This window comes from Nuphar pumila, chromosome 3 (assembly GCF_984573655.1).
Source record: "Nuphar pumila chromosome 3, dmNupPumi1.hap1.1, whole genome shotgun sequence".
Taxonomy (NCBI): Eukaryota; Viridiplantae; Streptophyta; class Magnoliopsida; order Nymphaeales; family Nymphaeaceae; genus Nuphar; species Nuphar pumila.
Genome location: NC_143251.1, coordinates 128,288,628 through 128,432,806, shown reverse-complemented (window position 1 = coordinate 128,432,806; position 144,179 = coordinate 128,288,628). Strand labels below are relative to the sequence as shown.

Genomic DNA, 144,179 nt, shown 5'->3' with positions numbered 1-144,179 from the left:
AACTAACTTGATACTTCAAACATTCATATGCATATACTAGCACAAAGTAGCATTCAAGTACACACACACGTGAGCAAAGTGCTTCAAATGCACTGTTTTATTAATGACATAAGGGAGCAAAAACCCTTTTCATAAGATACATTTTACAATGGGCTGAAAGCCCTTATTTATAGAGGTAAGCTAAAGATCCAAAGAGAGATAGTCGTTGGGCTGTACCCAACGGCTCTAATTAGAGTCGTTGGGTATAGTCCCAACGTCTCTAATTTAAATAGCAGACTGTGCAGTCAGTCAGTACCTGACAGAAAACATAAAGTAAAAGAAACAAAAAATAAAGTAAAAAAATAAAAAGATTACAAATATATACATATGTACTATTTTCTATAGGGGGTGGGGGGGGGGGCACAACATTTTAGTTGGGGTGGTCACTGCTTACCTTGGCCTGAACTCCCCTGTTGGGGATTTTAGGGGCTAGGGTGAGGATGTGCCCACCCTAGCCCCAACTTGGCTCCGCCCTGTCAGAAAAGCACAACTATAGGTAAAATTTTTTTATAAGATAATGCAACAAAAATATGCGCAAACAATATCTATGGTTACTGAAAGGGGAAGGCAGTAACTGCTGCTACTGCTATCCATTAAAGACGCTTTCAGTAGATATTGGTCTATGGAGATATACCGGAGGTTTTGAAGAGGGAAAGGAAGAAATTCATGGTGAAGGGAAGGATGCATGGGATACAACAGATTTTGTGGAGGCAACAAAACTATAAATTATAAATTGTGCCATCTTAGCAGTCCTGATGGCCAGCAACAAAGGGATGCTAATGTTGGGCTGGGATTCTTTTTAATTCCTTCAGTAAAGGATTGCATTTCTTATTATTTTTCATGCCATTGTTGTTCCGTTTGATGAAAAATACGGAGGGCATTTGTGAAGGAATAATATGGAATCTTTCCCATATCTAGAGTCCTATGTCTGTTACCTAGTAAAATTTAATTATCTTTATCAAGCCAGAAGCTTCAATACATGCCCTACTTTTTATGATTATCTACCATCACCCATCTCTCTACGAATTTTGTTTCTTATTAAATAACCTTTTGGATTTTTTGGGGGGTCTTACTCTTATCTTCAATTATGAACATTTTGAGTATGGACTGCTTTAAAATCAAGAAGTTGAGATTAGTGATTGAAAGGAGAGAAAAAAAAAATTTTGTTGTCATGTAAGACATATTTAAGGAATGATAAACTGAAAGTCATTTGTGGGTTTTATTCATACAAGAAAAAAGTTAGTCCCTCTCAATGATATTGATAAACGATGTGTCTTGGTATGTGAGTAGCAGTTTTCCTATGCTCAAGCTGTTCTATGGTTTACTTCACTCACGAAGGAAACACTTGAAATTAAAATATCACAGTTTGTTACATGGCACCAATCAACTGGGAAGAACATAGTTGTTCTTTGTGTCTGTTGACTCAATCTTCCTTTCCATGCAGAGCACCTGATTGGTTTAAAATGATACTTCCAACTGTTTTCAAGAACGAGAGAAATGGACCTGTGTTCCGTTTTTTCATGGATTTAGGTGATGCAGGTATCATACTGATATCAGATGTCTGTATGTTTATCTAATGTTCCTCTATGGAACATTTTGTTCTACCTGAATATTATTTGTGTGACACTTTTGCATTTTCCAGTGACATATGTGAAAAGGCTGAATATTCCAACGGGTATGGTGGGGGCTTGCCGCCTTGATGTAGCATATGAGCATTTCAGAGTATGTCCTTAACATATGTAAATGCTACTTTTCTTTTTTCCTGTTGTCATCTTTATCTGTAATATTATGGAAAGCATAGGCTGCGTACCATGTAGATGGAATTGGTATATGCTTTGCACTTATGCTTCTTGCTTTTGCATAGAGGAAGCTAGATGTCTCAGTAAAACATGATTATGAGCAATCACATATGCATTTTGAGTGATTCTTTAGGTAGTAAGTCTTGTCATATTGCAACGTGGATTAATAATGCTGCATCTGAGGCACCCATTCAAACTAAGGTCACATCGCATAATTTTGGCCAAAGCAACATGATGCAATAGTCTAACTGGACTTGTTCATCCAAGATTCTCTTGTTTGATTAATAGCATCTGTTCCTGACATCCAGATGGTTCACAGTTGAGATAATCTATGTTAATGTCACTTATTTAAGGAAATGACTTTTGTTTATGTATATCCAATATTTTTGTTAACATATAATTGTTTTTTTGCTTATTTATTTATGTCAAATTATCTGGTTGTTCATCACTTCATTGTTATATCTTTATTGGTTTGTTAGTTGTTCCTTGCTAGTTACTATTATTTAGTATGTTTTAATAGTCTACCTGATGTATATTTAATGTTGTAAACTTCTGGTAATTTAGTGTTATACATTGATGTATTCAGTGTTGTTTGAATTATATTTTTCCTGATATTTTCTATTTTATTTTTTTAATTAAAAAATAATTTTCCATATCATAATGATGTAATACACTTGTATCTTAGACCCTTCCAGTATGGGTTCTGATATGCCTTTTACAAGAACAGCTGGTAATTGTAACATTATTTCGATTGGTATCAGCTATCATGAGCTGGTAATATAATGTTAAAATGTAAAATATTTTTTTGTATTTTTTCTTATTTATTTTTTGTATTTTAACTATCTAGTTCAAATGGAACTAGATAGTTAGGGTTTTGGTCAAGTTCCGGTTGGAACTTGACCAAACTCTAGCCGTTGGATCCAACAGCTAGAAATCTAGCTGTTGGATTAGCTCTAACAGCTAGAGGGAGAGCTCCTTATGAGCTCTCCTCTCCTCTCTATTATAAATAGGGGTGCATTCTCCATTGTACAGTACTTGTAGAAAATGCTTTTTAAGCACTTCACATTTTAATAAAAATTCTTTTTTATTTTTGTGTTTTCCATGTTTACCCTTTTACGGCTCTTGTGTGAAGTGTCTTTCTAGACACTTGTTTGGTTGGTTCAAGTGCTTTAGTGGAACACCACCACTTTCTTACATGGTATCAGAGCCGCAGAATTATTAGATCTTGGAGAAAGTCCACCTCGGTTTTCGTGTCCCTTGTGCAAAAGGTGTGTTATCACCTTATTCTTGCAAAAGTGTTTCGTCACTTGGAGAGAAGTGTTTCATCACTTCGTTATCGGCTACAAAATGTATCATTTGAAGGGCTTCAACATCATTGTATTGTATCTCTTTCCCTCCTCACACTTTTTTTTTTCCTATCTTTCATTTTTTTTACCTCTTGTAAACGATGGATGACAATGATAAAGTCACCATCATCCTCATGAAATTAAGTGACATAAACTATATAACGTGGGCTTTAATCATGAAACACTACATATGGGGTAAAGGCTTATGGGGAATCGTGGATGGTTCCGATTTGGAACCTAAACTATTCCTTACCAAGAAAGAGGGAGATAAGGAGGTCCCATTATCAGAGGAAGAGAAAATCAAGGCTTTGGCCTCCTATGAAAAAAAGTGGAAAGAGTGAAGAATGGGACATGCGAAAATAATGTCATGGCTTATCAATAGTGTTGACATTAAAAAATGTTCTAGTCTTGCCAAGTTTGAACATTTCGATAAGGCATGGGAATATCTTAAAAATATGTATTCCCTTAAAGATATTGCACATGTGTGCAATCTTCAAGATAAGGTTCGGATGATGACCCAAGGCGACAAATCAATTCGAGAATATTACAATGGGCTATTCGAACTCTAGGAAGAACTATCTCTTTTGGAACCAAAATGGCACTGTGCAGAGGATATCGAGCTTCGCCAAAAGCAACTCGATGCTGAACATTTCTTCAAGTTTATAACTGGGTTAAGGCCAAAATTTGAGTCCACCAAATCGGCCCTCCTTCACCGTGGAAAAGTTCCCACTATTGTGAAAACTATTGAATAATTAACAATGAAAGAAAATTGTCTTCGGAAAAGCAACCTTAAAGCTGATGATGATTTCGTCCTAGCAGTATCTAGGCCAGGGAATCATACTCGCACTTACAAGCCGCCTCACTTTGGAAGACAGAATGTTGAGTTCGACAAGAGGAAAGTCATTTGCCACCACTGTCATGAGCCAGGGCACTACATGCGCTAATGCCCTAAACTAAAAAGGAGGGATGAAAAAAAGGTTGTCACCGTTGAAGTCGAGCCAAAAGATCAAGATGCGTCTGTTTCAATGGCTCAGCTGATGGAGATCCTCCAACCTCTTCTCAAAGGGGCATCATCTTCAACTGAAGCCTCAACTGGAGCGGCAGTTGCATCTGTTTCCGGTCTAGGTAATTTTTCTTAGCTTTTAGATTCTAGTGTTTCATTTCATATGACCCCAAATGACAAATGCTTATCTGAATGTCTTAAAAACAACTCAAGTATATCAAAGTTTTCAGAGCAGATGGAACATCTCTTGAAATAAAAGGAATAGGATGTTTTGAAAATTATCAACGTTTTTGTATTCCCAATGTTAGATATATCCCAAAATTAAATTTGAATTTTCTATCTGTTTCATAAATTTTTAATTACGGATGTAATATATCCTTCTCTTCTGATGGTTGCTGGGTACAGGATCGTCAGTCAGATATGCTGATTGGGGAAGGCCATAGAGAAGGAGGACTATATTACATGAACTTTTTTGAATTACCAAAGAATGTTTTTTGTCTAAATGTTCAGAAATTGGAGATAGAATTATGACACAAAAGACTTGGCCATCCTCATATGTCTAAAATCCAATTCTTCCCAAGTTTGGAAAAATTTTGTAAATCTAAAAATTTTGCTCGTAGAGACTGCATTCTTGGAAAAATGAAAAGATTCTAGTAGAACCTTTGTCTCTACAAAACCTTTTGAGTTAGTGCATTCGGATGTTTGGGGACTCACACCAGTTATTTTTAAAGGCGGTTATGCATATTATGTCATTTTTGTTGATGATTTTTCTAGACACACTTGGATTTATTTTCTTTAGCATAAATCTGAGGTTTTTATTCATTTTCAAATATTTCATAAAATGATTATTAATAAATTTCAAAGTAATATCGTCATTTTTCTTTCCGATTTAGGGGGAGAATTTATGTCCGGAGAATTTAAAAATTTTCTTAATCTACATGGCATTACTCATCAATGATCATGCCCACACACACCTCAATAAAATGGTCTTGCTGAACGCAAGCAGCACCACATTATGGAAACCACTCGGACTTTGCTAATTGCAAGTCAAGTTCTAAAAGGGTTTTAGAGGACAAACTTTAGAGGACAATATCCACATATATGCATACACTGGATATATATATATATATATATATAGCCGAGTCCCCGTGTCCAAAATTTTTAAAATTGTGCTGCACCCGTGTCGCACCCGCACCCATGTGACATAGTCTGCCATATGTTACATCAAAATACTAATTAGCAGATTTTTTTACCAAGCCTCTCGCTGCTCCCAGATTTCACTTTCTCTTAGACAAACTTTCGCTCATTGTACCATAAGTTTGAGGGGGAGTGTTAAAATGTAACATATAAATATATAAAATAATAATATTATTATATTTATTATTATATATATATATTTTTTATTTTTCTTTTATTTATATTTTTTGTATCTAGTTCAATAGGAACTACATACCCTTTTTTTGGAACTTGACTGAGATATAGCTGTTGGACTCTAACAGCTATAATAAGAGCCGTTGGACTCAGTCCAACGTCTCTTTCTTGGGAGAGCTCCAAATGAGCTCTCCCCACTTGTTCTTCTTTGTATAAATAGGGGTGAACCCCTTCCATGTAAATCACCCAAAATGCTTCTTAAGCATTCTTGTTATTAATAAAGATATTTTTATTTCATTGTTGTGTTTTCCTTTTATACCCTTTTATGGGTTTTACTTGAAGTGTCTTTTTAGACATTCTTGTGGTGGATTCAAGTGCTTGTGTGGAAGGCCACCATTCATTACAAGCTCCTTATGAGCTCTCCTCTCCTCTCCTCTCTATTATAAATAGGGGTGCATTCCCCATTGTACAGTACTTGTAGAAAATGTTTTTTAAGCATTTCACATTTTAATAAAAAATCCTTTTTATTTTTGTGTTTTCCATTTTTACCCTTTTACGGGTCTTGTGTGAAGTGTCTTTCTAGACACTTGTTTGGTTGGTTCAAGTGCTTTGGTGGAACACCACCACTTTCTTACATATAATTCATTCAATTTTTTCCCTCAATTTGCCTCTACCATTACTTGGTTGACCAGTTGACTCCCTCTAATAAATCAAAGAACCTTAAGTTTAATCATTGGAGGTATCCGCTGCAAAAAGATGTAACACCGAAGAATGCATGACTTGGTTACATATGCTTGCTGCAGTAAGAAAAATAAACCAAAAGCTTTTCAGAACAGAAATTCTGAAGTAAACTTTAGTTGCTGTGGAGATAATAGTCTGTGCAGTTGAATATTTTCTGGCATTTGCTTCAATAGTATAATTCCTTCTTGGGCAATTGACCTTGTAATTTAGGCTCCTTGCTTTGCATTGAACTTTTTGCCATGGTTGTGCAGGAAAAGCCTCACATGTTCAAATTTGTTCCTAATAAGAAGCAGGTATTGGTGATTTGAAACTTGAGAACTCTTAGCACATTGTTTTTGTTGTTCTTGCTGTTGTTGTTGTTACTGAGTCACAGTTGGAATACGTGTAGGTCAAGGCAGCTAATGGGCTTCTCAGAAAAATACCACAAAAGCATAATAAAAGGAGGCTTGAAGGAGTTCCAGTATTTACTGCTCAGAATCTGAATATTGCAATTGCTACCACTGAAGGAATAAAATGGTATGTTACTTATTCATGATAGGCAGTTTTTAACATTCAAAAATCTGTATTTTATAACCATAAGCCTTATATTGCTTTATTTAAGTAAATTACTGAGGATATTTTGAGATGTAGATTAAACCACTGGCCTTTTTATCTTTTCCCTGTAACTGCATTTTATTATGCTTTATCCTTTTGAATTTTGTGCTCCTATGTGCTTGCATGTTCAAATGCATGCATAGATGGTCAAAATATTTAAGTAGAGGGCTGCAGGGGATTGGGATAAAATTCATTTGTTTAATCTTTTTCTTCACCTTAGGTAGATATATAACACATTCAACTGACTACTGTTAATGAAATTAAGCAATAGCTTACCTGCATATTTTTTAGTTAAATGGAAAATTTTGATCTTCAGAATTAAATGCCGTGATGACTGATGATAATATATTCTGAGTGAACTTATTGCTAATTAGACCTAGCCAGGAGATAGTTGGAGATATGGAGATGGTAACTTTTCATGGTGTGTCAATTTGTTTCTTATATGTGCATGGATTTTTAGGGAAAAAATCTAGAAACCCTTGTGCATGGACGAGGATGATGCAGGCCTGTTGGACATGATCACTGGGTGCAGGACGCTAGTCGCAAAGGTCCAATAGGCCCAGTTCATTTGAACTAGAAAGGATTCAGCTACACTAAGAATGCTGGGTTATGAGTTGCAGTTTGCAGCCCGAAGTAGAGAACCTCTTGTGGAAGAGATGAAATGTGGTATATCTTTTTCATCAGAGGTTCAATCAATCATTAAAATAAGAATTAAGCCAAAAATTAGGATGCATCCTGGGTAATAAAACTTCGTTAGTGAGGAAAAGAAAAATTTATCTAAAGAAACGGGTTTAGTGGTTAGCAACAAGCGGCAACCTGTTCCAAGCGGCTTATCTAAATGGACTGGCCAACCTGTTCAAAGATTCTGTGAGAGGTGTCTAACTCAAATGAAATGCTGATAATAATGAGAAATAGCATCTAATGTGCCAAATAAGTCTGCCAACAGATTAGTTCATTGTAAAAGGTGTCGTACTGAACAACAATTTAAATTATTTAATATTCATAAAGAATTGGGAAAACACTATGTGCACCTATTCTTCTCATTGACCACACCACCTTGTTTTTTTCCTCAGTATTTGTTGATAAAAATGCAACCTTCATGATAAATTTATGTTATATACGTCAAAATAATAATATCATGATATTTTCAAAATATTGTTATATATTAAGTGTTTAAAAAAGGAAGCAAAAAGATCACAGTTTGTTTTGTCATAATTTTTGTAAATATCATGATATATATTACTATTTATATCGTTGTTTGGATTTGGTTCCAATTTTCAGACCAGATCCAAAAATTAGTTTTGTGCTGTCACATGGATATGAGTATGGGCTAGGGATGCAAATGGGTCAGATCCAGGATGGAGGTTTTGCAATTTTTTGGTTGTTCCTGACTCCCCATGTATTTAGCTCAGGGTTACCGGAAGCGCCTAGCTAAAAGGGGAAGCGCGCTTCGGAAGCGCTAAACGCCGCGCTTCCGAAGCGTGGGGGGAAGCGTCCCCCTTTTTTGGGAAGCGCGCTTCCCTTTAATGGGAAGCGCGCTTCCCTTTAATGGGAAGCGCGCTTCCCATTAATGGGAAGCGCACTTCCCATCACGCTTCCCCTGTTTTTTTCAATTTTTTGTATTTTTTATTTTTTATTTTTATTTTTTTCGCTTCCGAGACGCTTCCTAGGTCGCTTCCGAGACACTTCCCGAATAGCTCCTAAGTGGTCCCACGCTTCCCCGCTTCCTAAAATTTTGAAAGTGCCTCGCTTCCCGCTCCCGCTTCCCGTATCGCTTCCCGCTCCCGCTTCCTCAACTGGCAACCATGATTTAGCTGTTCTGGATTCAACCCTTTTACATCCTAGTATGGGCACATGGCACAACATGAGAATGGCTGGCATGGTACGTGTTAAAAGTTTGACTTAGGTGTATTCTCTCTCTTTGTGTATATATACATTTATAAATGTAAATATAAAAATAAAAATACAAATATAAATATAAATATAAACATATAAATATATAAATATATGAATATCGATATATATATATATATATATATATATATATATATATAGAGAGAGAGAGAGAGAGAGAGAATGGGGATTATGCTGCCCCCTTTTTTGTTAGGTCGCAGTTAGGACCCTCCAAAAATCACAGTTTTTGGTGTTTTATGATAGATCTGAACCGTTAGATGTGTTTATCATTGTTTACTTAATAGAAAACATATTTTTGAGTAAGCATCTTTATGCTCATATGCGTATTTTAAAGAGGCAAAAAAACAATGGTTCATATTGTACTAAAATTTGATGCTAAAATATTCACATTTTACGTCAAATCAAGTCAAACAAGCTTGTTTCTTCATAAATAAGCAATGATTAACACATCTAACTGTTCAAAGCTAATATATAACACTTAATACTATGATTTTTGGGGGGTCCTAATGGTGACCTAGTGAAAAAGGAGGCAGCATAATCCCATTCTCATATATATATATATATATATATATATATATATATATATATATATATATATATATATATATATATATATATATATATAGTGCGAACCCGATCCGTGAAGACAAGTTGTGGAATGATGCAGAGCATCCAATGAGGAAAAGAAAATACATAGAAACAACCTTTACGGTGGTCTAAACTGTTGCTCTAGGTCTTTGGTGATGGTTTTGAACCATCATTAAAGGCTGTTTCATGACAGAACCTTGTGTGTGTCTTCTGGTTTGTTAGACTGGATGGACATGCATTGGTTCTAGCTGTCTGCACAAATCCAGTTCGCATGAAGGCATCACCCTCTATACACGCACACACATGCACGAATATATGACACCTAGAAAAATATATTATATATATATGTATATATATATGTACAATATGTAGTATATACATATGTGAAAAAATCTTGAAGCACCCAGCACCTTGAAGTACCAGTGTCAACACGGATATGCTGGGAATCTTGAATTATCTATGTCATGTAGGTTTTTTGCCACAACATTGATATACCTTCTGGGAGGAGCAGGAATGCATGTTTATATTACCTTTTGACATTGTAATCAAACGGATGTTATTTCCTACTCTTTGTGTCTATATTTTTTGTGAAAGAGGCTTAGGTGATTTGTTTTGCTGGTCCTTTATATTGCACGGTTTTGCACCTTTCCAAAATATACAACACTGTCCATTTCTGTGAATCCTCTAACTCAGTTACCCTCCATGTGATTTTTTTGCTTGATAGTTTGTGGATATATCCCCTCTTGGTTCTTGGTGTGTCTCACTAGTTGATGTCTTGCTTCTTGACATGCCTCTGTTTTGTAGTAAGTTGCTCTGATAATATTTATATATTGGATCTGTTGTTGTCTATTCTTGTCACTTTAAGGACCAACAGGTATGCTAACACAGTTTTATGAATTAGGTACAAGCCATATTTCTTTGATAAAGGCTTGCTTGATAATATTCTGGAAGCTTCCGTTGACCAACACTTCCATACCTTGATGCAAAACCGGCATATGCAACGGAGGAAGGATGTAATAGATGATAGCTTGACGGCAGAGGTGAATGATGATAGTATCGATAGCCTGTTTGAACCTCCAGAGGTAAAATTTGGTGTTTTAAACACTTGAACCTGGTCTTTTTATGAATTAATTTTCTAATTGGTACTTGTACAGTTCATCTTACAAATTGAAATGCTTAATTGTGGAGTTATTATTCTTAGCACTTTAGTTTATAGGAGAATCTTATAATTGTGAACTTTTTTATATTTGTTTTGCCTTTTGTGGCTAATGCCCTTGTCAATTGTAATCTTCTGGATATGTGCAAATTTTTTGCTAGACTATGCTTCCTTGATCCTTAATTTGTTAGTTGCAGGTCCATGAAATGCTGGAAGAAATGGGCTCTCCTGGAATACCTCTGAGTGTCATATCAAAGGCTGCAGAAATACAAATGTTTGATACTGTTGACAGAGTACTATTGGGAAACAGATGGTTACGGAAAGCCACGGGCATTCAACCTAAGTTCCCTTATCTTGTTGATTCATTTGAAGAGAGGTAATTTATCATCTTAAGTGCTGTAGAAAAAGAGAAAAAAAAATAGCAACAGAGTTAGATTGAGTAAAAAAAAAACTTGCACCTATGAGTTTCAACACATTATTTTGTTTGCACCTATGTAAATTGTCAAACCTTATGCTCTTCTTCTATGTAGTCAAAAGTGGTAGGCGCCTAGGTGGTGAGCCCCTAAAAAGACTAGTAGGGGACTAGACGGACTAGTCGATACACCAATTAAAAAATAAAAAATACACAAAATATGTAAGAAAACTACTAAAATTAATAACAAACATGTATACAATATAAAATCAATCAACAATAAGCAATAGATAAAAAAATAACATGTTGACTAACACTGTAAAATGATTATATTACGTAACCTGGTCAAAAAATTAGGAACCAATGAACAATTGAATAAAGAAACCATACAACTGGCAATGTGAATAAGCATTTATACAACACAAAATCAATCAACAATAAGAAATAAACAGAAAATAACGTCGTCGAACAATGTAAAAAAATTATATTACATAATACATCAAATAATTACACATGTTTTCATTCAGCCAAGCAACAAAAGCAAGTAAGCAACAGTAAATCATACTTTAACAGAATCATGCATTCAAAGAAACATTCCAAAATATATATAAAATAATAAAACATAATGCATATATGTAACTAACAAGATCATCTCATTAAGATGTATACATAATTCATCAAATAAGTAAACATAGCTTTCATTCAGCCAAGCAACTAATGCTTCATGCAACAACAACAGCTACGCCTTCATCCCAAAACAATTGGGGTCGGCGATCTGAACCAAAAAAGAAAATCATTCTGGGTCTTCCACATGAATCCTTCTCCTCCAATCATTTCTATCCAATGCCATGTCCTCGGTGAGGTTCAAAGCATTCATATCCTTTCCTATCATCTCCATCCATGTCTTCCTAGGCCTATCCCGACCTCTTTTAACTAATATATTTTTCCATTTCTCCATCCTTCTAACTGGAGCATCATTAGGCCTTCGCCGAATATGTCCAAACTACCGTAAGCGATTCTCTCTCATCTTATTTTCAATGGGTGCGACGCCTACCTTCTTTCGTATCTCCTCGTTCCGAATCTTATCTTTTATTGTATTTCCACACATCCATCTAAGCATACGCATCTCAACTACACTCATTTTTTGAATGTGATGTCTCTTGGCTGCCCAACATTATGTACCATGTAGTAAAGCGGGCCTAATAGTCATCCTATAAAACTTTCCCTTCAACCGCAAAGACATTCTACGATCGCACAACACTCCAGTTGCACTTTTCCATTTCATCCACCCAACCTTTATCCTATGATTTACATCTCCATCAATTTCTTCATACTTTTGAATGATAGATCCCAAATATTTGAAACAATAATTAACCTGTATTTCTTGCTCACCAAGCTTCACTACACTCCCATCACTACTTCGTTGCTTACTAAACCGACATTCCATATATTCTGTTTTACTCTTACTCAACTTAAAACCTCTTGCTTCCAATGTCTGTCTCCATAATTCTAACTTAGCATTAACCCCAACTCTAGACTCATCAATCAAAACAATATCATCAGCAAAAACTAATGCTTCATAAAATCATAAAATTCTAAAATAAAAAAAATACATAACATGCTTTGGTAGAATCATAAAATCAGGAAAAAAATCATGCTTCATAAAATCAGAAAAAAATTCATACGTCAACAGAAAAAAATCATGCTTCATAAAAAATCATCACACACCATAAAATCAGAAGAAAAATGCAGGGAAAAAAAGCAGGCTCCCATTCAGCTGAAAAAAATAGAAGAAGAAGAAGAAAAAGAAGAGGAAGAAAGAGATTAGGAAAAGAAGAAGAGGAAGAGAAGAAGACAAAGAAAAGGATAAGAACGAAAAGGAGGAAAGGAAAGGAAGAAGAAAAGGGGAGACATGAGGAAGGAGAAAGGGGCGAAAAGAAGAAGAAGAAGAATAGGAAGAGGGGATACATGAAGAAAAAAAGAAGAAGAGAAGGGAGGAAAAGAAGAGGAAGAAGAAGGGGAGGAAAAGAAGAAGAGGGAGATAGGAGGAAGAAGAAGAGAGAGAGCGAGAGAGAGAGAGAGGTACGATATCCTTGTACGTACTCTTAAAAAAATAAAATTTTAATTACTAAGATGCACTCACGCCTAGGTGAGGACAGCCTTGACGGGATTTTTGGTACATATGCAGGTCCAAAGGCTGGACACCTTAGACTAGGCGCTGGACCTGTGCCTAGGGTGACTAGGTGCCTAGTTGCCACTTTTGACTTTGCTTAATACCAATGTTAAAAAACTTGCCAAGTCAACTCAGTGACTTGGGTAACTCGTCTTGTCTCAACCATTCACCATCTCAAATTATTGAATGTCATGGTTTGACTCGACCAAGTCATATAAATGACTCAGCTGAGTCATAAATATATGATGTATTTGTTATGTATATATATGCCTATTATGTATATTATATATAGTAATGCTACGGTGCTCCGGGAGCACCTACTCCCACATACTAGAAATCATAGTTGTAGGTTGTATATGTTAAATTATGTATATACAAATATATATACATATACTTATATATATATACATTCGTATATATATAAGTATATATATGTATATATACATAATAATATAGCTTTTTCCTGTTTTGTATAAACCAAAAACCCGATAGGGGTGTTTTGGTAACTCCACATGTACTTTTTTCTTTTTTACCTTTTTCCCTTTTTCCCCTTTTTCTTTTTCCTTTTTTATTTTTTTGTTTTTACTTTTTGAAACCATAAAGGGGCCCCACCTATCTAGTCGTTGGGGCCCCAACAGTCATATTTATGACCGTTGGGGCTCCCAACGACTAGAAGGGGAGCCCTCTTTATGGTCCTCCTTTTGTGCTTTCCTCCTCTATATAAAGAGGAGGTTCCCCCTTGTAAATGTATGGGTTTTACACCCTTCTCTTCCTTTCTTCAATAATATCCAACTTATGACTTTAAGTCATTTTCTATATTTGAGTGTTTTGTGTGTGCACATTTGGTGTTTGTGTTCGTGGCTCTAGTGGTCACTCTTAAAGAGTGACTTTTGCTCTATTGGTGCTTCCGCCTCTTTTTATTACATGGTATCAAAGCTCGGTTGGTGATACGGCTTTTCTTTGGAACGTGTGCCTCTCAATTTTTGAAGAAAGGAAGGACTTTTTGGTGCCGATGGAACGTGACTCTAAAGTGGAGCTTTCTTTTAAGCTAAATGGGTCCAACTATCTCATGTGGGCCTCTGCTATGGAAAATCATCTTAGAGGTAAGAAACTTTGGGGTTTTGTTATGGGAACTACTCCCGAACCCTCTCTTGTTCTCACCAAAATCGAAAATGAAGTGGAAAAAGCTTTAGATGGCGATGAGCGCATCAAAGCTATTAATGATCATTAATCCAAAATTGAGGATTGGGAAAGTAACCATGCCAAAATTTTGGCATGGTTTATGAATAATGTAGACCTTAAAAATTGTGCTAATATTGCCAAATTTAGAAGGGGCAATGAGGCTTGGTTTTTCCTTAAGGGTATGTATACCCAAAAGGATCTTGCTCGACAATTTTTTTGTCAAGAAAAAATCTGTTCCACCAAACAAATGGATATGAGTGTCCGAGACTATTTTAGTTCTCCAACTCCTCTTTGGGATGAACTTGCTCTTCTTGAGCCTAAGTGGGTGGCTCTGGAAGATATTGAATTAAGAAGGGAACAAATTGAAAATGAACATTTTTTCCAATTTCTTCATGGTCTTCGCCCGGAATTTGAACAAGGGCATCTCTTCTCCATAGAAGCAAATCTCTACCTATTGAAGATGCACTTGCCAAGATATGTCAAGAAGAAACTCGACTTGGCTTGAGCATTAAGAGTGATGAAGTTTTGGCCGTTGCTAGGCCCGGATCGAATGTTAAACCATATAGACCTCCCCATTTTAACAAAAATAATAATGGGCCTAGAAAGGGAATAATATGCCATTATTGTAATGAACCGGGACACATTAGACCGGTTTGTCCAAAACTCAAAGGAAAGGTTGCCGCGGTTGGAGAAAATTCTCCAAAGAAGGAAGAAAGTACCAAAGAAGGAGATATCAAAGAAACTCTAAATCACATCTCCGAAGTTCTTCAACATCTTCTCAAGACTTCTCCTTCAACATCCGGAGCCGCCATCGCCTACTCTTCATCACCTCCAGGTATGTGTTAAAATATATATATATATATATATACTTATATATATACATTCATATATATATAAGTATATATATATACATATATGTATATATATACATATTGCTTTTAGTAAAATACCCCATAGGGGTATTATTGTAAAACTGCAAATGTACCTTTTTTATTTTTTGTTTTTTCTTTTTCTTTTTCCTTTTTCCTTTTTTCTTTTTCTTTTTTTGCCTTTTGTTTGAACCACAAGGGGCCCCACTCTTGTAGTCGTTGGGGCCCCAACGGTCAGATTTCTGACCATTGGGGGCTCCCAACGACTACAAGGGAGCCCCCTTGTGGTCCCTTCTTGTGCTCTCCTCCTCTATAAATAGAGGAGGTGTTCCTCTCTTAAATGTATGGGTTTTATACCCCTATCTTCCTTTCTTCAATAATATCCAACTTATGACTTTAAGTCATTTCCATATTTGAGAGTTTTTGTGTGTGCACATTTGGTGTTTGTGTTCTTGGCTCTAGTGATCACTCTTAAAGAGTGACACTTGCTCTATTGGTGCTTCCGCCTCTTTTCAGCACATGGTATCAGAGCTCGGTTGGTGATTGGGCTTTTTTCTTGTGTCATCTTGGAAAGCGTGCCTCTCAAAGTTTTGAAGAAAGGAAGAGTATTTGGTGCCGATGGAACGTGACTCTAAAGTGGAGCTCTCTTTCAAGCTAAATGGGTCCAACTATCTCATGTGGGCCTCCGCTATGGAAAATCATCTAAGAGGTAAGAAACTTTGGGGTTTTGTTATGGGGACTACTCCCGAACCCTCTCTTGTTCTTACCAAAATTGAAAATAAAGTTGAAAAGGCTTTAGATGGCGATGAGCGCATCAAAGCCATTAATGAACATCAATCCAAAATCGAGGATTGGGAAAGTAACCATGCCAAAATTTTGGCATGGTTTATGAACAATGTAGATCTTAAAAATTGTGCCAATATTACCAAGTTTAGAAGAGCCAATGAGGCTTGGTTTTTCCTTAAGGGTATGTATACCCAAAAGGATCTTGCTCGGCAATTCTTTTGTCAAGAAAAAATTCGTTCCACCAAACAAATGGATATGAGTGTCCGGGATTATTTTAGCTCTCTTACCCCTCTTTGGGATGAGCTTGCCCTTCTTGAGCCCAAATGGGTTGCTCCACAAGACATTGAACTAAGAAGGGAACAAATTGAAAATGAGCACTTTTTTCAATTTCTTCATGGGCTTCGCCCGGAATTTGAACAAGTGAGGGCATCTCTTCTCCATAGAAGCAAAGCCCTACCTATTGAAGATGCTCTTGCCGAGGTATGTCAAGAAGAAACTCGACTTGGTTTGAGCATTAGGAATGATGAAGTTTTGGCCGTTAATAGGCCCAGATCAAATGTTAAAGCATATAGACCTCCCCACTTTAACAAAAATATCAATGGGCCTAGAAAGGGGATCATATGCCACTATTGTAATGAACCGGGGCACATTAGACCGGTTTGTCCAAAGCTTAAAGGAAAGGTTGCCGCGGTTGAAGAAAATTCTCCAAAGAAGGAAGAAAGTACCAAAGAAGGAGATATCAAAGAAACTCTTAATCATATCTCTGAAGTTCTCCAACACCTTCTCAAGTCTTCTCCTTCAACATCCGGAGCCGCCATCGCCTACTCTTCATCACCTCTAGGTATGTGGATACTAGACTCTGGTGCTTCTTTCCATATGACATCTCATAAAACCTCCCTTTCCAATGTTTTTTCAGAACCCATGTCCTCCTATGTTTCAACGGCCGATGGAACATCATTAAAAATAGAAAGTATTGGAACACTTGACTTCAAAAATTCTCAAAACTTTTTTGTTCCTAAAGTAAGAGTTGTTCCAAAAATTAATTTAAATTTTTTTTCCGTTTCCCAAATCACAGACCATGGATGCCAAGTCTCTTTCTCATCTAAAGATTACATCGTGCAGGATCTCCAGTCAGGGAAACTGATTGGGCAAGGCCATAGAAGGGGTGATCTCTATTTTATGGACTTTTTGACGCTTCCATCTAAGTCATCTTGCAATCTTGTTAAAGACAAAAGTATTGGAATTTGGCATGAGAGACTTGGTCATCCAAATTTTGTAAAAATGTCTCTTCTCCCTTTTTTGAACAATACTTGTAAAGACAATCACATGACTTGTAAAAATTGCATTTTTGGGAAATCTAAAGCTACTCTGTTTCCTCAAAGAAGTTATTTTGCCACTCGGCCTTTTGAACTTGTTCATTTCGATGTATGGGGACCTTCCCCAATTTTATCTAAAGGAGGTTTTTCGTATTATGTGGTCTTTATTGATGACTTCACTAGATTTACGTGGATATACTTCTTAAGCCGCAAATATGAAGTTTTTTCGTTCTTTAAAGAATTTCATGCAATGGTTAAAAATCAATTTTTGGGAAATCTATCTATTCTTAGGTCCGATTCGGGAGGTGAATATATGTCTAATGATTTTCAAAATTACTTAAAAGAAAATGGAATTTGTCATCAACGTTCTTGTCCCAACACTTCGCAACAAAATGGTCTTGCGGAAAGAAAGCATAGGCACATAATAGAAACTACAAGAACATTATTGATTTCAAAAAATATCCCAAAATCCTTTTGGGCCGAAGCGGTTCTAACTTCAACATATCTCATCAATAGAATACCTTCATCCTCTTTGAAAAATCTTTCTCCATTTGAAAAACTTTACAATATGTCTCCCGATTATAAAAGATTAAGAATTTTTGAATGTAAATGCTTTGTTTTAACTCGCAAAAATGATAAACTTTTTCCTAGGGCTATTGAATGTATTTTTTTGGGATATGGCGAAAAACAAAAAGGATATAGATGTTTTGACATACTTAATAATAAACTTTATATCTCAAAAGATGTCACATTCATCGAAGAAGAAAATGGTTTTTCGCATCAACCAAATGAAAATATCGACTATTCCTTTTTATTTGACTTGTTACCTCACGACAACATCATAGATGATCATATTGATCTTAATGAACCTCTTAATGAAGATCTTGTTGAACATCCAAATAATGATAAAAACTTAGAAGAAAATGCTTCAAGACAAATACAAGTCTACTCTATAAGGAATGAAAGAAATCCTTCATGTGCCCTTGAAAGATTTTCTCAAAATGAGTCGATAGAAGAAACCTCTCAAAGAAGATCAAATCGCATTCCTAAGATTCCAAATAGATTTGTTTCTTATGACTCCTTTTCCCCTAATTATCGGGCATGTCTTCTTGCTATTCACTCCTTTCATGAACCATCTCATTACAATGATGCTAAACAATATGATCATTGGAATGAAGCTATGGAGCTTGAACTTAATGTCCTTAAAAAGGCACAAACTTGGGAAATTATTGATCCTCCCAATGGCAAGAAACCCATTGGATGTAGATGGGTGTTTAAAGTAAAAACTAAGAGTAATGGTTCATTAGAAAGATATAAGGCTAGGTTGGTAGCCAAAGGTTATGCCCAAGAGTATGGGGTAGAATATGATGAAACTTTTGCCCCAGTTGCTCGAATGACTAGTGTTCGAGCCCTTATTGCTATAGCTTCTGTTAAAAAATGGCCCATCTTTCAACTTGATGTTAAAAATGCTTTCTTGAATGGTAATTTAAATGAAGAAGTTTATATGGAACCACCTCCAGGTATGAATTTAAATGGAAAAGTTTTAAAATTAAAAAAGGCTTTATATGGACTTAAGCAAGCTCCTAAAGCTTGGTATGACAGGTTTAGTAATGTATTAATCAATTTAGGTTTTTCTTCTTGCTATACTGACACTGCTCTTTTTGTTAAAAGGATAGGTAACTCCATTATCATGCTTCTGCTGTATGTTGATGATATGATCATCACTGGGAATGACAAAAAGGGGGTAAATGATGTTAAGTCTATGCTAAAAGATACCTTTGATATGTCTGGCCTTGGTTATTTGCGATATTTTTTAGGAATTAAAGTGGCTTATTCCGAACGTGGATACATCTTATCTCAAATGAAGTTAGCTGCTGAAATTTGTACCAAATCAGGAATATCTGATGAAAAGAAAGTTGAGACTCCCGAAGTTATCAATGCGAAACTAAGACTTGAAGATGGTGTTCTTCTTGAAGATCCAACTCCCTACCGTCAATTAATTGGATCCCTCACCTATCTATCCATCACCCGTCCTGACATAGCTCATGCGGTTCATGCAGTGAGCCAGTTCCAACACGCACCTACCACGGTTCATATGGCGGCCGTAATGAGAATTGTGCGATATATCAAAAATACCATCTCCAAGGGACTCTTCTTATCCTCTTCCTCATCTCTTGAATTGACTGCTTTTACTGATGCTGACTGGGGAGGAAATCCCAATGATCGTATCTCAATTACGGGTCTTTGTATTTTTTTAGGTGAATCTCTCATCTCGTGGAGATGCAAGAAGCAGCAGAAGGTCTCCTTATCATCTACTGAAGCTGAGTATCGGGCTATGGCGATGACAACTATGGAAATCGTATGGCTCAAAAGTCTCCTTGCTGACATGGGCGTCCTCATTTCCACTCCTACCAAGCTCTGCTGTGATAACAAAAGTGCGATATACATTGCCAGCAATCACACCTTTCATGAGCGGACAAAGCATATCGAGATGGATTGCCATTATGTTCGAGACGAATATCTCAGAGGGACTATCTCATTGCCATATGTTACTTCAGAATATCAGCTAGCTGACTTCTTCACCAAAGCGCTTCCAACTCCACGATTTATGTTTCTCCTTAGCAAACTTTCGGTCTTCTCCCCGTAAAGTTTGAGGGGGGCGTGTTAAAAAATATATATATATACATATTGCTTTTAGTAAAATACCCGATAGGGGTATTATTGTAAAACTGCAAATGTACCTTTTTTATTTTTTGTTTTTCTTTTTCCTTTTTCCTTTTTTCTTTTTCTTTTTTTGCCTTTTGTTTGAACCACAAGGGGCCCCACTCTTGTAGTCGTTGGGGCCCCAACGGTCAGAAATCTGACCGTTGGGGGCTCCCAACGACTACAAGGGAGCCCCCTTGTGGTCCCTTCTTGTGCTCTCCTCCTCTATAAATAGAGGAGGTGTTCCTCTCTTAAATGTATGGGTTTTATACCCCTCTCTTCCTTTCTTCAATAATATCCAACTTATGACTTTAAGTCATTTCCATATTTGAGAGTTTTTGTGTGTGCACATTTGGTGTTTGTGTTCTTGGCTCTAGTGATCACTCTTAAAGAGTGACACTTGCTCTATTGGTGCTTCCGCCTCTTTTCATTACAGTATGTGTATACTAGACTCCGGTGCTTCCTTTCATATGACATCTCATAAAAACTCTCTTTCAAATGTTTTTTCCGAACCCATATCCTCTTGTGTCTCAACGGCCGATGGTACATCATTAAAAATTGAAAGTATTGGAACACTTGATTTTAAAAACTTTTTCGTTCCTAAAGTAAGAATCGTTCCTAAAATTAATTTAAATCTTTTTTCCGTTTCTCAAATCACCGATCATGGATGCCAAGTCTCTTTCTCACCTAAAGATTGCACCGTGCAGGATATCCAGTCAGGGAAGCTGATTGGGCAAGGCCATAGAAGGGGTGACCTCTACTTTATGGATTTTTTGACTCTTCCATCTAAGTCATCTTGCAATCTTGTTAAAGACAAAAGTATTGGAATATGGCATGAGAGACTTGGCCATCCAAATTTTGTAAAAATGTCTCTTTTTCCATTTTTGAACAATACTTGTAAAGACAATCACATGACTTGTAAAGATTGCATTTTTGGGAAATCTAAAGCTACTCCGTTTCCTCAAAGAAGTTACTTTACCACTCGGCCATTTGAACTTATTCATTCCGATGTGTGGGGACCTTCCCCTATTTTATCTAAAGGAGGTTTTTCGTATTACGTCGTCTTTATAGATGACTTCACTCGATTTACGTGGATTTACTTCCTAAGTCGCAAATCCGAAGTTTTCTCCTTCTTTAAAGAATTCCATGCAATGGTCAAAAATCAATTTTTGGGAAATCTATCTATTCTTAGGTCCGATTCGGGAGGCGAATATATGTCCAATGATTTTCAAAGCTATTTAAAAGAAAATGGAATTTGTCACCAACGTTCTTGCCCCAACACTCCGCAACAAAATGGTCTTGCGGAAAGAAAGCATAGGCACATAATAGAAACTACAAGAACGTTATTAATTTCAAGAAATATTCCAAAATCGTTTTGGGCCGAAGCAGTTTTAACCTCTACATATCTTATCAATAGAACTCCTTCATCCTCTTTGAAAAATCTTTCTCCATTTGAAAAACTTTACAATATGTCTCCTGATTATAAAAGACTAAGAATTTTTTGATGTAAATGTTTTGTTCTAACTCATAAAAATGATAAACTTTCCCCTAGGTCTATTGAATGTATCTTTTTGGGATATGGCGAAAAACAAAAAGGCTATCGATGTTTTGACATACTTAAGAACAAACTTTATATCTCTAAAGATGTCACATTTCTTAAAGAGGAAAATGGTTTTTCGCACCAACCAAATGAAAATATTGATTATTCCTTTCTATTTGACTTGTTGCCTCAGGAAAACATCATAGATGATCATATTGATCCTAGTGAATCCCTTAGCGAAGATCATTTTGAACATCCAAGTGATGATCAAAATTTAGAAGAAAATGTTTCAAGACAAATTCAAGTCTACTCTAGAAGGAATGAAAGAAATCCTCCTTGTGCCCTTGAAAATTTTTCCCAAAGTGAGTCAATCGAAGAGACCTCTCAAAGAAGATCAAATCGGATTTCCAAAATACCAAATAGTTTTGTTTCGTATGATTCCTTTTCTCCTAACTTTCGAGCATGCCTACTTGCTCTTCACTCCTTTCATGAACCATCTCATTACAATGATGCTAAGCAATATGCTCATTGGAATGAAGCTATGAAACTTGAACTTAATGCTCTTAAAAAGGCACAAACTTGGTAAATCATTGATCCTCTCAATGGCAAGAAACTCATTGGATGTAGATGGGTTTTTAAAATAAAAACTAAGAGTGATGGTTCATTAGAAAGATATAAGGCTAGGTTGGTTGCCAAGGGATATGCCCAAGAATATGGGGTAGATTATGATGAAACGTTTGCCCCAGTTGCCCGAATGACTAGTGTTCGAGCTCTTATTGCTATAGCCTCGGTTAAAAATGACCTATCTTTCAACTTGATGTCAAAAATGCCTTTTTGAATGGAAATTTAAATGAAGAAGTTTATATGGAACCGCCTCCAGGTATGAACTTAAATAGAAAAATTTTGAAATTAAAAAAGGCTTTATATGGACTTAAGCAAGTTCCTAAAGCTTGGTATGATAGGTTTAGTAATGTATTAATCAATTTAGGATTTTCTTCTTGCTATACTGACACTGCTCTTTTTGTTAAAAGGACAGGTGACTCCATTAGTATGTTGATGATATGATCATCACTGGGAATGACAAAAAGGGAGTAAATGATGTTAAGTCTATGTTAAAAGATACTTTTGATATGTCTGATCTTGGTTATTTGAGATATTTTTTAGGAATTGAAGTGTCTTATTCCACGCGAGGATACATCTTATCTCAAATGAAGTTAGCTGCAGAAATTTATACCAAATCAGGAATATCTGATGAAAAGAAAGTTGAGACTCCCGAAGTTATCAATTCGAAACTAAGACTTGAAGATGGTGTTCTTCTTGAAGATCCAACCCCCTACCGTCAATTAATTGGATCCCTCACCTATCTATCTATCACCCGTCCAGACATTGCTCATGCAGTTCATGCAGCGAGCAAGTTTCAGCACGCACCTACTACGGTTTATATGGCGGCCGTAATGAGAATTGTGCGATATATCAAAAATACCATCTCTAAGGGACTCTTCTTATCCTCTTTCTCATCTCTTGAATTGACTGCTTTTACTGATGCTGACTGAGGAGGAAATCCCAATGATCGTATCTCAATTACGGGTCTTTGCATTTTTCTAGGTGAATCTCTCATCTCGTGGAGATGCAAGAAGCAGCAGAAAGTCTCATTATCATCTACTGAAGCTGAATATCGGGCTATGGCGATGACAACTATGGAAATTGTGTGGCTCAGAAGTCTCCTTGGTGACATGGGCGTTCCCATTTCCACTCCCACCAAGCTCTGTTGTGATAACAAGAGTGCGATATACATTGCCAGCAATCACACCTTTCATGAGCGGACCAAGCATATTGAAATGGATTGCCATTATGTTCGAGACGAATATCTCAAAGGGACCATCACATTGTCATATGTCACTTCAGAGTATCAACTGACTGACTTCTTCACCAAGGCGCTCCCAACTCCACGATTCATGTTTCTTCTTGGCAAACTTTCGGTCTTCTCCCCGTAAAGTTTGAGGGGGCATGTTAAATTATGTATATACAAATTTATATATATATACATATACTTATATCTATACATTCGTATATATATATATATATAAGTATATATACGTATATATGTATATATACATATATATGTATATATACATATATATGTATATATACATAATAATATAGCTTTTTCCTGTTTTGTATAAACCAAAAACCCGATAGGGGTGTTTTGGTAATTCCACATGTACTTTTTTCTTTTTTACCTTTTTCCCCTTTTTCTTTTTCCTTTTTTATTTTTCTGTTTTTACTTTTTGGAACCATAAAGGGGCCCCACCTATCTAGTCGTTGGGGCCCCAACAGTCATATTTATGACCGTTGGGGCTCCCAACGACTAGAAGGGGAGCCCCCTTTATGGTCCTCCTTTTGTGCTTTCCTCCTCTATATAAAGAGGAGGTTCCCCCTTGTAAAATGTATGGGTTTTACACCCTTCTCTTCCTTTCTTCAATAATATCCAACTTATGACTTTAAGTCATTTTCTATATTTGAGTGTTTTGTGTGTGCACATTTGGTGTTTGTGTTCGTGGCTCTAGTGGTCACTCTTAAAGAGTGACTTTTGCTCTATTGGTGCTTCCGCCTCTTTTCATTACAGTATATTCTCAATCAGACCTTATGAATGCACTCAACATAGTTTATTTGATAGGACTGATGCTTTGGATAAAGTTTTTTGGACATAAAAAAGGGATTTTTTAAGTCATGAAATTTTGATACAATGCGAGCCATTGATTTTTAAAAGGTCTTAAAAAACCTACATGTATGCTGTAATCACATGGTCAAAAACTTATTTTCTACTAATTAATGCTTAAAGATCATATATTTAGGGTCTGATCAACCAAAAAGTTGATTAATTTTGAAAATCTAAAGCTTCTATTTGGTGGGAATAGGTGCTTCGGGAGTACCCCATCATTTACTATATTATATATAAATGATATTTTTGCAAATATATATATATATATATATAATTATAATCACTTGTATCGTTAAAGGAATTTCTCAGTGAGGGTATTTCTCAGAGAGATTTTCAAAAGTTGATAAATCTCAGGAATATCTCGGGAGTTTAAAAAATTGAAAAAATATAAAAAACAACAATAGTCGCGCTGCGGGCCAAAAATTATGGTTACTGAATTGACGATTCAGCCTGGAATGTCTTCAAACCACTCTACCTTTATTAAATGAGTACAAATTGGGGACTAAAACAACAGTTCTTATTAATCTGATTAGGGTAGTTTATCCTTGTTAGACTATGATTTAGAAGTATCATATAAATGCTCTAGGGACATACAAAATGCAAAACTGTGCAACTAGAAGGCTGAAATACCCCTAACAGATTGATAAATTAATAGGACACCCCAACATATGTGCTAGTCGCACATCAAAGAACTAGTCATCATGCGAGATGACTATTAGGAATGCTGGTCGCTTTGTATAAGAAATTGAATCGGTTCCATTCCATATTGATATGGTATTGTTCTTTTGAGAGAGAAAACTTGCTTTCTTCCATATGGAAATGAGTGTGGCATCATGTCAATACTGTTAATGCTATTAACTAAAAATACCATTATATTAGAACTCTTCCGATTTAGTACTCTGCTGAGACTTCTTTTTTCAAAGTTAAAAATTTCCATTTTCTTTTTCCCCAAACTTCCTCGTCTCCATACTTCTAATTCTTTTTTACCTGCATGGAGTTTTCTATTTCTCCCTTGTTTGTATTGAACTGGGGATTCAGATGTGATGCTATCATGCTACTAAATTCTTACTACTGAACAATAATAAAATTACTTTTTCATCTCTTTTAGATATTAACCGTGTTGAAGGTCAAGATTTGACTAAACATGGATCTGCACACCAAGTGTCCTTCCTATAGTCTAGACTCTGGATCATCATTTTAAACTGCTACTCCTAGTTAGAAGAAAACCCTTTTTTTTTAAGTTTAACACTATGGAATTGGGCAAAGTGGCGTTGAATGACTTGGTCCAACGTGATAATACTCATGTGAAGTTGCTATGATATTTCAAATTAGTTCATCAATGTGTTCATGGTACTTTCTGGCATACTAAGTTATGTCTTCTTTTGCAAAAGTGTTATTGCTCTACCACCTTGACTGAAAGCATTGGCTTCAGGAGTGCAGCTTCATTTTTGAAGATGACAGGAACTGGTAGCTGCACTAGCAGAGAAATTGATGATCAGAGTCACGTAAATCCAAAAGCAGAGATAAATGAAAGCCTTCAAACAGATGAATGTCATGTTCCAAAACATGCGGGGTTTCGTTTTCGCTTTCCTTTCTGGGACTTGTTTTCACATGCAATGCCTGCTGAACTTCAGAAACAAGATACACTACTTGGATCAGATATGAGGTGCTGTATAATTTAATGTTCTTTTTCACTTCCTTTCCATTAATCACGCCTATGTGAGTAGATTCTCATTTAGGTTCATCTTTGTTTTTTCTTGCAGGATGCATGGCTCTGACACTAGACATGCTGAAGAAACCCCCCCTAATCCACTTCTTCCAAAGATTACCATGGTTGGTTTTTCCACCAGTGAACCAGGCAGATTGAACAGGTCCAGCATAAAGAAAACCATGGACGATTTGACACGTGAATTGGAGAAGAAAAGCCAGATGCTCAATCCGCTTAGCGAAGACAGTGATCCTCTGTTCGTTGCAAATGTTGGGGATTATTCCAATTTTATGAAACCGAGCTCAGCATGATGCCGCCGTGCAGCAACTACCTGCGTACTTGGGCTTCTTTGATTATCTTGCCCCTGCATGCTTGCATTCGTTGTTGAATACAGATGCATGAATGGGAAAAGGTCCATGTGTGCTATTAGAAAGTAAGCGTTATCCAATGTAAAGCTTAATTAATAAATGCTGATTTTCTTGAAACAGCCCATGTGCTTGTACATCTGGGATTTATGGCCTTCCTCTTTGTAGAAGGGTCGGAACTCTGTGCCACGAAAGATCTAAAATGGGAAATTAGCAGGTGCTTCATGCTTGAGCATACACAGCCACAAAAGTTCAGTCACCTTGTTAGTGGAAGCTTTTGTGCCATCTTGGCTCTATCCTGTGCTTACTGCTCCCATCTCCTCCAATAACTACTACTATACTTGTGATTGTGATATGCATTGACATATCACACCAGGATGAATGGTTGGATATAGCAAAACTGTTGCAAAAAGGTTATTCAGTGTGGGCATAAAGATAGGATTGATCACGACATGACAGATGGTGGCCATTCAAGGGGTCTATTCCTGATCGACCACTCTTATTTTGGTGACACTGTGAAACCCAACTGAGTGATGGATTTATAGAATCACTCTAGTTTCTATATGTTCTAATCCATTCATCTGCTCGATCTTTGGCATCAATTATTGATTTCTAATGGTCTGTATTTGAACTTTTGCCTTTCACCATAAAAGAATGGATGAGCAGCCTGCCTGTTTGTGCGTGTCCGGCACACAGCTAAGCTTTTCTTGAAAGTGATGGCCATGAATGGTAAGGCACAAAAGATGGGGCACGTCGATATTGGAGTCTCATTTAAGGGGTTGGAAGAAAAGACTCCCGTTGAAGTCTCATTGTGGGGATTGGATTAAAGACTCCCATCATATGATATGATGATTGAAGATGGTTTGACAATGACGTTTGATGATTCAAGATCTAGAGATTTGGCCAACCAGATTGCTTCAAATCATGCAAGGATATGCTACACCTAACTTGGCAACCGGCCTAATTCAGCTACTGGGTTAGGCTAGGATTAGGATGGAAACGAGCCTGGGAAAAACATGGAAGATTGGATTCTGTCAGCAACACTATCTCTGGCAACATGGTCAAATAAATGTCGATCGTTCATAAAGGCAATTAAAGAAAAAAATGGAGTATTGAGATTTGGTCATTGGTTGTCAATCTTTAAAAAAAAATGGTAAAGATCAGTTGGTAAACTGTACAATCTTGCGTTTCCGAGTCACTTTGCACACACACAGAATGCTTGGTTGGACTCACCATAAGAGAAACCATACCCGGACCTGATAATAACTACATGAACCGAACTGGGTCATACCTGGTAAAATAATATTTTTTATCATTGAAAAATTTGGGGTCTTGATCGGAACTCAGGTTGATCTCAGGTCTGGTATAAAATTTCACAAACTATACCCGGATTCATGTATTAATCGGACCTGGGTCTTCTTGTTTATCACCATACCCGGACCCTAGTTGACAGCCCTAGTTGGAACCAATCTCGTTATTGCAATTTTCCCTGAGGAAAAATCTTGATATGAGTGATAAAGGATTGTTTTTCGCAAAAAAAAAAACTCTGGAAATTGTGGCATAATATAAACTTTTTCAAGTATAGACAATAAACAAAAAATATAAGTTCCAAAGTTATATGAAAATACAAAGATTCAAATCACGTTAATATCATGATAAAATTTCAGTGTTCTAAATAAAAGGGGGTAATGTAATTCCAACTTTGGTGCTTTGATGACTTCTAAAGTATCATGGCAAAATCATGGTATTTTCAAAATATCGCTGATGCCTGCAATTACAATATAAACCATTCTTTTTTAGTGTGTGGTAGACCAGAAATTCATCAATAAAAAGACCCGTTGATCCGTAAAGGGGATAAACGTAGATCAGTATCAGCAAAGAGCATATGCTAGCCTCCTTAAAATGAATCAAATTCAAATATATTTAAAAGACTTGAAAAGTTATGCCGTCAACCGTGGGCATTAATGTACAGCATGTGCAAGTGTCATCCCTATTATTGCACCCTAGTAACTTTACAGAGTTCAATCCAAACAGATTTATAAGTTTTTTGGAAAAACATTATTCTCATGCTGCCATGGCAATCACAAGTTCAGTTCAGATGTTTGGTCCAGAAGGGCTCTGCTGATCTGATAGAGGTGACTTGGGAAAGTCACCAAGTTGACGGAAGGTCATAAGTTCAAAACTTTCAGGTGGCGTCCCTTGCTGTAAGGTCGAAGCTGGGCATATATACTCCTCGATGGGCAGAGGGTAGCTCGAGGGTTTTACCAACAGGAGATCAGTCAATGTGTGGTAGGTGATTGTTTTTTTTTTTTCATTGGACTATTAAAAAGAAAGTTCAGATGCTTGGGGATTTCAATCCTTTGTTTTCAAGTTTCACATTGAAGGGCTATAACTTTTTTCTCTGGGAAAGATCTGTGTTTGGATAGTTCTTGTACCAGTTAGATGTCAAGAATGCCTTCTTTCTTCTATTTCTCTCTTAATTGTTGCATGTTTGTTTCATAGAAGGAGAAGGAACACCCTACCCCGTGAAAGGTTATGTGGTTTGGAAAACAACTGTATGGCCACCTTTCCCGGGAAAAGGGCTTTTCCACTGGGAAAAGGTGAGGCCCACCGTGATTCCACATGGGCCGACCAATTTCTTGAAGCATGAGTGTTTTATGTTCTGTGGGGAAATGGCCCTTTTTCCATGGGACCTGTGCTAAAGCCAGCTTTCCTGTGAAACAAAGAGGCATGCTTTGTTACCCGAGGAAACAAATCAACACTTCTGGGAACTCCCATGGGAAATGTAGCTCTCATCTTGCACTTCTACCAAGTTTTATTATTAGCCCTTTCGTTTAGAGCCTTTTCTCAAATTCAAATTCGCAATTCGTTTTTCTCCCATTCCATTTTCCAACGAGAAGAATCAAATCACCCAAAAAGAACAAAAGGAAAAGGAAAATAGAGAATAAATCATGATTGCATGAGCAAAGGTTGACATGCACGCATGATGTGAATGGCTCATCTAAAAAGCATGTCGATCAAGATAAAATCTTTTGCTGGGCCACACTTGGGCTTGGATTCCTCTTCTCTTTCTTTCTTTTCTTTTTCTCTTTTTTATTTTCCCGAGCTATTGCATTGGGAAAGTGCTTTCCCATTCCCAGAACCCATGGAACCCAAAAGAAGCTACTTAATGGTGGGTATACCATGAGATTATTATGCATTATGATGAGCATTACTATTGTTCTCAAAAACAAACAATGGCATTAAGCCCCAATCTGTATGGATTCATAACTCGCCTGACAAACCCTACTAGCACTTTTGGCCAGTGGGTTGGTTGTGAGGGTGCTGAGATGAAGGCACTGAATCAAACCCCACTGGTGCACAGGTGTATCCGTAGCTTTCAGCGGTGGGCCACATAAGGCAGGGTGGTCGTGGTCGTAGGACTCCAACCCGGGTTTTCCTTTGCTTGGACAAGGATTCCTCATCATAAAAAGAAAAAAAGACATTAAGCACCAATCTGTATGGATTCATAACTCACCTGACAAAATCAGGATATTTTAAAAAAGTATCATGAAAAAATATTTTATTCGTGATATTTATGCTTTTCAACAACGATCTCAAGAAAAAACGAACTTTTTTTCTTTTTAATTTGGTTTCAACTCTGGCCAACAATCCAAATAGTAGCTAACAAATTTCATGCGCACAGCTGCACAGGTCAATGCAATCCTTTATCAATTAACATAATGAGTAAATATTGGCTACTATCGTTAGAATTGTACTATCTAGTACTCTCCACCAGTTTTAAACATTTTTTTCAAATGTTTTGTGGATTAATCCCTACGTGTATGATCTAAATCGTTTATTTAGTTAAAAAGCATGTTCCGAATTGTGTGCCTGTGATGTGAACTCAAAAACAAACATTGCATCATGGATTAAAATTTCATGGTTGAAAATTTTGGGTTTATAATTGAAGTAACTTGATCCAAGGCATTTTAACCAATAAATAGACTAAACTCATCTATATAGTCAATTGAACAAATAAAGGCCACAGAAGAGGATATATATATATATATATATATATATATATATATATAAGGTAATCGGATCCTTACTGGTCCTTCGTCTTCATGAGTATGGAAGTAAAGGAGTTGAACTTGGTCCGATCAAATTGAATTCAAGTAATTCGGATACGGAATTGAATGAAAAACTCTAATCAAACAAGATCCAATTAGCTATTTTTCCTAATCTGATCTAAATCTGTATGCAATCAAAGTCAACACAAATCAGATCCAATTTCAGATTCAGAATCGAACTCAGACATAGACGTCAAATCACAAAACCAAATCTGACCAAACAGATTCAAATTCAGTTGGATATCCAACCCAAACCCATACCCATCTTCATGGACCTAACCAGTTCAAGTTCACCCAATTACTGCTACCAATTTTGGGTGGGCATTGAGCCTAGGGATGTAAATGGTTGGGATTCAGTTTGGATGTATCCAACTGACTAATTAGATGTTTGATATAGGGATGGCAGTGGAGCGGGGGAAAATGGGGCCCTGCCCTGCCTAGACCCGTTTGGACCAAGGATGGAGGACATGAAACGGGGATAGAGGCAGGGATGGACTTACACTTTTCCCCGCTCCGATCCCTGATCCCCGTTAATAAAATAACTAAAATACCTTTAATGATTTAATAAAGTTCTATATATATTCTTAATTTTTAACCCTATAGCTAAAATGACCCTCCTTTGGGTCGCCGCTTCTTCAGTAAACTCTTCTTCCTCTCCTTCTTATGGTCAGCACGATCGACCCTTCGATAGTTCAACCTCCTTCTTTAGAGATGGCAGTGGACTGAGGAGAAATGAGCCTCTGCCCCCACCTCATCTCGTTTGGACCAGGAATGAACGTTACGAAACAGGGATGGAGGCCGGGATGAAGGTTAAAATCAAAATCCGTGCGAGAATGAAGGCAGGGATGGAGGGCAGAATCTTGAGACGGAGCGGGGGTGAAGACCTTGTCCCCCGCATCCGCCCCAAGTGGGTTTGATTTCAGATTTGGATCTGGACAGGAAAAGCTCATACCAAACCCAATTTTTTGCACGTAAATGGTTTCAAATGTTCTTCAGATTTGATAGCAAAAAATTTAAGTCATATCCTCATACAATTATAATTGGATATACATTTGACATACCAAATCCCACTAAATAGAGTTGGATTCGGTCAGATACAGGATAAAATATGATTCATTGACAACCCAAATCAGGCCAGCTTGTGCTGAGTGAACTCAGTGCATGTTATGAACTGACAGACCCTACTCATCTCGGAACCGCCGAAAACCCGGCGTGATTCTTTCCAGATTTAGATTTTCCCGGGTCTTACCTGGTTAAAAGGATGGTTTGTGTTGGGTCGGGGCCTTTTATTCCCTACAGCTATTTGGCAGGGTGGGTCAGGCTTCATTAGCTTACTGTTTGAGCTCTACCTAATCCCAACCCTTTTACTACCCTGATCCAGTTAGGCCAGACTTGGGTTATCCCAAACCCGATCTGTTTCTAGTTGACCCGGTGTCCATACCCCAGTACGTACCAAATGAAGCGAAGCAACACCATTTTCTTAAGAAATCCACTGCCGGAGAGAAACCCTAACGACGCCATAACACTGTCAGCTGTCATGCAAGTTGGGGGTAGCGGGGCTCCCAGTCATCACATGACACACTTTGAGTGTGCCTCTGCACCTAGCTGCCATCCAATGGAAGGGCAGCCAGGTGCAGAGGCACACTCAAAGTGTGCCATGTGATGGCACCTGAGCCAGTTGGTGTGCCCACTAGGGATGGCAGTGGACTGCGGAGGACAAGGTGTACACTCCTGCCTCATCTCAAAATTCTGTTCTCCAACTTTCATGTCCTCCGTCCTCCTTCCAAACGGGGCCCGTTTCTCCCAAGATCAATCCGTCAAAGGGTATTTTAATTATTTTATTAATAAAGATGTAGAACGGGGTTAGGTGGGGGTGGGAGAACGCGTAAGTCCATCTTTGCTTCCATCCCCGGACGGGTTTTGATTTTAACCTCCATCCCTGTTTGATGTTCTTCACATCCAAATGGGGCGAGGCCCCATTTTTCCTCTGTCTACTGTGTCATTCCTAAGGCCCACATTCTCCCCCACAAGGCACTAAAGGTGGCCTTGATTTTTGGGTATAATATAATCAAATCCACCAGAAGAGAAACAACCTGATAAAAACTGCCAGACTCGAGCCATACTCAGTAAAATACTATTTTTTATAATTTTTACATTAAAAAATTGCAGGTCTTAATCGGAACTCAGGTAAAAAAATTCACAAATTATGCCCAGTATTAATATGACCATCGAGTCCGAACTTAGGTCTTTCTATTTATCATCATACCCGGACCCTAAAGGGTTTGGTACGAGTCTGATCCGGATAAACCCGACCCGTTGACACGACTCCCATCACCACCCCGTGCCAAGGGTTCCAGCGATGAGTCGGTGCTTCAATAAACCTTGCTACCGCGTGGTCCCCACCTTCGGGACTCACCGTTCTGCGACAAGGACGCGTCGTCGCCCGGTGCGGATGCAGAGAGAGAGAGAGAGGGAACGCTGGCAGCTTTTTCTTCCACGTGGAACGCTATTCTGGAGAGAGAGAGAGAGAGAGAGAGACTCTGGAGTCGACTCGTAGGGACGATAACCCAGACGAAGAGAGAGAAAGAGGTTGGCTGCTTTTCATTTGACTTTTTAAAAGTCAAAAGCCAAAAGCTACCGAAGGACGTGTCGAAACTCGACACGCCCCTCTTTTCTCTCTCTCTTCCCTATGGCTTGTAATTTGTAAACAATTAAAAAACGTAAAAAATCTCTCTTTCTCTCATCACGGTGTATAAAAAGGAGTACCTCGCCCTTGATGGTTTTGAAAGTCAGCGCCGTCCTTTCTGCTGCTCCTGTTCTCTCTCTCTTCTTTTCTCTCGCAGCAGGGGGAGGAGCCATGGATGATTGGGATCTGCAGGCGGTGGTGCGAGGCTGCTGCAACACGGCCACCTCCTCCTCCTCCTCCCTCCCCACCCCTGACCCTCTCTCCCTCTTCTTCCCCTCCTCCTCCTCCTTCCTCCTCGACGCCGCCGATCAACACCAAGGAGGCGACCTCGCATCATTCGCCGGCCTCCTCTCCTCCGCACCATCCATGGAACTCGACGACCTCTGGAAGCCTTTCTACTCCAAGCAGCAGCACGAGCAGTCTTCTTCACAAGACCCGCAGAAGCCTCTTCCCCCCTCTGGCTCAGCCTCGCATTCGCAGCAGACCCGCTCCAAACGAAGGTACTACACCACCACCACCAAGAGAAAAAGAACAAAAAAAAAAAAAAGATAGCGACTCATAACTGAAGTTTGCCTTTTCTTCTTCTTCTTGCAGAAAGATTCAGCAGAAGAGAGTGGTGTGCCATGTCCCCGCAGAAGGGCTCTCTTGCGATGTGTGGGCCTGGAGGAAGTACGGTCAGAAACCCATCAAGGGTTCTCCTTATCCAAGGTTTGTTGCCCTCAGTCCTCACCATCATATTTTAGACCTGCGGTTGCAATTGCAAGCTCTTGTGCCTAGCTTCCTGATCTTTTAGATGAATCAATTTGTTGTTGTTTTTTTTTTATTAGCGTTTTGAAGCCAGGAAGAAAATATTGTGTATTGATTTGTTATATTTTCTTGTTGAGGAACAGAGGGTATTATAGGTGCAGTAGCTCGAAGGGGTGTTTGGCTAGGAAGCAGGTGGAGCGGAGCAGGACGGACCCGGCCATGTTTGTCATAACATACACATCGGAGCACAACCACCCGGTCCCCACCCACCGGAATTCTCTCGCTGGAAGTACCCGGCAAAAATATGGGGAGAATCCGGCGACGACGACGAATGGCACTCGTTCCAGCGGTGATGTTAATGGTGCGTGCTCGCCGGCAGGTTTATCGCCGACGACGCCATTGACGGCAGCCATGGAAGAAGCGAGCAAGTTGCAGTTTGACGACGAGGAGCCGGAGATGGAGGCGGGTTCTGTAGGGGAGGAGGATGAGGTGCTGGACGAGGGAGACCTGTTTCTGGATCTAGAAGAGCTCCGAGACGACGTGGTCGGGATGCCGGACGACTGGGGATTTCCGGCGTGGTCCGGGAGCAACGCCGCCACCACCGCCGGTGGGAACTGATGCAGTGGACTTCTTTGTAGATCTCTACTGCTCCACAGGCAGCATCTCTCTCTCTCTCTCTCTCTCTCTCTCTCTCTCTCTCTCTCTCTCTCCTCCAATGCTTGTTTCTTTCTTTTTCTTTTTTTATAAAAACTCCCACAAATTTCAGACAGGCTCTTGTTCTTTGTCCTCCCAATTTGATCATGGCAAAAGTTAACAATAACCAATTTGACATGTATATTTGTATCTTTTAATATTCTTCCATATCTCTTTCTCTCTCCCCCATCTCATTTTCTCTCTCTAAAAACTTTCCATCTTTCTCTCTATGGAGCTCAATTTTTTAATTCAATATAGTCAACGATTTCTTTTTCGTTTTCATCGGAGAAAGAATCCCGTTGGGAAATATTCCATGAGTACCAACAATGGTGGACAAAGCTTTGCCTGCTATGCAAGATACTTATGATGATGCTAGGAAGGTATAAATATATTAATTTTTGTATTGGAAGTATCAGATTGGAACTTCCTTTCCATTTGGGTGACAGTTGTTGCCATTTTATATAATAGCTTGTGTCACTTGGGATGCTTTGGAGATCACATGATCCTTGCCATTTACTATCTTTTATTTTTTTTAGTGGTTGTATTAAATTACTTTTTGTATATTGGCTTAGGGTTGGGGGACTAGTATAATTTAGCTTTTTTTTTTTTAAATTTATGTGAAATAATTGTTTAGTTGAACTTGGGCCCAAAAGCATGTGTGAGGATGACAACTTGTATGCATGTGAGACTGATAGAATGACTTAATGTGATCGGACTGCCTGTTAGTCAACTGGGTCAACGGGCCAATATTCAATATTTAGAAAATGCTATCATTTTATTGGGACATATTAAAAATAATACAATCTTGACAATTGTATATTTTTAAAATATCGTTTATTTGTCAATTATTGTGATTTATTTGGTAAATGCGGGTAGGCTTTATGCGGATATGAGAAACGAATATTCAATTTTTTTGAAAACTAAGTCATGAAGGTATTTTTTAAAATTTTTAATTGATATATATATATATATATATTGGTTTTTAATTATAAAAATTATTATTAAAATACTTATTACAATATTGCAAGCCGTGTCATGGCGTGCCACCCATATTGTCGTGCTGTCACCTAGATATAGGAGCAAAAATAGAGTGTGCTTGTGATATAGATGCTAACATGTTTTTTAAGGATTTCATTTTGATATTATCACGATATTGACATGCTTTTCAAGTTTTTGAATTTAAAAACAAAATCATGTTTTTTTATATATTTTTATTAAAAATTCAATCCAGAAAACATTTATAATATCACAAAAATTCCCTATTTAAAAAAATCCCGATACCGAGATTTGTGACAGTGACTTGGACTATAAACTTTGCCTTTCTAGGGTAGTGAGAACCTAAAACCTACTTAATTTTTTCATGTGGATAGGGGTGAAGCCCTAACCCTAAGTTTTGATCGAAAAGTTTGTTTTGCCCTTTGACTTCTGTTCTTTGGCAAAAATATCCCTTCAGTTCAATCATCTCATCTCCATGAACATGAGGGCCATGGCTTGGACCTCACAAGGTCAGGCCATCCTCGAACCATGGTGCAAACTTGGGCCCAGGATCAGGCAGGGTCTTAGGGGTGGGGAAATGCTGACCGGGCCATCTCAGTCAATGGCCCATCCCGTGGCCAAAAGCTCGGTTTGGATCGGCCCATTGGGAAAATCCTGACCCACGGCCTACTCGTGGGCCTGATCGGGTCAGGCCGGGCCTATTATATATAATGCATTACAACGACCCGAGTGCCAAACCATGTCAGCCCGGTTTGGGCTGGGCTTGGGCCCGTGAAGGGCTGGGCGGCCGGTTGCCCACCCGTAGGCAGCGATAGGTCATCCCATTGGGTCCAATCTAGTTTGGTGGTGAATGGGCCAGCGTTATCAGAATCTTCCTCAGCGTAGTGGGATTTTGTGCCATAAACAAATATTTAATATTTCTTTTAATGCCGTTTTTGGGTTTTGAAAGCAAGGGTAAGGGGCCAGGTTCAGTTGAGGTCAAGGTCTGGCCATGCACACCATGTTAAACTTAGACGAGCTTGAACTTGGTGCAGCCTGGTTGACTGGGTTAAACTAGGGCTGTCGATGGGTTGGATACCCGACCCATCAGGGATTATCGAACCTGCCCAGATAATAAAGTGTTGAGTTCAGGTTTTGTGGGGTCATGAAAATCAAATCTCAAGCCTGGATCCTTATAATTTCAGAAGTTTGCTTTTACTTAAAATACATATAAAACACTGGGGTCGGGGTTGGGGTCGGGTACCCGATAAAAAAGCCATGTCAGATATTTGGGTACACGGCAGAAATCATAACCCAAAACTAACCCACACATTGCTCAGGTCGGGTTAGAATTGACTCAAATATTATTTGATCGGCTCAACATTTTTCATGCCCATACCTGGAAATTTGGGTTTGGGTCAGACTGGGTACCCGGTACAAACCCGACCCATTGACATCCCTAGGTTAAATGTTGGACCACAAACCAGTTTACAGGTCAGACTGGTTTGGATATATGTATTATTGAATCTGAACTAACTGGATTTAACATAATTGGATTCAGAGTCAGATTTGGGGTCAAGGGGCCAGGTCCAGTTTAGATCAAGGTCTGGCCATGCACTTCATGTTAACTTATGGGAGCCTGAACTTGGTGCAGCTTGATTGGTTGGGTTAAAATTCGGACTACGATCTACATGTAAACGGGCCAGATCGGTTCGGATGTAGATATTCCTGAATCTGACCTAATCAAATATTGCATAATCAGATTGAGAGACAGATTTGAATTTGGATAGAAAAGAGAAAACTATATGGGATATAGCATTTACATGTATTTGGATTTGTGTGAGAGAGAGATAGGGATTCAGATGTGGATATCTGGGTCTGCTTATTAAACACTGCTAGCATCCACCTAAACAGATTAGATTCAGAGTCAGATGTCCAACCTGAATCCAAATCACACCAGGAATTGGGGGAGTGCAGAAGAGGTCACATTAACAAATATTGGTGATACAAATATTGTGATCTTATCATGATATTCTTAAAAGCTTGCATAATCCTTGAGTGAATCGTAATATTTTCAGAATATTACATATTTTTTGAAAAATATCAAGGTTTTATCATGATATTAATTACAGCCATATGTTTTCCTTGCATATTTATATATTTTCTTATAGCTTTAGATTTTGTATATGCTGATATTTTTCTATGATTTTCTCACAACATAATTAACCATTTTATCATAAAAAATTTCTCATCGAGAAAATCCCAAATCGAGGGGTTTTCCCTTCTTATGAAGGACGCTTTCTTTAGGAAAGTGAGTTTCTCCATGTAGACAATTTACAGATCTATCACACCATTCAATATGTTGAATTAAATTTTAACATTCACGTACTTAATTAAAGTTTATTTTAAATTTAAAATAATAATATCATAGTTTTTTTTTATAGAATTCATAAAAACTGATAATGTCTATAATCCAAATTCTCACAAAAAATTAAAAAGATTTAGCTCAAGTCTCCCATCATTGCATTGGTCATCTATTCATTACTTGTAAATTTTTTATAATGGAATCATTTTCATCGAGTCCTTAGTCCTTAGTAAGAATGTAATATTCAGTACTCTTAAATTAAAACAAGTATGAAAAGAATATTTGTACAACTCACACATCCTCAAGGGTTTCGTCCAAGGAAAGGTCGGTCAATGATTTTTATTTTTATTTTTATTTTGAGTGGAGGGGTGGGTGTTTCCTTGGATTATTAAAAAAAAAAATCAAAAATTAGCTCCCTAGTCCTGACAGCAACTTCTGCCACTTACTTAGTTATGACGCTTTTTCTTTTCTTTGGCAAATCACCTTGGAATTTATTACATCCAAAAATATTCCCCCATTTTGTGCAATCAGGCAGCAGGGCATGATAGAACTTGACTTTTGGTATATACCAAAGGTCAGTTTGTCACTGGGGCTCCCCAATTAGCCTTACACGGTCCAACATTAGGCCCCTATGGAACCAAAACTGGGCTAACCCTGATCCATTGCATCCTTATTGAAGACCACCCATATGCTCTTGAAAGAGAAGTCCAACAACAACTGTTGAGTAATCCCATTTTAACCAAGTTTTGTGAAAATTACACCTTAGAAGTGTTGGATGAGTTAATGGCATGACCTGGTTTAGCACATTTGTCACACAAGTGCCTCAGAACTCTGCTCCAAGTATTGGTTGGGTCTGGATTTGGTAAAGATGATATTTAAATGCTTTGTGGGCCAAGTATTAGTTGGATCCATATTTTGGATAAGCTCTAATTCTTTGACATACCTAACTAGAATTATTTATCATCTGGGTCAATATCAAAGTACTAGCAGATATTCTTCATTCAAATCCTTGACTAAGGTTATTCATTCACATAACTCCAAAACATAACAACAAGCCAAAACCCTAGCTTTCAGGGTAGGGAATGCAACAAAGAATGGACTTGGTCAAAGGGTTCTATGATAAAATCCCTATGATTTAGACCCAAGGGGTTTGACATAGTGGGATGGGGGCCTAGACCGTTTGATGGGTAGTCTAGGTTCAAATCTCATGGGTGTTTCCCCCCCTGCGTAGGGTCGCGTGAACAGAGACCATAAGTATGGCAGGCTGAGCCAACACAGCTAGGTCTCTGCACCTGGCACGGTTTCTCCGAGTGAAAAAAAGAAATCCCTATGAGTTCTCAAAAGCAAAAAAAAAAAAAAAAGGTTCTAGTAAGACCATTGACATTAACACATAGAGAAAGTCATGGTGTATTGGAAAGTTCCCTTGGCATGGCCGGCATGGTCTATATGGACCACTCTGGATGTGAACCTAGCACCAACTAGGGAGGCCTACATTGTTGAATTTTCTTGGTTTTTATTTGGCCAAGGATGGACCCATTGTGATCACTAGCAGGGAAAGTTACGGCACTAGATTGTGGATCCCCACTAGTGAACACTGCACGGTCAAACCAGAAATGGTCAACCTCCATGAACCCAGTGCCACCGGATGTTGGTCGGTCGCACCTAATCCTTGAAACCGGACGTGCTCGGTTTGAGCAATGTAGACCATATCAAATTGGTGATTCTTGACCCAAACCAGTCACAAATGTTTGCAATATTATGAAAATACAGATTTATTCAGATATAATAAAAAATAAAAAAATCCTAATAAACCATTTTTTTTAAGATAACCAGATAAAAGCTGCTTCACTCATTGATTTCATTGGCTTAGGAAGCCCGGTGACCCTTGCCCATCGGAGAGTACAGCCAGCTTCTGCCTTTCGAACTCGCGATGTCACGCCAACTTGGTGACTGTTTATGAGATACCTCTGCCAGATGATCAGAGCCCGCTCGAGCGGTCTTGATGAACTCATGACACGTTCAAAATGTCAAATATCAACATTTAATGCAATTTATTATGATATTTAATTTTATTCTTATTAAAATCTAAAATATTATATATGTTGATATCTCCCCCCAAGGTCTTTTTAGAAAACAAAATTTTCAGTTATTTTTAATATTTCACCTTGCCAAGAAAGTCTTGATACAAGACTCGTGAATTGTGACCGAGGCTGGTAAACAAGCTGAATGAGGTGAGCTCAATTTTTTGCTGGGTGGTTTAAAGTCATGACGAGCTGAGCTAAGACTGAGCTCATGACAGGCGCGAGCTAGATGAGCCTAGCTCAGTCTGGCATGTGTAAAAAAAAAAATTTACTTAAATTATAGTGTTGTTTTATTGTTGGCTGCAAACACAAATAGAACCCATCCATTCAACAACTGTATTATATTTCCTAATTTTAACAAGCTTACCTGAACTGAGCTGAGCTACACACCCTTTTGTTCATTCTTGACTTGGCTTAGAAATACAATCAGGTGGCTTGGGTCGCAGAGCTTAGTTTGTAGGCACAAACGAGTTTCCTACTAGCTGAACTGAGTCGAGCCACGAGCAGCTAGGTTCGTTTCCGTGCCCTACTTGTAACAATGATTTAAACAAATTTTATATTTTTTTAAAGGCAAGCTAGGGTTAGGCAGACCCCTACCAGTTATACAACGATACCATAGGATTTGAACTTGCAACATCCCAACTCAAGGACACGTGCATTAGCCGCTCCAACCAAACAAGCTGATTCCCCCGTTGGTGACAATGATTTAAACATGTCTGCACGGAGAACGGCACGAACAAATGCTCGGATTGGACAATAGATCGACAGTCTAGATCAATGTTGTCTGTAACGGTATCGGCCAATTCACTAAAAAATAATTAAAAAATATTTTGTGTCAATCAGAACATGACACATATTAAAATCATTAAAATAATATTAAAATTTTAATTTTAAGCATTTTTTACATTTATTAAAAAATAACCGATTCAGGTTAGTATCATATCGGCCGATGCATGCCGATACTGACAACATTTGTCTAGATCGCTACATCTGGGCCGGTTGCAAGATATGGTTGGATCCTGACCGTTGAAAAAGGTTCATAAACACAACCGCCCGTGAATTTGGTGGAGAAGATAGCGAGAGGTGTGGAATTTCCAAGATCACGAAAAGGATGTTGGTAGGGCCCACCAAGCACCACTACGGTGGTACCTGTGAGGATTAGAAAACTAATGCAGGGCCTTTTTTGGAAATTAAGAGCAGAAAAGGTTGGTTAGCAACAATCAAGTCTAGTTGAAAACCCCGGATCAAACCCCGCTGGCGCACTGGTGTGTTTGTAGCTTTAAGAGGTGGGACACGTGAGGCAGGGTGATCATGAGACTTCACTTAAGGATGGCAGTTGACTGGAAAAAATGGGGCCCCGTTCCGCCTCACCCCGTTTGGACTGGAGATGAAGGACATGAAATTGGAATGGAGGCGGAGATGGAGGTTAAAATCAAAACCCATGCGGGGATGGACTTGTGCTTTCCTCCGTCCCGCCTCACCCCGTTTGGAATGGAGATGAAGGACATGAAATTGGAATGGAGGTGGAGATGGAGGTTAAAATCAAAACCCATGCGGGGATGGACTTGTGTTTTCCTCCATCCCGCCCCGCCCTGCCCATCACCAATCTTTCTTTAGAGATGGCAATGGACCGAGGGAAAACAGGACCCTACCCCGCCTCACCCCGTTCAGACCGGGAATGGAGGACATGAAACGGGAATGAAGGTTATAATCAAAACCCATGCAAAGATGGAGGGCAGAATTTTGAAATGGGGCGGAGATGGAGACCTTGTCCCCCATCCCGGTCCACTGTCATCCCTAACTCCACTCAGGGTTTTCCCTTGCTTTGGCGAAGGTTCCTCTTCATTAAAAAAAAACTAGCATATCAATTGGCCCAAAATGTCTCATGGTTTTTATGCATGTGCCCACCGCTCAAGTGACCATTTTTGGATAAAAAGAAAAAAAAATTCCTTGTTTTCTCTGTTTTTTGATAGGGCTGTCAAGGGGTCATGTTTGTTTCTGGTACCCGACCCGACTCAAACCCGAATATTCTGATATAAGCATAAAAAGTGCTATCTATCTTATGAGAATTGGCAATTCTCTAGAGCACTCATGAATCCAGAAAAACACAAGGCTCTAGATGTGCCAACATGAAATCCACACAATCGAACTTTTGGAAACTTATGTATGATTGAAAACTCCGTTAACAATATAATGAGCTAAGTTCAAGGTAAGTCCACTTAGCACCTTGGTTAATTTAGGTTTTCTTTCAAATAGTGGGGGTTCAAGTCATGCAGACACTCTCACTAATGCATAAGTTTCTATGTAAGCCAAATATATTTTAAAACTAGCGGGGGATTGTTAGGAAAGTTTTAAAATATTAATGATTTCTACCAAAAGAGTTTTGAAAAAGTTTAGTCTCATATCTAAGAGAGAAAAGTTTTTCAAGAGGTTTAAATAGAGAGTTTGTTATCTATTCTTTACTTTGGTAAGCCTTGATTCTTTAGGTGGATTGCGGACGTTGTTGCGCATCGTGCAGCAATGGACGCGTCGTTCGCAAGGGCGCTTGAGGCGCAATGTGGCGTTTTGATGGCGCACTTTGCACTTCGCACGCTCGCAGCGGTGCGAGGTGCATATGAGGCACAAATATCCGTTTTGATTTTCGGTTTTGAGATATCTGGCCGTTTGAAAAGTTTTAATATCATTTATATTGAGTTTAAGGCGCTTTGTGACTGTTGGACGGTTTTGGAGGCCTTTGATTAACAGTCAAAGGAAGGTGATCGTTCAGGTACCTTTTCGTCCTATTTTCAAACCGTCAGATTTATGGCCTTTAATCTCATTTATCGCAAAACATTTTGGCCTCTCTAAAAGTCTATAAATTCTTCTATTTTCGTTTTTTGAATATCAGAATCTCTGACTCTCCAGTTTTCTCCTTTCTTCTTCTCGGTTTAGCTTGCAGAGTTCATGTGTGGGAGAGGTCATCTGTTCTTGCGAAGCAGTGACTCTCTTGAGGTTCAAGCCTAGTTGTATCCTGGGAACTCAGTCGTAACAAAACCCTTTTTCGCATCTTCGGAATTTTCGGAGTAGGGCGATTGAAGTTCTAAAGATAGCGATCTTAAGAACGTGCCTCTAGGCTTGAAATCTCTTTTCAGAAATCCAATTTTCACCAGGTTGGTGTAACATCTTCTTATATATTTTTATGGAAAAAGTTAATTGTAAACGCCTTTTAGATTATGTGGGTTGGGTTTGTATTTTCTTGACCCAACCCTGAACCCAAACCTTAGTGATTGTTATTTGGGTGGGTCTGGGTACACCTTGATGGGTTGAATACCCAACCTGTTGATTGACGAAATGTACACAGGGCAATATGACCCTAGTCGGATATAGTCCCGGATAAAACCCTTTGTTGGCCAGGGATGCTTGTGGGTTTTGAGTGAGTGGGATCCAAATCCCACTTGAACCTGGGTCCAAATATGCATGCGGGTTTTCGTTGCATCTGCTAGGGTTCCTTATCATAAAAACTCTCTCTCTCTCTCTCTCTCTCTCTCTCTCTCACACACACACACACACACACACACGAACATGGGAATGCTCGTTAGACATCAAGAAGAAAAAGGCCCCTTTATCAGTAGGGCCTACTGACTTTCGAACCTTCACCTCTTACCCAAAAGATTGCCAAATATTTTAACTGTCCCTTTTGTCATTGAAGATGTCTTTTGGATCCAAGAACTTGTAACCCAATAGGCCCAATAACAAAGTGGCCTACAAAGTTTGCTGCCATCATGTGGGAAACCCAGTATAGTCGCCCACATATTTGATGAGCATCTTCTTATCATGGAGGACTGGCTTTAACCCACTTTGATCAGGCTCTGGATTGGGGTCCAGGTCTAATCTACAGTGCCCTGGTCCAGTTGGAAGTGTGAGTTAAATCTCTACTTCTGTAATGAAGATTAGCCAGACTCATTTCTGTCTTGAATATGTTATACCTGGACATTGGTTCATATATGGTCCCATACAATTGGGTACAATCAAGACTGTTAATCGAGCCAACTTTTGCACATGAGAGCTCTGCTCATCTGGCTAGGATTGACTCTTAAATTCTCAAGTTGAAGGGGCATCATGAGTTCAAAACATGGGGTTCATGTCTCTGGCGGCAAGCCTGAAACTGGGTGTGTCCCTGGCAGGAAAGGGTGATCTAGGGCTTTATGCTGATGGACACTGAGAAAAGGGTTGACTGTACCTTTTGGTGATTAGTTAATAAGTGGGTTTTTTTTCAGCTATTTAAAAAAAAAAATTGTATTAACAAAAATTTGAGATTGATTATTTTGACACTTATGTTTCAGTTTTTAGAATCACTTCAATTATAGTTTTTATAGTTTTAGCTTTGATTTTTAAATTGAAAATTCAATTATATTGCTTTTCTAAATGACAGTTTATAAGAAAAGATTTACATGGAATAACCGAAGGTTCTATAGTTTCTTATCAAAAAAATAAAGTTTGCAAATTGCTTAAGTCTTTACCAAACAAGTTTCAAAACAATGGTATAACAAATTGAAGGTTCTATAGTTTCTTATCAAAAAAATAAAGTTTGCAAATTGCTTAAGTTTTTTATATGAATTGAAACAAGTTTCAAAACAATGGTATAACAAATTTGACTAAATAATTTTTAGTTATAGATTTAACACTCTTAAATCTGAAAAATACATTTATACTAAGGTTGATTGTAAAAATATTATCATAATTTTTTATATATAAATAACGTGTTAATACTTAATAATAATATAAAATTTATAAACAACACTAAAAATATTTCATCATTTAACTTTGATATGAAACTATGGGATTGATTGATGCAAAATCATAGAATCAAACTTGTTATAATATGTTTTAAATCAATCGCATTATATTGAAAATATGCTTAAAAAATTTATTTATTTTTATTGCTTGACACTTTATTTGATCCCAATGTTAAATTATTTAAATACATGAAAAAGAGCTAAAACTCCCACTTGAGGACATGACCACCTGGCCTTACGTGCCCCCGAGCACCAGCAGGATTCAATCCTGAGCCTTCATATTGATACAAGACCCCACTTACCACGTGAGTGACTACCACGATGGTGCCGAGTTATTATTATTATTATTATTATTATTATTATTATTATTATTTTATAATATTATAAAAAGTGAACCGCTCACGTCAAAGCGCAGACAACTTGACAGGCTGCTTTCATGAGTCACTCAATACACTTATTATCATTAATAGTGGGTATTCTACCAGGCTCTACAAATCCAACTTTCTCATTCATTTTTCTGATTGACAAATCCAGCTTTCTCATTATTATTATTATTATTGTTTTGTTTGTAGCTTTCTAATATTTGCATTTTTAATATTAAAAATGCTTTTAGAGTAAATTAACGAAGAGCACTCAACTTGTAGGCTTGTCAATGGTTCAGTTATTACACTTGATCTCCCGTGCACTGTTGTTAATTGCGCAAATGGGTCGGATCCTGACAGAACCAAATCTGAATCCAGATGTGAATCAGATCCAAGGAGGTTAGATTGAATCCGAATCCAAAATGCATGGTGTAAAACTAGATCTGGGGAAAAAAGTATAAAATTTGGGTTGGATTTTGATTCGGATGAACTCCAGATCCAAAATGCTAATCTGAATCCAACCCAGATCTGAAAGTGGTCTGATTGAACAGATTCGAATCCAATCCTAATATTACTTAAAGGGCCCATGTCTGAAAAAAAATGCCGCACTCAGATTGGATATCCAACTATATCCGATCCGTTTACAACCCTAATTGTTGTCTTTGTTTCACAGACACTTTTGTAAGTCAATTATGGACCATTGTTGAGACAGTATAATTAGAATGCCTTTACCATTTGTTCTCTTAATTCTTAATAAAAAAACTGTAAGTTATTTCCTCAGCATGGGAGAAATTTGTAATTTTATATTTTAGGCACTTGTTTGGAATACATTTAGAAAAAACCATGGGTTAAATGTAAAAACTGATAAATTTGATAAATTGGATAAATTGAGAGGTTAGTTGCAAATAGCTGCATGGGATAAAAAATATAATTTTATTGTTAGGCACATATTTGGACTACATTTAGAAAAAGCAATGGATAAAAACTAAAAACTGATAAATGGAAAGGTTACTTGTAAATAGCTGATAAATGCCCACTATTATAATTTCCTTTTTCTTGTTACACCATGGACACCTCACTAATTTGAAATGAGGCCTCACTGAAAGGAATTTCAGTGGTCTTTGCCTCCATCTCCATTGAAAATTATGGGTTTGATTGGGAGTTCTCCATTTCCCAGAAAGATGAGTTGTATTCTACTAGATGATACTAAGGATGGCAGTGGACCGGGGGAAACGGGTCCCGTCTCGCCCCATTTGGACCGGTGATGAAAAACATGAAATAGGGATGGATGTTAAAATCAAAACCCGTGCAGGGATGGAGGTGGGGCATAGACGCATGTTTTCCCCCGCCCCGCCCCACCCCATCCCATCCCATCCCATCCCATCCCCTATCATTCTTTAGGGATGGCAGTGGACCTGGGGAAAATGAGCCCGTCTCGCCCCATTTGGACCGGGGATGGATGTTAAAGTCAAAACCCATGCGGTGATGGAGGTTAAAATCAAAATCCACGAGGGGCTGAAGGCATGGATGGAGGACAAGATTTTGAGATGTGTGTGTGTGGTGGGGGGGGAGAGAGAGAGAGGACTTTTATTTGGAAGTACAAATAAGAAATAGAAAGGGTTTGATCAGTAAGCAAGAAAGATAGAAAGATGTGGATGCCTTAGGATTTTTTTTTAAAATGTTATATACTTGGGTTGCAGGACCCAAAGGAAAGTGAAAGTAAGCTCATATATATAATCACTAAAATATGAGAACTGAAAACATAAGAACTAATTGTGAACTGCTATTTTCAACATTTTTTGTCCTTTTCTCTTGAATTTAACCATAGGGATGTCATCTAAATGCTTGGATTTATAAGAACCCTTTCTTAAATCATCCAATATTGATGTTATTTTTTTAAGGTTTTAAAATCAATGGCTCATAATCTTCATAAATATTCATGCATTCAAAAAACACATTTTTTTCGTCTAAAATACATGATCCAATGGTTGATTCCTAGTAAATTCACCATGCCAAGCACATCCACATGATTAGATTTGCAAAAAAAGGTTGGAAATGTCCATATTTCTAGTTCTCATATTCTCCTTACTCTCTCTTTATATAAATATATATAAAGTAATGATTTGTGCTAACTGAGCTTTTCAGGGTTTTTTTTATATTTTAAATTCTAACCGTACAGATGTGATCTATGTAATTAATTTTATAGGGATCAGCTCTTGAAGTGTTCAATTCTGATACGAGTGGGTTTTTACAATGTTCAAAAAAACAATGATCCAAAATCTTTGTAAATTTTCAAGGCTCAAAATATCATTTTTTCATAGAATTAACAAGTTTCATTTAGCAATGACCCATCTCGCTCTATAAATATATAGAGAGAGAAATTGTCAGTTGCTCAAACGTTAGGTGCTAAATGAATGTGCCAAATGGGGTTTTCAGCTTTGTTGGTGCCTTTTACATAGTTCTGGCCCTATAAATGTGTTGGGCATGGTCAATTTACTATGAATCCACAATGGGATCATGTGTTTTCGATGAAAAAAAATGTGTTTGGAGACTTGAAAATTTACAAAGATTTTGAACCGTTGATTTTTTAAACCTTATAAAAAACTCACTCATGTGTCGGAATCAAACGCTTCAAGAGCTAAGAGCTGATCCCTATAAAATTAAGTACATAAATCACATCTGTACCATCAAAATTTATAAATAAAATAAAAAAATGCTGAAAATCCATTTAGCCCCTTACGTGTGAGCACACCTCTCTCTCTCTCTCTCTCTCTCTCTCTCTCTCTCTCTCTCTATATATATATATATATATATATATATATATATATATATATATATATATATATATATATATATATATATACACACACACACGAGAGATTGGTTGCTGCTCACACGTTAGGTGAAAAATGTTATGTGATAAATGGGTTTTTCTGCTCTTTTATTTTTTTTGCAATTTTGACTCTATAAATGTGTTGGGCATGGTCAATTTACGTTAAATCCACACCTGGATCATGTGTTTTCGATGAAAAAAATGATATTTTGAGCCTCAAAATTATACAAAGATTTTGGACCGTTGATTTTTTGAACCTTATAAAAACCCACCCATGTGTTGGAATGGAATGCTTCAAGAGCTGATCCCTATAAAATCAAGTACATAGATCACATCTGAATGGTCAGAATTTATAAATAAAATACAAACATATTGAAACCCATTTAGCACACTCATTCATACACTTGATTTACATAAATCTAAGATTCAAATACAAAATCTAACCTTTAAATCATGTTCCAGACCACCCTTATTTTCATGAATTGTTAGTCCTTGATTGTCATTGTCTCAAAAATAAGATCTTATGACTTCTTAGACATGATAAAACCTTCTAGCATACTAAATAAACCAGGTTAAACACATCTGCACAAGATATATATAAACCAAAGAAAGGTCCAAAATCTACAACCAATGAATATAGAATAGCTCTTTTTTTCCTATGAGTGTTTTAATCAATCAAACCTTATATGTTTATTCTTTATATTTAGTTAATAATTTACAATACAAAGTATTATGGGCCATTGAATTTTAGCACTTTAAAAAATACATCTACAGATCAAAAACGCATAATCTAAAATATGCAGATTACTAAATGATTGATAAAAATCTAATATACCAAGTTCTACCGATGAAAAACTCGATCGTTAGAGAGGAAACACAGTCAATCATCGATCAGTTGTAGATTTTGGACCTTTGATTGGTTGGTTCCCTTTAGATATTTTGGACTGTCCTCTCTCTCTCTCTCTCTCTCTCTCTCTCTCTCTCTCTCTCTATATATATATATATATATATATATATATATACAAAAAAAAACTTGTATCGTCGGCCAAGGCTCGGACATGCTGCCAGAAAAACCCATAAAAGGGTTTTTAGGTTCTTAACTGCCACTAAGAATTTTATTCAGCCCAATTGTTTTTGCGCTGCTGATCATGGGCGATCAGCTGAGCAAAATCATCCGATTTGCATCAGACTTTTTTGTTGTTTGATGATCTCTCTCTCTCTCTCTCTCTCTATATATATATATATATATATGTATATATATATATATATATAGAGAGAGAGAGAGAGGACCATCCAAAATGGGATTCAGTTGGTTCAAGAACGGAAATATCCAAGCCAGAACAGTGAATTTAATGCCCGTTGAAATTGAACCACAACCAAACTTGATGGCTGAATAGTATGGCCATGAATTCAATTATTCAGTACAAAGTTGATCAAAGTTCCACACACATCTTTGCGATGTAGATCTGCATCTACAAAAATTTTAATTACTGTCACATGATGAGGATGTTTGGCAATCATAAGAAATCAACATCCAGAGGTAAAGAAGTAATCAAATATGGCAAAAAATACCATAGTTAGCAATTTCTGGAAGAGCATTTCATATCGCAATCGAGAAACGTATTCATTGAGAAATTTGATAGCCTGATTATGATGCCATTCAAATGCTGCAGTAAGAAGAAACTCGTCTTCCAATGATTTGACCTCTAATATTGAGCTCTTCTGTTTTGTGTGCCAACAGACGATAAAAATCCTTCGTTTTGGTTCAATTTCTATTAATTACAGAAGTCGACCTTCCGACCTACTGCGGTGGCTTAACTTCCGATAAGCATATGCATCTAGCTATTTTTACAACAAAGAAGAAATACTAAATGAAAAATGCAGGCAAGCGCATGCAGAGAAAATCTACAGTGACATCCATCTACATGCTGATATCAAAGTAAAGAGTTGGCTATGAATGAAATTTCCACATCGATAAATATTTATCATTGTGAGCAGTGATCACCTTTTCCATTCCCACAGCAATGCTAGTTATGGGAGGTCTGAACTGTTTGGGTATCACATCAATGCGCGAATCTTGAGTGAGTGATATTGCATTTCTTTGAACCACACCGTTAGACATGGTTGATCTACTGGCCACACTGCTGGGAACATAGCTAGAGAGCATGTCGCCAGTGCTGGGATTCATAATACGTAAAACACCATCGATCCCACCCACAACCAGCGATGATGTGTCGTTCAATAGATGATGCATGGAATACAGGACATTTGTACTTGCACGTGTCTCCCACAATGGCTTCAAAGTCCTGAACAGAGCAAAAACAATGAACCAACACAAGCTCCAGACACTAGAAAAACAGAATAAAAAGAGAAACCCTTACGACTTATCATCTATAGAGAACTACACAACTTTTTGGTCTAGTACACTGCATGTGTTTTTCACCTCTATAAAATCACTCTGTGGATCAATGCCTTTTGTCACCAATTAAAAGATTAACTCTTAATTCTTTGGGAAAAATCTTCATAGAATTAGAGCAGCTAACAGAGAAATTAGAAGTACAATATAAATTGCCTGATGTCTGTTTTGCTCACAAGTCTACATTAAGACTTCTTTCTTCTTAATTACAAATTTGAGGCGAGGAGTTATTCCACAAACACCATTTTTAACCTAGATTCAATCCTTCTTAGTTACTTCAAGAAGGAATATATGGAATGTTAAATAACATCCTATATTATTTAAATTCTGCATGAGAATCTACGAATCTCTAATCCAACAGTTAAAAGAGATAATTCACTAACAAGAAATTTTGTAAATGAAATCCCATAAGAGAACACATAAAGATAGAGAAAATACTAAAGGGCAGTAAATTTTTAGAAAAATGAGAAGAATTTAATGAAACTCTGAAAAAAGAAGTATGTTATGATCTTCCTGTTGAGAGTAGGTGGTTTAAAGTTAAATCTTCTTAGTTTTGGAGGTTATTTGAAAAGTTATTAAATATTGGACTTGGATGTAATTTATTAATTTGGACTCTCTCTATTTAACATAGAGAGCCCTAATGTCGATTAAGTGAATTAAGTTTTCTCTTTATGTGCTGCCGTCTCTCTCTCTCTCTCTCTCTCTCTCTCTCTCTCTCTCTCTCTCTCTCTCTCTCTAACCAGGGTTCGGTACAACATCCTATATCATTCTACATGGTATCAGAGCATCGATCGTGGGATCTTACTCGATCGTGATCAAACTGTTGCCGAGTTTCTCCCTGCACCAACGAAGATTTTTTTTTCTTCAGGTTAGCTGCTTGTGATTTCTGTGTAAGATCTGGGATTTGACCAAGGTCATGGCCCAGATCTGTCATCAGATCTAAGGAACAGGATGCGTGCCTCTAGTTTCCTATTTTTTTTTTTCGTTCGTGATTCTCTGTTGCCGTGATCTCCCTGTTGCCGTGATTCCCTGGTACCGTGAATCCCTGCCGTGATTCCTTGCCGTGATTTCCTGGTGCCGTGATCCCCTATTGCTGTGATTCTTGTTGCTGTGATTTCCTGCAATCTTCTGGTCGATATTTGTTTATTTCTTGTCGTGACTTCCTGCTATTTGGGAGAAACAACAATTGCACTTGTTGTGCTGTGCTGGTGATTAAGATATGACTGTCGAGCCCTATATGTCTGGGAACAGCCTCTGGTATGATTCAATTTATGCATATACAGAGTTGTGTTGGTCGTGACTTCATGATGTGCTGAAAAAAAATTATATTTTGGAACTATTACTCATGTGTATGGGCTGCTGTTCACTAATGTTGTGGAAACTGTGTTGAGAAAGTAACTTTGTTGTGGGCTGTGGATTCTTATTGTCGTGGTTTTGTGTGTGTGAACAACTGCTGGTTGTCGTGTGAATGTAACACACGCTATCCTCTGTAAGGTTGAATGAAACTAACTATGCCAGGTGGTCCAGAACGTTCATGATGTCAGTATCTGGACATCGTAGAAAGCATATCTTGCTGGAAGAAGAACCCACTGAAAAATTGGGAAAATATGCTACCTGGGATGAAGATAATGACATAGTTATGTCATGGATCATGAATAGTGTTGAAACCCACATTGCAGATGGTTTAATTTATTATAATACAGCCAAGCAGATGTGGGACAATCTTAGAGATACGTATTCACAAGAGACCAATGTGAGTCGTATCCTGCAAGTCGAACAAGAGATATATAATTTACAGCAGGGAGATCAGACCTTGGCCCAATATTATGCATCAGTAAAAGCTGCGTTTGAAAGACTCAATGCTCACAGGCCTCTTTGTTGCTCGAAGCAGAAAGATCATCAAGAACAGACTATGGTTGCTCGGTTTCTTACAGGTTTATCTTCAGAATTTTCTGTTGCAAAAGTCCAAATGTTGACTGGATCAGATGTACCTACTCTTGCTGATGCATATAATCGCTTTAGTAGACTTGCGATATCTCTTCCACAATCACAGCCTGTGACCCAGTCATCTGCTCTAGTTGCTTCCTCTGGTTATGGGCGTGGAAATATTCAGAATATCAGAGGACGAGGTCGTGGACGAGGTATAGGAGGCAGAGGAAAGCTTCAATGCACATTCTGTGGAAAATCTGGACATTTAGAAGATCGGTGCTGGGATAAACATGGCAGGCCAACCTCTTCATCATCAAATTCTTATGCTCCTAAAGCAAATGTTACTACTCTGGAGGCAACAAAGGTACAGGAAAATATCTCTGCTGGTGACAGTAGTATCACCCTCAATCGTGCTGAATATGATGAGCTGATAGCCCTTCGTTCTGTGAGTTTCATCCCTCCTGTAGCTGGTGTTGCCTATTCAACAGGAAATCACCTACATCCAACAAACAGTAAGTGGATTATTGACTCCGGTGCATCCAGACATTTGTGTGGAAATTCTCTTGTTTTTTCAGATCTAAAGGATATTAATGCTCATCGAGGAGTCTCATTAGCCGATGGGAGTTCTTCCCCTGTTGTTGGTCAGGGCAATATTTCTATATCTTCCTCATTACAGTTGCAAAATGTTCTTCATGCTCCAAACTTTCCTCTAAGTTTACTCTCTGTTAGTTGCCTTATAAAAGAACAAAACTGTAGAGTAATATTTGATCCGATGGGGTGTCATTTTCAGGATTTGCTGACGGGGAAGAAGATTGGTGGAGGCTATGAAGCAAATGGAGTTTACTACCTACATCATCCAATGGGTAATGTTCATGCTGCCGTGGAACATTCATCCAGTCCTGTTCAGTGGCATCGTCGTCTGGGTCATCCTTCATTGTCAAAGCTTCGTTCAGTCTTTCCTCAAATTCCTTCCACCACATCATTTCAGTGTGAAGCTTGTCAACTGGGCAAGCATCATCGAAGCTCGTTCTCTTCAAGTCAGAGTCAGTCTAGTAATAAAGTTTTTGAACTTCTTCATGCAGATGTATGGGGTCCTAGTAAGATTCCTACTAGGACTCAGTGTCGTTACTATTTGGTTATTGTTGGTGATTTTTCTAAGGTGTCATGGGTGTTTTTAATAAAGGAACGATCTGAAGTTCCACGTATTATTCAATCCTTAATTCTTGAAATAAAAACTCAGTTTGAATCTTTTGTCAAGATTGTTCGCACTGATAATGCTCTCGAGTTTAAATCAAAAGGTCTGTTACAATTTTACCAAGATAATGGCATCCAACCCCAAACTTCCTGTGCCTATTCTTCTCAACAAAATGGTGTGACTGAGCGAAAACATCGACACTTGCTTGATGTTGCCAGGACTATTATGATTCAATCCAATGTTCCTGCGTTATACTGGGGTGATGCGATTACCACTGCTTGCTATCTGATCAACCGCATGCCTTCGTCTTCTGTGGACGATCAAATTCCATTTCATATCCTAAAACCTAATGCCCCACTCTTTTCTCTTTCACCCAAAATATTTGGATGTGTTTGTTTTGTACACAAACTTGGCCCTGACCGTGATAAATTAGCTGCTCAAGCTACAAAATGCATATTCATAGGTTATCCCAAAAATCAAAAGGGATATCGATGTTATGATCCTATTTCTCGCCGAGAGTATGTCAGTGCGGATGTATCTTTCTTGGAATCCACTCCATATTACTCCAGTACCGGTTCTCCTCTGCAGGTTGATCCAGCTGAGTCTTTTCCTTTACCTATACCTCCTTTTCCGTTGGAGTCTGTGCCCTCACTACCGAACCAAACTTCATCCGCTTCCAGATTTCATAATCCTCCATTGGTATATGTGCGTAGAGCTCCATCTCCGCAAGAGCCTTCATCTTCTTTTTCCCCTGAGGTAAGTTCTACTGACCATAGTGATCTTCATGATGATGATAACAGGCCTATTGCTCTACGAAAGGGGACACGACAATGTACCTTATATCCCATATCTCATTTTGTCTCCGATGTCAGAATTGGAAATCAGATGAAGTCTTTTATTTCAGCCTTATCTGCTGAAACTATTCCACTGAACTATCGGCAGGCAGAACTTGATAAGCGATGGAAACTGGCTATGCAAGAAGAAATGGATGCTTTAGTATCTCAGCATACATGGGATCTAGTTGATTCCCCAACAGATGCTGACATTGTTGGATGTAAATGGGTATATACAATAAAGTACAAATCTGATGGTTCTATTGAAAGGTACAAGGCCAGATTAGTAGCAAAAGGGTATACTCAGACATATGGAATTGATTTCTTTGAAACTTTTTCCCCTGTTGCACGGATGGGTACGATTCGTCTTGTTCTCTCAGTAGCTGTTCAGCATGGTTGGAGTTTGTACCAATTAGATGTGAAGAATGCGTTTCTATATGGGGATCTATCTGAGACTGTTTACATGCAACAACCTCCAGGATTCGAGGTTGAGGGGGAGTGTCAGAAAGTGTGTAGATTGAGAAAGGCGATTTATGGTTTGAAACAGAGTCCTCGCGCATGGTTTCAAAAGTTGTTTGAAGTGATGTCACGCTTTGGCTTTAATAGATCAGCAGCCGATCATACACTATTTATCAAGAAAACTAGCTCTGGCATAGTTGTTATGGTGGTATATGTGGATGACATTATTCTTACAGGAGATGATGTGAAAGCCATTGAAGCCACAAAGGCTCATCTTCAAAAACATTTTGTTACAAAAGACCTTGGTTCACTGAGGTATTTTCTGGGTATAGAAGTTGCCAGGAGCCGTGAAGGGATGGTTCTGTCTCAACGAAAATATGTTCTTGACTTATTAAAGGAAACAGGAATGTTGGGAGCCAAACCAGCAAATATTCCCATGGACCATAAAGTTCAGTTGTTTGAAGAAGCGTCAAAAACGGTTGATAGCAAAAGCTATCGCTCCCTAGTAGGGAAGCTATTGTATGTGACTGTGACCAGACCGGATATTGCTTTAGCAGTAAGCAAGGTTAGCTAGTTTATGGACAAACCAACTGAGGTACACTGGAATGCAGCTATTATGATTCTTAGATATCTAAAATCTTCTCCTGGAAAGGGGTTATTGTTCAGGAAAGGTGGAACTCTGGAGATAGTGGCCTATTCTGATGCTGACTATGCAGGATCTGTAGTGGATAGAAAATCTACCACAGGATTCTGTGTGTTTTTGGGAGACAACTTGATCTCATGGAGAAGTAAGAAACAAAATGTGGTTTCTAGGTCAAGTGCAGAATCAGAATATCGGGCTATGGCCCAAACAGCTGCTGAAATGATGTGGGTTCGTACTGTTCTTCATGATCTTCAGGTGAAGGTTTCATCTCCTATGACCATGATGTGTGATAACAAGGCTGCAACATATATAGCAAACAATCCTGTCTTTCATGAGAGAACAAAGCACATTGAGGTTGATTGTCACTATGTAAGAGATATGGTCCAAGCTGGATATATCAATACCAAATATCTTAAGTCAGAAGATCAAGTTGCAGATATGTTTACAAAACGTTGTGACAAACTGAACATGATTGATATCTATGCTCCAGCTTGAGGGGGAGTGTTGAGAGTAGGTGGTTTAAAGTTAAATCTTCTTAGTTTTGGAGGTTATTTGAAAAGTTATTAAATATTGGACTTGGATGTAATTTATTAATTTGGACTCTCTCTATTTAACATAGAGAGCCCTAATGTCGATTAAGTGAATTAAGTTTTCTCTTTATGTGCTGCCGTCTCTCTCTCTCTCTCTCTCTCTCTCTCTCTCTCTCTCTCTCTCTCTCTCTCTCTCTCTCTCTCTCTCTCCTCTCTCTCTCTCTAACCAGGGTTCGGTACAACATCCCATATCATTCTACACTTCCAATCACCTTTTGGAATATGAAAAAACAAGTTAAAAGTGCTGAACTAAGTGCTTAATACATCCACTTTGATCTGATCCCTAAAGCCAAAGATGTCGAGGAGATTTCATGCTAAAAGCCGATTTCATTACTGGGGAGCCTTTACAAGATTATAGCCAAAATCCTGGCAGGTAGATTAAGGATCTGTTTGGAAACTGATAGCTGGGATGGAAGTTAATGCATTTGGTAAAAGCTTGGTCAAACTACCTTGGTGGCGGACGTTTGGAATCCAGTAGCTGGGGTAAGAGCTTATTCATTTGAGATGAGAAGTGGGGCCCTCTCCCCTTGGTATTTGCACTAAAGAATGGATTTGATAACTACCACCTCCTAGAGATGGTAGCTGTCAAATCCAGGATTTGGCAGATGCTATTTTTCCAAATGCATAAACTCCTTCCTACTACCAGTTTCCAAACGGAGCCTAAGTGATCATTAAGAACTATTGTCTCCCTTCCAGCACATTTTTACCAAAAGCTGATGATCAAAGAAAGTGGGATATTGGAGAATGAGGTGATACCCTCAATCAATGCACTAAAGAGACTAGCCTTCTTGTTGAAGATTGATTTAGTGAAGGATGGATTATTTGTTTGATTGCTTCCAACACAAGGAATTTAGGGAGAAATGGTTTTAGTGTATCAAAGAGCTGGTGTCTAGTGTATCAATTTCGGTAATATTGAATAGAATGAACAGATCACCCGTTTGGTATGCCGTGGACTTCGACACAGTAAACCTCTTTACCCATTATTATCAACTTGGCCAGCAAGGACCGACCTTACTTTATACACAAGGCTATTGAAGTTGGTTTCTGATCTAGTCTACCAAACCAAGGTCAGGATCTTTTGACCACAATTCAGTATGATGATGATATCCCGGTTTTTGGGGCAGTTTCAGTGGCCCAGATTACTGGAACATGGTTAATTTTTAAGAGATTTGCAAAAATTTCTGGATTGAGGATTAACGAAGCCAAATGCAGCCTATTTCTTTTTAATACAGAACCTTGCATACAATTGGTGGCTGAGAGCATTTTTTAATGTAATGAGACTCAGCTTACAGTTCCCTACCTTGGTATGTCACTCATGAAGGATAGAGGCGTGGGATCATCTAGAAAAATGTGGAGTAGAAGCTCACTTGAAAATCCAATCATGAACAGTCAAGTACCTTCCCTCGGCCAATAAAATTATATTAATAAAACATGTCACTGTTTTATCCAAGCTTATATCATGATTCATGAGTATATTTAAGATTCCCAGAAAAGTTGAAAAAAGAATTAAGAGGGTGATGAACCATGTCATATGGATACGGACATTTTTATGAAGTTTCTAAAATGACGTGTATAAAGGGATATGGAACGGGAATCAAAACGAAGCATCCATGTGACATGGGTGATGAAGGAATCCATTAGGAAGGGAATTAATGGCGGTAAAAAAGGCATCTGATCAGGGAGTCAAATTATGTTGTTGAGGGATTTAGGTGGTCTGGGAATTAAGAAATTGCAGATGTGGAACCAATCACCACTAGCTAAATGGTGGTGTATGCTGATTTTTTATGATAACTCATGGGTTAGAATCTTAAAAGCAGTGTTATCAGTATCGTATCGTATTGTACGATATGATACGACGCATCGCAGTATCGCTGATCCATACAATACTATATACTCCCTGAATCTTTAATGTCACACGATACGATATTCAGTTATTTTAAATTTTATTTTATTTTTGTATTATGTGATTGTTATAATTCATTAATTTGTTTACTCAAAACCTTTTTCCTTTGTTTGTTATCTAGTGTGACTCTTTAATAGTAAATCCTTTGTTTTTGTTAGTTGCTAGTTTGTTACAATATCATTTCACATGTTATAGTAGTACATGTGTATGTTTAATTATTCTTAATACCTAAATTTGATTGCTTTTTTTTCTATTCTATTCTATGACTTTTTTATTTTTGAAAAAAAAATCTGATTTTTTGTGTATTTTTAAAATAAGTTTTTCCTGTATCTTACGATACGGTACGAGACACCCGTATCACCAGCCATTCCGATATGATAATTACAACATTGCTTAAAAGGCTACATATGGACTGCATGACAGGCCATGGAGATGAACTGTTATGAATGATTGAAAGCACACCTCTGCAGTATGGAAGGACAGGACACCGGACTTGCAAGATTTTTTAGCATGGATGGAGATCAAGTTCAGTGCTTCTCCAACATTTATAACATTGCAAAACAAAAAACTAGTCAAGTAATTGAATGTTGGTAGCCGAATATGGGGTGGAGAATGCAGTTCAGAAGGTCATTCAAGGATAACAAGTTTGATGATTGGATGAAGTTGATGAGTCCATTGGAAGCTTAGAGACCATGCGATATGAGGGACCAGATTATTTGGAGGTATGAGAAGTCGGTTTTTTCAGTATCTACGATGGCTCAATGATACAACTTGAGATGGAGTTTTTTTCAGGGAAAAGTCATGGAGTTTTGGTCCATCTTCAAGGGTAGAAGTGTTTGTATGCATGACATCATTGGACAAGGGTAGCACAAAAAGTAATTTGAAGAAAAAAAACTTCCATTTAGCCAGTTATTGCTACCTCTGTCATACAAAGAGGAACAAATCCATGGAACACGTACTATTGTACTGTCCGTTCATCCAAGACCTTTCAAATCAGCATGGCCAGATATTTCCATCTCAACAACACCTGCTTCATGCATCCAAAGCTTCTGCTGGGACGTGCTTTTGCAAGAAAAAAGATGACATCCTCTTTGGAGATAGTAGCTTTTTCAGTGTAGTGGTTCACATGGCTACAAAGGAATGAGAGGCTCTTTAGAGGGAGTCTCCTAAACCCGCCTACAATATTTTTAACATTCAAAAAGATGTTCTTGTGTGTCTTAGAAATGGCCAAACTGCAACTTGTTTTGGATTTGCCACTTAAGGATTGGGTCCATGAAATGTTGGTAACTACTTATTCTTTGTTGTAATTGTTGGTGAGTCATTGTCGCCCATTATGTTTAATTAATGCAAGCTTTAGTTTCTCATAACAAAAAAAAAGGCTAAAAGAGCAACTTTATAATTTTGACATTTTCAGAAAGGATATTGCTTCCAATGCTTGAAAAAGTGCGGAGGGGCCTGGTTTAGAAAAATATCCTACATAATTGTCATTTGCTTGTCAATAACTGATAAAAAAATATAACCTCTCCAGAGAAAAAAAAGGAAAAATAAATTTATTAATTTTGAAGAATCAATTAATAAAGCAATAGAAGAACCGATATTCCCTCTTAATAGAAAATATCATTGATCCAAACAGACAAATGTTGAATTCTTCTGAACACCAAGAACAACACAAACATGACAACAATGGAACCCTGCAGGTTCAAGACATGATGATCACACAAAAACATATGGAACATTGAACAGAGGGACCCATAGAGAACCACATTCAACGATTAGCAGATCAAAGAAATTATAAAGCTATGTAATTGTCGTCAGAACAACGTGATGAAATATCATGGGCAAACCAACCTGAGATCCCAACAGTGAGCAAATCCTGAGGTCGAGCCAGCAAATACATAGTATGAACTCTGGTTAAAACATAAACTTGCAATTCCTGATCAATCAAAAAACACAGTCAGATCATAGATTTAAAACCCAGTGACTCGTGGCTCGACTCGCCATGGGTTGACTCATGACTTGGTCAGGTCAACCTGGTGACTCAGCTGGGTCATGACAACTTATATTTTATATCAAATATGTAAACATATGTATATATAATATGTATTATATGATATTTTATAATATGTTTATTGTATGATTTTACTAATATATGTATAACCATACTTTTATATATAATATACATTGTGTATATTATATTTCATATAGTATATGTAATTACATACAAAATATATAATATATGCATCTATATACATATACATATCAAATATATGTATGACTCAGCCAAGTCAACCTACGACTCGGTCGAATCATGCCAAAACTCCGCCGAGTCAGCCCATGACTCAGCCAAGTTCTGTGAGTTCCCGGGTCATTCACTGGGTTGACCCAGTAAGGGACCGAGTTTGGCTGAGTTAACCAAGTCACCAGGTTGACTCGACATGTTTTTAAACATTAGTCAGATACTAACTTGAAAGTATTAAAGGGTTAACAGATCCATTTTTCCAGTTGTCAAACAAATACATCAATCAGCAGCCATCAGCATTAAAAGCTGGTATAATTTGTACAATCACTAACACCTCCTCATAGTAAAATTTTAAAGTAAAAAAGAAAGCAGAAACCACATCCCTTCTCTAAACCTATAACCTTGCTGAATGATTCCAGTTCCTCTAAAGTCTTTCATGCCACAATCAACGTTTTCAAAAATTATGAAGGGAATAGAGTTTTTTGTCCATAGGATGTTCATGTTTGTGACAAGAAAATGGTGAAATACGAAGTTCATATGTATCATACTGTATAAAGTTTGCACATGCAGCTAACTTGAGATCAAATAAAAATCGTGGCGAGACTAGTGCTTGCTTATATTCATGTTGGGGAAAGACCATGATCCAACCTAACCCTTGTTGGAGTACAAAGTTATATCGGAGTTCCTCTTTGGTTATCTAGCTGATACACTGTATCCTATGTCACATGGGTGCGGTATATATATAAATATATATATATATATATATAAAGTCCAAAAGTTGGACATAAATGACCCTGGGTGCGTTGACCGCATCGCATCGACGCGGGTGCAATACCCAGTTAGCAGAGTCCCTGTGACATTGGTTGTATCGTAGTATTGGTGAGGGAACTTATACGACGTAAGGCCCATATTGTATTCGGTACGATTATCCTAGAGATATGATACATGGGTGTACCGTATTGTATACACTCTGTATTTAACGAGTCAACCCCCCACTTTTTAACTTTTCTTGTACCGGAAAAGTGGTGACTTGACCACTTATGGGGGTCATTTTTTAGCCCCCAAAGGTCATTTTGACCCCATTTTTGCATGTTCTCCCTCCACAAACCTCTTTTCTAAAACTACCTTAGAAGTGTGATTGACTCAAATTTCACCCATTTTTGTCCTACCCAACCTTGTTTTGGCTTCTAACCCTCAAATCCTAACCCTAAAGCCCTTCAAATACCACAAAAACCATCATTTTCATCGTACAAACTTACTTTTTGGCCACTAACCCCTCAAAACCGAGTTATAAAGGTGTGATTTACCCTAAACCCATTTTCATCATACACATTTTTTTGCACTCTAACCCTCAAGTCTGAACCCCAGATATCAAGAGACCAATCATGGAATCATTGTACACCACTTTATGAAGGAAATAGGATGTTGAACCGATGCAGCTATTGTAAGAGGCAGATTCATGGAGGCATTTATAAGATGAAGCATCATTTAACCAGCACAAGGCATAATACGACCGCTTGCAATTCTAAGAATTTGCTAGATGTTGTGAAATGAAAAATGCACGAGCTATTGAAGGAATCTCAGGATAAGAGAATGAAAAAACAACAGGAGGCAGAAATTGGGACTGCAATATATCCTAACCTTAGGAAGACCTAGAAGTGCCACCTAAGGCGTATGGAGAAGCGACTGACAGTGTGGCGGGCCCCACAGACGAGGAGTTAGAGATTATACGACAACAGAAGGGCAAGGGGGTGGAGGTGGAGATATGCAGCAGTGGAATTAAGCATGCACCATAGTGTGGTGGTAGTAATAGGACAAGGAGGGGAGGACAGAGGAGATTTACGAGTTCGGGATGTGGGATTGATACCTATTTTCTACCTAAGGCCTAGACTCCAACCAAATATACGTTTTACCATGATCTTCAAGCAAATGATTAAACAGACGTATCTAACAGTTAGACAATTTTTTATGAGACTTGTACATCCTTCAACACTGCAAACTCGTATCATTTTTATGCTATAGTTGATGCAATAGTCAGTATAGGAGTTGGCTACAAAGATGCCCTCCTATGTCACAGGGATTCGGCTTGCAGGGTGCCGCCCCGCGTCAACGCGGGTGCGGGTGTGGCACCGGGTGCGATCAATCCGATCCTGGGTGCGTTGACCGCACCCAGGGTCATTTTGGTCCATTTTTGTTTGGATTTTTTTTTAAAAAAAAATTGCCCTACGAAATGGGCTGCAGGATTTAAAAAAAAAAACTACTGACAGATGTTGCTGCTCTTGTTTTTATAAAGGGGCACTTGTGTCCACAACATATGACAAGCTTTGTTGGCATTCCATGCTATTCCTGCCTCCAAACAATTAATTCACAGCGTTGGAAAACATACTGTTAACTTGGAATTTGGAAATGATGATCCATCTTCCTCAAAAATTAAAACCAAAATTCAAGAGCCTTTTGAAGTCTTTATGTTTCAACCAACCAGATCCTTTTTCGTCAAGGATTTTCTCTCTCCATAATAAATGATAATGGTGGTGGTAGAGCCTTGGTGGCTATTAGTATTCACTTTTCTCCTAACGAGATGGGTGTTCTAGCCGTAGCCTTGTGTAGACCTCTCTTTTCCACATGTTAAATCCAATAAATTTCTTTTAGCTGTTATTTGTGTGCAACTGTATATAAAATGAAATTTGAAGAACCCTAGGCAGTGGCAGTGGCGTCGTAGGCCTCGTGAAGACTCTCTCTCCAACAAACCACGTCAAACCTTTCGCTTATATTTTTTTTCGTGAAGACCAAGGAGTTTCAGACATGATTGAATCATGACAGTGAGCAGAACGCAGCAGGCTGGGTCGATTAGATTGCCAATCCTTTTGGTTCATCAATTTTGTCCCGTTGAGCTAAAGTACACAACAAGCAGAACGTGGGTAACAAGTCTTCAAACAAACACACCAGCAAAAAAAACTGAACCCCGACCCGCGCAAGGTTACCCCCGACCCCCTTCTCTCTCTCTCTCTCTCTCTCTCTCTCTCTCTCTCTCTCTCTCTCTCTCTCTCTCTCTCTCTCTCTCTCTCTCTCTCTCTATATATATATATATATATATATATATATATACATATATATATATTACATTTTTGCCCCTGCCGCACCCCTACACCCGGGTTTTTTGGAAGTGCTGAATCCCCGCACCCGCTCCCGCACCCACACCCATGTGACATAGATGCCCTCCTATCATGCATTGAGGGGCAAGATCTTAAAACAAGTTGTTGCAGAAGTGAAGCTATGGTGAGTTCAGAGAGTCTTGGAAAACTACGGGTTGCACCATCACGGCAAATGGATTGATGGACAAGATACAACAAAATTTGGTAAATTTTTTGGTTTCTCATCGTGAAAGTGTCATGTTTTTGAAATCCATTGATATGTCTGATAGACCAAAGACAACAGATGAGTTGCTTGTGATTTTTAAAGACGTGCTGAAGGATGTTAAACCTGAAAATGTGGTCCAAGTCCTTAATGATAATGCAACAAACTTCAAAGTTGTTGGATTAATCGTGGAATATAAATGCTTTGTTTGGTGCCCATGTGCACCGCATTGCATTGATCTCATGCTTGAAGATATTGGTAAGATGGATGACATTTTTTAGTGCATTAAAATGTGCAAGAAAGTAACAAAATTCATTTACAGTCATTCAGCCATCCTAAACTTGATGGGGAGCTTTACCAAGGGAGCCGAAATGATAAGCCATGCATTGACAAGGTTTGCTACAAATATTTTGATTGTACAGAGCCTTATCATTCAACAAAATGAATTAAAGCAAATGTTTGCTTCAGATGAGTGGTTTGCAATAAAGATTGCACAGAAACCTATTAGGGTTGATATAGTTGAGATAGTCTTGTCTATGAATTGATGGAGATGTAAATCATAGAATAAAGGTTGGGTGGATGAAATGGAAGAGTGCAACTGGAGTGTTGTGCGATCGTAGAATGCCATTGCGGTTGAAGGAAAAGTTTTATAGGACGACTATTAGGCCCGCTTTACTATATAGTACGGAATGTTGGGCTGCCAAGAGACATCATATTCAAAAAATGAGTGTAGCTGAGATGCGTATGCTGAGATGGATGTGTGGAAATACAATAAAAGATAAGATTCGGAACGAGGAGATACGTAAGAAGGTAGGCGTTGCACCCATTGAAAATAAGATGAGAGAGAATCGTTTACGGTGGTTTGGACATATTCGACGAAGGCCTAATGATGCTCCAATTAGAAGGATGGAGAAATGGGAAAATATATTAGTTAAAAGAGGTCAGGGTAGGCCTAGGAAGACATGGATGGAGGTGATAAGAAAGGATATGAATGCTTTGAACCTCACCGAGGACATGGCATTGGATAGAAATGAATGGAGGAGAAGGATTCATGTGGAAGACCCATAATGATTTTCTTTGTTGGTTCATATCGCCGACCCCAATTGTTTTGGGATGAAGGCGTAGTTGTTGTTGTTGTTTGAGTCTTGTCTATGAATTTTTGAAAGAGGTGCAGTATGTTTTTGAGAATGACAGTGCCACTCGTGAAAGTATTGAGGAGAGTGTCCAGCTACGCACCACTTGTATAATGATATGAATAGGTCAAAAGCACATATTAGAAAAAAGTTCAATAGAAAGAAAAAATATTATATGCTATTTTGGAAGGTGATTGATAGGAGATGCACTCACCAATTCCATCAAGACATTCATGTTGTTGCCGCTTCAATCCTGCCATCAAATTTTTTTCCATGTTCGTATATGATAGAGAAGTACAAACAGGCGTCCTAAACTCCACTAAGAAACTTAATGTAGATCATAGTCTCTAGAGACAAATTCATTTAGACTTAACTAAGTATGAACAAAACAAGGGAAACTTTGGATGAAGGAACACAATCCAAATTGCATAGCTCATTGCAGCCAGATATGCATTTGAAATTGAATGTTACTATATTTAATTATGTATTTTTTGAGTTGCAAGGATTTTCTCTCATGATATGTTTTTCTTTTTGTTGGTTTAAATCAATGGTGGGATAGGTTTGGTGGAGATGTTCCTTCATTATCTAGGTTTACACAACGTACATTGAGTTAAGGATTCAACGCGAGTGGATGCGAGAGAAATTAGAGTTTTTTTACAATCACATAAAGAAAAGGAATAGATTAGAGCACTCACAATTAAATGACCTAGTATTTGTCGCCTACCACATGAGATTGAAGCAATGGTAACATTAATAAATATGTTAGTAGATTTACTTTAGTACAACTTATATTTTAATATGTATGTGAATGTTGCAGACAAATACAAAGAGAGTCAAGAAGACGCCAGAGGAGCAACTACGATCCCATCAATAGTGACAACCGCGACATACTGGATGAGTGGGTTGAAGAAGAACCTAGTCTCTCGGATGATGATGAGAATTGGAGGCAACAGGAGGCTGAGATGGAGGGTTAGGTAGATGATGACAATGATTATGTTGGCCTAGAGATGAATGTGGATGAAGGAGGAGAAGACAACTTAGAAGAAGATCCATAATTTGAATATTGTTTTCGTTATCATTGATAGATTATAGGATGCCTTTACTTTTGTTTTGTTATGCAATATCTAACTTTGATATTAGACATTCATGCTTGTGAGTTGTGACTTTTGTTAAATGTTCGTAGGCAAGTAAAACAACTAAATCAACAATAAAAAGATGATATAAATATGATAGTACCATCTACGATTGTGTTATCGTAGATAACCACCGAAATATGCATTCTTAAAATGAGAGATACTAGCTTATTTAGTATGGTGCAGCTTGCCTACAAAACAAGTTCAACTAGCCTCGAAGCAGTGGGAACCCATCTATAGCTATAAAGGCTCATTTTGTATGTAGAACAAGACGGCAGTGATAGGGATCGGAAAATCAGGGAAGCTAGCCCTGGAAGTACTCCTTGTTGTGTGTGGTTTCATCCCCTATAGCTAAACCGACATGGCTCCATAGGAGTGTCATCAATTTCGTCTTGAATGTTTTACTAGTGCATGCTTATGTTTAACCATTCATAATGCACATATTCATGTTCTTTTTTTTATTGCATTCTATAATTTTTTCTGACTTTTTGAATTTTTAGAGATTTTCTCTGTTTTTTTGTGATTTTTAATTAATTTTTTTCCTGTATCTTAAGATATCAACGTTTTAAAATCTGGTGACTTCCTTGAATGCCTCATGACTCAGCCAGGTCAACTCGGTGACTCAGCCGGGTCATGTTAACTTTATATTTTATATAAAATATATGTATATATTATCTATATTTTATAGTATTTTACCAATATATTATATATAATATGCATTATATGATATTTTTTATAACATATTTAATGTATAATTCTATTAATACATATATAATCATATTTTTATATATAATATACATAATATTTATATTATATTTCATATAATATATGTAATTATATATAAAATATATTATATACATATATATGCATGACCCGTCCATAACTCGGCCGAGTTAGAGTTTTGTTAAAGATGAGTTAAACCTAGTTTTTGACCTGGTGACTAGGCGATCCGGGCCGAGTCAACCGAATCACTGGGACAACCCGACGAGTTTTTAAACTATGTAAGATATGATACAATACAGTATGATACACCTGTATCTCAGTCGCATGCAATACGGGTTTCGATATGCTAATTACATCATTGATCCAGCTCCAGCAGTATTGTGCATATATTTATATCACTGTCATCGATATCATCGATATTTTGAAAATATTGCGATATTATTGGCTATTACAAGGTAGCCGACAATATCGGAAATATATGGAGATATTTTCAAAATATCGCCAGAAACAAAATATCGCGATATTCCTTTTTCTAAGTTTGCATTTCCTATTTTTTTGTTTCTTTTATATTTTAAAACACATGTTTCTTTATATTTTTGAAAGAAAATAATGCAAAACTTATTATTTTCTTAGCTTTTTTGTTGTTATTTATATTTTTTCAATTTTTTTAACTCCGAAGATTTTTCCGAGATTTATCAACTTTTGAAAATCTCTCCAAGAAATACCCTTGCCGTGAAATTACCTTTAACGATACAGGTGACTATGGTTGAAACCTCATATATACTATCCTAAACAGAAAAGTCCATGAGAAAGGCCATATCATATTCTATCCATGTGAAATAGTTCATAGGAGCCAAATGCTTGTTTGTGTTCCACAAAGCCCAAGGCAAAAACAAAAGCAATAAAGAGAGTGCCAATAATTTTCATGATATGTGAAGCATATTTACTTGATTAGCCAGAAAATATTTTCAAGTGGCACTTTGGAAAGAAAAGGATCACCTGTTGGTGCAGTGGAGGTCTTTAATGAAGCAATATTTTGGTCAGATGAAAGATCTGCCACAGAGACGCTTCCCAATGAAGAGCCACTGATGATAAGATGATCATCAGAAAGAGATAAACATGTTATTGGACCTGCATGCATCCTGCATAATACATATAGAGTAACAAAATCAGTAAGGGCAGTTAAAAAATAAGCGGGAAAAAAAAAAGATCCAAACCGAAAAAAATATTTTTTTTGGCAATTTAACAGCAGCATAGTGAAACTCATAAGAGTAACACTGCATGCAAGCATAGCCCATGAAACAAGGGGTGATAACTTGTTATTTTCTTTAATTTATGAGTAGCCATCCAGTTCAACTTGTGTCGTTTACACTCCTCTACTTAACAGACTTCTGCAGTCCATTCGTTTGTCCTATTGTAAGGTTCCTTCACATGCCAAACTATCAGGATTTTCCCTTTCATTATGGATTTGGAATCAGATTTCATTCTGGTACACAATGTACTTGGACTTTCTAGGCCATGATGTGCCTGTGACCTTCTCTGCATTCTGCTTTTCTTCTTTCTCAACTGTCTGGCTCAACTCATTAAAAAATAATGACCTTGTCCCCATGACCTTAGATTATGGAGGGTGTTTATTTGCTTCCAGCTTTCCCCTTCTGTCATCTTGTGAATCAATATCAGCAAACTTGGCTGGCTGTTGAACAGCTCAATCATGGGAAAACATTTACTGATCATAGGACATTATACTTCATATACAAATATACTTCTTGTAGAACTCCTTAACTGCATTTCTATGAACATCTATGTTAATGAATGTGTATATATATATATATGTATGAATGAAGACTTTGTAATAAAAGAAATCAGAGGAACAATCAGTTGAAGGATTGCACTGTCTTCCAACGTTTCACAGCAGTTATACTTGAATTCACCAAAGAAGACTCACTACAGGCAGTGATAGGTTGCAATGCCACCAACATGCAGCCAACATTCCATCACTACTTACTCTCAAAAGTTGGATGAAGCCAACAATATAAGTAAACAAATAAATAAATAAATATTATTGAGATATATGTGTGTGCATGTGCAAGTACATAATAGTCACCAATACTGGTCCCGGCAATACCTTGGGATTTCCTATAAATCTCAGGTAAATACAAAAAAAAATTCAGCACTTTTGAAAAAAGTATAACTATAATATTTTTGAAATACGAAAAGGGAAAAAAACCAAAATATAACATGATAATATTGCAATATCTTTACGATATCAGGTATACACACACACATTCCTAATTTTCATCAATGAAATTGTATATTCTCCTAGCTTTCATCAATGAAACTGTGTATTCTCCCAACTTTCATCAATGAAATTGATTTCCTTGTGATGTTTTTTTAGATCTTTCCAGTGTGCAAATTTATTCCCATGACTCACTAAAATCAAGTAGTGAAAATAAAACATACTGTTGTTGAATTTTACTGTCAACATAGGAATCAAGGAATCAATTTCATCTGTTCTACTCATGTTTTATGGCCAGTCCACTATCAAAATTGACAATTTCTGAATTTTATGCGTCTCTCATACATGCTGGTATTTTGGCTTTGCTTGCATTTTTACATAATGAAATTATTATGAAACACAAGTCTATACATGTGCATTCACACTCCATAGACAGTTTAGTTTGGCTTCAATTCAACGTGTAATAGCAGTCAATCCACTAGCATCAAGGTAATAGTTCTTTTTTTTTGCTAGGCCAAGGGAAAACCTCCATCACCAACCATACATTGACAGGCCTCCGGTTGGTAAAACCCTTGAAGTCCCCAACCAAATGAGCAGAGCCCTCGTGGGCAGCATCAAGGGAATAGTTGCAACAACTGACAAGTACCTTCCTTAATTGGCCTTGGCATTGGTGTTAACATTGACGAATAGAATGAGGCAGTGCATATACTTTATGGTAGGGTGTCGTAAGAAGTGAGAAACTCAAAAGACAAACACTAACCAAGGATATAACATGATAACGGTGAAATCATACTTCTTTTGAGTAAAGACATGGTGGTTGTGTTCACAACCTTACGTTAACAATGCTGATTGTATGGAAATATTGCTATTCTGACACCTACCTGATGGTATAGATTTTTTGCAAGATATGTGGTATTTCCAAAATTGCCAAAGATAAGTTTGTTGAACTGAAGACCCTCTTCTAAGTGATTGATTGTGTCAGTATGCCCTGTTTGACTTTCATTAACCAATTGTTCAAGCTTAAGCAAAGAAATTGATAAAACATGAAAATATTCCCCATTATCCCATCCTACACCATTTTCCTTTTCTTCCTTTTGCATCCCCTCAGTAAGATGACAGAACGGGGGGAGACCTGGGATGAACATAGCATGAGCGATTCGGCAAATTTGGATTATGTAGTTTCTCAAAACAAGTCAGTATTATAATGTGATTTCCGATGACCTTGCCAGCGAAACTAGTAAAAATAACATTGTAAAAGATAGAAAGACTGAAAGCACGAAGAGAAATAACTATATCACTAAAGAAAGAAAGTTAAACGAGCCTGAGCTTTCTCATAGGACAAATGGCAGGATTAGAAGAGCATTCAACCCAAACCATAACGCCTTAATTAGCTGATATCAAGTTACAATTCTGCGTCCTTAAATTGTCACCTTCTAATACACAAATTGTGGGCAGAAAAGACAAACCTAATAATTTGAGAACATGCCCTACTGTACATATCATACACACGAACACTTCCATCCCCACATCCAATGACTGCCTCTGGATCCATGTAACTACAAAAAGAAAATGCTACGAATCAACCTAGGATACATAAGAGTTATAGAAATATGCAATAACAAGATGCAAAACAAAGATAAGGATTAAAAGCAGATGAAAGAATGCAATTACTAAAAGAGCTCTAGCCATCCAGAGATTGAAGCATCCAAGGAACAGAAAGTTGAATGTAGGAGGTTGAAAGATACTCATTGAAGCAAGTCCATAAATTGCAACATAAGATCATAGAGGTATGACTATATAATTGTTGTTAGACCCAGTCCTATCAGGCAAATTAGGGACAATCCAATGACTCAGATATCCGTATGGGATAAAGGACATGAGATCCATTACGATCAAAGATTATCGAGTGGATAGTACTACATATACGATATAACAAAGTAATCAACTGTTTATTAGAGATACCATAGAGAATAATAGTCAAAATGAGTCCACCATAACTCTTCTATGCTCATTTTATTCTGGGTTCCGATTAGCAGTACTATAAAATTGTATGGCTCAAAAGCCTATTAAAAGAGAAAAAATTTGTAAGGCTCAAAGAGATTCCAAGTTTGAAGTAAACTGAGCTATATCAAAGAATTTACATGGTTGCACATGAAATTTACTTGGCTGTACACAAAAAAAGAGCAGCATATCACAAACCGCATACAGTAACCACGAGTAAATTGTCCTTTAGACGAGACCAATATGCTTTGCTTCCCATGACGCCACCAGATGTATACCTGATTTCCCACAAGACCGACTATCTATGGGGAGCAAAAGAAAAGTAATATGTTAAGATTGAGGATGCACACATCAAAAGCATATTTGTTTTGTAAAGGAAAACAAGCTATGAATAATACACATAAAAATTGCAATTTGTCCCAAAGGAATTGGAAACATACGTAGTTTTATAAGAGTAGAATAAAAAAAACTGAAACAGCACTTGTTGACTCATGCTAAAGAGATAGGCTAACCAAGAGTAGTAAGAAGATGCCTTGTCTAAAAAATCTCTGATCTACTTCCATGATCAATACTCAGCCTTTCTCTAGATTGAGAATTCACTTTTCCATGAAAATTCTCCTCCAAAGTATCCAAACACACCCTAAAAAGAAAATGGTTTGTCGTGATGGCCGTGATCGCCTTGGCAATGGAATGAGAAAGAGCGATGGAAAATTCCTCATGTATTTGGAAATGGTGGATGTATTACCTAGACTTCATCAAAGAAAACACCAAGGCCAGATAGGGTGATACTATAGTTGATTGACCTCATTTTAGGATGATCTCGGCTTTTGGACTGACCTCTAGAGCTGGATTTGACATGGCTATTCTCCATTGATAGGAAACGAGGAATTCCTATTTCTGAATGTTGGTCAATGAAAGGCATTTGTGAAAAGTTCCTTATGAGGAAGACCATATCCTTTAGTTCCACGCATTTGCTGAGTCACATTTTTTATTTCTTCTTTGAGATTGCAGATCTGATCCTCATACTCATTGGGTCGGGAATTTGTTCTCCTGAAAACTGAAATCGCTGGTGGTTCTGGGATCCGAATTTATCAGATCTTCTGATCGGCACCTGCTATGCCTTGCGCTTCTGACTTTTTTTATAGCTTTGTAATTTGGCTTTGTTTTCGGAGAATTTCTGTTGTAGCCCTTGAATTATGGCTTCCAAAGTTTCATTAGAATTCTCAACTAAATTCTCAACTTCCTCCAGGATGGATTGATCCAAGAATTCTTTTGCTATACCTTTTCCCTTTTTCGTCTCTTCGCCCTGGATATCTTCCTCGTCCTCTTCTTCTTTTGGCTTTGAGTCTTTTGACTGATTTGGTTCTTCCTCAATGGGTTCGCTGATGGATATCCCACCAGATAGAAGTACACACATATCCTAGAGCAAGATCATGACTAACAAGGCCCTTAACTCCCATGTGCCTTTGGGTAGTTTTCCCGGATTCCTGGATCTATTTTGGATCCTAGACACAGTTTGATTAGGTGGGCTAAGGTTCTCGAAACCCTGCCCCAGCTCAAATGTGAATTGGTTCTTTGGAGAATTTGTAGAATCCTTTTGTGGAACCATGGTTTAGGATCTAATACAAACAAGGGTCAAAATAAGTTAAACAACACAGAGATCAAGATTTTGAAAACAGGTTTTTTAATTCTCCTCCTATGTCACATAGGTGTGGGTGCGGGTGCAAGAGGGTGTGTGTGTGTGTGTGTCTATATATATATCGAACAGACCTGGTTCTGTATGCCCAAACTAATTCAAACCTGGGTTTACCTTGACCCAGGCTCTGTATATCCCGACTGACCTAAGTAGGACTTCACGGACTAGGACCAACGGCTAGGGGTGTAAAAGGTTGTATTGTGTTTGGGTGTGGACACTAATGAATCCTACCTAATTGGATTTGGACTCATATTCATATTCGAATGAGCAATGCCAACACCTGATCCAGATCCCACTTTGATAACTTTCATTTTACAAGTGTTCTTTGCATATCGGCCAGATTCAGTTTGGCTTCAGATTCGAATGTCATACTTGTACCGAATCTGAATCCAATTATTAATCAAATAGTGTTGTTCCTACTGAATCTGATGGATTTGGATTCAGTCATACCCGAGTTCAATTCAAACCGTTGACATCCTTACAGACCATGACCTACCAACCACTGGGGCAAATGGATTGAATTTAGTCCAAGGCCTTTTATCAGAATATGCTACATCGTTCTAGGATATGGATCTTAAAGTAAGAACAAAATATGTATATGGAACAAATTTCGGGCTTATATAATCGGACTTTTCCTCAATCCAAGGTTTTATTTCGGATCATAATTCCTTTTGCATTTGCCTCTGAATCTTATGCATGCTTTACATGTAAAGCTTTTTGTTTTCAACCATTTTTAATGTATACATTATTGCAGTATAAATTTCAGATCCAGATTAATCTACTTGATGCTGCTATAGTTCATATTTGGATCTATGATGATTCAGATTTGGATATGCTATGACCTAGCCCATATCCTACTATTCAAACCTTAGTAGCAGAATGGATCCGTCTCCCTTGCATATGTATTTCGCATGTCTGCCTTCTGTCTTCTGTCGGTGGGTTCTGGGGCAGCCATTGGGCTCCATGTGACACCTGGTAAAATATCAGGTCAGGGCATGGGCTGGGTCAGATCCAACCCGAACCAATTGATGGTGTTCAAAACGTTACTGATGCAAGACTGAAAGCAAAAGGAGGAGATGGAAGAGGGGGCGGAAAAAGTGGAGACACAAAAGGGAGCAGGAGTGGAGGAAGAAATGGAGTAGGAGGAGGCGGAACAAGAGGAGAGCGAGAAGGAGGAGGAGGACCCCAGCCCTCTCTCTCTCTCTCTCTCTCTCTCTCTCTCTCTACGTGTTTGCCACACCGGGTGCGAGGGCCCTTTTGCCGAGTCCCTATGACATAGTTCTCCTGTAATACTCCACAGATCTATGAGGTGCTCCATATAGGTTCTAATAAGATGGGCTTTTTTCCATGCTGGACCTTTCATGATATACCCAAACTAAGGTTCTTGGTACAATGAGTGGTTTACCGGTCTCCTTGGTCCACCACCGATATACCCAAGTTGAAGGCTTCCGTTACTAGTAGGGGATCCGAAGATCCAAAACCTGGGCTACTTCCAGTTGTTGCATGCTCTTTTTGGACTAGGTGCAGACCTCTTTCAGAGGAATACTATTTGGAAGAAGGGATCCTCCGACAGGGCAGCTACCATTGCCTGGCTGGATCCCCAGAAATTCCTAACACAGCTGCACTTACAGAGGATGGCCTCTGCTTTGGCCAGCCAATGCAGCTTTCCAAAAGTGCAACAGAAACCTGAAGGCATCTCCTCTGGATATGTATTTGGGTTTGGTCAGACTTTCAGGTAAGCACCCATTTTGATTTTTTTTTGCTCTTTTCAGACTGGGTGCAGGCCTCTTTTGTAAGAATACTATTTGGAAGAAGGGATTCTCCCGCAGGGCAGTTACCAACTTACCTTTACCTGGCTGGATACCTAGAAATTCCTAAGGCAGCTGCACTTACAGAGGATGGTTTTTGCTTTGACCAGCCAATGCAGTCTTTTGAAAGGTGCAGCAGAAACCTGAAGGCATCTCTTCTGGATATGTATCTGGGTATTTGGGTTTGGTCAGAATTTCAGGTAAGCACCCCTTTTGATTTCTTTTGATTTAATATCCTTTTGTTTTGGATGAGGAGAGGAAATGATTGGTACTGGGTTTGGAAGTGCTGGCTTTGTCATGCATTGTTGGAGTTGCAAGCAGATTGGAGCTTAATCACATTAAGCTTCAGTATTATATCCGAATTTGTGCCTTAAACAAATTGGAAAAAGAGGTATCATTTGAGTCACTGAGGAAAGTGGTGAACTGGCAGATTTCATGAGCTTTATTTTCCACTTTCTAACCCTCTTCTGTTCTGCAATTCTTCTTGTTGCTCTTCTGTGACCGCTTGTTGCTCTATTCCCTGCAACATGACAAATTTTTCTGGCTAATGCTACTACCATTAGAATGTTGTACATACTTATAGAAGCACTTATTGGCCGTCTTTCATTCCTTTTGCTTGCCCTAAAAGGTTCAACACTTTTATTCAGTGTTTTCTGCATTTCTGTCTGAACAGCTGCAGTTGCCCATGAAGAACTTTCACACACACACACACACACACACACACACACACACACACACACACACACACACACACACACACACACACACTATGTCACATGGGTGCGGGTGCGGGTGCGGGTGCGGGTGCGGGGATTCGGCACTTCCAAAAAACCCGGGTGCGGGGGTGCGGCAGGGGCAAAAATGTAATATATATATATATATATAAAGGGGGTCGGGGAATAAGGGGTTTTTTTTTATTTTGCAGCTGTCAGCTGCTGTCAGCACAGCAGCTGACAGCAGCTGTCAGCACAGCTGCTGACAGCTGCAGCAGCTGACAGACAGCTGCTGTCAGCAGCTGACTCAGCATAATTTAAAAAAAAAAAATCGAGAAGCCCATTTGGGCAATTTTTTTTTAAAAAAAAAAATGGACCTTAATGATCCTGGGTGCGGTCAACGCACCCAGGATCGGGTTGACCGCACCCGGTGCGGCACCCGCGTCGAGTCGCGTCGACGCGGGTGCGGCACCCTCCTAGCCGAATCCCTGTGACATAGCACACACACACACATATATATATATATATATATATATATTGTTTTCAGCTCTTCCATCTCTAACATCTTTGGTGCCTCCAGATACCACTCAAGTGACAAGAACTGAATCTTGGCAACCATTGAAATTCTTGTCATTTCCACAAATGATGTCAACTGTGCAGTAGGGGAATTCACTGTGGTCATGGACTGAGAAAGAGTCCAGGTTTAGTCGTGATTGCTGTTAGAGACTGACAATCACAGAATGAAATAGATCTTATCGCCATGGTTTTTGCCATCATCATTAGGGTTTGCAAAAATCCAATATGAACCTTATCCTAGCCATAGCCTCATGATACTATATCCCTCGTTTAGAAATTAGAAGAATAGAAAAGAGTAGCATCATGTGTAGGGGAGTCTTTTTCATTCTTTCGTGGGTCTATAAACAAGACCAAGAACAATAAGAGCAAGAGTTCAACAAAATTATTCCGTGGAAGGAAGCAAATATTCGAAACAGCAAAATTCCACTTCTGAAGAAATGTTGTTCAGGTTGAATTGATATTTTTCCACCAAGAAAAGCCTGTGCTGAAACTTTAACAAATAGAAAAGACACCAGGACAAAATGCAAAATTTAATTAAGTACAGAAAAATAATGATTTAATTCACTCCCATATATAAGTCATCAAGCAATATTACTTATAACTTTATGCAGTTTGAAGAAGCTCTTATATGTTCCAATCCAATTTAACATTCTTTTCGTTTTCTTGTTTTGAAGTAGCTTCATACACAAGTGCACGCATGCAGGTACACACATGCACACACAGACATGCAAAAAGCGCATGATCATATATGCACATGCATACACATTCAGCAGTTAATCATAAAGCCATAATATGTTACCTTGCTTTCATCAAAATCAAAATCAACCAATGGAGCCATGCCTGGGACTGAATATTCTCCTAAGCATTTATAGCTCCATGAAGACCACATACGCAGTACCTAATATCAATATGGAAATGAACCAGAAACTCAGCAACATACACAAAACACCTCTCCATCAAAAGGTATATAATTCCTAATATTGCAATAAAGAAAGGATTAGCTGAAGATAAGCAGATACAACTTGCAATAGTAGAGGAGAATTCATCTTCTTCAAAGAGGCATTTTGATGAAACCATCTAGAAGAATAAAAATGGTAACCAATAAGGAGCAAAGTTATACAAACACTAGATCTCCCTCTGCAACATATAAATCAAGGGTTGCAATGACATTAACCAAAGAGGTAAATGTTACATTGGCCTCATACAAAAAAAAAAACTCTAGATCTCCCTCTGCATCTGGCCGGCCACCACTGTCCAGGTTTTTTTCTTCAGGGTGGTCGCCCATCCATCTCTTTCAAGCTGCCAGTAGTTTGCTAGTGGCTGGCTGCATAGCGATTGGAAACCACCTGGTAGCAGACCGAAGGTGAACGCCACACCATAAGTTGCAGAGACCACCAGAGAGAGAGAGAGAGAGAGAGAGAGAAGGCAGCTGTCAAGTGGCTGGGGGTGAGGGGGAGGCAAAATGCAATAGCAGGTAAGGACATGGGGTGGGTGTTGGGTGTGATCTGTATTCAGATCATTTGTCATTTTTCTTGCATTTTGCAGGCCTACACTATTAGAATAATGAGAGATTTTAGCCATTTATTCCTTTATAACTCGAATTATCATTAAGGAATGCTGCAGATTTTGTTAAAATTATTCCATTCCTTTTTCAGAGTCTTTCACCCAATTCATCATTGAGATGAATGGAAGAACGTCCATCAATAAACTGTGAAATTGTCTATGGAAAGACAATACTGAATACGCATACAAGCATGAATACTTTATAAAAGAAGTGTTCACAAACTGTCAAAAATAAAAAATAAAAAAGAATTACAAAAAATAAAAAAGAAAGTTACAACATATTCCAAAAGGGAATATGCGCAAAACAGGAAATGACAAAAATACCCTTTCGGGTAAATATATATAAATATATATATTTATATATAGAGAGATATATGTACATATAATATATTATATATAAATATATCTCTGTGTATATAAATATATATATTTATATTTACAATAATGATTTTTAGGAGATACATTTTAACACCCCCCTCAAACTTACGGTGTGATAACCGCAAGTTTGTCAAGAAGGAAATGAAATCTGGGCGAACATAGAGCTTTTGTGAAGAAGTCGGCAAGTTGATACTCAGATGTCACATATGGTAGATCAATGACCTTCTTTAAGTATTCTTCTCGGACATAATGACAATCCATCTTTATATGTTTTGTTCGCTCGTGAAAGGTGTGGTTCTTGGCAATGTAGATTGCACTTTTATTGTCACAGCATAGCTTTGTTGGTTCTTTGACAACTACTCCCATATCTTCCAAAAGACGTCGAATCCATACAATTTCCATGGTGGTAGATGTCATGGCTCTATATTCGGCTTCAGTGGATGATAAGGAGACCTTCTGTTGCTTTTTACATCGCCACGAGATCAAAGATTCTCCTAAGAAAATACAAAAGCCAGTGGTGGAGTGACGGTTACCAGGGTCACCTCCCCAATCTGAGTCAGTATAAGCAAGCAATTTTAATTCAGAGGAAGAAGATAGAAAAACTCCCTTGTTCATGGTTCCTTTCAAATATTTGATGATGTGAAGGACAACACTCATATGAACGGTTGTAGGAGCATGCTGAAACTGACTGGCGATGTGAATAGCATGCGACAAGTCGGGTCGAGTAATGCTAAGGTACATTAGAGAGCCTACCAACTGCCTGTAAGGAGTAGGATATGTTAGGGGAACACCATCGTCAATCTTCATTTTTTGATCCCACGACTTCAGGAGTTTCGCATACTTTGTCATCAGAAATTCCTGATCTGTCAATAATCTCACAAGCAAGCTTAGACTGAGATAGAAAATAACAACGTTGCGAATAGGCAACCTCAATATCAAGAAAATATGTCAGAAAAACCCAAGTCTGACATCTCAAATTTTGAAGTCAAGACGGACTTAATACCCTTGACTCCTTGAACATCATCACCTGTAATTAGCATGTCATCAACATAGAGTAATAGAATCACAATTCCTGCATTAGATCTTCTAGTAAATAGAGCGGTGTCAGTATAACATGAGGAAAAACCATTTTCCAACATTACACTAGTAAATCTATCATACCAGGCCTTGGGGGCCTGTTTCAAACCATAGAGGGCTTTACGAAGACGAAGAACTTTATCTTTAGGAATCTTCATGCCTGGTGAAGCATCCATATATACTTCTTCGTTAAGATCACCATTTAAAAAAACATTTTTCACATCCATTTGAAAGATGTTCCAATTTTTAATAGATGCAATAGTAATAAGACATCTAACTGTAACCATTCCGGCTACAGGGGCAAAAGTTTCCTCATAGTCAATCTCATACTCTTGCCCATACCCTTTAGCAACTAAACGAGCTTTATACCTTTCCAAGGATCCATCGCTTTTAGTTTTAACCTTAAAAACCCATCGACAACCTATAGTTTTCTTTCCTATGGGTAGAGTTTGGAAATCCCAAATTTCAGCCCGTTTAAGGGCATTAAGTTCATTTTGCATAGCTTCTTGCCATTCTATACATTTTTTGGCTTCTTCAAAATTCCTTGGTTCGAAATACGAGTGAATGGCACTAAGGCAAGCCCTATATCGAGGTGAGAAAGAATCAAAAGAAACAAAACGAGTTGGAGGTCTTCTATTCCTTTCAGATCTCCGGTGGTCGACATTAGGAACAAGCTCACTATACTGATCAATAGCACTTCTAAAGGTATTTTGGTTTCTACGAGAGTAGGTTATTGGATCATTTGAAAGTCTACTTTCTTGTTCATTGAGTGAGTTATGTTCACCAAGGTCACCATCATTTTTCTCATCGTGATTTGATGATATATCATCATCACTAGATATATCATCATTACTAGACAATAGATCAAATAAGAAGGAATAATCAAAATTTTCTTGTTGAGAAACAATTTTTTCAAAATCACTTTCATTTTCCAAAAAAGTTACATTTCTAGAGACATATAACTTATCATCTCGAAGATCATAACAACGAAACCCTTTCTGAGTTTCGAAATATCCAAGAAAGGTGCAAGGGATAGCCTTGGAAGATAATTTATCATTCTTATCCGTAAGTATAAAACACTTACACCCAAAGACACGTAACCTATTATAATTCGGCTCAAGTTTATATAAAATCTCAAAAGGAGATATTTTTCCTAATATCCTAAATGGCAGGCGATTTATCAGATAAACAGAAGCAAGAGCTGCTTCTGCCCAAAAAAATTTATGAATGTTTTGGGAAATAAGGAGGGTCCTAGTGGTTTCAATGATGTGCCTATGTTTTCTTTCGGCCAACCCATTCTGTTGAGGGGTTTTAGGGCAAGACCTTTGATGGATAATTCCATGATCCTCAAGATATACTTTAAATTGATTAGAGAGATATTCCCCTCCAGAATCACTCCTAAATATCTTTATATTACTGTTGAATTGATTCTTGATCATTGAATGAAAGGTTTTAAAACACGAAAAAACTTCATGTTTGAACTTAAGAAAATAGATCCATGAATATCTGGAAAAATCATCCACGAAAATGACATAATAAGAAAAGCCTGCTTTTGAAGTCACAGGTGTGGGTCCCCAAACATCCGAATGAACAATTTCGAAATTTTTAGAAGAGAACATGGTTCTTTGCCCAAAAGGTAAACTTTGCATTTTTCCGAGAATACAATCATTACAAGAAAATGAACTTTTACATAGATCTTTTGCAAAATGCAAATAAGACAACTTGGTGATAGAGGATTGGGGAGGTGAAAAGGATGATAGGAGAGAGGACCTTATTTGCTCAAATTCGGGCCTTAGCCCATTCAAAAAATTGAAGAACCGATCTTCTTCAAGTTGCTTGTGACGGAGTTCAATTGCTTCTCCACTTCATTTTGGTTCAAGCATGGCAAGCTCATCCCAAACGGAGGAAAGATCGGCAAAATATTCCCTAATAGTCATTTCACCTTGAGTAAGAGAGAGAGCATTCTTTTGAAGATAATACTTATGAGATAGGTCCCTCGATGTATACATTTTTTCAAGATAATGCCAAGCTTCCGATGCCTTTTTGAATTTAATAATGTTGGCATTAATTTTGGTTTCAACGGATGAGAAGAACCAAGAAAGAATTTTGAAATTCTTCATTTCCCACTCATCGTGTTTCTTAGAATATTCTTCAAGAGTTTTAACTCTTTCTTCTCCTTCAAGAACCTTGATCTCACTTCCGTTTACCACGGTAATCTTGGGTTTCGGCTCTGGAATAGTGCCTTGCACATAACCCCATAGCCCTTTCCCTTTTATGTGAGCCTCCATGTTTTCGGCCCAAATATGATAGTTGGACCCATTTAACTTGAAGCCAAGAGTAAAGTGAGACTTTTTTTCACCCATTATGAAGTAGAGAGAAAGGGAGAAAAGGCGTACCAACACAATATCCAAATGCTAGCTTGCGCAAGATCCTTCTAAAATATTTGAGAAGAAAAATCCACCACTTCAATCTTCAAAAATCCGAAGGCACGCTTTTCGAGGCACTTGAAAAGAAGAGAATCCCACAATCTTCTATCACCAACCAAGCTTTGATACCATGTGAAATTGTCTATGGAAAGACAATACGCATACAAGCATGAATACTTTATAAAAGAAGTGTTCACAAACACTCTCACAACACTTGAACACAATACGCAAAAAGCGTAAAAATAGTAAACATGCAATAATGCATGTATTGAATAAAAGAACAATTGCTTGAGACTCTCAAGCTTGAGAAATACAAGGGGGGAACACCCCTATTTATACAAATGCGAGGAAGTGCAAAGGGGGGGCTCCCAAAGGAGTCGTTAGGAGCCCCCAACGGTCACATTTGTGACTGTTGGGGGCCCCCAACAACTCTATTGGGGGACCCCCAATGCACATTAAAAAGAATTACAAAAAATAAAAAAAGAAAAAGAATTACAAAAAATAAAAAAGAAAGTTACAACATATTCCAAAAGGGAGTATGCGCAAAACAGGAAATGACAAAAATACCCTTTCGGGTAAATATATATAAATATATATATTTATATATATAGAGATATATGTACATATAATATATTATATGTAAATATATCTCTATGTATATAAATATATATATTTATATTTACAATAATGATTTTTAGGAGATACATTTTAACATGAACAGCTTCAGAACTTACTAAGAAAATTTGAATGTGGAAAGAAAGCAAATCATCACAGGATCTATAACAGATTTTGCTCAAACTTAAAAGCAGATAGGAAGTTTCCAGCCCATACCTTGTCACCTACACCAGTCAAGATCACTCCCATCCTCATACGGCATTGGTTTATTCTGCAAAAGAAATGAATCATCAAAGACATTTTAACACATTAACTAAATACAGCAAATATCACTTTGAAACCATGAAAAAGGGAAATTTTGTTTAAAAAGAGGAATACAAAGAAAGAAAGCACACAAGAAGGATCAATGGGCAAAAGGAGAATTTCAAGCCGGGAGATCAAAAGAATAGGAGACTGCCACAAATAGCATGACAGAATAAATGGCATCCTGGGGGGCAAAGGCTGCAGACAAACAATCATCTTTACCAATAAAAGAGGAAAAAAAATCACCAAGATAACAGCCTTAATAGTCATGGAGCCTGCACTTGGACAATCAGTTGAAATGTGCTTCTGTTACATTACATGCTTCAACTGACAAAGAATCGCATTCAGATTCTAACGTTAAAATGTATATACATATAATATGTATATATACAATATACATATACATGTATCTATATGTATACATACTTGAGTATGTATACATTTTGTATACGTATGTATGTGTGTACATATATATTATAGCTCCCTAACTCTGTTGCTTGCTTGCTTTGTTGTCTATACCTAAAAAAGGGAATGTGCGACTGGCTTTGTGTGCTTCCACCCATACTCTCTCACCAATACCATACCTTTTAAAAAGGGCAAGCTAACAAATCAATACGTTGGGATGCCTAGCCCATGAGAAGTATAGTCGGCCGTGTACGGTGGGTGTATCCCTTATGGCTATGCATTATTAATAGACAAGTTTGACCGATGTCGGCTCCATACTCTGTCAATGGAATTGTGGGGTTTTCGTTTTTCATTTCATGAGAAGGAAAAAGGGAACAATGCTTTCTTTTGTTGCTCGGTCGCTTTGCTCCCTAACTCTGTTGCTTGCTAGCTTTTGCTTGCTTGCTTTGTTGTCTATACCTAAAAAAGGGAATGTGTGTCTGGCTTTGTGTGCTTTCCTTTTTTAGGTATAGTGTTGTTAGCAATAGAGTGGTGGTGTTCACTCCTCTATTGGATTAGGCCACCAAACTTAAAGACTTAAAATCGGTCGCAGCCTTTTCTATTCTAGGCTATACATGTGTAGGCTTGGCAGAACCCGCTGCTAGGCTACATCTGCAAAGCGAGCCTAAAAGTAAGTAAAAAAAGGTTGCTTTGAGGTTTCTTGTTTTTAGGTGTCTTTTTCTTGGCCTAAAAGTAGGTAAAAAAGCTAATATGTTGTAACTATTTTGAACTGTTTTTCTCCTTTTTCTTTCTTCTTTTTCCTTTTAGTTAGGTTCCCTTTGGACTAGTCAACATAGAGTTGACTAGTCAATAGAGCTGTTGGAACAGTCCAACAGCTCTATTTATAGTTGTTGGACTATTCCAACAGCTCTATTTGTAGTTGTTGGACTGTTCCAGTAGCTTTATTGAGACTACCTCTTGTGTTATATAGAGGGGTGAACCTCCTCATTATTTGTAATGCATTTTCTTTGCATTTTGGTTATTAATAAAATATATTTTATATATTCTTTGTTGTGGAGAACTCCTTTGTGGGTGTTTGTGAGTGCGTCCTTAGTGACACTTTTGTGCTTGTCCATTTGGTTTATTGGTAGACATATTAGTTCGTAATTGGAGGATCACATTTCCTTACACTTAATACGGAAACCCTTTAGATGGTAAGAACATATATGTAGGAACTCACGCAAGACCAAATATGTAAATATCTTGTAGAGTTTGAACATGTATATTGCATATGCATGTGTACCACCACAATGAGAAGCACATGCAGTCAATAAGATAATAACCTTGCTTACACACTAGAAACAAAACTGGGGGAAATGAAGAAGATAAACAATGAAGGTAGGTAGTGGCTTGTATGTATGCATGCACAATCAAGAGTATACTTACCTTATAGAAGTGTATCAAATGTGGAGTAAAGAGATCGTTTGTAAATGAGATTAACAACTACACCACTAGCCTCTAAACCTCCTGTTTGAGAGGTGACACACTTAAAGTTTTATTCATATACAATCAAAGATTACAACTGTTAACACAGTCCCAACTTAAATGTACAGCTAGAACCAATCCTCATCCAAATATGCAACTAATATTAACCAAATATAGGTATTATACAGTGCCATCATACGTCATAAGGATACTCCAATCTACTACGGTGTTGTGTGCCCCAGTATACTACTTCTAGTGGCAAATTATGAAAAGTAGTATGCCCGCAGTCCTTTTAACCATGTCCAAGTCACATAGTTCTATTAAATTTTCTCGTCGCGGATACCATGCGCAAAGTAGAACAAAAGAAGCACAAAAGAGAAGGATGCTGCAGCCAAGATGATGTCCAAGAGAAATAATCTTCTTGGGACATCCCAAATAGTATATAGTATATACCCCTCATAATTACAAATAAGTACTTTACAATATTCTTGACAGACATACCCTCTATTACACGTTAATTCTTATCACTACCCCTCAAACTGGACTTGGTCTGCCACCATGGACAGTTTGGCCTTAAGATACCAATGTCGGGCAATAGATAAAGACCGTGAAAAGATTAACAACTTGATTTATGCCTTGAATGAACATGGGCTGCAACTCCTTACTTTCAACCTTTTCGCGAACAAAATGTTAATCAATCTCCATATGCTTCATTTTCCCATGCTGCACACGATTATTGGCTATGGAAACAACACTTTTATTATTACAAAAGAGTAATGATCTCCCAATATTTTGATGTAAGGAGATAAGAAAATGCCTTATCCATAAAACTTTTGATGTCATGGCATCCATTGCTCTATATTTTGCTTTAATACTTGATCGAGCAACTGTCCTCTGCTTTCTACTAGACAAGGATATCAAATTTGACCCAAGAAAAACACCACAACCAGTAACAAATCGCCTAGAAATTGGATCCGCTGCCCAGTCTGCATCCGAATATGCCATGACGACAAGAGGCAATGATTTATTCTTTTCAGCAAGTCTTATATATCAAGCCATCTGAAATAGTCCCCTTAATGTATATAAGAATGTGTTTCACGGCTTCCAAAAGCACTTTTGTTATCAAATAAATTGTAAAACAATCAATATGTAAACTGGATGGATTCAATAAACTTTTAATCCAAAAAAGTTTTAAAAAAATTCCAACCAGAGCCCTATACTCCATCTGAAATAGTCCCCTTAATGTATATAAGAATGTGTTTCACAGCTTCCAAAAGCACTTTTGTTATCAAATAAATTGTAAAACAATCAATATGTAAACTGGATGGATTCAATAAACTTTTAATCCAAAAAAGTTTTAAAAAAAATCCAACCAGAGCCCTATACTCCATAGTTGGCAAACTTGTGACTCGGGCTCAGATCGGACCCCTATTGGGTCACTGAATCAGTGGGTGGACTCGGTGACTCGGACAAGTCAAGACTTTATATTTTATAGTGTAAGCACATAAGACATGGAAATAACTAAACTTCAAGCTAATATGTCAATAGCTAAGTTACAAAAACATATAATTATACATGATTATTAACTTTTTTCATTGAACAATATTAGATTCTTCATAACAAGTGACTTTATATAAGAATTATGCATTAAAATAATAAAATACATGATAAGACAGTTTATTTAATGGGTTGGATCGGCAGTCCTAAATCGTGACTCAGTTGGGGTCCGATCCAGGTGACTCGGGTGATTCCCGAGTCGACTCTAACATTTTTTGCTTCTAACTCCTCCATGATATCAAATTTGCTCCAAGGGAGTCACGATAACAAAGAACTAATCTGCAGGAGTCAGGCTCACCTGCCCAGTCAACTTAATAGTTACCATTTTGTCCCTCCTTGTTAAAAGGGATTTCCTTTAAAAAAGAATAGCCATTGTCACCAGCCTTCACTTGTGAATATAAACTTTTCTAGCCATAGTTTTCAACCACAGGCGCCACTAAAACCTGTCTTTTCTGTCCATAGTGGATACTAGACTCTGGACTTGATTTCTGGCAAAAATGCCTACCTTTATGTTCATGGTTTTCGGCAATCTTACCGATAGAACCAATCTTGTCCAGCTATTAGAAAACCATCTGTCTTTTCCTGTGATAGTCCTGCAAAGGTACCCTCGTTTCTGGACATAATGGTTGTGAGAAAACAGCTTTTTCTAGCTATAGTTTATAAGATGGATGGCAAGAATTGTTTGCTGTGGCACCACTTGTTTCTTCAAGGCTTTGCATGGGGGGTCAAATGAGTAAGCAAAAATGTTTGCTAATGGGTTTTACTCAGACAACTATAATAAGCATAAAGTAAAAGTTTTAACAAACTGTCTTCAGTTTTGAACATGGCAAAGCAATAGAGGTTGCAGCAGATAGGGATGACTTTTCAACAGCATAGAAACAAGTATAATTTAACATACAGGAAAGGTGGGGGGATACTATCGAAAAAGTCAGTATTTGTTACAGCCAATCCATAATCCACAGGGGAGAGAGATGACAACAATAGACCCAGTCTCGTCTTTTGGGTCTAATAGGTTTATCAAGTCAGTTTGTGCAAGAAAGCAGATAATGTACTTTGTATGTAATTCTTAGCAAGGTTTAAATCTACCTATAATCACATTTTGGTATAAACCTTCATTTGCATTATAAGGCCAGAATAATAAATAGCCAATTGATTCAAACTTTGATCCAATTAACGGGAAACATAGTCAACAAATTTTTACTCAATTTTAGAATGAATTTAGAGAGATCAATCTATATATCATGAAAAATTATTTAGCTTTCTAATATTCAGAAGCTCTGAAGGAGGCCCCCTTCTACTGACAGAGAGGATCTTTACTTGTCACTCAAGTCCAAACCATAGTTACCCGAAGTGCCCCTATAGGGGGGGAAACACTCTTCTAAAGCGGGAAGTGTGGGGGAAGCTTGCTTCTCAAATCACTTCCCTTTTGTTTCTCACTGTTTCCCCCTTATTTTTGTGTTTTTCATGTTAATATTTATTTTTTTCGCTTCCCCCATGCTCCCTCCTTGTTTTCCCCTCATTTCCTTCATGTTTCCTTTTTCATTTCTCATCCCGCTTCGCATCACACTGCTTTTTTACACTTGCTTCCCCGCTTCCACTTCATGCATCGCTTCCTGTATCCATTTCACTTCTTGGTAACTATAGTCCAAACCATGACTTTTCATATGATATTTGGTTGTGTTCAATACTTCATATTTCATCTCAAATCAAAAGGTTGAAGCATGATAAAGTCGGATTCTGCAACAAAGTAGCAGTTAGAAAATGTCAAACTTTACAAGCTTTTCACATAAATTAATACTTGAAATAGGTGTTATCATTGTTTTTAACTGAAATTTAAAATCAAGTGGAACCGGAAATCTTGTTAGATCATACTTACCCTTTAGAATGACAATCCCATTGACGGATACGAACAGTTCCATTAATTAAGGACCTTCTATGTTGCTCCATGGCCAAATCTGCAAAGCACATATTTGATAGCCTCCGGCAAGAAATTAACTCATCACCGCAGTCATCCTTAATTTTTTGATACTGCTTGCAGAACAGATCTTTCCATAGACTGGACCCTTGAATAATTGTGTGCCTTTAAGAAAGAAATGATTTAGTTCATCACTGTGACAACTTAGGAAATGAGCTTAAATATCAGAGTGCAACTTAGAAAGCGAATAGCAACAGTTGCCCATCAATTCTAAAAGAAATGCAACAATGATGTCTTATTTATTCTAGAAAAGATTTCTATACAGCAAGGCAATAATTTGTGAGTTCTAAAGAAGACTTTTATCCTCATAGCTTCCACATACACATAAATATTGCAAAACAAGAAGAGGAAACGTATAAACTAATAACATAGTCAAGAAAATTGTTTAAACTAGTTCATTACTTTATATAAATAAACAATGTTGAAAGAGAGCGTTGAAACTTGTCCCAACTAAACAAGCAAAAATGCACCCAATTCAATGTTGTTAAAAACGCACCTCAAGGTGCTAGCCTAAGGCGTACGCCTTATACACCATGAGGCATGCGGCTCAGGGCGAGGCACGCCACACAAACTCATATATATTGGGTCAAATGTGTAATGAAATACAAGTGATAAAAAACAATGTCACAAAGTGACTACAAGAAGGCAAAATCACATAAGCACAATGTCTCTAATGGACAAGATACAATATGCCACAAAGGGCAAACACCAAAGACACACAAGAGAGAAGAGAGAACTTGAAATAATAATGAATCTATTATTGAAATGATTGAAAAAATATTAAAGAGAATAGGGGAGAAGTCCCTTTTATATACACATCAAGAGGGGCCAAGGGGAGCTCCCAAAAGAGTCGTTGGAAAGAGTCTCACATACATATAAATATATATATAACATCCATATATTTTAACACCCTCCCTCAAACTGAAGGTGAGATCATCGAGAGTTTTCTTAGGAGAAAGTAAAAATGAGGTGATGACAAGGCTTTCATAAAAAAATCTGCGAGTTGATTCTCTGAAGTGACATATGGTAGTTGAATGGTGCCCCGTAAAAATTCATCTCGAACATAATGGCAGTCCATCTCGATGTGTTTTGTTCATTCATAGAAGGTGTGATTCTAGATGACACTCTTATTGTCATAACACAACTTCAAAGGAATAGAGATAATCACTCCTATATCTTTGAGCAAACTTCTCAACCAAATAAGTTCAGTTGTAGTTATGGCCATCGTCCTATACTCGGATTTTGTGAAAAATAAAGACACATTTTATTGTTTCTTACATCTCCAAGAGATTAATGATTCTCCAAGAAAAACACCATAACCTGTGATAGAAATGTCATTTTTAATAAACTCAATGTCATTTTTATCATTCCTAGTGATAATCATGTCATCAACGTATAACAATAAAATAGTTATGTGATCACCTGCATTCTTAACAAAAACAATAGTATCAACATAACAAGAAGTAAAATGATTATCAATAACAACTTTGCTAAAGCGATCATACCAAGCTTTTAGAGCTTGTTTAAGACCATAAAGAGCTTTATTGAGTTTAAGAATTTTTTCTTTCTCAATCGCAAGACCAGACGAAGGATCCATGTAGACTTCTTCACAAAGGTTCTCATTTTAAAAAAGCATTTTTGACGTCTAATTGATAATGAGGTCATTATTTAATAGATATTAAGGCTATTAAAGTTCTTACACTAGTCATTCTAGCAACCGGAGCAAAGGTTTTCTCATAATCAATTTTATATTCTTGTACATACCTTTTAGCAACTAACCTAGCCTTGTATCTTTCTAATGACCCATCACTCTTAGTTTTGACTTTATAAACCTATCTACATCTAATAGCCTTTTTCCTAAAGAAAGACCTACAATTATTCAAGTGTTAGCTTTATTGAGTGCTTCTAATTCAAGTATCATAGCATCAATCAAATGTAGATGTTGCTTGGCTTGGAAGGCTCATGATAGGAATGGATCATCATTAGACAAGTTATATAATTTGGGAAAAATGAATCATATAACACAATTTTTTTAGGTATATTACTCCTAAAAGATCGCCTAGGTAGAGATTCTTTTACTTGGTCTTCTAAGGAAATGTTTTGTAAATATATGTCAAAAGCATTTTGACGTTCATTTCCCTCTCGCCAAGAATACACATGGATGTCATTTGGATTCTCATTGTGAGAATCATCATTTTGATGAAATAAATCATCACAAATAGTATAATTAAAATCTTTAGACTCATTTCTAGGTAATAAATCAAAGGAAAAAGAGTAATCAACCTCTTCCTTGAGTTTTTAAGATTCAAATCAATTTTGTTCTTCAAGAAAAGTCATATTTCTTGAAATATACTGTTTGTTATTTTTAATATCATAACACCTATATCCCTTTTCATTTTTACCATAGCCAATAAAAGTGCATTCAAGAGCTTTTGGTGAAAGTTTATCTTGTCCTTAAAGAAGAACAAAGCATTTATAACGAAAAAATTCTTAATCTTTTAAAATCCAAAGATATTTTGAACAATTTTTCTAAGGGGGAAACATTTTTTAAAGATGAAGATGGCATCCTATTTATAAGATAAATTGCGGAAAGAGCTACTTCGGCCCAAAAGTTCTTTGAAACATTTTTAGAAATAAGAAGAGTTCATGTTGTTTCAATAAGATGTTTATGTTTTCTTTCGGCAAGGCTATTTTATTGAGGAGTTTTAAGATAAGATCTTTAATGAATAATATCATTTTATTTAAGGTAGTTTTGAAATTCATTTGACATGTATTCACCTCCTGAATTGGATCTAAAAATGGCTATATTGTTTTGAAATTGATTTTGAATAAGAATATGAAATTCTTTAAAAATAGAAAAAACATTGAATTTATTTTTAATAAAGTAAACCAAAGTGTATTTAGTGAAATCATCAATAAAGACAACATAATATGAATATCCTCCTTTATACATAATGGGTGTCAGTCCCCATATATCTGAATGCACTAATTCAAATGGTCTCTTGAAAATAAAGTTGCTATGTGGATAAGGAAGATAATGCATTTTTTTAAGATAAATTTTTTTTCATTACAAAATTTTTCAAAAAAACAAAAAAGATACAACTTAGAGTCACTAGGAAGACCAAACCTTTTGTGTCAAGTAACAATATCTTTAGATTGGACATGATTAGAAAATGATTTGGATGGCAAAGACAAAAAAGTTATATAATATAGGTCTCATCTTCTATGGCTTTGCACATAGCAATTGCTTGGTGAAAAAGAGACACTACATCCAAAATTGGTTATTTGAGAAACGGAGAAAGGATTTAAGTTAAGTTTTGGAATAATCCTAATTTTTGGAACATAAAATTCTTTGCCTTAGCTTAAAAAAAATTCAAGGTTTTCCATCCCTTTAACATTTAATGATGTTTCATCGACTGTGGAAACAAATTATTTAAAAGAGTTAAAACTCGGTTTGGATAAAAGAGATGCATTTGGAGTGATATGAAAGAAGGCACCCGAATCAAGGATCCAAGAGAACATACTGGGAGTTGATGAGACTGTGGCACCAGAAGTGGAAGGTGTGGAAGAGTTGTTTCTCACGAATTGTTGGACAGTTTCCTTAAGTTGAGCAATGGAGTCCTTTATGTCTCCATCTTTTCTTGATTCTTCACTTGAATTGCTTGGACTATCTCCAACGGAAGCCACCTTTTTTTGAAGCTTAGAACAATCGGGTCTAAGATAGCTTGGTTCATTACAATGGTGACAAACATTTTTTCTTTCTCCACTATTGTTATTTTTCCAAAAATGAGGAGGTTTATATGTCATGTTGTTTTCCGATTTAGATACTGCATGGACCTTATCAAAGTCTTTTTTAAGAGTTAAGTGAGTTTCTTCTTGGCATAAATGGGCAATAATTTCACTAAGACTAGTAGAAGCCCTATGAAGAAGGGATGCTCTTAGTTGTTCAAATTTGGAACGAAGCCCGTGAATAAATTTAAAAAATATTTCTCTCTCCATTTGCTCTTACCTCTCTAGTACTCATAACTCCTTGCTTGATTCTTCTTACTTTTTCTTGTAAAACGAAATGTCTAACATGATCCTTTTGAGTGTAGATACCTTTCATGAAGAACCATGTTTCATTTGCCTTCTTAAATTTTGATAGATTAGCACAAATCTTGAGCTCCACATTATTCATGAACCATGCCAATATTTTGGCATGCTCACTTTTCAAATCTTAACTTCGGATTGGTATTATTCAATAGCTTTGGGTTTTTTTTCATCACCCAAAGTTTTTTCTTCATTCCCTTCCTTCTTGGTGAGCTTCAATTGTGGTTCCGGAACGATTCCAGATGCATATCCTCAATGTTTCTTGTCTTTAAGGTTATTTTCCATAGCGACCACACGCATTCTATAGTTGGTCTCATTCAATTTGAATGAAGTCATTTTTTGCATCTTTGTCGGCCAAATCGAAAGAATTAAAGAACAAGAGTGTAAAACTTAATAACACTCAAACATAAAAGAAAGAAGTCCCAAGAGTGCTCCAACACTTAGGGGCTTTGATACCATGTAATGAAATATAAGTGCCAAAAAACAATGTCACAAAGTGAGTAAAAGAAGGTACAATCACATAATCACAATGTCTCTAATGGACAAGATACAATATGCCACAAAGGGCAAACACCAAACACACACGAGACAAGAGAGAACTTGAAATAATAATGAATCTATTATTGAAATGCTTGAAAAAGCATTAAAGAAAATAGGGGAGAAGTCCCCTTTATATATACACATCAAGAGGGGCCAATGGGAGCTCCCAAAAGAGTCCCAATGACTCTTAAGGGAATCCCCATTTACCCCTTTAATTAACAAAAAGAAAAAAGAGAAAAATACAAAAATATCCCTAATGGACATGTCTATTTACAAATAGATGAAAAGACCAAATTACCCCTAGTGTGCATTACAAAAGATATATATATATAACATCCATATATTTTAACAAAATGGGGGTCAAAGCCCCCATTTGACCCAATTTTAGAGGTAAATAGAGAAGGCCCCGATGGCTACCCTCATCTCCCTGCTCTCTCGGTCTCCCTGTTCTCCCGTCTCTGCTATCTCATCTCTGCTCTCACAGTCCCTGCTCTATCATCTCTCTCTTTTGCAATCTCTCTGTTGAAAAGAACAAGAAGAAGAAGAGGCCGACAGGTACTCTCTCTCTCTCTCTCTCTCTCTCTCTCTCTCTCTCTCTCTCTCTCTCTCTCTCTCTCTCTCTCTCTCTCTCTCTCTCTCTCTCTCTCTGTTTGTGTTTCTCTCTTGTCTCTTTCACTCGTCTCTCTCTCCCTCTCTGCATTTCGTTAAAAGGAAAATGCACACCTTGATGTTCTTCATATATTCTATAATCTATATGCTTTGGTGCTAAGGTGACTTGTAACACATCATTGTAATGTTGGGTAGTTGTTGCCCCTTTTGCATTAGTGAAAGGGACATACCCTTATCGTATCCTATTTTCCTTACAGCTCTTTGCTCATCTGATGGTTTTCTTGTATGTTCAATTGCTTGAATTTTGACTTACATTTGCTAATAGGTTGTTGCTTTCATTGCTTATTTGTCCACGATATCTCACATGTGATCATGCCTTGACCTTGCGAATCTTTTCATGTGTGCTTTAGGCTTATTTTTGTGGCCTATTCCACTCAAACACTGTATGGTTGCTCAAAACCAAATTTAGATCTGTGAAACATGAGCTAGGCCATTGACCAAGCTGTTCACAATTTTGTGTAAAGTGTAGACTGCTACTAATACACCAGAATTGGTTCAGAGTCATTTGGTCTGTTGTATGTCTTTAGCGCCAAGAGTTGTTTCCTCTTGAAGTTGATTTTATCAAAAGATTTTGTTTTATTAGTTTTTGGCTGACCGGAAGCGTGCTTGATGTTTTTTGTGCAGTGCAGTCAGTTTCTGTTTTAACCCTATCATTTTCTATCTGCAATCTTTTTGTCACTAATGTGGGTCGTTAGGTTGATGTTGGGTTCCACAATTGTGTCAGCATAACTATTAGCCTGAATTAACTTGGACTTTATGTTAAATGCACTTTGTTGTTCATTTATACATGATAAATCATTTATAACATGATAACACTCTCATTTTGGAGAGTTTTGGACAAATATATTAACATTTGGTTGTTAGTGCCAATATGCATTTTCTAAGGTCCAGTCTGTAACTTATACAAATTCATTATAGCATAGTTATCATGGTTCCTTTGGGTTTGTGCACACAAACACCTGAATACATGTATGTTAAACTGGTTCAGTTTCACTGATTTTTTTTTTTTAAACAGAAAACCTTGACTTATAGGTATGTATCTTTTATTGCTCAAACTATTGGAAAAAATTGTGATTCTCTTCGTTTTGATAGGCTTTTAAACATTGGGTCAATGTTGTGAAAAGCGTTGAGGCGAAGCGAGGCACTCCACCAAAAACTGAGGCGAGGCGTAAGCCTCATGGCGTAAAGGGTAAACCTCAAAATTCTTTTTGAAAACTTAAAAAAATATCAAATAAATAAAAAGTGCTTTATTAATGAAGCAACAACCAACAAGAAATAGAAAATCTCAAATAAATATCAAAAAATATGAGATTAACATGTAAAAATAACATTAATGCAACAACTTGATCTACATAAGTATCTAAGAAATAAAATATGAGCATTCATTCAATAAAAAATTAACATTAACAACCAAATGCATATTAGTATTAACAGCATCACGGACCTCACTGCTGACGAAGTCCAAGGACAAATTTCCACCAACAATGTTTAGACATCCGTGAAGGTGATAATCAACACGAGGCTTCATCGGTCATCCTGATACATTCCTCTCTATATCTGAGTAGGTTGGTTCCTGTGACTCGTGATTATGCATGACTTTGACATTTCTAAATCATCATTGGCAGCTGTTCTCCTAACATGGTCACAACTATGAGTTTTGGACACTTGGGACAACATTGGCAAGGGAATTTTTTAAAGATGATTTGAGCATAGGTAATCTCAGAGAAATCCGTAGAAGATGTGTTGAAAATAAACTAATCAAACTTGAAAATAAAGATAACCATGTACAAACGACATTAAATTTTATTTTGATGATATCAGAACATTAACGCAAACTTCCTCTTCTTTTATTCGTTACTATATTATGGTTTTTCCCCCATTCAAAAAGCTTTGAGAATACCATCTTATCTACAACGCCATCAAACTCTACAGAACACCAAACGCAAGCACACTAGCTTTTTACGTGAACAGCAACGCATGAGAATCAGTTCGAGTTCGCGAAGATCTTATTCATTAACTTCAAATCCAAACGCCGTACCTGTCCAAACCCCATAAACGAACCACCGATTTCCCAGTTTTCAGAATAGAACATGGAACACATAAAATCCCTTAACGAACGATGATTGTGCATCGATTTAAATTCGGGTGTTCGCCATTCCCAAAGCAACTTCACAAGGAAGCAAGAAACCCTAGATTATCGATTTGAATAACTTGATTAGGGTAGGGAGGAATCACCAAGACTTGCAGACGGCGGAGCAGCGGGCGAGGGCGAAGTGGTCGAGGAACGAAAAGATCTTGCAGAGAGCGTCGGGATCGAGGCAGTGGACACCCCTCGCAAGGTTGGCGGCGCCCCCCTTCGCCTTGTGCCTCTGCCGGTCGCTCGGCCCCGCTTCCATTGACTCCCTCCCGCTCCGGCGCACCCAATAGGCGTTCTTCGCCGGAGAAGCTTCGGCTCTCCTCTCACAAACCTTTAAAGAGCCTTTAAAAAACAATGATTAATTTCTTTACAGATAATCGGCGATGCAAAAAAGTTTTTTCTTAACTTTTTATTTAAAAAGAAAATCGTGCGGATCCTCCATAAACGGGTGGGTCTGGATCTGGAGTCCGGACCGGGTGCAATCACATGGCACAAAATTTGTGCATTAAGCACCTGATTGCCCTCCATCAGGCCTCGGGCCCCACAACTATTACGCCCCGTCCCCAAGATGGGGTGATCAGGTGCTTAATGCACAAATATGTGCGCAATCATAACGCACCTGATCTTTTCACTCTGGGATTTAGATCTGGTACCAGATCCGTACACTAGTCCAATCGGATCTTTCATAGGAAAAAACATGCCCGTGTCTGAATAAGGATTACGTAGATGGTTAATACCTGATAAAATCATATTTGTTTATTTTTTACATTGAAATCTTTGGATCTTAATCAGATCTCTCGTCGAACCAGAGTTTTGTTTTTCCTTTAAATAAAATTAATAATGAGAGTTTTGTGTATACTATTTGCAGTTTTTGTAATTTGCTTTTTATGTCAAATTTTTTCATCTCTCAGTTTTAATACAAATCATTTTTTACTATGTATTCATTCTTTAATTTCTATGCCCCCTTGCAATTTCTTTTTTTATTGTTCTCAGAATTGGATGGACTACTTCCCTTCTAAAAGCATGTTCATACCATAGTCACAAATCTCGGTTACAAAAAAAAGAATACAAAAACATATTGCAATTATAGCATTTTTTTTAACATTTCTTAATAAAATTTAAAGCAAAACTATTACTTTTGCCACAACTAAAATTATTAATTTACATTTGGCTTCTTTTGGGGGAAACTGACTTTGCTTAGTGGAAAGCAAAAACATCTTTGTTTTTGGTTGGGCTTAAGGGGAAACCACCGCTCCATATATTGGTGGTAGCCTTTTCCACTGATAAAACATTTGAGGTCCTCCTGCTGATAGGGAAACACACCTAGCTCCAAACTTATGACAACGGACGCTCTCCATGGATTTTGAGCTGTGGTCATCCCTTGTTTAATGACAAACCATAGTCGCTCCTAATCAAAGAGGTGGTGCCCTCATGGACAAAAAGCTTAGGGGGGCATTTGATTCGTGGACAGGGGAAGACAAGGACACAGTGTCATATCCTATCCATGGACAGCCCTGGACAAGGACATTGTTTATTTGTTTGTTTTTTTAAGGTGTCCACATTGTCCTGTCCTCTCCTGTTCCAAGGGGGAGGGCGGAATAGAGTGAGATAACAAAACGCAGTGTCCCACCTGTCTACGCATCCTGTGTTTGCATGGGCCCCACACAGTAGGCATCCGGCGAAATCAAACGCCCCCTTAGTCACCAATAACGACAACATATGTCTAAAAAATAATCGGGTTTGTATTTATCCATTAGGAAGCATTGCTCTCTCTCTCTCTCTCTCTCTCTCTCTCTCTCTCTCTCTCTCTCTCTTTTCTTTGTTTCTCTCCTAATTACATGGATTAAAGGCAAATCAATGAACTATAAGGCCAAGGCCAGGTCCATGTTGAAAATCTTTGGTCAGACAAGTGAATTGGAAACGGGTCCCCATGTTGGACCTGTTCATCCTGGTAGGTAATAAGATGATGATCAAGTTTATGCGTCACCTCTCTCTCTCTCTCTCACCTAAACTTTGGCCCTGTTTGGAAACTAGTAGCTGGGATGGGAAGTGAAATTTCATGAAGTGGCAGCTGCCAAATCCATGCTTTAGTGTAAATACAATGGCACTTCACATCCCAAATGCATTAACTCCCATCCCAGCTACCAGTTTCCAAACAGCCACCAGGTGGTAGTTTGACCAACTTTTTGCCACATGCATTAATTCCTATCTCAGTTCCTAGATTCCAAACAGACCCTTAAAAGAGAAATATGATGGGATTTTTTTTAGGGGGGAGGGGGGATTTATCATAAAATGGGGTGCGTAGCATTGCATAAAATAGCTGAATCAATAAGACTTGCACCATCGCAAAAGAGGGATCTCAATCTCATTGGAGCAACCCATGTTTCTTTTTATGCAACACAGAGAAACCATCGTTATGGTTTGGACTTCCATACAGGCCAAGAGGTGTCACGTTGATCGTGGACTAAAGTCTGTGCCTGCAGTGTAAAACTCTTTCTCTCTCTCACACACACACGCTCAGGAATAGTTTCTCATTTGGTTTAGGCTTTGCAGCAAAAGATGCAGCCCTTGTGAGCAAGCAGCCCATAGCTTGATCAATAAAAGGGAAAAGAAGAAGCGAGGGTTTGGGAGGGCAGGGTGAGGCTAAGTAGTTAACTCGAAGGGATACTCCAAATTACACCCGTCTTTTCAACATGCAAAATATTTTTAATGAAAAAATCACAGAGAAATGGCATGTCCAGTGCAACATTGTCAGTATCGGTCAATACCTGAATCAATTTTCAAATGAACCAGATAATCGGCCATTTTGGGTTTTAATGTAAAAAAAATCATAAAAATTAAACAAATTATTAAAATATTAAATATTAAAATTCAGCTTCCTTGTGTACGGGACGCTCCACCGGGTCCTCATGTGTCTCCTTAAGTCTTAATGAACATCTACACAAGACTGGTATGGGGGCCAAGTCCTTTTAGTTGCATCCTTGTGACAGCTGTAAGATTGTCCATGTATCCGTTTTGGCCTATAATGATCAAATGGAATTTAATCAGATCTAACATCAACAGATGAAGACACTGACAGGTCTGCCCACCCTTCCCAAATCTGAATCTAATAATCTCCCTAACCATCTAGAACCTAAAATTGCAAGCAAATATTAATTGAACTCTATTTGGTTTGGATATTCAAATTTTTTTATGAGTGGATATTCAAAATTTTATCAACCCATATCAGACCCCACCATTTACTCGATCCAGTCAGGCAGGGCTAAGTGAAACCAAACAAATTGAGGTTATCAGACAGTCCCGGAGACCAAATTGTAAAGTGTAAGAAAACGCATCATAGAGTGATGTGGCCATAAATCCACATACTTCTAATATAGTCAAGAAAGATGCTTAGTCTGTCATATGTAAATAGCTTGTTTTTTATACAATAACTACTCCTTCATCCCAAAACAATTGGGGTCAGCAATATGAACCAAAAAAGAAAATCATTCTGGGTCTTCTACATGAATCCTTCTCCTCCAATCATTTTTATCCAATGCCATGTCCTCGGTGAGGTTCAAAGCATTAATATCCTTTCCTATCATCTCCATCCAAGTCTTCCTAGGCCTACCCCAACCTCTTTTAACTAATATATTTTTTCATTTCTTCATCCTTCTAATCGGCAAAGCTATAGCAAAGCAAATAGCTTGTTTTTTATGATTCTAAAAAATTTCCAGAAATTGTTCGAGAAAGTTTAAGCAAAAAAGTCGGTGCCAAATATATATATATATATATATATATATAGTGTTTGTACATTATCGTAATAAGTTATACTCATCAGGACTATTTTTGTTATTTCATGTCTTTGTAATAATAGGCTGTGCACATTAGGGGCACAGTTGTCTTTTTCTTATTTCTTATTTTCTTTTTCTTTTCTCTTTTTTTATAAGGGCTGTTTGGTAATGTACCAAATAGAGCTGTTGGAACGGCTATAAAATATTCCTTTTTTTTATATTTTGTGTATTCTCTCTCTAATACTCTTTGTGAGTTGTTTGTGCCAGCCTTTGTGGCTTATTGTATTTTTGCCCATTAGTAGTGGCATTGTATGAGTGTACATTTTGTTTCATTACAGACTGCCACTGTTAACGATTATGAGAAAGACCACAAACCACAAATTTGAATTGCCGCTGTAGAAAGGGAACATAAAATGTCATAATCATCTTTGACATACTGATGGCTTGTGGATTTGAATGCAATCATTTATATCTTAATGAATAATACAACAAATGACTTGCACCTAAAAAAATTAGAAAAAAATTTGCATCCCGTAAATTGATATGGTTGGGAATGGAGATGATAAACCTCATTTGTTTGTTTCAATAACTTCTCTGTATTCCTTCTTCATTTTCACACCTGAGATTGTCCTGCATCGTATCCACCAAATTAGCAGACAATAACATAAAAAGACACAATATAACCTGTAATAGCTGATTTAGCAACAATATAGATAATAGAAAGCAATATAACATCACAGAATTAATTAGTACTGACCAACTTGTTCAAACCAGTAAATTTTTTTTCCCACAAACAAAATATAACACGGCTGTACATAAAATTTAAATACCTTGAATCCACATTATGTGTAAACTTAAAAAACACTAGAATCACTTGCATATGAACATCACAAACAAGCAGAATCCGGGGAGTGTTCCAGATCTTGCATCACACCCGATAGTCTGAAATTTTACAGGTTTTCCTGTCTCCTATGTTACCTGTTGTACGGTACCCAACCATGACATAATTTGAATAAAATATTCTTGTACGCTAGAATATTACCAAATACAGTAAATCTAATTTTTCAAAAAATTTGATGTGGATTCAAGTTGGAAATAGCCATTAAAACAAAGAAAAGAAGATGCTTATGTCGGTCTTACAGCTTCCAGATTGGGTACAATTTCCATAAAATCCCTCACATAATAACAGGAAATGCAGGGCTGTTTGTAGCAGTAGATCACCAAAGTAACCAGTGCTGCACATGAAATGCCCCTGCTTTTGGCATTTTGTTTGTTGCAAAGAAGAAAAATATAATTGCAGCAGCATACCTAGCAAGCACTTGTCTGAATCATATTAGCTGAACAGTTTGGCAAAACTCAGCTTGTTTATTCCAAGCTTCAACGAAGAACTAGATTACTGATTTTTTTTTCCACTCACGAGAGAAGAGCTTTTTTAACCTTCACAGAAATTCCAAGTAAACAGGACACAAAAAAGGCAGCATGTTTTTGTTCCTAAATATACTATGCTGATGGCATTAATGCCGAGCAAATGTATGATCTTTCAAGCCACAAGAAATGCATGACAAGTACAACAAAACCCCATTGTACATATGTTTATGGGAGTGCATACTGTACATTATAAATTCCAGGAGCATAGCTATTCTGTTAAGCATCCTCGAATCACCAACAGATTCTGGAAGCATTTAAGAACGCCGTCTTTTACAACTTAGAACAGCTACTGTTCCAGTACGAACCTAATTGCTCATCACTGACCTCAGGCACATTTATTAAGAAATTGCCATCGAAGAAAAAGAAAACTCCTGTCATTTATGAATCATTTCATCACATCACTATCGATGAAAAATCCCTAAGGGTGTTTCTGGATTCAGGGAGTTCCGCAGAATCAGAGTCTAACTCCACTAAATTCCTCTGTGGCTAGAGAAGGACCAAAGGATTTAATGGAATTTAGTAGAATTGAATTCCAATTATACCAGATTCCCTGAATCCAAAAACACCATAAGACACACAGGAAGAGCCAAACTAACAGTTATTCTAATAAAATTTCTAAACAGAAACATGACTTCAAAAGAATGATGAAGACGAGAATCAAGAAACCTTAGCATTTCTTTGTTCTTGAAGAACTGGACACATGGTGTGCCCATAACTCCTGCGGCCTCAGTAACTTCTGGATCCTCTTCAATGTCTATCTCAACAAAATGAACGTTTTCATCAAACTCTGCAATAACCTGCCACAATGAAAAGCATGAGTTCTGTTAACAGTAGAGGCCATCAATGTAAGCCGAAAATCATTATGTTGTAAGAAGTCTTCATATTCAACAAGAAACATTGTTTTGTTCCACAAAGGAATTGTGACAAGGAACGGCAACAACAACATATTCCAAATGATGCATCAAAAGTCAAGAACTTGAGGTATCAGATGAATGTCTTTATTTTTAGTAGGAGAATTTGTCAAAGAAAATAGAAGTTTAGCAGATTTAGTATGGGGTTAAATGTTGCTACTATCATTTGTATGTACAAATGACTTAGCAACTTCCATTGTTTTTAAAGTTTTGTTTTTTTTTTGTCCGATCAACCCCATGGATGATCTACATGCTGTTTTTAGTGGGAATCGGCTTTTGAATCACCAGAATCCGACCTGTGTACAGGTTTTCTATTTATACAAAAAATGTACAGTTGTAAATGCACCATTTTTTTCCGACTCAAAACACGTTTTTTCACTACAAAAAATGATCCAAGGGTCGTTTCCTACTAAATTGAGCATGCTGAACACGTCTATGAGGTTAGATTGAGTCAAAACAACTTGCATAATGAGATTCCAACTAGATTGTACCTACAATCAACTATATTAAATGTATACCATTTAGAATGTAAGGATATCATCCCAAAGATTTACCTACCAAAGCTTAGATTCTCCTTAAAAAAAAAAGGATATCATCCCAAATTTACCTACCAAAGCTTACTCTTAGGTTACTTCTAACTTCTAAGGGTATGATTTACAAAAAAGTGCAGTTCAGTAGTATGAATAAAGTTGCAATTATATTTTCATAACACAAATTTGTCTCAAATTGATGAAACCAATACATTCTAACAAGAAAGTGGGAGAACCATAATTGATTTTACCTTGCTTAAGATGGGTTTTAAAGTTCTACAAGGGCCACAAGTAGGAGCTGTGTACAATACACAGATTATCCTGGGGCTTTCATGGTACAACTTCCGCAAAGCATACTACAGAAAAGGAAAACAATAAAGTTAGAAGCATATAACAGGACTCTAAAAGGCAGGAAGTGCACAAATCAGCAAGAATGCCATAAACGAAACTGCTAAATACTGCAGACATGACCAAATATTAATAGGACATCCACCTCACCTGACCCTTGTGCTTTGTGAGTGTGATATCAAAACCCATTTGAATATCTCTGTCTGAAAGGTCCTTCTTAACTTCTTCTGTTTTGGGCTATTAACAAAACAAAATTGTCACAGAAACATGTTCTAGAAATGAGAAAAAAAAAAGTATTCTTAAACAACATATGTTCACACACACACCATGGCCAAAGTTTACCCATATACCAATTGATACCAAATATTTCATAATCAGTTAAAAGAAAACCCAGGAAACCTCCCCTACGATATATTCAACATAAACATATTCTAAAAACTTTAGGTGCAAACGGTATAGTGGGGGAGGGGGGCATATGTTGGGGAAGCTCTCAGTGCCCAAAGGCATTAGAGGTGCAAGAAGTACAATGCCAGCATCCCTCAAGCTCGTTAAAGCCATGGGACAAAATGATTGGCAGATCACACCTAAATAGGAGCATTTCTGTTTTTTTTCTAACCTCCAGATGAACAAAAATAGATTTCACATATGCAGGGGAAAATATAAGCTGATGGAATAAGAGTAGAGGAGATTATTCTGACAAAAGGTTATCGGAATTGAAAGAGAAAATTAATAAATCATAGGCATGTGCATAAGTGTTTATATCTATTTGTACATTGGTACAATACATCTAGATATCACCTAATGCAAGGTGCAATTCCATATGTGGTTACATCTTCCTCTTGTGACAGTACACAGCTGTAATTTAGAATTAATAACAATGCATTGACTGTTGCATTAACCATAATGGAAATTCATATAAAAACTGACCAGAAAACCACAAAGCAACTTAAGAGCAGAAACATTGATGAATATTACCTGGTGAAATTCAACAAGAAGGTCATTTCTCACAAGGTATCTCTCAACAGATAATGCAGCTACACACCCTGAGCCAGCAGCTGTTATGGCTTGCCTCCATTCATGGTCCTACTTACACCAAAAGAACATGATAAACATGCATTAGATATACATTTCCAAATGATGTTCAATCATGTAAATTAAAGACAATTTCAAGGAGCTATGAAACATGAAAGAACCAGATATCAACATATGTACAAAAACACCTTGTTACTCTTTCACAAAACAAAACAACAACAACAACTACGCCTTCATCCCAAAACAATTGGGGTCGGCGATATGAACCAACAAAGAAAATCATTTTGGGTCTTCCACATGAATCTTTCTCCTCCATTCATTTCTATCCAATGCCATGTCCTCGGTGAGGTTCAAAGCATTCATATCCTTTCCTATCACCTCCATCCATGTCTTCCTAGGCCTACCCCGACCTCTTTTAACTAATATATTTTCCCATTTCTCCATCCTTTTAACAGGAGCATCATTAGGCCTTCGTCGAATATGTCCAAACCACCGTAAACGATTCTCTCTCATCTTATTTTCAATGGGTGCAACGCCTACCTTCTTACGTATCTCCTCGTTCCGAATCTTATCTTTTATTGTATTTCCACACATCCATCTCAGCATACGCATCTCAGCTACACTCATTTTTTGAATATGATGTCTCTTGGCAGCCCAACATTCCGTACCATATAGTAAAGCGGGCCTAATAGTCGTCCTATAAAACTTTCCCTTCAACCGCAATGACATTCTACGATCGCACAACACTCCAATTGCACTCTTCCATTTCATCCACCCAACCTTTATCCTATGATTTACATCTCCATCAATTTCTCCATACTTTTGAATGATAGATCCCAAATATTTGAAAGAATCATCCACCGGTATTTCTTTCTCACCAAGCTTCACTACACTCCCATCTCTATTTCGTTGCTTACTAAATCGACATTCCATGTATTTTGTCTTACTCTTACTCAACTTAAAACCTTTTGCTTCCAATGTCTGTCTCCATAATTCTAACTTAGCATTAACCCCAGCTCTAGAGTCATCAATCAAAACAATATCATCAACAAACAACATACACCACGGCACATTTTCTTGAATTGATCTCGTAAGCTCATCCATCACTATAGCAAATAGGAAAGGGCTTAAAGTAGATCCTTGATGTAACCCAACCGTTATAGGAAAATTGGTTGTCACCCCTCCACAAGTGCGGACATTGGTTACTACTCCTTCATACATATCTTTAATTATACTAATGTACTTAAGAGAAACACCTTTCTTCATCATTGTCCACCAGAGAACGTTCCTAGGTACTCTATCGTAAGCCTTCTCCAAATCAATAAAAACCATATGCAAATCTTTGTTCCTCTCTCTATTTCTCTCAATAAGTTGTCTAAGAGGATGTATAGCTTCCATAGTAGATCTTCCAGGCATAAAACCAAATTGATTCTCCGATATCATGACAACCTTCCTCAACCTAGACTCAATCACTCTCTCCCAAAGTTTCATAGTATGACTCATGAGTTTTATACCACGATAGTTTGTGCAATCTTGTATATCACCCTTATTCTTATATAGAGGCACCAAAGTACTCTTCCTCCACTCATTAGGCATCTTATTTGTCCGCCAAATCTTGTTAAAAAGATTTGTCAACCATTCTAAACCTTTCTCTCACAAGCATTTCCAAGCCTCGATAGGTATACCATCTGAGCCAACTGCCCTTCTTGATTTCATTTTCTTCAAAGCCTCTGCAATTTCTTTCTTTTGAATCTTGCACATAAAGTCATGATTCATCTCATAAAAAGGAATGAAAAAGTCTCCAAGATCCTGAGCATGACTTTAATTAAATAGCTTATCAAAATAATCTTTTTCTCTCTCCTTAATCTCCTCATCTATGACTAAAACCCTTTGTGTTTCATCTTTGATACATCTAACCATACCCAGATCCCTCGATTTCCTATCTCTCATTTTTGCAATCCTATAAATATTCTTCTCACCCTCTTTGGTATCCAACTTGTCATAAACCTCCTTATATACCTTATCCCTCGCGTTCCGAACTACTTTTTTAGCTTCCTTCTTTGCTATCATATACTTCTCCAAATTCTCATTATTACGACTTTTACTTAGATTTCTATAACACTCTCTTTTTACCTTAATAACTAATTTGACATCCTTGTTCCACCACGATGTATCCTTACCTAGCGGTGCACCGCCTTTAGACTCACCCAATACCTCCTTAGCCACATTTCTCATGCCACCCGCTATCTTATTCCACAAAGATTCTGAATCCTCCTCGAGACACCAATCAACTTCCTTAACTACCCACTCTACAAACATTCCTTGTTTAGCTCCTTTCAGTGCCCACCACTTAATTCTAGGATCTATCCTATGTCTATCCCTTTTGCGGCATTGTCTAATTCTAAGATCTAAAATTAAGACTCTATGTTGTGTAGCTACACTTTCTCCCGGTATAACCTTACAATCGATGCAACAACCCCTATCTCTCTTTCTAAGTAGGAAAAAATCTATCTGACTCGTATTAACCCCACTTTTAAATGTTACTAGGTGAGACTCTCTCTTCCTAAACCAAGTGTTTGCTAAGATCATATCATAGGACAAACCAAAATCTAAAATCCTTTCTCCACTATCATTTTTTTCTCCTATACCATAGCCTCCATGGATACTCTCAAATTCATCCCTACTAATGCCTACATGCCCATTAAGGTCACCGCCGATGAAAAGCCTTTCTCCATAAGATATCCCTTGTACTACTCCATCTAAATCTTCCCAAAATTGACGCTTAGTGGAATCATCTAAACCTACTTGAGGTGCATAAACACTAATAATATTAATAATATCCGTACCTAATACTAATTTAATAAGTAAAATCCTATCACCCTTCCTACGGACCTCAACTACATTATCTATAAACTCACGACTCATAACAATCCCTACTCCATTCCTATTCTTATTTATTCCTGTATACCAAATCTTATATCCCCAAGGTTCTATCACTTTTGCTTTCTCACCTACCCATTTGGTCTCTTGTAGACATAAAATATCAATATTTCTCCTACACATAACATCTACTAACTCTACCAACTTATCAGTTAAAGACCCTATGTTCCAAGTGGCTAACCTAATTTTATAGTCTTGGACTAACATCTTTACCCCCACCCGTCGAACAAAGTGAGGGAACCCCCTTGCCTATTTGACACCACACCCGGGCGCCGGTGTGACGCGTCGCTTCCGGGCGACGACCTAGCAACCCTTGCCCATTTATCACTGCCTCCGAGCCTATAGAGTACAGCGTGTCGCTCAGTAGGGAACGCCCCAACGAAATTCTCATATTGGTTCATATTCATAGGGTATGACTAAGTTTTTATGCTGGCTGTCGCAGGCCTACCGCAACCCTCCTCATTTATCCGGGCTTGGGACCGGCAGTGTATAACTAAACAATTATACACAGTGCGTCGCTCAGTTATACCTTGTTACTCTTTCAAATTGTTTAAAATTGAGAATACAACAACCATGTGTTATTAAACTTGATTTTGCACTGATGAAAAGATTTCTGTTAGTCCCACACTAGGATATTTGACCTTTTACATGTATACAACTTGTGTTGTCAAAATGTCCGAAATGACATACTTGTGACAGCAAATTTATGTGTACCATCAATAAATTAGTGAACTATAAAACCACAATTTGTTTGCATAAACAGTCAACTAGAGGATTCTTGTACAGCTAAAACTTGTGAGTTCTAAAAAGTAGGACTTTTCAGATAGAGCTAAAAATGCTATGAAAAACAAATAAAGGGTCTTGGATCTGAGAAGTTAATTTAAATAGAAGTACCTGCACATCACCAGCAGCAAAGACACCTTCAACAGAAGTTTTTGCTGTGCCTTCTTTCACTGATATGTATCCAGCAGAATCAAGTTCAACCTGACCTTCCAACAATTGGCTGTTCGGTGAGTGGCCAATACCATAGAAAAGGCCTTTTGCCTCCAGAACTGACTCCTCCCCTGTGTCAACCCTTTTTAACAGAATGCCAGACATTTGCCCCTTGTTATTGCTAACAACATCCACCACTTCTGTGTTGAAGTGTACTGTAATATTTGGATTATTATAGATTCTGTGAAACATTCGCCATAATTAACCTGTTAAACAAACATTCAAGAAGTTGAAAACTTAACTTCCACAAAATCAATTATCAATTTCTCTCCTGAATAGAATTTGATCTGAAGAATGAAATTTAAGTTTGTCACCACAAGAACTAAAGCCTTCATGTACATTATACAGTTTAAAAAAAATCACATGCCTTCACAAGCCTATTCATATTTTTGTGAAAATCAGGTAAAACAAGGGAACTAGGTTCAAAGGAAAGCTTAATAATTGGACAAAGAAAAGGATTGCCTCTATGAAAAGGTCGCTGACATATCAATCAATAGAATTAATCAGCCAACTCATAAGCTTGTTTATTTCTGATAAAAGTAACATCTAAACTAAGATAGAAGTTTCCACCATTGCCTCAGTGCAAAACATATGCACAGGAGAAAACCTTATGATAAAACACAAGTAGCATGCTGATAAGATGATGAGCTGTCAGAAAATAATGTACACATATGTGCACTTCCCATGACAGATGGTATCAAAACTGTGGGAAACATTTGACATCAGATGACCAAAAAGCAGCACAAAAAATGAAGAAACAACAACTTTCAGAAAGAGAAAATAAAGGATAGAAAATGACTTGCTCACATTTTTTTCTGGCTTTGAAGAGTGAGAAAAAATAAAGAAACAAATTTAATTTATTAGGTCAGGAGCACATTTGAGATATCCTGGACTATGAGGAGGCAAAACCTGAGTAGAGATCCACAAGGCAGCAATACATTTTTAAAACAGGTTTAAGATTATTCTGCTAAAATATCAAACCTTAGGTTAGGCAATAGAATATGCAACATAGATAGGGCCAACAGAGGCCAAAAGCATATACATGCCCGCATAACACGTGTTGTAAGGCATAAAGGCAAAGGAATCAAGTAATGATGCCTGATCTGTTTACTGACTGAGACAAGAGATGAACAGTTCAAGACAAACTATACATGAGTTGCAAATCAACATAATTCATCTGAGCTGAATAAGATGAATGCTTGTCAACAGAAGATATTTTCAATATGAATATGCAACAAGTATTCTCACGGAAAAACAAACAATAATAAAACTAACAAACTTGAAAAAAAAACAAAAATAAAGATGGCAACCAACAAGTCAGACAGGCATAAATGCGAGTTCCAGTTCGTGTGAAAGACTAGTAAAGAAGTTGAGTTTTAAACAGATAACAAACAACTTCAGAGAAAATTAATGTTTTGTCACTGAAGCAGATGAAACCAAAGTCTGGACAGGAAGGATATTATTTGCTCACCGGTCTTGCATGGCTTTTGATGCACGTAGTTGGTCTCTACGAACAAGTAAATGCAGGTGACTAGAATACTTAGTGAGATATAATGCTTCTTCAGTAGCAGTGTCACCACCTCCTACCACTGCAAGTACTTGACCCTTAAATAAAGGTGATGCTCCATCACATATAGCACATGCACTTATACCTCTGCTCCAAAATTCATCTTCACGAGGTAACTTTAACCTTTTTGCTGTAGCTCCAGTTGCATATATCACACTGTGGCACTTCACCTAGAACCAAGATAACACAGAGTCAGCACCAACAAAGTTCAGATGTGTTTGCATGTCTGTTTGTTTGTTTATGCATGTATATATCTGCATGCATTATGTATATGAAAAGAACTTCAGGCAGGAACAGTTGAACTTAAGATTGATCCAAACAGCAATTCTAAACTAAAGAAGAAAATTCAATTCTCTGTAGGAGAAAGATATGTGGAAATATGGAAGTTGCTCTACAACTGATGAGTGAGTGCAAGAGTATTCCTTTATGTGTAACATATAGGACATTAGCATATCGGTCATCCATACCAACAAATGTATGTAAAATTCTGCTTCACAGTTTTGCTATGTTTGACAGGCAACTAGCTCATTTATGATTAAGTTTGCATTCCGTTACAGACAAGTCAGGTTTTCAGTCTGCGCCAGGACATCCAGACTGTAAGCACAATAATACTATAACTTGGATTTCAATGGGATATGTGGTTGCAATTAAACAAGACAGTAGCAAGATGCCATTTTACATGCAACTATGTCATAATCTTTCTGCATCACCACCACTCTCTGTACCTGAATTACAAAAAAAATGTCTTAAGAAATGTAGCTTATTTGTCAAGCTCCCATCCAGTTGAAGTCCGCAGCCTTCTGCCAAATTTGTAAATGTCTGACTTCTTTAGGACCATTTTACCTTTTGCACGAGTGAACCCCCTGAAGTTTGTGCGATATATCAGTACATTCTCTGGGTATCACAAACTCTAACTAAAAGGTAGATTCACACTTTTTTCTGTGTACCGCACTGAATCCGCATAACCATATCTACGAACTTCTTGTAATTGAAACCTTCTAAACTTCACAAACATTCCACTATAGGATGTTCTTGCTCTGCCAACATACACATCATTTTAACTGACAATAGAAAGCACACTGATTAGCATCCCAACCAGTCTATCTTCACCACCCCATCATGCAACCTCAGCCCAGGCATGAGATCACATTTACTAGTGCTCACAATCATGATTTCTTTTCCATCCGGTCAACCATCATGTTGATTGAGCCAATGATACATTATTAGGCAGCTTCAACTATAATCCGGATGGCCAATTTCCCCTACTCCATATTCCCCCTCTTTCAAAAGGTTGTTCTGATCAAATGCCCCTCATTTTTTTGCATAAGATAAAAGTGAACATTTTTTTGTTGGCTCCTACATATTAAAACACTACAGCTCCCAACTCAATTATAATTTCTACTTTTTATCAATTACCAGATCCTAGTCCAAGGGTATGGATTCATATTCTGTACTTTTTTATAGAAGAAATGTATAAAAAGTGGATGCATGAAAGAAGATGGCTGCACAACCTAACACACACACACACACACACACACACACACACACACACACACACACACACACACACACACACACACACACACACACACACGCACGCACACATATATGAGAAACATTTGGTAATGGTGCCATTACATACAAACGCTTCTTCTCCATGCGTAAGTTGTTTTTTTATCCAATCTGACCTCATGGACGGATTCAGCATATTAAAAATAGTGAAAACCAGCTTTTGGATAATGTTTTCCGATGAAAAACACGATTTTATGACCCAGGAAAGTATCACACATTGTAGGCCATCGATTTTTGAAGACTTATAAAAACCTGCCTATGTGTTGCAATCGGACGATTAAAGAGCCGATTGTCGCTAAGTAAAACATCTAGATCACATCTGTAAGGTTAATTTCATAAAAACAATAAAAAATGAAAAAAAAAACATTTATACCTCATGTCACCATGACTCAATGTTACCCCATATTATATATATATATATATATATACATATATATTTATGATGTATATATTTAATCCTTGAATATCATATTATATTTAGCCTTTATTTTTATTGATGCTTTTCTATTTTGTGCATATTTATATTCACATAATGGAAACCATATTTTTTGTAAAGATATTGAAATAGGTATTAGGAACAAAAGTGGGTCCAGATAGGAAGTTCATACTAGAGAGCTAGATATAATTCAGAAGACAGTTATCCTAGAGTAATAAGTAGTCCTTAAAAAAAAGTAGTATGTCAATGGCATTCAACTGATGATTAACCAATTGAATGGCCCTCTGATAACCACAATTAATAATCTTATCCAGTAATATACTCAGTAGTCAACATCTTTTCAGAATATGTGCTCAAAAATCAGATTAAACAGCCTAATGCCACCACCCAATGCTCTTCATTTCACATGGAAAACTGTATGTTGTTTACCTCGCGTTCACTGCTCCGGACAGTAAAGGGTCTTCTGCTTACATCAAGATACTCAACATCTTCTTGGAAAAGCTCAGCCCCCCATCGTTCTGCTTGCCTCCTTATTCTAATCAATAAAATGAACCCAAATGCTTATAAGAACTAGCTCAATCAAGGTACAGAAAAGCAGACATTTCAAGGATGCTCAAAAGGCAATTCTGCCACTGAAACTCTCTAAAGGAAACACAAGACCATATAAATCAGCTCTAGCAGCAACACTAACCTATCCATCAAATCCGGGCCAGTAATACCATCAGGAAACCCAGGGAAGTTTTCTACTTCTGTTGTAGTCATCAGCTGCCCTCCCGGAACACCACCAACTTGATATCCTTCGAAGACAATTGGCTTCAAATTTGCACGAGCTGCATAAATTGCTGCTGTGTAGCCGGCAGGACCAGAGCCTATGATTACTAAATTCTCAATACCTTTCGCTTTAACTGCAATATCAATTATCAACAAAACAAGAGCATTAAACCTATGCATAACAGCACCTTTATCTTGAGCTCTAAGATGATTAATTCATAATTAGGGATTGCAAGCATTAAGACAGCTTTATATGGCCAAATTAACAATAGCACAATATCATGAGAATACAGTGGCAAGAAACTTCAACCAACATTAAAGATCATCCAAAAATCATAGTATAATTGTCATGTTTGATCTGCAAACGGGAAGCATAACCAGAAACACAGATATGGCCCAACAAGCTGATAAGTATTTGCAACAGGGCTAATGTTGGAAAAAAAAGACTGACAACAAAGAAGAGGAGCAGCATTAGGCAAATTGTAAAATGAACATGTGATCCTGAGTGTCAAGGTAAATGCATGCAAATCAAGAAAAAAATGCCACCATCCAAGCGATGGTGGAATGCTTTGCATTCGATTCAGAATGAGTTTCTCGGCAAAATTTCCATTTAAGCTCTATATCTCGGCAAGAAGGGATAAGTTGGATATTGTATTGAACACCACGTCGTAGCATCCCAACTAATTCCCAGTTCTTCAGATAAGCGGGTGCATCCGAACTCCAAACACCCCTTCAGCACAACACTGGAGTTCGAAGCATGGAATCAACAGTGCAATCCGATCGTTGAATATCCGTTGCAATTAGCCTCCTTCTCCCATTCCACTCCTCACGATCCGCATTTCGGAACTCATAGCATCACTAGATGAGCCTCAGATTCAATAAATTCCCATCTTTCTTAGTAGTTCAAGACACGACTACATGAAACATCAAACAATGAACAAGTAGAGAATCAAAGGTCGAATGAGATATCTGAACCGAACAGAGCTACACCATCTCAGCTGAAGTACTCTCGTGTTCAAATCCCACCGGAATCCATCCATCTCCCCTTCTTCACTAACGGAAAGGCTAAAGAATCACCAAAGTGGTGACGCCACCGTATACTGTGGACAATTTAGACAACACTGTATACTGTGGACAATTTAGACGACACCGATATACTCGGAGAAGCAAAAATAACCATAAAGTTATTTAATTTCCAGTATCCGAGTTGTATTTGCATATGCAGAAGATAAAAACACAGTGTCCACAACCAACTTAGGCAAATACGGGATTGTATCGACAAGAAGACAATCAAAAAAAGAAGACCAATAAGTGACTCTTTGAGAAGGAAGGCCTTTGCCTGAAGTGGTGGGTGAGTCCTCTGTAGCGACGGCAGTATGGACGGGGCGAAGCAGACGGGCAGACGCTTCCTTGGTCACAATGTTGGAGTATCTGAGAGAAGAGAGAGGAAGTGGGGGGAAGGAGTGAGGTGGGTGGTGATAGGTAGGAAGGGAAGAGCGGTGAAAGGAGGGAAAGGTTTGGTTGGTCACACTCCATAGGGTGGAAGAAGGAGAAGGAGCCATGAAGAGAGAGAGAGAGAGAGAGAGAGAGCGGCTGCCTCTTCGTTCTATCCGGTGTGAGGGGACGAGAGACGATGCAGACCACACGCGGCAGGACACTCCATCCTCTCTCTCTTGATGGTGATTGGACGTTCGAGTGAGTTCAAGAAAGAGAGAGAGATAGAGTAGCAACAAACAAATGAGGGAAAATGGCTAACCAGCCTCGCCTTTCCAAAATGACTTGAACGCCGCCTGGTGGGGCCAAAGAATAAGGAAAATGGCTATCCTCGTGTGAGAGAGTGGATGCCTTTTTCTTTCCTTTTTCTATCGAAGCTTATGCATTTTTCCTGCCAATTAGGGAATGGTTATTTTAGGGTCTCTCCTGCTGTAATTAGACGCGGAAAGAAGTGGAGGACTATTTGAAGAGTTTGGTTATTTACAGTGAGAGGCAAAAAATGATGCTACTTTTCTGGATGTCTTGTTCAACCTTAACAAGTTTTCTGTTTTGTGTTCAGATTTTTTTGTTTTTGTGTAAACAGTGTTTTCATGTTTTGCTGTTGTGTTTGTGCTTGTGGGACTCAACCCTTTGTTGAGTTTTACTTAAGTAAAAATCGCTTTTCAGCTCTCTCTCTCTCTCTCTATATATATATATATATATATATGTATATATATATATGAAAACCAAAACCTCTTAACTATCCCAAACTTATCAAATAAAAAAATTGCTGTTTTTTTTAAATCTTGACCCTACATGTGTTATATATATATATATATTGATTTATTAGAAATCTACACTTGAATCATGAATCTTGAATAGAAAAAATGATATTTGGAGCCTCAAAATTTATGAAAATTATATGCTGTTGATTTTTTAAACCTATAGAATCCTCTCTATGCATTGGAATCAAATGCATTCCTATAAAAACACAAGATCACATCTGTACGGTGGGGGTTTTGAAAAAAACACCAAAATCCAATAAAAGGTCCATTTAGGAGGTTTTGGAGGGTTTTCAGTTAGGAAGGTCTTTAAAATTCTCTCTCTCTCTCTGTATATATAATGCACTCGCACCGAGCGTTAGACATGGTTACATGATGGACTTTCAATGCTTAATAACGCAAAAACAGACTTTTAGCCGTGCTTTAAAATGCTGTTAAAAGCCTCTGTGGGGATGTGCTCAGTATAAAATAAAAGAGTTTTAGCGGTGCTTTTGAGCACCTATAGCGGAACTGAGTGCTTAAAAGTCTTTTTCTTTTTCATTTTTAAGCGCTGAGCATTCATCATGGATGCTCAAGAGTGTTTAGTTTAGACACCCATAGATTAAGCAACTACTATTTTTCCTATATGTACATCCACACATTATTCATATACTATTTAGCTGGGTACACGATCGTTATATATAATTTTTTTAAGTTTTTGTTGCTGCTGGAAGTTGGGGATCTCTCTCCATTTTCTCTTATCCGCACACACACATGCTAAAAACGCTTGTTTTCAATGACTCCAAAATAGACCACCTAACCGAGTGTACCTTCCATTCAAGTAGATCGAGCGACTCTGAGAAAGATACCACCTTCCATTCCAATGCCTTTTATAATTAGAGACATCAAGTCCAACTCTTTCCTCCTTGGCTATTGTTAGACTAAGGCCACGTTTAGAAGAGAAGTTTTTTAAAATGAAAGTTTTTTGCTTGGTTATGTAGCATGAGAAAAACAGAGTGAGAAAATGTGAAAAGATGAAAGAGAGCAGGAGGGTGGTGGTAGTGACGGTGGGTGGTGGTGGTGGAGAGTGTAAAAATATTTTTTCTCTTAGTAAGAAACATTTTTCACCTCCTTATGAAAGAATGTTTTTTTTTTATCTAACCTCATAGATGTGATCAATATAGTTTGTTTAGTACAAAATAGGCCTCAAGATCATGCATTTGCAACATATAAGCTGTTTTTCAAGGGCTTCAAAAGTGGGCAGCCCACAAAGTGCCAAAATTTCAAGAATAAAAAAAAATATTTTTGCATCAAAAAATATGATCCAAGTGTTTGCAAACAAAACATGTTGAACACATTTACAAGGTGATCAGATTGAGTGGATACAACTTGCATTTATAATTTTTGGACTAGATAGTACATTTTATAGGCAGTAGCAAATATTGATTGGGTATAAGATCTACCATCCAGAGGACTCAGCCATTCGAGTGGGGTTTCCCCCACATCAGCACTGCCTCACACACCTCATATCATCTGATCTGAGATCCAAGCTTTCAAACACCCTCTAAATTAATGAATCTAAAATGCTTGCTAAAACTAGATATGTTTTCAATGAGTTGAGGCTTGTCTCGAGTCTTTTTTATGACCAAGTTACCCGGCAAAGTAGGTAATCACCAGGTGGAGTCACTGACCCAAGCCCTTACAGAGCCCAAAAGTGAAAGGTACCCGCACACCCAATGAGAGTCAAACTTGAGACGAAGGGGTCAGCGCCTTCTCCCTAGACCCGCTACCGCTCTGGCTACCCTGGTGGGCATGAGTCCTATGACATGTCTCAAGTCATACTTCAGAAAAAAGTGTCAAGATTGATCAAATTCCAATTCAGCATGCAACAGCCCCATCAAAGCCTTTCATTATAAGGACATGCAGCCTGGACTAGTGACCAGGGTCCAAAACCATAGGTCAGATCCTTGAAGAATAGGACCAAAAACTGAAAAACTTATCTTGTCCATCCAGACCCTATTAGAGCCTATCTCATCAACCTTCACTTCACCCTTCATTATGGGTTCATGAAAATATCATGTGGCTCGCGTTGGTATGCATGCATGTATGGGCTCCAGTGTAACTGATGATGGAGCATCATCGTCATCACCTACTTCAGGAGTGACTACACCAACTCAGGTGCTTAGTTTGGATGATCCATGATCTAGAGTCCTCGACATTCATGCTTTAGAAGCGTTTATTCAATTTGCAGCATATATAAACCTCAACAAAGAGTAGGAGGTAGCTGCCTACTCCTGTCTGTTACCACCAGCCTACCGGGTTTCTAAAAGGTTTCTTTAAGTTTTTCCTCAATTCTAATATAGATGTGCTCTGCTTGCTTGATTTTATAGGAATGACTCTTGGATTGTCTGATTCTGACATGTGGGCAGGTTTTTATAAGGCTTGAAAATCTATAGTGTACAATTTTCATAAATATTAAAGCTCAAAAATTCATGTTTTTTGTTGAAAAAACACAATCCAATTATCTTTTTCTACTTGATATAGATAGAATTGTGATAAACTAAAAGATAATGCATTTTCAATGTATCATGAATTAATCATTAATTTCTTTATATATATATATATATATATATATATATATATATATATATATATATATATATATATATATATATTATTTGCTATAATTGATTGTACCTAGCTGCAATTAATTGGGTTCTCATGATGCAAACCATTTTGACTCGGTCCTCGTATATATGTTCAACATATGTCCTCTTACATTATGTTTTTTAATGAAAATATATTTTTATGAGTTAGAAAAATTGGATGCTTTTTATGACTACTGATTTTTGCATTGTCAAAAGAACCTCTACATATGTTGGATTGGGTTCCTACTAAACCAAGCATCTAGATCACATTTATAAGGCTAACTTTACCCCAAAAAAGGTGTTTCTAATCAATTGTAAGTACAATCATCATCATCATCAAGCCTTATCCCAACTATATAGTCTATTCCTATCTATCTAGAGTCACATCTTCGATCACTTTACAATCATTCAATCTCGATTGTAACAAAAATCAATCTTATATATAGTAAAGATTTGTTGTAATGTCCCTAAAAAATTCAACTTTTTTAAAAACTTTTCAAACCTAAAATTTTGAGAAAAAATTAAAACTTTTTATCCGTTACAAAGTTTCATATAATTCTCGGGAGTAATATGTCAACGAGTTTATCTATGATCACATTTCAATCATTTCAAATACTGGACAGCCCGCATGAGTGCGAGCGTGAGTATATATTAGCCTCCCAATATCATATCCAATATGAAATCATTCATAAACACAACTTGATTGTGGTTATTACTCTAAGGATCCTTACATAGGAAACTGCAAAAGACATAATTTACTTAAGGTTTAAGATAATTGAGGAGTTACATAAAGATTTAAAATTTCAAAATTAAATGTATAACCATTATACAAGCGGAAAGATAGAATTCATAAGTATTCTTATTCCAAAATATTACAAGTCTTCAACTTAAAGATCCAAAAATAATAAAGTTAAATCGTTACAAGTTTATAACCATCAAAACTGTTTGGATCCTCCAGAGATTTTAGTAGGTAAGAGTGGAGTCTTCAGCTTTGCAACAACCCGCACTTTGCCTTAGTCTTTCAAGAGGTTATCTGTAATGTTGTAAGGCATCAACCATTTGCCCGTAAAAAACTCAAAACTAAACTTGAAGAATACATATCAAGTTTGTAATGTTACAATCAAAGTGTGATTCCCATCATTTACAAAAACAAGGATCAAGAAAATCTACATTTAAACATTTACGCAACATTCATTAACATTTATAACCATTCATTACATGACATTTATAATTACGTAAGTTGCATCCATAACATTCAAAATCACATTCATTCTCATTCATGGCATTAAACATTACATTCATTCATATCCATAATAGGTATCACATAAATAAATGATAATACGCAATTCATATACATTTGCATAAACATAATTAGGCCAAATCTCATTTGACCGTGTTCGGTATGAAATACACATATATGTTTCTCAAGCAATTTAGGATATCAGGGTCTCTCACAAACATAATATATGCTTCTAAAAGAATGCATATGATGAATAGGTCAAAATCTCATTCAACTATTTCAGCGTACATGATACATGCATGCTTTCAAGTTCAATAAGACATATAAATCTATGAAAATGTGAACTTTCACATTTTTCCTCAAAAGAGCATACTCATGTCAAACTCATGACTATGATATGCATCATTTAAATTACCAATTTTCATGTTCATTCTCAGAACATTAATACACTTTTGCATTAAAATGTATTAAGAACACACCTTAATTCGACATTTCCTATGTGTCTCATACACATAAGCACCTCACGTGCATCAATAAATTCATGACTTGCATCAACAAGTCAATCACATGATCATAAACATGTCTTTTTTATTTACATGTAAAATTCATATACAATTATATATGCAAACCTTAATAGTCTCTACATGTTTACATCTATATGTTTATGCATATGATAGCAGTCATTACAAAAATTAAATTTATTGTTTCTCTTGTTTATTCAGACCCATCTGGTATAAAAGAAGGTATAGACATCTAGAAATAACCATAGGATTATTTATTATTCTATAAATTTTATTTGTCTTCCTATGACTTAGTTGATTCTTTTTTGAGCGATTCAACTCTATAATGCAACAGTTGGGAGAACAGACCCATGGTCTTAGGTCTTGGTCTACACCAAACTAAAATTGCTGACAAAAATTGGGCATGTATCCCTAACTCTGCAAAGTTGTGGTATTACCACATAAAATTCATTGGTAGACATATCCTATAACTTCTGTAGGACATCGTGTTGTTTCATCTCTGAAGGCTCGAAAGTATGTGAGCGAAGGAGATATGGTTTTTCTTGTGAGGTTGACTTTTATGGATCCTAAGGTCTCATTTTTTAAAGAGTTGGAGGTAGTGCGGGACTACCCAAATATTTTCTCGGATCAATTATCGGGACTCCCTCCACTTCGTGTCATTGAGCTTTTGCCAGAGACTGCTCCAGTCTCTAAGGCTCTGTATCATATGGCGCTAGTCGAGTTGGAGGATTTGAAGAAACAACTTCAAGAGTTTTTAGAGTATGGATTTATTCGACTAAGCATATTACTGCAGAGAGCATATGTTCTTTTCGTAAAGAAGGAAGATGGATCTATAAGATTATGCATCGATTATCAAATTTTTAACTAAGTCACCATTAAGAATAAGTATCCATTACCTCATATTGAAGATATCTATGATCAGTTGTAGAGGGCTAAGGTAAAGTTTTACTTTAGACCTTCGTGTGTATATTTTTGTGAGTGATGATTGCTTGTGACTTTGTTGTGATATATGTTTTGTTTGTAATATTTTAAGGTCTTCTCAAAGATTGATTTGAGATATGTGTATCATCAGTTGTAAATTAACACATAGGATATATCCAAGACTGTGTTTCAAACTCGTTATGGGCATTATGAGTTTGTGGTGATACTATTTGGACTCATGAATGTCCTAACTGTATTTATGGATATGATGAATTATATTTTTCAGCCATTCTTGGACTCTTTTGTGATTGTGTTTATTGATGATATCTTGATTTATTCAGAGAATGAGATTCAACATCAAGAACATCTTCGTGTTGTTTTTGAGATTCTTAGGGAGCACCAACTCTACAATAAGTTCTCTAAATGTGAGTTTTAGGTCAAGCAAGTTTCTTTTCTTGGCCATGTGATTTCAGTGGATGGCGTGGCCATGGATCTCGCCAAGGTTGAGGGAGTGTTAAATTGGTAGCAACCACAAAATATCCATGGTATTACGAGTTTTCTTAATCTATCTGATTATTATCGATGATTTATTCATGACTTCTATCGTATTGCTTTGCCTATGATGAAGCTTACGAGAAAAGGAGCCAAGTTTGAGTGGTTAGATAAGTGCGAAGAGAGTTTCCAGATGCTTAAGCAAAAGCTCATATCAACTCCAGTGTTGTCTTTGTCATCAGGCAATGGTGGTTTTGTGGTTTATTCTAACGCTTCAGACACGGGTTTGAGTTGTGTTTTGATGCAGAATAATAAGGTGATAGCTTATGCATTACATAAGTTGAAGGTTCATGAGCGCAACTATCTCACACACGATCTAAATTTTGTCAATGTAGTCTTTGTATTGAAGATATGACGATATTATTTATATGACGAGCAGTTCTAAGTGTTCATAAATCACAAGAGCTTAAAGTATTTATTTTTCAGAAAGAGCTGAATATGTGACAACGTAGATGGTTGAAGTTCATTAAGGATTATGATTATTTTTTGTCTTGCCATTTGGGTAATGCAAATATTATAGGCAATGTGCTTAGCAGAAAGACTAGTGATATTCTATCTAGTTGCCTTAGTAGAGGATAAAAACTGATAGAGGATTTTGTTGCGTTGAGGCATTTTGTTGTGAGTTAAGACACGATCAAGCTAACTAGCCTAGTCGTGCAACCAGATATTTTCAACTGATAATGTAGGTAAAGTATGATGAGTAGCTAAAGCAAAGGACTGGTTGAGCTATATCCTCAAGGGTCCACTCTTATCTTACGATCTTGGTAGACATGATCTTTTTATTTTAAGTACTTGATCATATAAAGACTAAACTATTATTTTTATATTTTGATTTGAAATAGAATTAAAATTCTTCATATTTAAGTCTTATATTGTACGTGGCTAAAAATATGTATATTTCGTATATTTTGATTTGATTTTTATCCCTAGTGTGACCCCGCCCAAAGTCTTAATCGTTTATGAAAATAGTTTTCGCATTATAAGATTTGATTTAACTTATATAAAAAAAATTGGTTTCAAAATTTCAATATTGAAAAAATAATTAAGGTTAAAATTTTGAGGGTGTTACATTTGCTATAATTGATGTGTTTACAATTGACTTATCAAAGCTTTTTATTTTTTAAAAACTTAGCAATATAGATGTAATCTGCATGTTTTTTAGTAGAAACAAGCTTTTAGATCCGCAGAATCTGGTGATGTAAAAATTGATAATTGCAAGCACACCAATTTTCTTGACTCAAACAAACATGTATTTTCATTAGAAGTACATGATACAAGGGTTTATTACCATGAAATTCACCATAATGAATACATCTACAATGTTAGATTGAGTCAAAATGACTCGCATTGAGAGATTTCTAGATTGCAAGTATAATCAACTAACTTTCTCTCTATATATAGAGAGAGTATCTATCTACCACTTTTTTTATCCTACCACCAGCCTACGAGTTATTGAAGGGTTCTATGTTTTCCTTAAATCTGACCATAGTTATACAAATTGAAGTCATTCATGAATTAAGAAAGTAGTTGATACTCACTTCTATCACCAAACTAAATCTCCTATGTCCTAGATCACACAACCAAGAGTGAAAAAATACTATCCCAAAGTGCGCTATAGAAAGGTGTTTAGACAAATCTTCAAGTGTTTGCATGAAGAAGTGGCATGAAATTGCCCAAGCATTTTGTCCTTTAACATGCTCAAAAATTAGTTTCTCAAGCCAAATGGCCATCAGGCACTAACACAAAGCATGGAGAAGTATTGGAAGAACATGTTTCGATCTAAATTTGGGATCTAAATAAACACATGCTCTTAATCCTTGAAGACAACCCCTCACTGTAGCAGCAAATGCATCAAAAAGTGATGCATAACTAAGTCAAAGAAACCACCCTCTGCACAACTATGTGCAACCTTCTGATCTCAGTTACCCCAAAGAATGACCACAACAACTCACCAGTTATAAGGACAATAATGACCAACATATTTGTCGCGGTCTTATTTGGAAGCACTGTGTCGCACCTAGTGATACATGGAAGGCTGAAACAATATTAGTATTGTAGATTAAAGTTCTTAGTAGAAAACTAGCTAGTCCAAATGTGGTATAAATGGCAACATGACTAATTATCTTAAGCAACTCTCTTTCTAAGAATTGAACTCATCAATTGCTCTTTTTCTTTTACTTGAAGGTTTCCACATGTCCAACCCAAGTGGAAAAGAAAGGCTCCCATTAAGAAGGGAAGAAGGAACAAAATGTGGGGGCATCTTTTCAAGGCACCATGGCCAAGAACTAAGGAGAAGAAAAAATAGAATTACACTTGTGCATTTGCAATCCAATATGCTTCAATGCATGGGACATCTCCTAGGAAGCACTCAGACGTGCTAATGAAAGTTGATTATTTTGGACAACCAAAATCAAATTAATGCACTCTTACTCGAATAAACCACAAAAGTCATCTCCCTTGAACACAGATCAGCCCCCAGATCGCTCTCATGAGTCTTAAGGTACGTGGATACCTCTTTAATGGCTTATACACAAATAAGAGAGTCTGTAATGCTCCAAAATTTTAACCCCAAAATTATAATTTTTTAAATACTTTTAAAATTAATAACAGAAATCATTTGTTAAAAAGATCAGTTAAAATATTATATAGGTTACAGATCTATCAAACCATACACTTAATTAAATTGAATTTATCAATCACATAAATAACTTAATTCAGTCTCATGAATTTAAAATAACACCATAGTCAATATAATGTTTAAAATAACAAAATCGTATCCAATCAAAAGTGCACAAAAAAATGGCTCTTGACCCATCGCAACATCTCACTATGACAAGACATCCTCAATTAGTACCTGTATGTAATATTTGGGGTCAGCCTCACAAAGTCCCAATAGAAGGTACTAAACCAACACATGTAAACCGAATCAATATACATGAACATGTTCAAGCCCCTTATAAACACTCAATTAAGTAAATAGTTATTTTGAACATGCTTTCAATTATAATTGTATATCACTAATTGATTCATAAACAACTACTAAATTTATATATGATCACAGTTGAATAGCAAAAATCAATTCATAGGCAAATACTAACTTTATACATGAGCATATAGATAATACATGCACTTACCATTGAGAAATAGTAGTTTTTTTATGTATGAGTGATTTTAGCTTTCTTTATTTAGTTTTTTTTTAAATGATACATGCCATGGCTAAGCTAATGCACATACACTTATTATTTCACTTCTTAGCCATGTGGGTACTAACACATGCTTAACCTGGATCAGAGCCACAACCCAGAAGGGGTATTTTCAAACAAGTTGTGGCTTAGCCTTGACCGGACACCTTTCACCAGTCTTAGGTGAAGGACAACCTTGTTGAGAGAGAACTCCCAATACCTCTAAACTGATATATCAGACTTCACTCATGAGTTCTTTACCTGCCACCATGTTGCCACTATAGAGGTTTTTTTTTATCTCAGTGGTTGAGAAAGAGCAACCTTCCGCGCTCAAAACTTAATTCCACGAAGTCGAAAGTATAGCTTATCCTCTCATTGTAAGCCTTAATATAATTAATATTCACATGTCATTTTTTAATTACATTAATTATATTTTTTTATGCATACATCTAATGAATCTATCTCAGAGATTCGTGCCTCAAATTTGGGCACCTTGATGCCTGTACCACTTTGATGTCATGCATGCTAATTGTAACATATTCACATTTATTTACACATTCATTCTTAGGCATTGAATATGATTAACATCATGCATCTCCACATAGTCGCATGTCACACCTTTCAATGCACATGCATTTGCAATTCAGTAGTAGTGTTTATTTAGTGGCACACAATGATAATTCATTTGATGACATGCTTTATAGAAATCTACAATAAACACTTAAACCACATTACAGTATATCATTAAATGTTAACATGTCAGCACATTCAATAAAAAAAATCAGAAACCCATGCTTCACATAATTAACCGGCTTGTGCTCAGTTAGGAATTTGATTAGACGAAATTCACCCCGTTGTTACAGCAATCACCATGTTGTATACAGGCTAACACTTGAGCTCATTTTTTTGTCATGGGTTCTCTCACTTGTTAGCTTTCATACACCACAAACTATTCATAAAAACTCTTCATAGAGAGAAAGTTACGAATATTTACCGGGTAGGGATCGGTTGCCACATTCACATAGGTAGTGTTAATCGAAAAGGTAAGTATCAACCAACTCATAATATCTTTCTTTTCTTTTCTATTGTTATGCAAACTCCATAATGGTGAATAAACTATCATGTCAGAACTGCAGCAAGCAGTGGGCACCTGTAGCTCACTGCAGTCCAGCTAAGGTGTGCCAGCAAGGTTGTACCTTGCTTGTCACCTAAGTCCAGTCGGTGAGTTGGGGTTAGACTGACCCCAGTCTACTGCACCTACCCAGATGCAATAGCTACGGTGTTTCTAGGTCACAAATATCAATGTCTATTTTTGTGTGAGCCAATAATTAGAATATGGGATATATATATATATATATATATATATATATATATATATATATATATATATATATATATATATATATAATTAATTGTGATTACCTACAATTATTGCAAACTTAATTAGTTTCTTATGTTGTCTTCCCTAGTTGACTTAATCCACTCATTGGAGCTATACTTATTTGGAAAATTTCAACCTTTTATACAGATAACAATTGATTAGATATTATACGTATGGTAGGAATTAATGCATGCTTTTGTCAAGAAGAGTGGAGATAGAGAGGCTCTTGAACTACAAGTTGAAGATCCATTTCATCGTATATTGCTTCACAGTGTTTGTGAGGTATTCCTAAGTTAATTAATATCTTATTCACTAAGATAAATTCATGAAAATGAATAATTTAAGATATTTGATAGAGGTTCACATAAGAATTTTCACATAGATGAAGATGCATGAGGTTAAGTTTATACTCTTCTTTTGATGCACTAAAGTTGACATTAGGCAATTTAGTTTTCATTGATTATATTTTGTACAGTTTTTTCACTATTAGAAACTAATCAAGGAAAGGTAGCAGATTTATGGAAATACATTTAAAATACTTGCACCTTATTCCAAATATAAAATCTATTGTGGTTTTGCTGAGAACCTTGAAAAATCTTTTAGTTACATAGCGGAGTTTATAAATGAGAGGTCAAAGGTCAAAGAGTGAAATGGTTGTCTGGGCACTAAGCATTGTAAAAAAATCTTTTAGGACTGATATAAGGTTCCAATATCAGCCTTCTAACCCCAAAGTATTCCCATGTATATTGACCTTAGTCTACAAGCATCGGTTTAGAACCTCTACCTCGTAAAAGCTGAAAATTGAAACCAAACTTCAAATCGCGTGGGTATGTGGTTCAAATAGGCTGAACTGATCAGATGGTTAGCCCTCCTCCTATCATCACTCCTCCACCTCCAATAGAGGTTTCCAACAATTGGTGAATAAAGAGAGGTAAGCAAAAGAATATAAGATTTGAAGAAATGGTAGAGAGAAGGAAAGATGGCAAAATTGGGGGGCATGTGAGCCTTCTCCTATTTAAGGATTCTTGATTAACACACACACACACACACACACACACACACACACACACACACATATATATATATATATATATATATATATATATATATATATATATATATATATATATATATATATATATATATTAGCTTGCCTCTTAAAGAGCTCTCAGCCATGGTCAAGGGGGCCACTAGGGTGGGATGTCCCACCCTAAAAAGATCCCTTTCCTATTAACTTAGAAAAAAGTATCTAAGTCTAAGAAAAAAGGCATTTTTTCTCCTAATATCAAATAAGTAACCTTTGAATTCCTTGACTTGGCTTAGGACAAATTTCAGAAATAAAATTTTCAAATCTTATACCATTTTTTTAAAATATAGAGTATACATTGAGTTGGGCCCACATAGAGGGGAGTCCAACCCATTGGACTCCTACACCTCTATTAAACTTAACTTAATTTGATTTTTTCATTTCATAGATTTAATTAGAATTAATTTCTCATATAGGTTCCTCTTTTGGATTTCAAATCCAATTAGGATCCAGACCAAATTAAGAAAATAAAATCAAACCCATAAACATATCCAAACTTAATTACCAAAACCCAAATCCAAATTAACATTAAATTGCATTTAAACTTCTAAATGTAAATTAAGCCCAAATTAACTTCGAATCTAAATCAAATTTCAAATCCTACTTCAATTGTGATTCAATTTAACATGTAAATTTAATTTGAAGTTGACATTAAATAAAATCTCAATTTCACTCAACTTAAATAAAAACATTTATCTTTTTATCGTTTAATAACTTTAAAAAATCACAGATGTTACAAACTCAGCCTTAAAGAGGTCTTTAAAACTCAAAACTTAAAAATTATGATTCTATCCTTTTTAAAGTGTGTCGAGTATGTATTGTAACATACACCATGTATTGTATGATATGGGCATGTATCGTACGATACATAAGATATTCACTTGTATCGTGATACGAGTGTGTATCCTATCGATTTTATATATAGTAACAATATGTTTCATACCGCATCGTTGTAGATACCAAAATTTCATGATGCCCAATTGCTAATAACTTTTGAAGACAAGTGTTTGCAGGTATCCAACGAGAATTGGACACCCCTCACACTCGGACGTCTAAACGGATTGTCGTCCGTTACTGGACGGCAGAACGGGACGTCGTCCACTACTGGACGACAGAACGTAACATCGTCCATAATAGGACAACATAGCAGAACATCGTCCATTGTACTGAATGTGTGGATAAGTCATGACTTATCCCTATCTTATCCTAACATCTTGCACGTCTTCCAAGGCAGGAAGACTCTTCCTGGATGAGTTTTCCATTCAAGAGGACTCTTCTAGGATAAGTCTTATCCTCATTAGGGATAGACTCAGATCCACTTGGGTTGGATCTGGACTCAGAAAATTCGGTGATCCATATCTTGTTCTGAACTCTATAAACAGAAGCACACCCCCATAACCTTGATCATCTAGAAATTATCTGAAAACCTGAAAATCTCATACCTAAGTATTGGACTTGCAAGAACATGTTTACCCAAGCCTTACTGGTATGTTGTCCTGATGCCATTGAAAAGCACTCATATATATGTGAAGCACTAACGAACAAAAATAAGCTTCAACAAAAAACAGACCTTCAAATCTAAAAATATATTTTTTCTCATATCCACAATCTACTTATTTTAATTTCTTATAATCTTTTGATTGGGTGCTTATGCTTGTTTTATTTTTATTTGCATATTAGAATTTCCGATGGTGCGATTCGAGCTATGGAGATTGAGAAACCTCTCATGTCTTTACCTTCTTGTCAGGCTTGGGATGGTCGTTGATTGCAAACGACATTCTCATAATTTCAAAGAGGATTTCATGAATTCGTGTAAGTCCCATCTTTCTCAACATTCAAAATAATTTATCAACAGTTTTTGGTGACCGTGATGGGACACCATACTTTTTTCTTAATTTTTGTAGTTAGAATTGCATCAAGGGAAGAATTTGAAAACTTTATTTTTGATTTTTGTCTTTGTCCGGACAACAATCCTTGTTTTGTCATCTACTCAGTTTGATTGTCTGCAAACCCTCACGTCTGCAAGTTTGGTTATCCGTTATAGGACAACGTCATTCACAGACCTTCATGTTTGCACGTTTGGTCATCCATTGTAGGACAACGCCATTCGCAGACCCTCGCATCCACACGTTTGGTCATTCGATGACAACCTTCCACCAGCCTTTAGCCATCCAAATTTTGCTATCCGCAGACCCTCATGTTTGCCCATTTGGTCATTCGTTATAGGTTAACACCATCGACAAACCCTCACATCTGCACGTTTGGCCATCTGTTATAGGACAATGTCGTCTGCAGACTATCGTATTTGCACATTTAGTCATCCATTTTAGGACAACACCATCTACAGGCCCTCACGTTTAAACATTTGGCCATCTGATGTCAGAAAAATGTCATTTGCTAACAGACAATGTTGTTTGTAGACCCTCACATATGCAGGTTATGCCCTCTGCTTAAAGGTAGTGTTGTTTGCAGACCCTCTCGTCTGCAGGCTCTGTCATCCACCGATAGATAGTGTTGTTTGTAGACCCTCGTGTCTGCAAGTTCCATCATCTAGTAGGTCTTTACTACCCAGACTCACTGCATTATTTTGCTAAGATCTAATGCTTAATCTTTTAGCCAGTTTACTCCATAATAGGTTGCTTTTACATTAGATTCAAGCATCAACATTAGGTTTTAGGTTGTATAACATTCGAGAAATCCTTGCTAGAGAAAATACATGCTCACATAAAAAATAAAAAAAGCACAACCTCCCGCAAGTTAGGATTTAGTGCAGGACATTGCTTGATTTCATTGCGTGGTCTTTATTTTTTTTATCTTCCTCTCTCTCTTAGGAAAATAGCCCTTATTTTATTACAAATTTTTTAAATCTCTTGTCCTGTCATTTGGATATTTGGATCTCTCTATTAGTACCTTTAAGTTGTTAGCTTGGGTATATCGATGATGGTACCATTGGAGCCTGATATTTCATACTAGTACCCTTAAATTGTTAGCTTAGATATATCGGTGTAGACTCGGAAGGAAACCTTAGACCTTAAAACCTAAAGAGACCGCACAAATCAATGGATACAGCTTTCTAGGGTATCCATTATTTTGAAAATCTTTTGATTACTTATTTGGGCTTGCGTGAACCAATTGTCTGGGGTATAATAAATACCTGATCTAAATCCATAAACTCTAAATTCAATCCATCCTAGAAGAATCATCTCTAGAGAATCCCATATACGGGATGCCACCCTATATGATGTAAAACATCATATTCGATGAGGATCCAGAAGAAATGACTCACACGGACATTCCTGATGAGTCTATAGACAATCGAAAAAAGGAAAAGGCCATGATGTTCTCTCAGTCTACCTCAAGTCAGTACCCTCATCAGTCTCGTAAAGTCTGCCAAACAGATTACGAGATAGATAGTTCTATCACAGATGAGTCTACCAAAAGATGAATTCTCAAGACCTTGTATTTTAAAGCTTGGTCGAAAGAACAACACTCTCACTAATCTCGTAAAGTTCCTAATGTTGGTTACGAGATGGAGTCCATCTCTAGCATAAATGAGTTCATCAGGAGATGAACCCCAGGACCTCACATTTTAAAACCCGGTCTAAAAAAAGGGACATGCTAGCACAAACCAGACATAACATGAAAATGATGAAAAAAAATAAGAGACATCCAAGAAAAGTTGGGACAAGAACGATCACGAGCTAAAATAAGAACCAGAAGAGCCCATAAATCAGAACATGAAGAGGCATAGGCTGACAAAGAAATTAGGATCAGACAGACTCTAGAGCCACAAGAAGATAGGGAGTACAATCAGTGGATAGAGTACCAAGTATCTGATGTGGAGAGGAGAGTCTATAGATCCAAGTTGACCCATCAAATCCAAACTATGTCATCCAAGACAAAAAGATCAAATCACTGGAAGACATGGTCTAGAGCCTAACCTCGAGAATGAGATATATGGATATAGATAAGAGAAAATACTCCATGGGTAACTTCTTGTCAAAAGGATACGATGATGAAGATGATGAGACCCCTCCAAAACTTCTAAAGTTCAATGGAAAGGAAGACCCAAAGACTCACTTGGGTGCTTATAATCTTTTGATTGAGTGCTTATACATGTTTTATTTTTATTTTCATATTGGAATTCCCAACGGTGCGATTCGAGCTACGAAAATTGAGAAACTTACTCTGTCTTTACCTTCTCGTCAGGCAAAGGACGGTCAAAGTTTGCAAACGATGTTTCCATAATTTCAAAGAGGATTTCACAGATCTGGGTAAATCGGATCTTTCTCAACATTCAAAATAATTTATCAACAATCGTACAATATACAGCCTTGGAATTGACCTCTAAAGGTTTAGTTTCCTCTTGCTCCATCTGCTCTAAAAAGGTATTGCCATAGGTCACAACTCTTTCTTGCGAGTTAACCTGAACATTAAAATCCTCAAGCACTATTGCTTTCCAATGATAAAGCATTAAGAAGGATATACATACTTCACTAAGAAGGATATATCTACACTTCCTTTTTCATCATTAGACCTATCAAAGTACAAAACATGTTCCAAAAAAATCACTTTCTTGGATATCCAAATTTTTTCAACATGATCCTAACATTTGGGTCGCTTTTGTCCATCAGAAAAACCTAAAAAGCAACACTTCTTTGAACGAGGAGGTATCTTATCTCAATACCTTTCAAGAAGTAATACAAAATATGTAAAAAAAAAAAAACAGTTTGTAATTGGGCGCCACAATATACAACTTTTGATAAGGAGATAAACTTTTATTCCTCTTGAAAGCATGCGATTATTTTGCTAAACTGGTAGCGTCTGCAATCTTAGGTACGTGACTAGCAAAAAAACGAACTCTAGTGGTCTCAAGAATGTTTTTTTTTTCACCATTTTGTTAAGTGTGTAAGGGCCTGATTTTTTTTATGGACAATTCATTTTTTCTTGCAGAAAACTTTCAAACACATGACTAGTATATTCTCTCCCTGAATTTGAATGGAGAATTTTAAATTTAGAAGAAAATAAGGTTTCAACCGTCATAAAAATTTCTTGAAATTTTTAAAAAGTTCATTTTTATCTCGCATGAAGTAAATCTAAGTGTGCCTTGTATAATAATCAATAAAGGTGACAAAATAAGATGACCCACCCTTAAGCAAGATGGTGAGAGATCCCATGTCCAAATGTATAAGGTCAAAGACTCTATCATACTCTATTATCTCATACCCCAAAGGTAAAACATGTCTCCTAGCTAACTTGCAACTTTCACATTTTCTATAACATGATTAAATATAGACACCGAGAGGGCAGGAATAAGCCCACGGAGTTTTGTGCTTCCAATACAGTGATCCTAAGTACGACTTGCAGAGCCAGCAACTAGGTCTTTGTTCCTGCCAGTGGTTTCTTTGTGTAAATATAAATAAAAAAAAGAGAGATGTTCAGGAATAAGCCCCCGGAGTTTTATGCTGCTAATACAGTGATCCACTGGCAGAGCCAGTGGTTTCTTTGGGTAAATATATATAAAAAAAAGAGATGTTTAGGTGGTTTGATTTCTCTTGGTCTGAAAGAAAATCCCGTGTTTCAACAGAAGGTTAATTGATATTTCATTTAGGTAGTATATTTCCTTCATTTGACTTTTGAATTTTGGAAAATCTCATTTCCTTCATATCAATAAAAAGCGATCATCGATTGTACACTTGTAGTTGGTTCTGCATCTATTTGGAAATACCAACCTTTGATTTGGATACATTTTTGGAGGCCTTTTCTCCATAATGAGTTGAACCTGTCTGTAGTTTAGCCTACCCGAGCTTTGTTAGCAAAAAAAAAAAAAAAGGAAAAAAAGAGAGAACCATAGAATTTCCACCCAACCCTTGTTTGGAGGTTGCGCATTATTGTATTATATGCATCATTTATGATTAACATGCTTTGTACAGCTCAAATGCGTGGACACAACATAAATGTTGCTTCTCCTAGACCACCACCTGCAAGTTGCAAGAGTTCGATCATTAATTTCTGCTTGTCCTGGTGCGCTAGGAACTTAAGGCTCTGTCTGGGAGCTGGAGATAGGGGAGATGAGAGGTGAGATGGGGAGTCCTTACACTCCCTTGTTTGGGACTCTGTATTTGGGAGATGGGAGTGGAGATGGCCTCCCAACAATTTTCAACTACATTGTAAAACACGTAGTTGACAAATCCACTTTCATCCTTCATTTCCACCTCCGCTCCCATCTCCACTCCCTTCTCCATCTCATCTGCAGCTCCCAAACAGAGCCTAAAAATCTTAAAATCAGAATGGGTTTTGTGAAAACATGTGATTATAGTTACAAAAGAGCTTGTTTTCATAGTAATCATACAAGAAACGGTGTATTTACAAGTACAAAGTGAAAAAAACAAACAAACAAAAGGAAATGATTTTTGGCCGATTCAATATAAGCCTCAGATTACCATTAGAAATTCTTTCTCCTAAGCGTATTAAGCAATTCATTTCTTGCATGCAAAACCAATCTAAACAGCCTATCCACCTCCATCTCCAAAGCATCTAAGCACCTCCCCAGGACCTCAACCTTCTCCTTCATGTCTTCTCTCAATATATTCCACAGAAGTAATTCATCGCTATTGTTATCATTATCATCAATACTCTCTGATTCCTCCCCACTTTCTTCTTCTTCTTTACTTTTGATATAACTCAACAAACGCCCTACACGTTCATTGACATCAACCACCTCTTGGAAGAAGACACCTCCAACCCCTTCCTTCCCTGTCCTCCTATTCAGCATCTCCTCACAAACCTTCATCTGCAGATTCATCAAGGCCACTGACCATTCATGTCCAACTGGCATCTTCATCCCCAACATGGACTCAACATCCCCATTGAAACAGCAATTCAAGGCCTTTATCACAAACAAACTGACACCCTTTGCACTTTCCATGCCTCTCCTCAAAACCCTCTCTCCCTCACCAGCTTCTGAAGTCTTACCTGCCATAATCCCACTCCTCTCTTCTTGTATCTCATTTTCATCAGCTCCTACTGCAAACTTGCTGATTCTAATGAATGTCATCCATTCTTGCAGCAACTTCTTGGTTGGTCCCAATGTGGAAGGGCTAGAATTGAGCAGTAGCAGCAGTAGAAGCCTGTGTTGGGAGATGAGGGACAGATTGCGAGTGAGAGAGTTTAGGAGATCAAGAAGGCTTAGGGTGTCTGTGAGGTATTCATCTATGAGACTGAAACTCCATTTCTCAAATGGGTGGTTGGTGTCAGTAGCAAGGGTGTGGAGACCATGGTGAATGCTGATCAGGAAGTCCAGAGCTTCATGTGCCCATGCCAAGGAGGGGATGAGAGACTCGGATTTGGCGACCGATACGAGACGGGAGAGGCCGTGGGATAGTGCCGATTCGTAAGTTTGGAGGGAGGATGAGGGTGGCTTGAGCTTTGGGCTCCCATGTTGGTGGTGATGGAGGCCTATTTTCAAGTGCTTGGAGATCCAAGAACACCTTTCTTCTGTGCGATGCATGAGGATGTGCAGAGAAAGACTAAAAAGTGATGGAAGTGTTTGTGATATGCCTCAATGAGTTTTTATAATGAGAAAGAAAGGAAGGATGGTGATGTGAGAACTTAGGTGCGTTGTAAGTGGTCTGACAAACCAGAGGGCTGGAATGTGGAGACAACTGAAAAGGGCGACTATAGGGATTATTGTTGTGTTTTGGTGATTGATTGCAAAACAGGCTGCTGGTCAAAGAAAAGGATGGATCAATTGTTGCTTGGTTAGACTTCTTTTTATATGGGATGGTTCCTCGAGGCTTCTTGGCTGAATTATTTGCGCAAGAGGACAAGCCTGCTCCAGTTACGGAACAGGTAGAATTTGGATAAACCTCATTCTTTTTGTTTGCAGATGGGGCTGTCAGCTTGAATATATATATATATATATATATATATATATATATATATATATATATATATAGAGAGAGAGAGAGAGAGAGAGAGAGAGAGAGAGGATGCTTCATGAGTACTTACCCACCTACTAGAAATAATAGTCGTTCATAAATTTTAAATTTTATTTTATCAAACCCTAGAGATATGATTTACATACATTGTTTAGTAAAAACAAGTTTTGGATAATCTGATTGTGAAGTGTGCGTAGGTTTTAGGATACTCAAATATCAACAATTCACAATCTATCAAAAACTTATGAAAAAATATTTTTACATCCAAAAAGTATGTTCTAAACTATGATTCCTAAAGAAAAAACGATGTTGAATACATACTGGTGGCCTGATTGAGAAGATGCAACCTACATCTATGGTTTCTAATATGTGGATTGCACATGTTTTCAGAGAATCATAACATTATATATATAGGTTAACATTTGCACTTTTTGGCTGCTAAATTTTCATTCTGCAGTCTTTCTGGTGAAAACCAACTTTGAGCTACTTGTACTGCACAAAAGTAGCAAAAAGCAGAAATGCAGAATGATAAAAGGTTATTTCTTAGATGTATTACCCATAAGGAATTTAATTAAAAAATGGACTAGTGTTGGAGCTGAATTTATCTGAGCTTATGCATGTTGGGTACTTTTGAACTAGAACTAGATTTGGCTGACTCTTCAAATTATTCTTCAGAAGAGAGAGGGAATTCAAGGTTGCAATCAAGTTAGTTGCTAGAGTTGATTATCCAAAAGAGCAGAGGATCCACAAGAAGCTCTTCAAGTAGAATTAAGAATTAGTAAATATGGAGGATATTAAGAATTTAAGAAAAACAAAGTGCAACCCCTTTAATAAATAATAGAAATTTTATGTATAATGAAAAAAAATTAGGGCCTCAACTTCTCTTGAGCCGCCCCTGCTTCTTGGCTGAATTATTTGCGCAAGAGGACAAGCCTGCTAAGCTTTATGGAACAGGTGGAGTTTGGAAAAAACCCATTCTTTTTTTTTCAGATGGGGGACTCAGCTTGCACACACACACACACACACACACACACACACACACATATATATATATATATATATATATATATATATATATATATATATATATATATTAGAGAGAAGATGCTTCATGAGTACTTACTCACCTATTAGAAATAATATCTTTCATAATTATTTATTTTTTTTGATGATCAAACCCTAGAGATATGATTTACATACATTGTTTAGTAAAATAATAATAATAATAATCTGATTGTGATGTGTATGTAGGTTTTAAGATACTCAAATATCAACAGTTCACAATCTATCAAAAACTTATGAAAAACCATGTTCTAAGCTATGATTCCTAGCGAACAAACTATGTTGAATACATACTGGTGGCATGATTGAGAAGATGCAACCTATATCTATGGTTTCTAATATGTGGATTGTACATGTTTTCAGAGAATAATAACATTATATATAGGTTAACATTTGCTTATGTCGCCATTAGCTACAAATGAGGTTTCTTTTTCATTTAAATTTTTTTTTTGTTGTTTTCATGAAACTAATCTTATAGATATGATCTACATGTTTAGGTTAATGAAAATAGGCTTTTAGATCATCTGATTACAACATGTAAGCACAATTTTATGAGCCATAAAAAATCAATGGCCTACAATGTGTGATATTTTATTGGCTCATAAAATCATATTTTTCATCATCCAAAAGCCAGTTCCATGAGGTCTGATTTGGTCAGCACGACACACACATGTGATTTCTAGCTCATGTGAACAGTCAAGTCGACATAGCAATTGTTACCCCTATATATACACCTTATAACAACCATATTCATACATCAGAATCAAATGCTCCAAGAACTGATTCTCATAAAAACAATCATATAGATTACGTTTGTAAGGTCAGAATTTTGAAAAAATCCTGAAAATCCAATAGCTTGTATCATTTAGCAGTCGTGGTCATTTAGCATGGATGTATTACCCTATGTATATATAGTTTGAATTACGTGAAACCTATGATAGTTTATGATATGTTCAATTATGTGACACATCTTTTACTCGGATCAAATATTATAGTATGGTGCGAGATAGGTTCGATGCGACTAGAAACTGAGCTGTTGATGGCCCAGTTGAGAGCTCCTTTCCTGACCTTGCTCACCAAAGGCCATGTGTTTAGAGTTGGGTTCTAACGGTTTCTTGGTAGTGGTATAGGTTCAGGCAGCGGTACAATTGGTTACGTTGCTTTCTGTGGGAGTAGGAACGACGTGTCTGGTTGCTGCCCGAGCTTAAGGTCTGAGCCTGGTTGGTCCGGCAATCTTGGTGTTGAAAAAATTGAAGGCATTTAATAGATACGTTTTAGCCTCTCTCTCTTTCTCTGCTTTGGACTGTAGACTTTTTTCGACAGATAAAGATGGGGTTAGGTAGACCCCTACTATCATTTGGGTTTCGAACTTGCAATGTCCCAACACAAGGTGACGTGCACTAACTGCTCCTGCCAGACAAGCGGAACCCCGTTGGTACTCTGGACTTTGGACTTCGTATAGAATGGACTGCGGACTTTATCCATGATCAGGAAACTGATGCGTGTGGCTTTGCTCAAGACTGTTTTGGCGCATTCCGAGCCACCTACTATGGTGGACTCCATAAGGGCTTAAGTGTCGGTTACCCCACCTAGAGATTAATCGCATCGGCAGGAAACTTCATCATCAGAAAATGCCACCAAGGTTGGTTGGGTCTTTCTGGATCCAAAGTGGCTTAAAATTGTGAATCTTTGTGCCATCAGTTGGTTACGTTATGGATGGTGACTAGAAACTCCAATTCTTTTTTCTTTTCAAAATGACATGGTTAACACTTTGTTTTGAAGATTGTTACTAACTAAATGTGACTTTGTTGTTACCAACAGGGGGCTCCGCTTGTTTGGCAGGAGCAGCTAGTCTGCGTCACCTTGTGTTGGGACATTGCAAGTTCAAATCCCATGGTATCCTTGTATAACTGGTAGGAGTCTGCCTTTCAAAAAAAAAAATGTGACTTTGTTCTTCGCGGTGGTGGGTACGGAGGACCTCAAGAGTTTTACCAACCCGAGGCCAACCAATGTGCCGTGGGTGATTGGGGAAAGGGCAGGGTTTCCTTAGATCATAAAAAAAAAAAAAAAATTGTGATTGTTTTTTTTTTTTCAACCTTCCTGTTAGGTGTTAAAATTGGCCTCTTGTTATGAAGTTAAAATACATTTGCTCTTTTCATTCTCTTCAAGATGGTTTATCAATAGAAAATTACTTTTGTGTTCTTGACTTCGCTTCTTCATTTGTATTTACTTTTTTTTAAAGTTGAACATCCCTTGCGGCTTTCACGTGCCGTTGGATTTTTTCCTTAAGGGCACATTTGTAAGTAGGTCTGGAAAAACAAGCTGAACGACCCAAGTGTTCAAGCGTTGCTCATAATGAGCTCGAATTAAACAAGACAAGTTCAAGTTAGAATTAAACAAGACAAGTTCAAGTTAGCTTGTTTATACTTTATAGAAAAAATGCATTGGTTTATAGCTAGAAGAAATCAGATTACAAAAACATAAATATATGTAAAATATATTTTTTAATACCTAACAAGCTTGTACGAGTCAAGGAGCCAAGTACCTAATGTTAATATTCAAACTTGCTGATACGAGTTTGAACGAGATCTTTACAAGTTGAACATGAGCGGCGCTACTAGCTGCTCGGCTTGTTTCCCAGCCCGATTTGTAAGTGTGAAATTTTTACGCAAAAATGTGAAATCATAAAGGAAAAGTTGAACATGTAATCTCTTCTTCTTTGATTTTTTTTTCTTTTAGTTTGCTCTGATTTTGATAGAAAATATTTCTCCATCTCAAACATGAAGAGATTTTTCCAATAATGATTTTTAAGTGTTGAGGGCAACCCTTGCTCTAATAAAAACATATTATCTTTTTTTATGATGAGGAACCCTGGTCGAGATAATCGGGTCACTTAATGGACCAGCCATGTGAAGTGGGAGTTGAACCTAGAACGAATTGGTCAGCACCTTCTCCCCAGGCCTGCTACCACTGTCCGGGAAGGTGTAAACACTCTGTTTTTACTATCTGATTAACTCATGTCCTACAAACAAGAGAAAAAAAAATCATAAAAGAAAAATTATACACAAAATTTTCTCTTCATATAAGATTTCTTGATGTCACAGGTGTTTGTGCATGATGAGAGCTGCTAAGTGCCATGGCTATTTCACATGACAACATTTCATGTGGGGCCAAAACTCTATAGTTGTGGGTCCCATGCAATGTTGTCATGTTAATAATAATTGAGAGGGGGTTGTGTGTTCGCCCCCGAACACAAATTCGTGTGTTCGGGCGTGTACAGAGGAATATCTTGGGACCCATGATAATTCATATGCCAATGTTACCCTTGATGATTTTATAATAAAATAATATATAAAAAAGATAGATATGCGTTTGATGAAAATGTTTTCCCGTAAGATAGATATGTGTTTGACGAAAATGTCCTCCCGTAAATAGCTTTGAACATTCCTGTGAGTCCAGGTTCCTGCCTTGATTTTTAGCTTCTGTTACAACGCATTGTCGCCTTCTCGTTCTTGCCTTGTGTTACAAAACATTTCTGAGTTTGTTCCTACCTCGTAGAGATAACTATAAATCGATCAACTGGTTTGATCATTGGTGGGCATCATAGGAAGATTTGTCGTCCATCTCTTTTTACAATCTTCTCTTCTTCTTTTTTTTCGTTAGGCAGTATGGAAAAAAGCAATGATGCACAAACATTCTAACAAGTGTCATTAAGGTGTCGTGAGTATCTTTTCATATCATCATGCTATTGTTGAAGAACGTATGTCATCGTGAGTACCATTAAGACATTGTTTTGTTATTGCAGATGGATGTTGGCTTTTCGACGGTTGAAAATTTGAAAATATTTGTAAGACGCTGGGACCTGTTGATAAGAATGCTTGGTTACAGATGCAAGGAAAGGCCTCTACCCCATCCGGTATCGTTCATTCACTCAGTATATGCAATGCAACGCAAATTGCGGTTGTAGTAACATACTACCGATTTGTGAGATATTGTTTTGTTTGTTAATATCGATTTGTAAGCTATTATGTTGAATTGTCGTATTGATTTGTAATATATTATGCGATATATATATATATATATATATATATATATATATATATATATATCGATTTATAAGATATTACATATTTTCTAGTGTCGATTTATAAGATATTTGTAGTATGATTTTAAAACATGTGCGTGCAGAATTTATATTGTTGCACGCTTGTGGTGGCGATTTGCGTATTCAAATCGTTACTCATTTAGTGATTTCTATTGAAATCGCTTCACAACATCATAGATATAATTAAATTGTTGTCATATGAATCACTATCGTCAACACACATACGATAAATCATTTCTTTCATTGGCATGGTAAATAACAACTCGAAGCATAGTATAGGCAAATAACAAATTATTGTTGCTTTTATACTGTGATTCATTTAATCGTTTCTTTGACTTACTTAACTAATCGATATTCGTTGTTATATGCATCTTGAATAAATTATAGTAAACGTATGTGTTGGCTAACGCAAATTGATATCTTGCTTATGACAACGGTGAGCTTGTCATATGGTTGCAGTGAAGATGATGTATCTCAATCATTCGAAAGTTATAGAGAAGTGAACATTTGTACTAATGATGCACCTGAAGAAGTGAACATGTGCACTAATGATACACATGATAAGAAGGGTGCATGTATTGGATTCACTCTTGACTTGAATGTTTCAGCAAAAGAAATGCAATTCGATAATGAGGTAGACGATCATGACAATATACTTGATAAAGGTGTAGACATTGAGAATGTACATGATAGTACACTTGACTATGTTCTCATAGAAGAAATGCAGTTTAATAATGAGGAAGTTGCATACAAATTTTACAATGATTATGCCTTAAAACTTGGCTTCAGTGTTAGAAGGTATTCTTGGTCAAAAAAGCATAGGGTGTCATGGTGAGAAAGATATATGTTTGTTCTAAGGAAGGTTAAAAGAAGTCAAGTGGAAATCCAACAAAGAGCAAGCCAGATTCAAGATGTGGTTGTCCAGCGAGAATAGTATTAAGAAGACTTTCGAATAGGAAATATGTAGTTCAGACTTTAATCAGTGATCATAACCAATGAATTAGCAGCTTCATTTATGACTCCTATGTTAAGGTCACATCGTAAAGTAACTGAAGCGCATGCTGTAATTGCTGAAATAACTGATAGCATTGGCATTACACCAAAAAAGACATACAATTTATGCACACATATAGATGGTGGTCGCAAGAATGAAGAATGGAGAAATATGTTCTTTGGTTGATTACTTACAGAAGAAATCAAGCAAAGACCCTGGTTTCTTTAGTGAAATGCAACTGGATGAAGATGAATATGCTGTGAATATGCTTTGGGCAGATTCAAAGTCAAGAGTAGATTATGAATGCTTCAATGATGTGCTTGTTTTCTATACAACAGTGAAAATTAATATTGAACAGTGGTCATTTATTCAGTTTGTCGGAGTGAAGCATCACTCACAGAGTTGTATATTAGGTGACACTTTTTTTGTATGATCAGACCAATGAAACATTTGAGTGGTTGTTCAGAGTATTTACACAGGCAATGAATGGGAAGCACCCTAAAGTTGTACTTACAGATGGTGATCATGCAATTGCAGCTGTAGTATCTCATGTATAGCCAGATGCACATTATCGCCTATGTTTGTAGCATATCTTTCAAAATACAACAAAGAACATAAAACACATCTTTAATCAGAAGACAAGGTTTGATAAAAAGTTTATAAGGTATGTACTTGAGAGCATAGATGAGGTCACCTTTATGTTTGATTGGGGGAAAATGATTTAGATATACAACCTTGAAGACTGTGTGTGGTTACAAAATTTATATGCAGACAAAGAGAAGTGGGCATTGGCATATGAAAGACAATACTTTTGTGCATGTATGATAAACACACAAAGAGCTGAATCAATGCATGACATACTAAAGAAAACCTTGTATTCATGTTTAACAATGATTCACTTCATGAAACAATATAAATTATTTATAGACGGTCTTAAACAGAATGAGCTTGAACAAGATATGAAATACTTCAACACACGCCATGTAACTTTGGGCATGAAAATATTGATACGACCTGCAGATCCGTATATACTAACTATATTTGAATGAATTAAGAAGGAGGTTATACAGGTTATAAATTGTAACATAGAAGGATGTATGCAAACTGAGAATATGCATAAATATCATATTGTATAGGAGGGTGAAGAGCATCCGAAAAGGCAAGAAACACATGTTACGTACAATGTTGACAACATAACAGTTGAATGTACGTGTAAAATGTATGAATTCAAAGGTATTTTATGTCGTCATGCATTAAAGGTACTTAATCAAGAAAATATACAAGAAATACCTGAGTCATATTTAATGCGAAGATGGACGAGACAAGCAAAAATTAAACTGCTGGATACAAATAATGTCAATCCATTTGATGTTGATGAGAAGTGTCACATACCTTCCTGTTACCAACAACTATGTAGGTCACTTATGCATGTTGGAGATTTTGCATTGAAAAGTGAAGAAGCCTATGTATACATGAGAAAAGTGTCAAGGTACTTACTTGAAAACATGCAGTTAATTCACCATCTGTCTGTTGCAGCTCATGAAGACCAGTTTAAGAAAATGAGAGCGAACAGCGAAGGTGAAAATCATATTTTCTCTGACCTGCATGAGAAGTTGCGTTGAAGCATAAACATTAACTTAAACAAGTCAGGTATCAATGTTGTAGACTATGATGAAAAATTTTACCTAGCAAAGGGTATCAAAATGAAATTTGCCTCTAATCATAGTCGTCGAAGGACAAATAGTGCACTAGAATTGGTTGGCAAGAAAATGTCTAAGAAACAATCAACCCATAAGCAAAAACAACCAAGCCCTTCACATGAACAGGTATGTAATACATTATATTGTTTTTCATGCAAATTGCATTACATGCAGCTTATCAATATCTAATTTATGTAATTTTTAGCATGCAACAATACCCTACAGATGTACACTACAACATTAGAACCTTCAATCCTTCCGGCCAGTTTAAGTGAAACGATGACATCAGTTTTATAAGTCTTTTGGTATATATTCAATGTTGGGAAGATGTTTGTATTTTTTGTTAAACTTAATGTAGTGTCTTATATTGTTCTATTTCATGCCAGACTCAGTTCAATTCAAAAGTGAGCAATAGAACACAGGAATCGCGTGTGAATTCTTCAGTTACATAATTATATTTAATTGTATTAACATGATGCAACATAACATTATATTAACATGATGCAACATAATAAACCCACGTGATTTATGAATTGTGTAATTTGATGTAACTTAATAAATCTTCGTGATGATTGACTTGTGTAATTGAAATCGCACTGTAAAAATCATTGTAAATAGTGATCATTTCAAGATCGATCGTTGTAATATATATCATTCACATGTATAAATCGTTGTCTCATCTAGCCTACAGAGCTACAGTTTTGATACCATTCGTAAATACCTTTGGTAGATCATTGTTGTTCAGTGCTTATATCATTAGTAAAAATCGTTGTCTCATGTAACCTTTACATATACAAATCGTTGTAGATACAAAACACTTTTTTTCTTTCAGTGTAATTTTTATTTGTGAATGTTAAATGTGTGATGACGATTTGTACAAGGGGTGCTAACTAATATAGCATTTACCGACTTCCTCCATTTGGTAAATCGCTAGTATTAAATCGCTATCGCTGAGACGTTTGTGGTTGTAAACCACACCGATGAGTTATATTTACTACCTATGCATAATCGTTGTTAAATCACTGTAGTTTAATTTTTATACTATTAGTAAATTGCCTTTGTAGTCTCCTATCGCGATTTATTAATGGTATAAGAATGACGTCTATGTTACATAAATCGTTATACCATGTAGTGTCCTATGACGATTTATTTGTTATATAAATTATTATACCATATAGTGTCCAATCACGGTTTACACAATGACGTCTATATCGGCCACAACTGGAAGAAAATTGTATTGTATATGAGTATAAATCGAGGTAAAAGTTAGCCTTTTAAATACAACTTACATGAGTAAAATTAGAAGTACAATATATAGAATTTGTATTTGAATCAAGATAAATGTATACATTTTTTATTTGATTAAACAGGAATGTACTCAGTAATATGTATACATAGTCTATTACAAAATATATATACAGTACAAACTCTATTTCAAATCTATGTACATCATATTACGTTTGGCGAGCTTGCATCGTTCGTTGTTCTCTAAATAAACTGTATTATAAGTAAAAATTGTTGTCTCATCTAGCCTTCATATATACAAATCGTTATACATATACTATATTTAAATTGTTGCACAAAAAGTTGTTTTGTAAATAAACTGTATTAAAAGTAAAAATTGTTGTCTCATCTAGCCTTCACATATATAAATTATTGTAAATACAAAATATTTTTTTCCTTCCAATATGTTATATAAATCGTTATACCATATAGTTTCCTATAGCGATTTATACAATAACGTCTATGTCGGAGACAATAATTTCCTTTTGCTACAAATAACAATCTAACTTATTGACATGTATACTAAAAGCGATTTATCATGTAGCCCATCAGTGAGATTTACAACCACATCAATTTACACAGTGTCCTATGTAAAAGGATATAAAATATAGATCTTTCCATTCTGAAAGTATATATCAGCATTCCTCTTGATATCAGTATTTATCAACGTTCCTCTTGAAATTGGGGTAATTGTTGAATTTTTATTTCAACCTAGAGAGATTTACATAATTTGTATACACAGTCTTACAAAATTTGTATACACGGTCTACAACATTTGTTACAAATCTTTGTACATCATATTACTTTTGGGAGGCTGACATTGTTTGTCGCCTTCTAGGTATTCTTGCCGTCTGAATTTTTTTCTCTTCCGCAATTAAAAACTTCATCAATTTTTTTCATAGTTCTGTGCGAAATCTAGGTGTATCATCCTGCAACAAAAAGGTAATGTGAAACCAATATAGAAATTGAGTCCCCAATAATATAGGATAATAAAACATGTTTAAGTGTAGAGCATACAACGTCAAAATCAGGTTCTTGTCCATTATATATTGCTTTAATATACTTTATTATAAATACGCCATAATCGATGCCATTATTTTGTAAATGAGCATCGAGTGCACAGTAAAACCTCCACTCGCTAATGTCGACACCCAAGACGTCTTTGAGAAATCCCACCTATGGTTAATGCAGAAGCAAGTAAATTCTGGGTCACCGTACAAGATATGATATACTTATAGATAAAAACTTACCAAATACATAATGTCGCATTCTATACTAGTGTGAAAGTCCAATGAGTTGTAACACTGTAGTTGTTGTTTTCGTAAATTTATCACGTATAAGACCCAATGCTTAGATGATCGCCACAATATAAGAATCAATATCTGCAAATCGATGATAAAATATCTTACAAATCGATATGGAAATTCCTATTGATAGCTTAAAAAATGATATTAAGAAACAACATACAAATTGATATTAAGAATCAAAATAATATCTTAAATCGATATAATATCTTACAAATCAATAGCAGAAATCGTGTTAGGACTATTATGCCTCATAAACCTTAGGCAACAAATTTATTCACTTACTTTTTCACTTGTCCAAAAGTCTCCACAATGATCATCATTACCCTAGCATTGTAGTCCATCTTGAGATCCAGTGGTGTATGGCAGTCGGCGGATGAAACTCTGTTGAACGAAACAATTATAATAGTAAGGTTAAAACACGAAGCAACAAGAGTAGATCAAAAAAGAAAATAAATATATAGGAGAACCGATATACCATGAAATAAGGGCCAACGATACGTCTAGTATTGGTTGTTGCATTGCTTTGAATATACATGACAAAATCGTATATAGTCTATTTGCAACAAATATGCATGTGTTAATATACATACCTATGGCATACATAAATGTATAACTGATAGTGGTTTCATACGTACAAAATTACTGATAGTGTTTCATTCTGCAAATTCATCTTGCAGCTGGTTGATGTTCTCTTGGAGCTCTTTACTGAGTTTTCGGGCACCTTTTTTTATGGATGTTTCACTGACATTAGCAAAATATTCAATAAATGATTTGTCGCATTATATTGCAATTCACTTCTATAGTATACAACACAAATCGAATATACGACATAAAAGAGATAAATTTTGAAGATACTCGTCATGAGGTTTATAAAATATACACCTGATTCACCGTCGTTGGCCGTAAGTTGTTGTCGTCTCCTTCCTCGCCACTGATACCCCCTTTGCGATGAAGTTGGTTATATGTTCAGCCCTCAAACATGTCGT

General features: G+C 37.0%; 5 protein-coding genes across 5 annotated transcripts in view; 2 read left to right on the top strand and 3 right to left on the bottom strand.

Annotated features, from left to right (window-relative positions):
• LOC149843735 (uncharacterized) overlaps positions 1–26,577 on the top strand; it is a 43,309-nt gene extending 16,732 nt beyond the window's left edge. Inside the window, exons 2-9 of the mRNA XM_090000040.1 lie at positions 1,484–1,578; positions 1,682–1,761; positions 6,551–6,592; positions 6,688–6,815; positions 10,297–10,477; positions 10,749–10,927; positions 25,687–25,920; positions 26,018–26,577. Of these exons, the coding sequence (XP_089856166.1) occupies positions 1,484–1,578; positions 1,682–1,761; positions 6,551–6,592; positions 6,688–6,815; positions 10,297–10,477; positions 10,749–10,927; positions 25,687–25,920; positions 26,018–26,273 (1,195 nt within the window). The 3' untranslated portion in view covers positions 26,274–26,577. The remainder of the gene's footprint in view (positions 1–1,483; positions 1,579–1,681; positions 1,762–6,550; positions 6,593–6,687; positions 6,816–10,296; positions 10,478–10,748; positions 10,928–25,686; positions 25,921–26,017) is intronic.
• Positions 26,578–33,284: 6,707 nt separating this feature from the next.
• Positions 33,285–35,063, top strand: LOC149843734 (WRKY transcription factor 22-like). Its single transcript, XM_090001909.1, has 3 exons — positions 33,285–33,625; positions 33,720–33,833; positions 34,016–35,063. Exons 1-3 carry the CDS (start codon positions 33,297–33,299, stop codon positions 34,488–34,490), a joined length of 918 nt encoding a protein of 305 aa, XP_089858035.1. The 5' UTR covers positions 33,285–33,296; the 3' UTR covers positions 34,491–35,063.
• A 14,568-nt stretch (positions 35,064–49,631) lies between these two features.
• On the bottom strand, positions 49,632–95,066 carry LOC149843733 (F-box family protein with WD40/YVTN repeat doamin). Its single transcript, XM_090000043.1, has 9 exons — positions 94,833–95,066; positions 87,201–87,404; positions 81,812–81,866; positions 76,336–76,434; positions 70,942–71,045; positions 70,209–70,298; positions 67,506–67,648; positions 59,773–59,857; positions 49,632–50,262 (listed from the first exon to the last, which is right to left on the bottom strand). Exons 1-9 carry the CDS (start codon positions 94,991–94,993, stop codon positions 49,908–49,910), a joined length of 1,296 nt encoding a protein of 431 aa, XP_089856169.1. The 5' UTR covers positions 94,994–95,066; the 3' UTR covers positions 49,632–49,907.
• A 2,360-nt stretch (positions 95,067–97,426) lies between these two features.
• Positions 97,427–112,732, bottom strand: LOC149843732 (thioredoxin reductase NTRC-like). Its single transcript, XM_090000042.1, has 11 exons — positions 112,375–112,732; positions 110,956–111,169; positions 110,694–110,799; positions 108,161–108,426; positions 106,591–106,870; positions 102,700–102,807; positions 101,875–101,961; positions 101,628–101,732; positions 100,602–100,732; positions 99,076–99,137; positions 97,427–97,754 (listed from the first exon to the last, which is right to left on the bottom strand). Exons 1-10 carry the CDS (start codon positions 112,595–112,597, stop codon positions 99,077–99,079), a joined length of 1,581 nt encoding a protein of 526 aa, XP_089856168.1. The 5' UTR covers positions 112,598–112,732; the 3' UTR covers positions 97,427–97,754; position 99,076.
• Positions 112,733–131,246: 18,514 nt separating this feature from the next.
• On the bottom strand, positions 131,247–132,311 carry LOC149843731 (protein BPS1, chloroplastic-like). Its single transcript, XM_090000961.1, has one exon. The coding sequence runs from the start codon at positions 132,309–132,311 to the stop codon at positions 131,247–131,249; it is 1,065 nt and encodes a 354-aa protein (XP_089857087.1).
• Positions 132,312–144,179: the final 11,868 nt, after the last annotated feature.

Bases quoted from the DNA above. Each gene is read 5' to 3' on its own strand.
- LOC149843731 (XM_090000961.1), bottom strand. From the start codon at position 132,311: ATGCATCGCACAGAAGAAAGGTGTTCTTGGATCTCCAAGCACTTGAAA.
- LOC149843734 (XM_090001909.1), top strand. From the start codon at position 33,297: ATGGATGATTGGGATCTGCAGGCGGTGGTGCGAGGCTGCTGCAACACG. The intron at 33,626-33,719 runs GTACTACACCAC...TTCTTCTTGCAG, and splicing joins CAGACCCGCTCCAAACGAAG to AAAGATTCAGCAGAAGAGAG. The intron at 33,834-34,015 runs GTTTGTTGCCCT...GTTGAGGAACAG, and splicing joins AAGGGTTCTCCTTATCCAAG to AGGGTATTATAGGTGCAGTA.
- LOC149843732 (XM_090000042.1), bottom strand. From the start codon at position 112,597: ATGGCTCCTTCTCCTTCTTCCACCCTATGGAGTGTGACCAACCAAACC. The intron at 101,962-102,699 runs GTAATATTCATC...TTTTGTTAATAG, and splicing joins TTCTTGTTGAATTTCACCAG to CCCAAAACAGAAGAAGTTAA. The intron at 99,138-100,601 runs GTTTCTTGATTC...GATACGATGCAG, and splicing joins AAGAACAAAGAAATGCTAAG to GACAATCTCAGGTGTGAAAA.
- LOC149843733 (XM_090000043.1), bottom strand. From the start codon at position 94,993: ATGGAAGCGGGGCCGAGCGACCGGCAGAGGCACAAGGCGAAGGGGGGC. The intron at 71,046-76,335 runs GTAACATATTAT...TGCTCCCCATAG, and splicing joins TTGATTTTGATGAAAGCAAG to ATAGTCGGTCTTGTGGGAAA. The intron at 70,299-70,941 runs GTTTGTGATATG...TTCTTTTTGTAG, and splicing joins ACTCGTGGTTACTGTATGCG to TTACATGGATCCAGAGGCAG.